This window comes from Tamandua tetradactyla, chromosome 4, assembly GCF_023851605.1.
Source record: "Tamandua tetradactyla isolate mTamTet1 chromosome 4, mTamTet1.pri, whole genome shotgun sequence".
Lineage (NCBI taxonomy): Eukaryota > Metazoa > Chordata > Mammalia > Pilosa > Myrmecophagidae > Tamandua > Tamandua tetradactyla.
The window spans coordinates 88,210,043-88,354,221 of NC_135330.1; the positions used below are offsets into that span (position 1 = coordinate 88,210,043).

The following is a 144,179-nucleotide window of genomic DNA, read 5'->3' on the forward strand; positions in this document are numbered from 1 at the left end:
TTTCTAGACCCACTAAAGAATCATCTTCACTCCTATCTATTCCTTTACTTTGGAGTTTCAACCTCATTAGCTAATGGTTCACCCATCTCTAGCTTCTATGTATCGCTAAGTACCCTATATTTTGTATTGTAAGTCTCTGATTATACCTTTATGCTGCTCATAAAAGTGGAATCATAAAATGTCTGTCCTTTTGTGTCAGGCTAATTTCACTTAGCATTGCATCCTGAAGGCTTATTCATCTTGTCATCTGCTTCAGGATGTCATTTTTTCTTACTGCTGCATAATATTCTATCATAAGTTTATACCACATTTGTTGACACACTCATCTGTTGATGGGTATTTGATTTGTTTCCATCTTTTGGTGATTGTGAATAATGCTGTTATGAGTATTGGTGTTCAAATGTCCGTCTATGTCATTGCTTCCAGCTCTTCTGGGTGTATACAAGTAGTGGTACTGTGGGTCATAGGGAAACTCAATGTTAAATACTTTCCTAAGGAACTGCCAGTCTTCCATAGTGGCTGCACCATTATACATTCCCACCAACAAAGCATGTGTCCCAGTTTCTCCACATCCTCTCCAACATTTATGGTTTGCTGTTTGTTTCATAGCATACATTATTAAAGTTGTGAGGTGGTATCTCATTGTAGTCTTGATCTGCATTTCCCTTATTGCCAGTGAAAATTAGGATCTCTTCACATGTTTTTGAGCCTTCTGCATTTGCTCTTCAGAAAAATACCTATTCATATCTTTAGCCAATTTTATACTTGGATTGTTTGTTCTTTCGTTGAGTTGTATAATTTCTTTGTATATACAGAAAATCAAACCTTGGTCTGACATGTGATTTCCAAATATTTTCTCCCATTGAGTTAGCTGCTTCTTCGCCTTTTTTACAAAGTCTTTTGAGGTACAGAAGGAGTTCAATTTGAGGAGCTCCCATTTATCTATTTTTTTCTTTTGCTGTTTGTGCTTTGGGTGCAAAGTTTAGGAAGCTACCTCCTATTACTAGATCTTGAAGATGTTTCATTGTATTTTCTTCTAGAAGTGTTATGGTGCAAGCTCTTGTATTTAGATGTATGATTCACTTTGAGTTAATTTTTGTGTGGGGTGTAAGATAGGGGTCCTCTTTCATTCCCTTGGCTATTGATACCCTGTTCTTCCATGCCCAATTATTGAAAATACTGTTTTGTCCCAGTGCAGAAGATTTGGGCCTTGTCAAAAATCAATTGACCATAGATTGGGTGTTCAATTTCTGCACTATCAATTCAATTCCATTGGTCAATGCTTCTGTCTTTGTGCCATTGCCATGAAAATTTGACCACCAAGGCTTTATAATAGGTTTTGAAGTCAGGGTGTGTTAATCCTCCCAGTGTGATCTCCTTTTTTTAGGATGCTTTTAGCTATTCTGGGGTCTCCTTCCCTTCCAGATGAATTTGGTAGCTAGCTTTTCCAAATCTTCAAAGTAGATTGTTGGAATTTTGATTGTGCTGTGTTGAATCTGTAGATCAATTTGGGGAGAATTGATACCTTAACCATATTTAGCCTTCTTATCCATGAACAGGGAATGTCTTTCCACCTATTTAGATCTCTTTTGATTTCTTTTAGCAATGTTAGGCAGCTTTCTGTTTGCAAGTCCTTTATTTCCCTAGTTAAGTTCATTCCTAAGTATCTGATTCTTTTAGTTGCTATTTTGAATGGAAATTTTTCCTTAACTGCCTACCCAGCTAGGTCTATACATTGAAGTGTATAGAAATGCTACTGATTTTTGCATGTTAATTTTATATCCTGCCACCTTGCTGAATTGGTTTATTAGCTCAATCTACTTTGCTGTAGATTTCTGAGGATCCTCCATGTATAGTATCATAGCATCTGCCAATAATGAGAGCTTTACTTCTTCCTTTCCAATTTGGATGCTTTATTTCTTTGTCCTGTCTTATTGCTCTAGTGAGAATTTCTAGTATAATGTTGAATAATAGTGGTGAAAGTGGACATCCTTGTCTTGTATGTGATCTTAGGGGAAGGCTTTCAGTCTCTCTCATTGACTACAATGCTGGCTCTCAGTTTTTTCATATATTTCCTTAATCATATTGAGGTAGCTACATTTGATTCTTATCTTTTTTTTATTAATTAAAAAAAATTGACAAAACATTTAGAAATCATTCCATTCTACATGTACAATCAGTAATCTTAATATCATCACATAGTTGCATATTCATCATTTCTTAGTACATTTGCATCGATTTAGAAAAAGAAATAAAAAGACAACAGAATAAGAGTTAAAACGGTAATAGAGAGAAAAAAAACCTATACCTAACATGCAGGTTCATTCAATGTTTTAACATAATTGCATTACAATTAGGTAGTATTGTGCTGTCCATTTCTGAATTTTTATATCCAGTCCTGTTGCACAGTCTGTATCCCTTCAGCTCCAATTACCCCTTCTCTTTTTTTTTAATAAACAGAAAAATAGTAATTAACCCAACATTTAGAAACCATACCATTCTATGTATGCAATCAGTAATTCTTAACATCATCACATAGATGCATGATCATTGTTTCTTAGTACCTTTGCATCAGTTCAGAAGAACTAGCAACACAACCGAAAAATATATAGAATGTTAATATGGAGAAAAAAAAAAGTAATAATAGTAAAAACAAAACAAAACAAAGCAAAAACCTATAGCTCAGATGCAGCTTCATTCAGTGTTTTAACATGATTACTTTACAATTAAGTATTATTGTGCTGTCCATTTTTGAGTTTTTGTATCTAGTCCTGTTGCACAGTCTGTATCCCTTCAGCTCCAATTGCCCATTGTCTTACCCTGTTTCTACCTCCTGCTGGACTTTGTTACCAATGACATATTCCAAGTTTATTCTCGAATGTCCGTCACATCAGTGGGACCATACAGTATTTGTCCTTTAGTTATTGGCTAGACTCACTCAGCATAATGTTCTCTAGGTTCATCCATGTTATTACATGCTTCATAAGTTTATCCTGTCTTAAAGCTGAATAATATTTCATTGTATGTATATACCACAGTTTGTTTAGCCACTCTTCTGTTGATGGAGATTTTGGCTGTTTCCATCTCTTTGCAATTGTAAATAAGCTGCTATAAACATTGGTGTGCAAATGTCCGTTTGTGTCTTTGCCCTTAAGTCCTTTGAGTAGATTCCCAGCAATGGTATTACTGGGTCGTATGGCAATTCTATATTCAGCTTTTTGAGGAACCGCCAAACTGCCTTCCACAGTGGTTGCACCATTTGACGTTCCCACCAACAGTGAAAAAGTGTGCGTCTTTCTCCACATCCTCTCCAGCACTTGTCATTTTCTGTTTTGTTGATAATGGCCATTCTGGTGGGTGTGAGATGATATCTCATTGTGGTTTTGATTTGCATTTCTCTAATGGCCAGGGACATTGAGCATCTCTTCATGTGCCTTTTGGCCATTTGTATTTCCTCTTCTGAGAGCTGTCTGTTCAAGTCTTTTTCCCATTTTGTAATTGGGTTGGCTGTCTTTTTGTTGTTGAGTTGAACAATCTCTTTATAAATTCTGGATACTAGACCTTTATCTGATATATCATTTACAAATATTGTCTCCCATTGTGTGGGCTGTCTTTCTACTTTCTTGATGAAGTTCTTTGATGCACAAAAGTGTTTAATTTTGAGGAACTTCCATTTATTTATTTCCTTCTTCAGTGTTCTTGCTTTAGGTTTAAGGTCCATAAAACTGCCTCCAGTTGTAAGATTCATGAGATATCTCCCAACATTTTCCTCTAACTGTTTTATGGTCTTAGACCTAATGTTTAGATCTTTGATCCATTTTGGGTTAACTTTTGTATAGAGTGTGAGACATGGGTCTTCTTTCATTCTTTTGCATATGGATATCCAGTTCTCTAGGCACCATTTATTGAAGAGACTGTTCTGTCCCAGGTGAGTTGGCTTGACTGCCTTATCAAAGATCAAATGTCCATAGATGAGAGTGTCTATATCTGAGCACTCTATTCAATTCCATTGGTCGATATATCTATCTTTATGGCAATACCATGCTGTTTTGACCACTGTGGCTTCATAATATGCCTTAAAGTCAGGCAGTGCGAGACCTCCAGCTTCGTTTTTTTCCCTCAAGATGTTTTTAGCAATTCGGGGCACCCTGCCCTTCCAGATAAATTTGCTTATTGGTTTTTCTATTTCTGAAAAATAAGTTGTTGGGATTTTGATTGGTATTGCATTGATTCTGTAAATCAATTTAGGTAGGATTGACATCTTAACTATATTTAGTCTTCCAATCCATGAACACGGTATGCCCTTCCATCTATTTAGGTCTTCTGTGATTTCTTTCAACAGTTTTTTGTAGTTTTCTTTATATAGGTTTTTTGTCTCTTTAGTAAAATTTATTCCTAGGTATTTTATTCTTTTAGTTGCAATTGTAAATGGGATTCGTTTCTTGATTTCCCCCTCAGCTTGTTCATTACCAGTGTATAGGAATGCTACAGATTTTTGAATGTTGATCTTGTAACCTGCTACTTTGCTGTACTCATTTATTAGCTCTAGTAGTTTTGTTGTGGATTTTTCTGGGTTTTCAACGTATAGTACCATATCGTCTGCAAACAGTGATAGTTTTACTTCTTCCTTTCCAATTTTGATGCCTTGTATTTCTTTTTCTTGTCTAATTACTCTGGCTAGAACCTCCAACACAATGTTGAATAATAGTGGTGATAGTGGACATCCTTGTCTTATACCTGATCTTAGGGGGAAAGTTTTCAATTTTTCCCCATTGAGGATGATATTAGCTGTGGGTTTTTCATATATTGCCTCTATCATTTTAAGGAAGTTCCCTTGTATTCCTATCTTTTGAAGTGTTTTCAACAGGAAAGGATGTTGAATCTTGTCAAATGCCTTCTCTGCATCAATTGAGATGATCATGTGATTTTTCTGCTTTGATTTGTTGGTATGGTGAATTACATTAATTGATTTTCTTATGTTGAACCATCCTTGCATACCTGGGATGAATCCTACTTGGTCATGATGTATAATTCTTTTAATGTGTTGTTGGATACGATAGCTAGCATTTTATTGAGGATTTTTGCATCTATATTCATTAGAGAGATTGGTTTGTAGTTTTCTTTTTTTATAATATCTTTGCCTGGTTTTGGTATGAGGGTGATGTTGGCTTCATAGAATGAATTAGGTAGTTTTCCCTCCACTTCAATTTTTTTGAAGAGTTTGAGGAGATTTGGCACTAATTCTTTCTGGAATGTTTGGTAGAATTCACATGTGAAGTCATCTGATCCTGGACTTTTCTCTTTAGGAAGCTTTTGAATGACTAATTCAATTTATTTACTTGTGATTGGTTTGTTGAGGTCATCTATTTCTTCTTGAGTCAAAGTTGGTTGTTCATGTCTTTCCAGGAACCCGTTCATTTCATCTAAATTGTTGTATATATTAGCGTAAAGTTGTTCATAGTATCCTGTTATTACCTCCTTTATTTCTGTGAGGTCAGTGGTTATGTCTCCTCTTCCATTTCTGATCTTATTTATTTGCATCCTCTCTCTTCTTCTTTTTGTCAATCTTGATAAGGGCCCATCAATCTTATTGATTTTCTCATAGAACCAACTTCTGGTCTTATTGATTTTCTCTATTGTTGTCATGTTTTCAATTTCATTTATTTCTGCTTTAATCTTTGTTATTTCTTTCTTTTTGCTTGCTTTGGGATTAGTTTGCTGTTCTTTTTCCAATTCTTCCAAGTGGACAGTTAATTCCTGCATTTTTGCCTTTTCTTCATTTCTGATATAGGCATTTAGGGCAATAAATTTCCCTCTTAGCACTGCCTTTGCTGTGTCCCATAAGTTTTGATATGTTGTGTTTTCATTTTCATTTGCCTCGAGGTATTTACTAATTTCTCTTGCAATTTCTTCTTTGACCCACTTGTTGTTTAAGAGTGTGTTGTTCAGCCTCCACGTATTTGTGAATTTTCTGGCACTCTGCCTATTATTGATTTCCAACTTCATTCCTTTATGATCCAAGAAAGTGTTGTGTATGATTTCAATCTTTTTAAATTTGTTAAGATTTGCTTTGTGACCCAGGATATGGTCTATCTTTGAGAATGATCCATGAGCACTTGAGAAAAAGGTGTATCCTGCTGTTGTGGGATGTAATGTCCTATAAATGTCTGTTAAGTCTAGCTCATTTATAGTAATATTCAGATTCTCTATTTCTTTATTGATCCTCTGTCTAGATGTTCTGTCCATTGATGAGAGTGGGGAATTGAAGTCTCCACCTATTATGGTATTTGTGTCTATTTCCCTTTTCAGTGTTTGCAGGGTATTCCTCACATATTTTGGGGCATTCTGGTTCAGTGCATAAATATTTATGAGTGTTATATCTTCTTGTTTAATTGTTACTTTTATTAGTATACAGTGTCCTTCTTTGTCTCTTTTAACTCTTTTACATTTGAAGTCTAACTTGTTGGATATTAGTATAGCCACTCCTGCTCTTTTCTGGTTTTTATTTGCATGAAATATCTTTTCCCAGCTTTTCACTTTCAACTTATGTTTATCTTTGGGTCTAAGATGTGTTTCCTGTTGACAGCATACAGAAGGATCCTGTTCTTTAATCCATTCTGCCAGTCTATGTCTTTTTATTGGGGAATTCAGTCCATTAACATTTAGTGTTATTACTGTTCAGATAATATTTTCCTCTACCATTTTGCCTTTTGTATTATATATATCATATCTGACTTTCCTTCTTTCTATACTCCTCTCCATACCTCTCTCTTCTGTCTTTTTGTATCTGACTCTAGTGCTCCCTTTAATATTTCTTGCAGAGCTGGTGTCTTGGTCACAAATTCTCTCAGTGACTTTTTGTCTGAGAATGTTTTAATTTCTCCCTCATTTTTGAAGGACAATTTTGCTGCGTATAGGAGTCTCGGTTGGCAGTTTTTTCTCTTTTAGTAATTTAAATATATCATCCCACTGTCTTCTAGCCTCCATGCTTTCTGCTGAGAAATCTACACATAGTCTTATTGGGTTTCCCTTGTATGTGATGGATTGTTTTTCTCTTGCTGCTTTCAAGATCCTCTCTTTCTCTTTGACCTCTGACATTCTAACTAGTAAGTGTCTTGGAGAACACCTATTTGGGTCTAATCTTTTTTGGGTGCGCTGCATTTCTTGGATCTGTAATTTTAGGTCTTTCATAAGAGTTGGGAAATTTTCAGTGAAAATTTCTTCCATTAGTTTTTCTCCTCCTTTTCCCTTCTCTTTTCCTTCTGGGACACCCACAACATGTATATTTGTGCGCTTCATATTGTCCTTGAGTTCCCTGATACCCTGTTCAAATTTTTCCATTCTTTTCCCAATAGTTTCTGTTTGTTTTTGGAATTCAGATATTCCATCCTCCAAATCACTAATTCTATCTTCTGTCTCTTTGAATCTATCATTGTAGGTATCCATTGTTTTTTCCATCTTATCTACTTTGTCCTTCACTTCCATATGTTCTGTGATTTGTTTTTTCAGTTTTTCTATTTCTTCTTTATGTTCAGCCCATGTCTTCTTCATGTCCTCTCTCAATTTATCGATTTCATTTTTAAAAGGTTTTCCATTTCTGTTCCTATATGCAGCATTAGTTGTCTCAGCTCCTGTATCTCATTTGAACTATTGGTTTGTTCCTTTGACTGGGCCATATTTTCAATTTTTTGAGCATGATCCGTTATCTTCTGCTGGCATCTGTGCATTTAGACAGATTTCCCTTTGTGTTGGATCCAAAAGTTTGGAAGATTTTTCTGTGAAATCTCTGGGTTCTGTTTTTCTTATCCTGCCCAGTAGGTGGCGCTCGTGGCACACGTTTGTCTGCAGGTCCCACCAGTAAAAGGTGCTGTGGGTCCTTTAACTTTGGAAAACTCTCACCGTCCAGGAGGTTCACTAGCCGAAGCAGCTTGGAAGAGTGCCAGCTGGCCCGGGGTCCGAACGCAGGGTTGGTCGCTGGCCGCCACAGCCCGGGAAAGCACCCGTCCGAATTTCCTAGTCGGCTCGTGGCGCCAAGCTTGGTGGGAGGGCGCCAGCCGCAGCAGCTCGCCCAGAAGAGTGCACCGTTCCCAGGGAGTCACAGGTTTGGAAGGGGCCCCCCGTCACCGTTCTCTGCGGCCTGGGGATTTCCAATCTAATTCTCTCACTTGGTCCAGGGGGCCACGCGTGGTGTGGGTGCCAGCTGCCACGGTTTGAGGGGATCGCCTGTCCAATTCTCCCAGCCGGCCCAGGAAGGGGGAAGGGAGTGACTCCGGCCGCTTGCCGCCCTGCCTGGTGAAGCCCATGCCCCTCGGCGATCTCATCAGAAAGGGTTCTCTCAGCCAGCCAGCCATTCCAGGATGGGGTACGCTGTCTTTTTTATCTCTGTCATGGCTTTGGGGGCTGTTCTGTATTGTTTATACTCCCCTAGTAGCTGTTCTGGAGGGGAAACTAAGATCCACGCGTCTTACTAAGCCGCCATCTTCTCCAGAAGTCTGATTCTTATCTTTTTGCATGCTTTTATCAGTAAAAAAGGTTGAATTTTGTCTAATGCTTTTTCAGCATCAATCGAGATGATCATGTGATTTTTCCCTTTTGATTTGTTAATGTGCTGTATTACATTAATTGATTTTCTCGTGTTGAACCATCCTTGCATTGCTGGTATAAACCCCACCTGGCTATGGTGCATAATTCTTTTAATGTGTTATTGGAGTCAACTTGCTAATATTTTATTGAGAATTTTTGCAACCATGTTCATTAGGGAGATTGGCCAGTAGTTTTCATTTCTTATACCATCTTTACCCACTTTTGGTATTAACATGCTATTAGCTTCATAAAATGAGTTAGGTAAAGTTCCTTTTTCCTCAGTGTTTTTGGAAAAGTTTAAGCAGGATTGGTGTTATTTCCTTCTGGAATATTTGATAAATTTCCCCTATGAAGCCATCTGGTCTTGGGCTTTTCTTTTAGGAAGATTTTTGATGAATGATTGAATCTCTTTACTTGTGATTGGTTTGATGAGATCTTCCATTTCTTCCTGAGTCAGTGTAGCTTGTTCTTGTGTCTCCAGGAATTTGTCCATCTCATCTAGGTTGTCTAGTTTTTGGCATATAGTTGTCCATAGTATCCTCTTATGATTTTTTTCTTCCTTCAGGGTCTGTGGTAATGCACCCCTTCTCATTTCTGATTTTGTTTATTTGCATCCTCTCTTTCTTTGTTGGCTGTGCTATTGTCCTATCAATTTTACTGATTTTCTCAAAGAACCAACTTTTGATTTTATTGATTCTTTCTGTGTTCTTTTGTTTTCTCATTCATTTATCTCTGTTTTAATCTTTGTTGTTTCTTTTCTCCTATTTGCTTTGGGGTTCATTTACTGTTCTATATCAAATTCCTCCAGGTTTGCTGTTAAGTCCTCAATTTTTGCTCTTTCTTTGATATAGGAATTTAAAGCAATAAATTTCCCTCTCAGCACAGCCTTTGCCACATCCCATAAGTTCTGATAAATTGTATTCTCATTTTCATTCATCTCCAGATAGCTACTTATCTCTCTAGCAATTTCTGCTTTAACCCACTGGTTGTTTAACACTGTATTATTTAATATCTATATATTCATGAAAATTCTCATACTTTGGTGGTTATTGAGACTAAACTTCATCCCTTTGTGATCATAGAAAGTGTTTTGAATAATTTCAACATTTTTAAATGGATAAAGACCTGTTTTGTGCACCAGCATATGATCTGTCCTGGAAAATGTTCCATGAACACTAGAGAAGAATGTATAATCTTGTGCTCTGGGTTGCAATAACCTATATATGCCAGTTAGGTCTAATTCATCTACCAAGATATTTAATTTCCCTGTTTCCTTGTTGAGCTTTTGTTTGATTCTTCTCTCTGTAGAGGAGAGTGATGTATTCAAGTCTCCTACTATTATTGTTAAAGCATCTATCACTCCCTTCAGTTTTGCTAATGTCTGTCTCATATACTTTGGAGCTCCTTGATTGGGAGCATAAACATTTATGTTTGTTATATCTTCTTGGCAAATTGAGCCTTTGATTAGCATATAGCATCCTTCCTTGTCTCTTATGATGTCTTTACTTTAAAAGTCTATTTTGTTTTATATTAGTATAGCTACTCCTGCTTTCTTTTGATAACAACTTGTGCAGAAAATCATTTACCATCCTTTTGCTTTCAATATTTTTGTATCTTGGGTCTAAGATGGGTCTCTTCTAAGCATCATATAGCTGGATTATGTTTCTTAATCCACTCTGCCAATCTGTATCAATTGGTAAGTTTAGTCCATTAACCTTCAAAGTTATTACTGAAAAGGCATTTCTTGATTCCATCATTTTATCTTTTTCATTTTATTGGTCAGCTCTATATATTCTTTTCCCTCTTTCTCTTTGTATTATTTAAATTACCCTTACTGGTATTCTTCAATTCTGTGCCCTCCTCCAGACCTCCCTCTCTTGTCTGATTGTTTCAGCCAGCAGAACTCCTGTTAGTATTTCTTGTAGGGCTGGTCTCTTGTTGACAAATTCTTTCAGGACTTCTTTGCCTGTGAAAACTTTAATCTCTTCCTCAATGTTCAACAACAATTTGACTGTGTACAGAATTCTTGGCTGGAAGTCTTTCTCTTTCAGGATCTTGAATATATCATACAATTGCCTTCTTGCCTCCCAGGGTGCTGGTTGAGTAGTCTGAACTCAGTCTTATTTGATTTCCCTTGTACGTAGTAGATTGTTTATTTCTTGCTGCTTTCAGGGTTTTCTGCTTCTTTTCAACATTTGACAGACTGATTAGTACATGCCTTGAGTCAGACCTATTTGGATTTATTCTTTTTGAAGTTCTTTGGGCTACTTTGACTTGTTTATTTATGTCCTTTATGAGGGTTGGGAAATTTTCCCCTATTATATCCTCAACTACTCTTCCTGGCCCTTTTGCTCCTCTCTTCTCCTTCTGGGACACCAATGATTCTTGTATTTGCATGCTTTGTTTTGTCTGTCATTTCCTTGAGTTCCCATTCAATTTTTTCCATCTTTTTTGCCTTTGCTGTTTTGAGTCTTCAAAGTCAATTATCTTGTTCTCTACATCACTTATTCTTTCTTCTGTCTCTACAAATCTGGTGTTGTGTGCCTCTAGTATGTCTTTTATTTCTTCAACAGAGCCTTTAATCTCTGTGATTTCCACTATTTTTCTATTTATTCTTTCAAATTCCTCTTTGTGCTCTTCAACTGTTTTCTTGATCACCTTTATGCCATTTGATATCCCACTTATTTTATTAAGTAGATTTATATGAATATCTTTGATTGGTTGTTCCAATGTCTATATCTCCTCTGGTGTTTTAATTTGCTCATTAGGCAGGGCTATATCTGTCTGCACTGTGATATGCTTAGTTATCTTCTGCTGTCTTCATGGCACATAAATATCTTGATTGATTTACTTTGGAAGTTGATTCCTTTCAGTAGTATAAGGCCTTGTGTTTGTGGGATGGCTGTACAGCTGGGAGCAGGGCATGGTGATTTGTTTCAGGGCATATATGGGTGCAGGTTGGGGATGGTAGGCAGATGCTTGTGAATGTGGGTGCCCAGCAGCCAGGAATGATGTAGCTGTGCAAGTGTACTGGTCTGGGTAGTGTAACCCTGTTATGTGCTGGTATAAGGCATGGGGTGTTTGTGCACATGCATAGAACTGTGGCAGCTGGTTGGGCATTATACCTTCATGGATTGAGGACAGACATGACCCAGCTGTACAGGTTGGTGTTTCCTCAAAGCTGGGAAGTGAGGTTGAGGTCTATGTGCATGCATGGTTCTAGGACTGCTATAAAGTGTGGTGCTCAGAGAAAAATGATGTGATTGGGGGCCCATGCACATGCGTGGGTCTGGGAGTGCTGAAAAGGATGTGCTGAGCTCAGGGAGGTCAGGATAAGGCTCTACAACATTATGGGCATTGGCCAAGTGTAGCCTAGATAAGGGGGCTAGTGTCACCAACCTTTATGCACTGACAACAGCCTGCAAGGAACGGGGAGAGGGAGACAGTGCTCTGGAGGGGTGCAGGAGAGGTGGGTTGGGTTGCTTTTGGGGTGGAGGTGTGGGACAGGTATGTGCACAGGGGTCTGGGGGTGTGGGGGTACCTGGAGTATGGGGAATGGAAGCAAGTGACAGGGTTCAGGTGCATGGTGTGTGGGATGAGCCTGTCACAGGGCTGCACTGGTGAGGGTAGCACACCCAAGGAATGTGGCATGGCTTACTTCCTAGTCCTGTTTTCCTGTTCCTGCACTCCTGCTGGCTCCATCCCTCCATGCCTCCATGCAATCTCCAGCTTTCTGCTTCTCAGTTCCTCAGCTTCTGAATCCAGGGCTGCTGCATGAGTTGCAGAATACTCTTCCAGGTCAGCCAGACTCCAAAATTGCCACCTCAGTCACCTTCCTGTCTTTTCTCTAACTTTTCCTTGCAGCAGGGCTAATATTGAGCTACTCTAGTTAGCCTGGAAGCCTCCTCCTGTCCATTGTTTTTTTATTTACCTTTTTTTTGGCATGGGCAGGCTCTGGGAATCAAACCCTGGTCTCCAGCATGGCAGGAGAGAACTCTGCCACTGAGCCACCATTGCTCACCCTGTCCATTGTGTTAAGTTCAAGAATGCTGTGATGTGCTTTACAGAGAAAATATATATCTTAAATTAGCTTCAGTTGGGCATGAGTTATTGTGCTGTTGGCCATGAATACAGTAGTAATAAATCAGCAACATATATCAAGTAAAAAGTCTTTAAAAAGAAATACAGAGACCCTGAATCCCACACTCACAGGAACCTGCATCACATGCCAAAACTGTGCCTTATACCTGCTCTGAAACCTATCACTTTTGTTCCCTACCACACATCCCACATCCTGTTCCACATCCATTCAACAAATAAAAGCTTTAGAGGACTGAAGGAAATCCAAGGTAACCATGTCAAGATTTGCACATGCCTCAAAGGCACAGAAAATCACTAAGAACATAAAGAGACAGACAAGTGTAGTCCAGCTAAATAAGTGAATTAGAACACTAGAGGAGACACAGGCATTGAAAGAACTAACCAAAGGTATTCATTAACTCTGCTAAATGAAATCAATGGAGTGGCTAAGGGCATAAAAGAGATCAAGAAGACACTAGAAGAGCATAAAGTGGAATTTGAAAAAAAAAAAGAAAAACAGCAGTTAATCACAAAGATTAAAGATGCAGTTAGACCAAATCAAAAATATATTAAAGACACACAAGAGCAGATTTGAAGAGGCAGAAGAAGAAAGAGCGAACTAGAGGACAGGACAGTTGATTTTAAGCACACAAAAGAGTAAATGGCCAAAAAGATGGAAAAATTTGAATTGGATCTCAGGGAAATGGTGGATGAAACAAAGTGCACAAATAAAGGAATCATTAATGTTCCAGAGGGAGAAGAGAAGAGTAAAGGGCTAGAAAAATTAATTGAGGATATAATGGGGGAAAATGTCACAGTTTATAAATAGACATAAAGGACAGAAATATGTGAATCAGGGAAGCTCAATGAACTCCAAATAGAATAAACCCAAATAGGTCTTCCTTAAGACATATACTGATCAGCCTATCAAATTTTGATGAGAAGCAGAAAATGTAGTAAGAGAAAAACAATCTGCTGCATGTAAGAGAAACCACATAAGACTGTGTTCAGGCTACTCCACTGGTACTATTGAGATGAGAAGGCAGTGGTGTGATATACTTAAGATACTGAAAGAGAAAGACTTCCAGCCAAGAATTTTGTACAAGCCAAATTGTCCTCCAAAACTAAGGGAGAGATTAAAATTTTCACAAACAAACAAATCCTGAAAGAATTTGTAAAAAAGAGACCAGTGCTACAAGAAATACTAAAGGGATTCCTGCTGGTTGAAAAAATACACAGGAAAAGGAGATATGGAGGAAGACACTGAATTGAAGAGTACCAGTAAGAGTAAACTAAAGGATATAAAAAAGAAAAATGGGAAAAAATATACAGATCTGACAAATAAATTCCAAATGATAAGATGGTGGATTTAAGAAACACCTTTACAGCAATAACTTTGTTAATGGGCTAAATTTACCAACTAAAAGAGAGTTAGAATGGATTAAGAAATATAATACAACTATATGCTGCTTATAAGAGACTCATCTTGGACAAAAGTATACAAATAGATTGCAAGTGAAAGGATAGGGGAAGAAGTTTCACATAAGCTGTAACCAAAAGAAAGCAAGAGTAGCTATACTAATATCAGACAAAGGAGAATTTAAATGTAAAGACATCATAAGAGACAAAGAAGGACACTACATTTTAGTAAAGGGACAATTAACCAAGAAGAAATAACAATTTTAAATGTCTGTTCCCAATCAAGGAGCTCCAAAATATATGAGACAGACTTTGGCAAAACTGAAGGGAGTGAGAGATATTTCAACAATAACAGTAGAAGAATTCAATACAACACTCTCCTTTATAGAGAGAAAAGCCAAATGGAGGTCAACAAGGAAATAGAGAACCTAAACAAATTGATAAATGTATTAGACCTAATAGACATATATAGGTAATTTTATGTCAAAACACAAAGATATGCATTCTTCTGCAGTGCTCATGGAACATTATCCAATATAGATCATGTGCTGGGGCACAAAACAATCTTCATAAATTTAAAAACATTGAAATTATTCAAATAACTTTCTCTGATCACAATGGAATAAAGCAGGAAATCAATAACCTCCAAAGAACAAGAACTTTTACAAATATATGGAGATTACATAACACACTCTTAAATAACCAGTGGGTAAAAGAAGAAATTGCTAGAGTAATCAGTAGCTATCTGGAGATGAATGAAAATGATAATACAACATATTAGAACTTATGGGATGCAGCAAAGGCTGAGTTGAGGGGAATATTTACTGCTCTAAATGCCTATATTAAAAAAGAAGAAAGAGCAACAATCAAGGACTTAACTGCTCACATGGAGGAACTTGAGAGTGAACAACAAACTAAACTCAAAGCAAATGAAATAAGAAAAATACAAGAATTAAAGCAGAGATAAATGAATGGGAGAACAAAAGATTAATAGAAGAATCAATAAAACCAAAAGTTGGTTCTTAGAGAAATTCAATAAAATCAATGGGCCATTAGCAAGGCTGACAAAGAAAAAAGAGAGAGGATGCAAGTAAAGAAAATCAGAAATGAGAGGGCAGTTGTTACCACAGACTCTGTAGAAATAAAAAAATCATAAGAGGATACCATGAACAACTACACATCAATAAACTAAACAATGTAGATGAAATGGACAAATTCCTGGAAACATATGAACAAGCTATAGTAAATCAAGAACAAACAGAAGATGTCAAAAAAGCAATCACAAGTAAAGAGTTTCTATCAATCTTCAAAAATCTTCCTACAAAGTAAAACCAAGGACCAGATGGCTTCACAGGGAGTTCTAGCAAACATTCCAAAAAGAACTAACACCAATCCTACTCAAACTTCTCCTAAAAATTGAGGAAAAAGGGACACTACTTAACTCATTTTATGACACTAACATCACTTTAATACCAAAACCAGGTAAAGATAATATAAGAAAGGAAAACTAAAGGCCAATCTCCCTAATGAACATAGAAGCAAAAATTCTAAACAAAATACTAGCAAATCAAATCCAACAACACATTAAAAGAATTATACACCACAATCAAGTGGGTTTTATACTAGGAATGTAAGGATGGAAAGAAAATCAATTAATATAATACATCATGCTAACAATTTTAAAGGGAAAAATCACGTGATCATCTTGATTGGTGCAGAGAAAGATTTTGACAAAATTAAACATCCTTTTCTGATAAAAACACTTCAAAATGTTGGAGTCAAATGTACCTTCCTCAGTATGATAAAGAGCATACATGATAAACCCATAACCAGTATCGTACTCTATGGTGAGAGACTGGAAGCTTGTTCTCTAAGATTGGTAATGAGACAAGGATGCCTTCTGTCACCACTATAACCAACACTGTGCTAGCCAGATCAACCAGGCAGGAAAAAGAAATAAAGGGCATCCAAAGTGGAAAGGAAGAAGTAAAACTTTCATTGCTTGCTGATGACATGATACTGTACTTGAAAAATCCTTAGAAATCGACAGCAAAGTTACTTGAGCTAATAACCAAATTCATCAAGGTGACAGGATATAAAATTAATGTGAAAAATCCATAATTCTCTATACACAAGCAATGACCTAACTGAGGAGTCAGTGAAGGAAAAAAATCCATTCAAAATAGAGCTAAAGGAATAAAATATCTAGAAATGATCTTAACTAGAGACAGAAAGCACTTGTAAACAGAAAACTACATAATTTTGTTAAAAGAAATAAAAGAGGATCTAAATATGTGGAAAGATATTCCCTGATCAAGAACAAAATTATTTAATATAGTTAGCTTGTGAGTTCTACCCAGGCTTATCTACAGATTCAGTGCAGTACCAATGAAAATGCCAACAACCTACATTGAAGACTTGGAAAAGCTAGTTATCAAATTCATCTGAAAGGGAAAGAGATCTCACATAACTAAAAGTATCCTAAACAAAATGAGTGAAGTGGGAAAATTAACACTTCCTGATTCTAAAGTTTATTATAAAGCCACAGTGGTCAAAAGAGCATGGTACTGGCACAAAGATGGAAGTATCAACCAATGGAAATGAATTGAGAATGCAGTAATAGACCACCAAATCTATAGTCCACTGATCTTCAACAAGGCCACCAAGTACACTGAACCAGAAAAAAAGAATGTTTTCAATAAAGGGGCATGGGAGAACTGGATATCAATAGCCAGAAAAAAAATAAGAAAAAAGAAAGAGGACCTTTACCTTAAACCCTATACAAAAATTAACTCAAAGTGGATCAAAATGATAGAACCAGTATCATAAATCTCCTGTTCTTGATCAGGGAATATCTTTCCACATATTTAGATCCTCTTTTATTTCTTTTAACAAAATTATGTAGTTTTCTGTTTACAAGTGCTTTCTGTCCCTAGTTAAGTCATTTCTAGATATTTTATTCCTTTAGCTGCTATTTTGAGTGGATTTTTTTCCTTCACTGACCCTTCAGTTAGGTCATTGCTTGTGTATAGAGAAGTTATGGATTTTTGCACATTTATTTTATATCCTGTCACCTTGCTGAATTTGGTTATTAGCTCAAGTAACTTTGCTGTAGATTTCTAAGGATTTTCCAAGTACAGTATCATGTCATCTTCAAGGAGGAAGCATTCTAAACTTTACACCAAAAGCAAAAGAAACAAAAGAAAAAAAATAGATAAATTGGACTCCTCAAAATCAAAGGCATTTGTATCTCATAATAATTTGTCAAAAAGGTAATGACAAACTCAATGGGGGAAAATATTTGGAAATCCCACATCAGATAAATGTTTTATATTCTGTGTACCTAAAGAATACATACAGCTCAACAACAAAAGAAAAAACAACCCAATTATTAAATGGATTAAAGATATGAATAGTCATTTTTCTGAAGAGCAAATACAGATTGAAAAAAGTACATGAAGAGATGATCATTTTCATTAGCTATAATGGAAATGCAGAAAAAGACTACAATGGGATACCACCTCACCTTTATAAGAATGGCTGCTATTAAACAAAGTGCAAATTGCAAATGTTGGTGAGGATGTAGAGAAATTGGAAGCTTATGCACTGCTGGTGGGAATATACAATGGAATAATCTTTATGGAAGACAGTTTGGTCATTTCTTTGCAGACTAAATATCAAGTTCCCATATGAAATGGTAGTACCACTACCTGGTATATACCTGGAAGATCTGAAAGCAGTAACATAAACCATCACTTTCACACTGATGTTCATAAAGGCATTATTCACAATCACTAAAAATGGAAACAATCCAAGTGCCCATCAACGGATGAGTGGATTAACAAAATGTGGCACATACATATGATGGAATATTATCCAGCAATAAGATGAAATGACATCCTGAGCCACATTACAAGATGGATGAGACTTGAGGACATAATGCTGAGTGAAATAAGCCAGATACAAAAGCATAAATACTGCATGAATCTACTTTATGACTATAGAAAAAGCCATGATTTCTAGTGACATAGTTTGACCCATGGATCATCAGAATCTCTATGGACTGGAATCACTTTATCACAGAGTATGCATATATTCAGCTTTAGAAGACATTACGAGTTTATCAAGTTGATTATATCAGTTTGCATTTCCACCAACAGTGTATGAGGGTTCTCTACATCCTCTGCAACCCTAAATATTGTCAATTGGGAACTTTAGGCACTCTGATGGGTGATTGGAGATAGCTTGTTGTTCTAGTTTGCCAGCTGCTGGAAGGTGATATACCACAAACAGAGTGGCTTTTAAAAGGGGGAATTCATTAAGTTGCAAGTTTACAGTTCACCTTAAAATGGGTGGAGTCATATCTGCCTATAATCAAAGGTTAATACTCACAATATGTGTGTCACATGTAATCTAATCAAATTTCCAACCTACAGTATTGAATAGGAATTAAAAGAAAAGGCAGCTTCCACAAGAAGGATTAGTATTGAAACAAGGTTTTTCCTTAGAAAATAATCCTTTCAAACTGGCACACTAATTGTGATACTTGGTTTGTGTTTCATTAATGGCTACCAATGCTAAACAATTTTATATGCTTTTTGACTAGATCATACCTCTTCAAAAGTGCCACCTTGAACCTTTTGTCCATTTGTATCTAGGTTGTCTCTTTTTCTTATTGTTTGTAAGAATTTAAAAAATAAATTCTCATCCTTTTTAAATGTTAATCCTTTGATATTTGTAATATGTATCTCTTCTGTCTAATGTAAGTATTTTCTTCTGTTCCTCCTTCCTCTATTGCTTTCTAATTTAATTTTTATTAATGGTTTTAATAGGAAGGGAAGAGATTTTTAATTTTAATGAAGTCAGTTTAGTAATCATTGATATTATAGGTAGCTCTTTTGTGTCCTGTTTAATAAATTATTGCATATACTGAAGTCTTTGATATATTTTCCAATTTTATTTTTTACCAAATATATTTAAGTCTATGGTTTACTGAGAATTGATTCTTGTATACAGCCTGAGATGGGAGGCAAAGTTCATTTTATTTTTCATATGTATATCCTGTTCATTCCATATCATTTATTGAAGAAGGAAAAACATGCTCGTCATTGTATTGCTATGAAACCTTGTCATAAATCAGGTGGTGAGAAATGTATATGGGCCTGTCTCTGGAATTTTATTCTGTTTGTAATGTCAATTTATCCATTCTTAGCCCAAGAAAATGGTTTTAATTGCTGTGGTTTTAAATTAAGTTTTGATATCTGGAAGTGTACAGCCTCCAACTTGGTTCTTCATAAAGATTTTCTTCACTATTTTTAGCCCATTGTATTATTTGTATTTACATAAAATTTTAGAATCAAGTTGTCAATTTTCAGAACAAAAACAGTTTTGGAATTTTAATAACATTGTGTTGGGACTGTGGATCAGTTTGTTTGGGGAGAATTGAGAAACATCTTAGTGTTGAACTTTCCATTCCACGGACATTTCACAGTTCACCATTATATAAGCATTGAGTTTTGCACAAAAGTATTTTATAGCTTCCTATGGAGTGGTTTTATAAATATTTTATTATATTTTTGCTTAACTATTATTTCTGATAATGGCACAAGTGGCATCTTTTGTAAATTTTGTTTTCTTATTTGGTAGGGTTGATATGCATCACTAAAATTGACTTTTAATATATTGACATTGTTGCATACAGTAGTCCTGCTAAATTAACTATTACTAATTCTAACTAATTACTAATTCCATGAGAATTGTAGATTTTCTTGGAATTTCTCAGTTCACAATCCTGTCATCTATAAAGAATAAGAGTTTTATTTCTTCTTTCATTATAAAAAAGAAAAAAAATAAGATTATGAAGTGAATGGTTGATAGAAATATTGTGACAAGAGGCTAGCAGGAACTTAGTCCTATATTTTCCCTATAAGCAACTTTACAATAGGTGTGAATTCAATGTTCACTATTACTTTATAGAACCTAACTACTAAAAATATGAGAATCAGCTGTATCTCTTAGCATAATTACATCAGATTCCCAGAAGGATGGATCTAATTTTTTGGCCAAGATCACACTGCTTTTGGAAGCTGAGAAGGCTATGGGAGAACTTGATAATATACTCAAGATAAATACCATTTAAGTGAACCTACCACTCATCTAACCCTAATTTAGATACAAAGCATATATCCTACCTTCCCTTAGGTCATGAATCTACAATGGCAACAACATGCCTGGTGGGTCCGACAACATTATCCCAAAGGCAGAAAGGACTTTAGGGAAAGAAAGGTGATGATCTAGCCATCATTGTTCTTTGAATGGCGAGCAGCATTCATTCACTAGAAGATTTATTAACTAGAATATTTATAAGCTATAACAAGATTAGAGGGATTATCTATTTCAAGAGGAAGGCAAAAGATGAGAACAAGTCTGAAGAGATGATAGGGTTTTAGTGAAGTAGATCCAGCAGACTCAATAAATAATACTGAATAATGCTAGGACCTAGTGCTTTGAAAGGGTATGCACCCTGAATTAGCAGAACTTCTTGACTCTTTTGAAATAGATAAGGTCAAAGTATCCATGGGCAGTGGCATTATGTCTTAGATTCTGTGGCTCAAGGGGCACATTTATGTGAATCTCATGGACTTCCAAACCTATACAATTATCTGAGGACACTTCTTATATCGGTACACTAATAGTATCCTCATCTCAAGAATAGAAAGAATACGACACATCCTTTAATATAGTCAGAAGTCACAGGAACTAAAAAATATCCATGTTCTCCCTGTAGGCAGATAACCAATGGACACAACAATCAATGAAAACTCATCCCAGTATAAGTCCAGGAACTGAGGCATGATAACTGACATTCCCCCAAATGACTTGGAACCTAGCAATAACTATCAAAAGAAACTTCAATGATACCTGTCCCAATAGTATATGTTGTATTTAATATCTGTTATAATCGCTGATTCTGTTTGGAAGATATATCAAACACCTCTGTGAATATTAAGTTTTTCTTCTGTAATGAAGTGAATTGTACCATGAACATACTGAAATAGGTGTTACAGTATAATATATATGTATGCATGTATGTATTTATATATATATAAATATATATATATATATACACACACACACATATGATTCAACTATCAACTGAAAAAAGAATCAAAATTATGAATTACCAGGGGATGGGATGGGGATAGGGAATTGGGAGAAAAGGCTTAAAATATAAAAAAAATTCCTATTTAGAATAATGTCAATGTTGTGATAATGGATTGGGGTTTTGATCATATCACTGAGAATGTCATTAAGAGCACTGAAATATGTATTTGAATGTGATTAAAACTAAATGTTAGCTTGTATATATGGTAACAGAATAAAGTTTTAAAAAATAATCCATACAACTACATTGAACAAATAGGGAACCCTAAGTTAAACCATGGACTATAGTTAATAAAGCAATCATAAAAATGTGCTATCATCACTTGTAACAAAGCTTTAACAACAATGTAAATGCTAATATTAGTATAGTATATGGGAATCTTGTGTTTTTTGCAAGATCATTCTCTAAACCCACAAATTCCCTAATCAGGAAAAAAAGATATGCAAAAAAATTGTCATATGGTAACAGTGATAGTGATGATTAAATGGGTTGGAGATAGGGTAAAATCTCCTCAGGATTAATACTGATATAAAATGTCTTGCATTAGGGAAAACTGAATTTACCTAACAATCAGTTACTTTTACATTGAATAATTCTTTACAGTTTATTACAAGGTACACATAGTGGTAGATCAAGGGGAAAATGAGTAATCAAATTAATCAGAATATTAAAATGTACTTATGTTTTTATATGATGGATTAGTCATTTCTTTAAGTATATCCCTACCCAACCCTGGATCTTCCAAATGTTAAACATATCCATATTGACACTATTGCTTTATCTGTTATAATGACATACTAAATGTAGATGCTGAGAAAAAATCTGATCATTTTACTGTAAGAGAATCTAGACCAAGGGCTGTGGAGCTGAACTCTACAGTAATGGGTTAACTCAGAAGAATACGGATAATGAGATCTCTACATTCCAAAGGTGTACAGGACTGACTGTTGGCTGTGAGAGATATCCTCTGAGCCCTTGCCCCAACCAGCACAGTAAGAATGACCTGTATAACTTGTGTCACTCCAGATAGTTTATAGTAAGAAAGTGATATTTGTGAATAACTGTTTTTGAATGCATGGGGCTTTGGACCACACAGTATCAGTTTGACCTCAGGGATGGGGTAACTGGAGTCTGAATAGCTGAGGTCAATCACATCTGTGTTGCATCCCTATGTGACTAATCACCAATAAAATTACTGGATGGCAAAATTTCCTTTGAGGTTCACTGATTAGTCCTCCTTTGACATGTTGATGTTATACATTGTTGTTGGATGAATTACACCCATCCATGCAACTACATTGGGAGAGGCCAACTGACACCTTGCACCTCTTTTCTTCTGAACTTCACCCAACACACCTTTTCCTTTTGCTGATCTTGAGCTTTTCAGTTCACTATAATAAACTAAAAATATGAGTATACAGTTGTGCCACATGCAGCATCAATTTCAATTCTTTAACTGTATTATTGTTGAAATGTAACAACATGTGTGTGTGCATGATTGTTTTCTGTGTTTTATGTACATATGTCTGGTATTTGCTGGCTATTGATTTTCTTTACAAAATTCAGAGTGTTTCTAAGTGAACCTAAAGTCATCATTTAAAAAAAAATTGTCTGAATATAGGAAGGAAAGTCTCCCTGGCAAGGTAGGATATAACTTCCAGGGCTGAACATTGCCCTAGCACTGTGGGATTAACAAAAATAAATAAGGTATCAGTGGCTTAGAGAAGTCAAATAGATCATGAGGGTTTTCTGGAGGCTACCTTTATTCAAGCTTCAGCTAGATATTGCTATTTCTCATCATGTGCCAAATTCCAACCAAAAGTATTCCTGCCAATATTAAAGAACACTTAGGGTTTTATCTGAGCTTCTAGAAAATTTTCATGCACTATGATTACTTTTCAGAAAACTGCAATCTCCAGATCAGTTCCTAGGCCAGATGATTCCTGAAACCAACAGAGGCCAGCCTCTTCAGAACATCAAATAGTTCCATCTCCCATCCCATATTATCAACAGTGCTTTCATCATGAAAAAGTTATAATGGGCATAGCCAAAATGCCCCTAAATGTTGGGAGAAATGTCAAAGAAGAAGGTGGAGCTATAACAGAAAAGATATGATGATTACGACTGCTGAATCATTGTATCAATATTCATTTTAGTCTTCAGTGTCTTGGAAAAGCTAGAAGGAAAAATTTTAAATTGTGGAACTGTAATCCACATCAAATTCTGAATTCCATTCTATAATTAATTGTTGTAGTGTGCTTTCAGATTCATTGCTTTTCTGTGTACATGTTACTTTTCACAATATAAATAAATAAAAAATAAAAATATGACTGAAGTCACATGGATATGGGGAATTGAAAGAATCTATTGCTAATCTGCAAACTGGGAAATTTTGAGAGATTCATTACTGGAACACAAACTTTTAATGAACAAAATCCCATAGAGAATAAATGTTAATAATGGAATGAAATTTGGAAAATGTATATATGTGGCTTGTAAAGTTTAATTTATTTGCTAATTTAAAATGATGTCTGATGCTTTAGAAAGCTACCCATGGTAACACTATATAAGATTAAGGCAAGTACTTTAATAGATAAACATGTAAGCAGAAAAGCACAACCCTTTAGTTAAGTATATAGCTTCTCAGTTATGCAAAAATATCAAATTCATGCAGACTATTTACAGCATTGGAAGTCCACATATATATTTGACCCACCAGTTGCCTCATCACCATTTAATGACTTACATGCTCATGGCCACATAATTTATTGTCCTATCTAAGATATTTCCATTAATGAATATGAGCTCTGGGATAATATGGGACAATTTCTGATGAGAAATGGGGACACTAACATAATTGGAGGAAATTCTGAAGTGCAATGGAATCACCAATATAAAGAATGAGACAATGTGGAATGGGGATAATTGTATGATATTGGAAAATTGTTGAAGAGCATTGAATATATAAAATATTTTGGAAAATTTCATTGAATTACTGTGGTGCAGTTATATTAGGAGAAATCTTTTGTTAAGTGAAAGATAATAAAAGTAACCTTGAGACAATTCTAAAGAGGAAAGATGTTACTAGAAACTTTACAATGATGAAGGGAGACTCAGGTATAACATTGGGCACATTCTCATGAGGAAGTTATATCTGTACAATATTGGGAAATTCCCAATTAAGAATATGCTTGCTAGTATGAAGCTGAGAATATTTCTATAAGAAAGTATACATATACAGCAGTTATTGTTTCTGATGACAATTAAGTTTATCAAAGCAATATTTGTAAATTACTGATGAAGGATTTAGATAAATGAAATAATGTTGGGAAATTTGCAAAGACAAATGAAAGTACAGGTATAATATTGGGAAATTTCTGATGATAAATGTGAACATTGGAATAATATAGCAAATTTTCAAATAAGCAATGGTGGCAGTGAAACCTCATGGAACAACAGGTAATATTATGTAATATGGAAATATTATGGTGAGGATTTGTGGCAGTGATATAATATTGGGTCTTCTGAAAATAAATGTGACACTGGTGTTTAATGGAGGAGCTACTAATGAGGAATGGGGTACTAGTATAATTTGAAGAACTTCTGAAGAAAACTGAAGGCATCAATATAATACTGGAAAATTCATTGTGAGGATTTAGGGTTCTGATATAATATTGGGTATTTTCAAAAAAGTAACTGTAACATTGACTTAATACTTGGCATTTAATAATATATGGAAAAATATGTATAATTTTGGGAAGCATATTGTGAAGACTGGAGGATACTGTTATAATAGAAAAGTTTCCATGAAGATGGTAGGAACATTTTAATATTTGAAAATTTGTACTAAAAATACAATGAGAAACATAGAATGCATATAATATTGAGAAATTTTTGAAGGAGAATTGGATATAGGCATGTAGTGGGGATGAAACAATTTTACAAAATTTCCATGAGGAATCCATTCACTTGTATAATATGGGAAATCTGAAGAACTGGAATACTAGTAACATAAGAAATTTCTGTGATTTCTCATAAAAAAATGAGGACATTGGTATAATACTGGGGAAATATATTCCAGTGAGGAATTGGGATTCTGATATAATACATGGAAACTACTAGAGATATTAAGTCATTGAAATATTTTACAAAACTTCATATCAGGGCGGGCCGCGGTGGCTCAGCGGGCAAAGTGCTTGCCTGCCATGCCGGAGGACCTCGGTTCGATTCCCGGCCCCAGCCCATGTAAAAAACAAACAAACAAACAAAATACAATAAAACAAGAAAATGTTTAAAGATGTTTCCCTTTCTTCCTCCCTTCCTTCCTTCCATCCTTCCTTCCTTCTCTCTGTCTTTCCTTCCCTTCCTCCCTAAAAAAAAAAAAAAAAAAAAAAAAAAAAAAAAAAAAAAAAACTTCATATCAGTAAATTAGACATTGGTATAATATAGCAGAATACCTGAAATGAATGGTTGCACTATTATGGGGAATCTTCTCAAAAGAAATAGGGTCACTGTAATCATATGGAAAAACTTAATAAAAATGAGACATTGGAATAACATTGAAAAGCATCTGATGAAAATGTGGCAATTATGCAATAAAAAAAATTCTGATGATCAATGATCAACCCGGTATAATATTGGGAAAATACTGATGCAGAAAGGTTTTCTTTTATAACAGAAATCTTTTCAGAGTGTGGCCTCTAATGTCATTTGGGAAATCTTTCAAAGAGAATGTAGTCACTTGTATTATATGAGTAGACATGCTGATGAATGGGTGCACTGGTCTAATATTGGAAAACTTTTGAAATGGAATAGGAATGCTGATTTCATGTGAGTCAACTCCTGATCAATAAAGAGGAAATAGTGTAATAAATTGGACACACTTTGAAGAGGAATGTGGAACTGTTAAAACAAACAGAGAAACTTCTGTTGAGAAATGAGGGGAGTTCATATAATATTGGGAAAGTTCTGATAAGAAGTTTCCTAAAGAAATAGGGGCAATGAGTGCTCACTTTGGCAGCACATATACAACATTGGAATGATACAGAGAAGTTTAGTATGGCCCCTGTGCAAGGATGATACACAAATTTGTGAAGCATTTTATATTTAAAAAAAGGAAAGAAAGAAGAAATAGCAGCACTGGTATATGATGAGAAAGTTCTTATGATATAGTGGGGTTAATTTCATAATGGAAAACTTCTGAAGATGAATAATGGAACTGGTGTCATGTGGAAAAAATCTGAAGTATATGGGGATACCAATATAATATTTGGAGTTTAAGAAAAACAATGGCCTGCCTTAATATTGGGAAACATGAATATCTGGGCAATGGTATTATATGATAAAACTTATGGTAAGTAACAGAGTGGTGTGATACATGTAGAACTCTGATTATGATTGTGGGTGCAGACAATAAGAGAATTTTGATACAGACTAAGGGTATGGGTAACATATGGAGGAAATATGATAAGGAATGGGAGGAGCAGCATATGTTTTACTATCTTCTGAAGAAGAATGCAAGCAATAGAATATTATGGGAAAGATTCTGATGAGGAAGAATCCTGGAATTATATTAGCAAATGTCTGAAGGGGAATGTGGGTACTGATAAATGGAGAAATTTGGATTTGTAATGGAGTCAGCAGTGAAATATTGGAAAATATATGATAGAGATTGATGGCATATATTTAATAATAAGTTTACAATCAGAAATTGGAGGAATTACATAATAAATAGAAACTTCTATAATGAGCTATCATGTTATGAAAATTCTAATGATGAAGGAAACACAGAAGTTATATTAGAAAGTATAGATGATGAATGAAGACAATAGCACAAGAAGAGGTAATTGTGGATAAGGAAAGGGGCACTAGTATAATATTGGGAAAATTCTGAAGATGAATAGGAAAACTGGCATTTTATTCATGAAGTTGCAATGGAATTGGAAGAAATACTATAATACTGGGAAATTTCTGATGAGGAATCATGGCACTGGTATACTATTGGGGAGATTCTGATGAGGAATGGGACACTACTTAAATATTTAGAACTTCCAGGGGGATGTGAAGACCCTAGCATTATTTTGGGAAATGAAGAATTGGGACACAATAATATGGGATAATTCAGATAAGGAAGGAGGACACTTCTCATGTGAAATGGAGGCACTGTATATTACTGGTGAATTCTTTATGAGGAGTGCTGACTCCGGTTAATATTATTGGGGATGTCTGATAAAAATATACACTATGGAAAATATTGGGAAACTTTTGATGAGAATTGGATCCCCTCAAATCTGCTACTATTAGGAAACATGACAAAAATTGCAGTCACTGTTATATTTGGAAACATCCTAGTAGAAATAAGGCTAACTTACAGTAGTAGAGTCTTCTTCATGAGTAATAAGGCTGGTGTAAAAAGGGGAATAACTTAGGAATAAATCAGCGTTCTATGTCAAACTGGGCCACATATAGAACAAATTTCAATCTATGAATAGAATAGTGAAACAAAATTATCATTTTGCTGATTTTAATTGAACACAGAGGTAATTTATTTATTTATACACAGTATTGATTTTGCTTTACACATATCATTGTTATGAAAGAGCATTAAAGAATTAGTTTCTGCTAACTTTTGTTTTCATTCTACATTTCTGGGTTGTTTTTCTTTTTTTTTTTGCATGGGCAGGCACCAGGAATCAAAACTGGGTCTCCCGCATGGCAGTAGAGAGCTCTGCTTGCTGAACCATCATGGCCCGCCCTCAGGGTATATCTTATTCTAAATGTTTTCACTACGATTTTGCTTTACACATATCATTGCTATGAAAGAGCACTAAAGAATTAGTTTCCACTAACTTTTGCCTTAATTCTATATTTTTGGGTATTTCTTATTCCAAATGTTTTCACTACTGCTGCCTTCTAATTATAATTATTTCTTTTCTCCATCAAGCACCTTTCTTTCCTACCATATTCACATGTTCAAATGCTACCATCTTTCACATCCTAATGAAGTACCAGTTTATTCAAGATACTTATCAACTGGTCATATTTTTCTTAGGCAATACATCTACTAGTAATGTCTTGTATTACCTTAGGCAGCACTCTTTATTTCTAGATTTACATAAAATCACACAAACCCTCTAGGGTAAGAATATTTCTGTCATCATCAGTGCTTGGTAGTAGAAGAATGAAAAAAATGCAATGAAATGTTTAGTCATATAGAAAATTGATATGATATCAAAAGTTAAAGCAGGGAATACAAATACATACAATAATTATTAGCAAGTTATGTGTGTATCATAAAAAATTTAGTGGTAATTCACCATAGAACTTAAAATTTTACACCTTCGAGTAATTTTTCCTCAAATTTTAATTTATATACTTCTGTTATTTCTCATACCTAATTATTTTTTCCTGATTTCACATTCAGGTAATTCAGTTTTTGAAATAGTTTTGTATATTCATTCTAGTCACTCTCTATAAGTGAGCAATTGTTTCCCTATCTCTGAAGCACAGCTAGCTGAAGTTCTGAGGTAGCATAATTGAAGATTATACATACACATATATTTATACATACATAAATATATAATATACATGTATATCTTCTGTGCCTCTATAAACAGTTTAGAAAAAAATGTTCACATTAGTTGAAACTGCTTGGCCCAGTGCTTTTAAAAATTCTCCTGGGAAAGTAAAGTTTTCTACATGTACTGGCATTTCTATGGAATAGTTGTATTAATAAGTTTACAAAGCAAAATGGGCAGGATGAGTAGAAACAAGTTTGCTTTTATTCCATTAGTAAAAGTTGCCCCTGAGGGGTCCTGTGTTGATTTAAAAGTCTTGTTTTCCTCAGTGAAACCTTCCTCCAGGATTGTGCAGTAATTTACCTGTGTTAGTTTGACTATACCCCAACCTCAGAAAGGCTATGGCTCTGCAGTTACTATGTAAACCCCATCTTCTCAGCTCTGAACCTTGATTCCACAGGAAAGAAAAATGGATCAAAGTCATGACATTCTCTTCCTTTTTCCTCAGATTAGGAAATTACACCAGACAAAAGAGACATCTTGTCAGGCAAGGTTTGGGATTGTTAAGGAAAAAGTCAAATATTCTACAAAATGAGACCAGAGGTCTACAGGGAATATTTACAAAATTGCATCTAGATGTTACTCCTGAAGAAAAGATGGCCTTGACCCATAGCAAATGTCTGAGAATTATTTGAAGGATAGATGCTGGGGAAAGTTGGGCAATCTTGTCCACTCAGGTAGATTCATTTAAATAAGCCTTAAGGAATTTATATTTACAATTTAATAACACACAGAATCTCACCAAATTTGCTTGAAAACACCAACACATGGTTTGGCTTCTGTAGTAGTCAGTATTTTCTCATCACTTTCCTTAACCATCATGCAATGGCCTTATGTCTATAGTTTATATTTTTTGCATATTCCCTGAAAAATCTCTTTCTCCCTCTCTTTCTTTTTCCCTTCATCCCCTATGCAGAACCCTTACATAATACCATGCAGTACTCTAATTATAACATCATTTGAGAGTACAACCATATTTGAGAGCCTAGTCTCTTCTTTCCATTTTACATGTACTTATCCTACCTCCATGGTCAGTCACCTAATGCAGCTTCTTTAGGCAGCGTAGGCGCTACTGGAAACTCATATTCTGTTTGAAATTCTCTTGAAATTTTCTTCCTTATAATTTTCACCTCAATTAAAATGAATGGTTAAAAATGTTCATGAGTTTTTGGATTGTTGTCCCAAGTTGCTGCAGTTTAGTAGTATATAGCCAATGCTGGTAGATTTTAAAATCATAATAGTTACTGTGCAGAATTTCATTTAATTTACTTTGATCTATTGGCAGAAAATTGAGATCATACTGGTACTTGATTGGAATTACAATATATACAAATGGATTTTGCATGAATTATGAAGTAGTTTTGAGATAAGGATTTAAAATCCAGGAATAGAATCTTACATTCTGTTGATTCACTTAACAAGCTCACTTTTCATATTCCATGCATTTCCATAATTTTATTACAAATGCTTCAACTATTTATAATATCCATGTTTTTCTTAATGTTTTTCACTCTCAGGTGTTTGATCATTAAGCATAGAGTATGTCAGATTATTTTTTCATTATTATATATTACTCCCTATATTTTAATACATATATACCAATGCTTTTTCAAACTTTTTGATCCATTATATTTATATATGTTTCATAAAAATTGCATACAGTAAAATTTTGTATTTATTTCATTCTGAATGTTATACTTGGCTAACTGCCACTATGTTTTACAAATATAATTGATATGCTAGTTTTAGTGGTGTGATTCATTACTTGTTTTTACTTTTTTTAAAATTGCTAATTGATTTTCCTGTATTTCTTTTGGCTTGGGGATCTCCTTTGAGGTTTTCCTGCCCTCCTAAATCACATGCTATTTTTAAATTCTTCATTTAATATGACAAATCTATTCACATCACTTTCACATTTAGAGTATTCTCTGTGTACTCTGCCAATTTATTTTAATTATATAAAGTGAGTCCAACTCTGGCACTAATTTATATCATAAGTAGAGAAGTATTGTAACATACATTGTGGCTAAGGCAAGAAATAAATATCTACTGCAACCACAGAGATTTATGGACATATGGTGAAATAATCAACAAAATGCTACTGGATTGTTCTAGAATTCATTCTCTAAATAATAAGACTTTTAAAAGTTTAATCCTTTATATAACTATTCCCTTTAACTATTTATTATTTTATCATTTAAAAGTTCTATTTAATAAGATTACTCTACATTGACTACAATAAACATTAACAAAAATATTAGTAAAAATTTAAATTCTGTAGGGATGACTGCTTTTAGTAACTAAAGGATACAATATAAATTAATTGTGATTTCTACATTCCAGCAAGGGGTATCTTTTACAGTGTACTCTCTACTCTAAATAGACAAAAAAATAGAGGTAAAATTGTATAAACCAATTAGTCTGTGCCTTGAAGATTTAATTAAGGCTTTGTGTTAATTGGACAATATATTAAATATTGATGCATGCCAGTTTACTTAAAAGAAAAAAAATCACCTATGAAATTCAATAATACTTTATAAAAAGAAATATATTTTCTTTTACAATGCATTTTCACCAATAATTATATATATATATATATAAGGAAATTTTACTTACTGTCTTTTTTACATTTTTGGTAAAAATAAGAATGTTGGGGTTAAAATTAACTGTGTAAAGGCAATTGAGGGTGTTTTTGTATATCATTATAATTGAGAACACTGAAGTTCATATATTCTTATCTGGAAAGTTATAAGAAAAATTAAACAGAGCCATATTTTCAGTAATATAGTTTATTCTTGGTAGAAACAGAATGAATAAGATTGTCCAAATCCCTTTATCTTTGAATATCTTGTTTTACAGAACAATATATCTAACTTATTTCTTTTTTTTTTGGTTCTCCTAAGAGAATAGATTCCCCACCTAGCACGGAGAGAGAGAATTGGACTATGGTGCAAGATATCATTCTAATTGGGATACCTATCTCTCAAGCACTAGAGTGCCTCTTGTTTTTAAATTTTTTTATTGACTTATTTGGTGACTTGGGAACACCCTCATCATTACCCTGATCCTTGTGGATTACAGGCTTCACTCACCCATGTATTTCTTCCTCAGCAATCTCTCTTTCAGTGAAATATTAACCACTACCTCTGCTGTTCCCAAGATGCTGGCAGGCTTCCTGTCAGAAAGGAATAGAACCTCATTTAGTGAATGCTTCATCCAATACTATTTCTTCTTCCTGTCTGGATGCACTGAGTTTATCCTTTTTGCTGTCATGTCCTATGACCATTATGTAGCCATTTGCAGCCCCCTTCAATATCCTACAGTTGTGGCCAGCACACTCTGTGTCCGTCTTGCCATCCTCTCCTGGGTAGGCAGCTTCCTCCTCATCCTACCATCTACCATCCTTAAAGCAGGACTGCCATACTGTGGCCCCAATGAGATTGATCATTTTTTTCTGTGACAGTGCCCCATTCCTCCACTTGGCCTGTGCTGATATACATGCCATTGAGTTGTTGAATTTCAACAGCTCCCTTGTCCTACTCATCAGCTCCCTCTCACCCACAGTGGTATCCTATGCTTACATCATTTCCACCATTCTGAAGATGCCCTCAGGCCAAGGTCAACACAAAGCCTTTACCACCTGTGCATCTCACTTTACTGTGATCTCCATGGGCTATGGGATCTCCATCTTTGTCTATGTCCATCCCTCCTAGAAGAGCAGCCTGCATCTCAACAAGATCCTCTTTATCCTCTCCAGTGTCATCACACCTCTCTTGAATCCCTTCATCTTCAGTCTATTTAATGAAACCATAAAAGGTGCACTGAAGGATACTTTTTCCAAGGGCCAAGAGTTCCTTAAGAGGATGAGATCTAAGTAATGGACTACTGAAGAGTCATCCCAACCATGGGAATTCTCAGTATTACTGAGAATCAGTACAGGACTTGATACTGTAAATGGTGGAATGCTGTAGTATATCTTCATATCATTTCCAATCATAAAAAGTATAGTTAGACTGGATTCATTTACATCTGATACTTTAAATATTCAAATATTATAATGTTCTGGTGGTAGTACTGACACTTCTGGTGGTAAAAATAGAATTTAATATATATTTTTGTAACAGTGCTATTGGTTAAAGAGGGACAAAGTAATACTAGAGTAATATAGGTGTATGTATTACTTGGTTGAGTTTGTGTATATAAAATTTGGAAAGAAGAAACAATGCAGCAGTCTGGCTGGTAATAAGGACACATACTCACATACACACCTATGATAAAACATAATCACAGGATATATTCTATAGTACTTGAAGTCCAGTAGTAACTTATTGTTGCATATCATTGAGGTCACTGCCTTTTTAATTAACTACATTAGCTAAATGTATTGGCTACATTTATTTATCACATATTTATGGATTGTCCTTTAGAATTTCAATTCCCTTTTATATCAGTTCTTATTCTTTCTCATGAAGCCCTTAGTTCCTTCCATTTGTCAAAGAAGATTTGATTCTTCAATTGATTTAACATTTACTTGTATTATAAACTTCACATTAGAGGTGTAAGAAATAACCAAATCAATTATCACTAATCCAACCTTGTACCCTTGCCCTTGTGAATTTCTATTATATGTTTAAATAATTGTTTTGCTTCTATTATTCCCTCAAAATACAATTTCTCTATCAAGAAGACATTGACTTTCTTATAACAGACTTCATCCTTATTAATGGATAAAAATACAAGAGGGAAACAACTGCAACCTGGCATTTCTGTCATCTTTTCATTCAGTTTTTCTTTGTCTAGGAAGCTTTTCAGATTCCCAGCACATTCACCTTGCTCACTGATTGATAACACAAAGTTAGTCCATGAGTTTCATATTCACAATTATTAATGGGGAAACATTATGTCAGTCCAAGCATTAAATGTCCCAGGGATGTGATTTAATTATTTTGATTTAGCTATTTGTCTGTCCTGCGATGAATCAAATGTAGCTAGGACTTTCATATAATGGCAGGTATTTGTGTGCATTTGAGAAAAACTAAGATCCAAGATGAACATAGATTAATGTGGGAGAGGTCTGTCAATATTATACATATTCATCCATGCATAGAGAATGAGATTTCACATGCCAGGGGGATTGATGTTGATTACTAAAGGGAAGTTGAGTTGGTGCTGTATAATGAAGGCAATGAGGACTAAGTCTAAGCAAGGAGATTCACTGGATAGCATCAACCACTTGGTAATTTTATTTAAAAAATCACTGAAGAACTGTGATACCAAATATACAAATAAATAAGCAAAAACTAAACAAACAAACAATGCAAACAAAACAAGGATTTGGATACTGGAAGAATGAAAATTGATGCAAATGATACATGGGGTGCGTGCATCAGATAAAAGAATCCACTGCTTTTGTCTAGTAACACTGCCATCCTGAAAACTGGTGCATGTTTGTGTGCTTACATATATGTATACATATCCCAATATGGATCAGGCACGTTTAAAAATTAATTTTATAATGAAAAAATTAACATTTGTAATGATTTTGAATGAGAAGTAATTCTCTTGTTTGCACGAGTAAACTGACAACATAAAGTTACTAACCATGAAGGAGACTCAGTATATATTCCGTCGTGAAATGATAGTTACAAAACTTTCTGCCATTAGAATAAAAATCGTGTAAAGCTTTTAAAAAGTGTGCATCTAATATCAAGCTTCTTCGTTTTCTTTTAGGAAGTGGTGTGTATGGCCCTTGTCTTCTGCTCTGGTTCATACATATTTTCTAGTTTACTGCACTCCCATGTATTGTTCGCACAATTTTGAAGGCCAGCATTTCTAAGATAAAGCGTCTCTCAGAGGGTGTAATTGTTTGCTGAACAACCAGACAATTTCCAGGGGATTATTTAAATTACCCACCAACATTCACGGCATCTCCTCAGGGTAGGCTTCTGTCTTCAAGGTCCCGGGTGGGGAGCATCTGTCGGTCCCAGTCCTCGCTGTGGGTCTCAAACTGCCCAGGCCTCCAGCAGACCCTGCCTCAGCAGGACACGCCCCGCCCAAGCCAATGACTGTGATGTCAACAGAAGAGTGCATGCCCTGTCCCAGGCGCTCTGCGCATGTGCAGTCGCTGCCCACACTCTGGTTGTTCCCAGGCTGTGTCTCCACAGCACGCGGCAGGCCTCGGGGTTCCGCGGTGGCACAGGGGAAGGGGCGGTGCTCAGCGCGGGTCAGGAGGGGAGGCTGAGCCCCTGCAGGTATGCCCGAGGTCGCTCTGTGGGGGTCAGGCCAAGGCTGGGACAGTGGGGTCTCAGAAACTGGGCGGAGTCGGGCCTTGGGAGCCGCCACCGTTTCCAGGGGTCGGGAAAGGGTCAGGTCACGGCCTTGTGAGGGGCTGGGTAGTGGGGGGTCAGGGGAAGGTTGAGGAGGGCATCGGGTGTGGCCTGAGGAGGGCCTTGCACAGTCTTTATCGCTGAGCACCACCAGGTGAGAATTGTGGAGTGTAGTGACCTAATCTTACCTCCTCAGAACCCAGGGGTCAAAAGGTAAATTAATGTCCTTCCTCCTTCATCCTCCAACCTGGTCTTAAAGGACAGTTAAAGAGAACAAAGTAAATTGAAACCACAAATTGAGCACTCAGCATTAAATTTTACTAGAGAACCTATTCAGGCCAAGTTTGGAGATGAAAAATGGGACTTTTATTAAAGATGAAAACTGGGACTCATTCATGCTCTATGTTATGAAAGTGATATAATGCCTCTGACTGGCTGCTGCTCTCTGGGTTTCCTATTAGTCTTTGTGTAAAAACCCCAGGCTGGTTTCTGCTCATATGTGGATTTCAGGTTCATGGCATCTAGTTGTTTTTGCAACATATAAGAAGTTGCCAATTTGGGATTATGGTGCCCAGTTGTTATTTTAGTAGAAGTTAGTTTTTTGCCACTGTCAGCAGAGTAGATGGTCACATGAGAGTTCATTAAGGCCTAATTGAATTTTACACTAGGCCCAAGTCATGGTTTGAGGGCATAGTGAATTCCAGAACACTGTATTAGATTTGTGACAAAGACATAATATCAGGATGGTACATGAAAATGTATTCAAAGTTATCTAATTCCTCCTTATTTTAAAAATCATAAAATTGAAACTAAGTCCCTAGGTTCCTGAGTTGTGGAAGCTGAGGTAGACCTGAAGTCTCCAGGTCCACTGTTGTTTATCATACTGAAGTTAAAACAACCTTTTTGGAAAAGTGATTTTGAGAATCTGAAGTTTAGGGAGAAGAAACATCTCATTGTTGAGAGCTCTCAAAAGACTTTCTAAGCTTGTGAAATTTAGTATATTAACAGGAAAAATTGTTCTGGCATGTAACCGCAAAATCATTCCATGTCAACGAATATTTCTCTTCAATATCATTTGTAATATCAGTGTAGGGTTCCATCATTGGATATATTATACACCTTACATAACTAATTATTTGATGTTTATATTTTAAATTCTTTTGTGTTATTTACTATAAACAGACATAATTTTTAAAGCAAACAGTAGGAAGTAAATGCTTCAATTAACTCAATAAAAATGTCCCAGGTTCATCAAGATTATGTCAGAATCACCCATGGAGAGATGAACATTCATCATGGCCCTTCTTAATTGCATATGAAAAGTCAAAGATATTTTTTTCCAAAGGTTTATTCTTTAGAAAAATGCATGGAAATTTCTCATAGGTGGTTTCTGGAGCTGCAAGATAAAGTCCTATGACTCCTGTCAGCTTCCCCTTCCCTGGCTTCATAGTTTCTACCTTTTCCCTGGAGCATCAGAAATGAATAAATTCCAGGTGAGTTGTTTAACCCTCATTTTGTATCATAGTGTGTGTATATTTTAGTAAGTTTTATGAAAGAATGCCCATAAAAGTGAAAATAGTTAAAAATCACCTTCAGTGAAAGTATTGTTTAAATAGCCAGTAATTCTCAAACTGTGGTCTCTAGTCCCCAGGAATGTTTCCAGAGTTCTGTGAGGTCAAGATCATTTTTGTAATATGAAAATGCTAACTGTTGACATTTGTTTTAATGGTGCAAAAGCAATAATGAATAGATTGCTGCTGTTGGGCATAAAGCAAGGCAGTGACACTACTCTTTCCTTATGTTTTTTTATGTAAAAATTTTTAATTTTCTATATAGCAAGATACACCATAAAAAGGTTAAAAATCATGTGATGATACTTGCTTATGTATCCAGAGTATGTCTTTGGAAAATACACAGAGAAAACTGTTAATATTGGATACCTCCAGAGATGGGAACTGGGTGTTTGAAGGAGGACGTGAGGATAGTTAGAAGGATTGGAGGAAACTCTTTTTATTGCACACCCTTTTGTGAATTCTTATATTTAATTCCTTCCAGAAGTCTCTGCTGAACATGCTGTAGTTCATCCTCAGGGTTAGCTGTATAGATTATGCCACAAGACTTATACATAGTAGACCAAAAATATTTCTGACCTTCATCTATGATGGTCTTTACTTTCTTTATTTCTGTGTCTGGTATTTTTCTGTGTATTGGTCTGTTTCAAGAAGTTAGTAGATACGATGGATCCCACAGAAGACTTGTTCTTCAGCTAGAGACCTTCTTGTATTGACTGAAGGCACACTGAAGATGGGATAGACAATGGGCTCAGAAGAAACTCTCTTCTTGCTTTCACTAGGAGGATCCTTTGAAGGAAAATGCTTACTTTCATCAAGTTTACATTCTCTTGAAGAAACTGATGAATCCTTCATTAATTTTTCTTCATTTTTACTTCTTGAACTCAATAGCTGAATGGTCCGTTCCTTTCCTAGCAACAAGCACTCTGGTACTTGCCTTGTCATAAAAGTTTTTCCTTCACTGACAGTCTCTAAATCAGAATCTTCAGTCACTTTGGATTTATTCTTTTGGGTGAATTCCAGTAATGATTTATTTTCCAGAGACAATTTCTTGAAAGAGGATTTTTTTCTATTAACAAAAAATGTTGCTCCAGCCTGGAGTGTAACTTGTGGTTTTATTTTTTGGCTTAGAACTCAAGGAGCATTCAGATTATTTATAGATGAATAACAATTATTCTCTTTCTCCACAGATGGCTCAGAGGTCACTCTATTGTGTGAGGAATTTTTAGAATTCTTTGTCACAGGCTTGATGCACTTATAATTTGGTTGGCACTTAGCAGTTAAACTCTTCTGTGTTTCTTTGTTCATCTCCTTGGACCAGATAGGTTTTACCTGTATTTTTTTCATCATACTAGGTAAAGGTTTATCTTCATTATTAGTTTTTAGACAAGTGGGTCTACTCTCTTTTACCAGCTTTCTCTGTAATGGATTGAGGTACCACTTATCTTTGAGGTAAAAGAATAGAGTGGACACAGGTTTAAATGGTGGTCCTTGATTTGTAGATGGAAATCTATTTTTTTGTTGTTGTTGGAAATTATGTATAAATCAGACTTGAAATGAAGTGGCCTTGTTGAAAACAATGCACCTCTTCCTCATTTTTGTCACTGCTTTGGATAATGTGCTTTTTATTAGGTCATTGAAATATATTTTCAGAAAATTCCAAAATTAATTTCTTTGATGGAATGTCTGATAATAGATGATCACAGCTTGAAGAATATTATTTCCTTTTCATTGGGAAAGCTGCCATCTTCTAAGTTGAACACCTGTGACTCAGAGCCAGAACACTTCCCTTATGGCTTTTATTTTGCTTTTTTTATTAGAGAAGTTGTGAGTTTACAGAACAATCATGCTTAAGTACAGGATTCCAGTGTACCATCCCACCACCAAAACATTGCATTGGTGTGAAACATTTGTTAGAATTGATGATAGCACTTTTTTGTAATTGTACTTCTTTTTAAACAGTTGTTAGTTTGTTAGAATTGATGATAGATTATTAAAATAGTACTATTAACTATCGTTCATCATTTACATTAGGTGCATTTTTTCCATATCCCACCCTATTGCTAACACCTTGTATTAGTTGTACATTTGTTATAATTCATGAACAAACATACTTAAACTTACACAATGAACTATAGTCCATGGTATACAGTATGGTTCACTGTGTTATGCAGTCTGATCTTTGATCTTTTACTTTTTATTCTCATAATGTATACAACATAATGTTTCCCATTTTAACCACATTCACCCATAAAATTCAGTGCTGTTAACCACACTCACAATAACATGCTATCATCATCACTGTTACTGGACAAAGGCAGTGGATTCTTTTGCCCAATGCAGCAAATGACCAATTTCTGAGATGCCAGGGTTTCAAAGAGAGAAAAAGTATATTGTAGTACTTCTGATTTATACTATCAAAAAATGGACAGGTTTTAGGATAATGAGCACCATGGCACCAGCTGATGCAATAAGAGGTGATCTAATTATTCATCATGCACAGATTGATTACATGCTTAGTCACAGAACATATGTAAGAAAATTGTCTTAATATGCTGGGCATGATTTTTAGTATTATAATGAAATATAGGTGACTTGTAAGTTGAAATCTAAGCTACTGTACAGGTCCGGTGGGCCCATTTTGGTTTGATTCAGTTTTGGCTATCAAGATAACTTTGAACTTTGGGTAGATTACTTCTGGTCTGACTCAAGACCCTTCATTAGTAAACATTAGGGGTTGTCTTTATAAATCACAGGACTCTAAATCAGATAAATGGTTCCAACTGAAGGTTAATCACAAGGTTTTTACAATCACAAGGGTACAAAAAAAGGTTACACAATCTTTATCAGGGAACAAGTTAGTTAGGTAATGATTTCAGCTATTTCCCTCTGACTATTCCAATACACCAGAAAGCAAAAAGGTATTACTATATAGTTATTCAGTAACCATAATCATCCCTTAAATCCTAACTTCTTGATTACAATCACCATCCATTTCCAAATCTGTATAGTCAATCTAAATAGAAGTTCTGTACAAATTTAGCATCAACTCCTTATTCTCTAACCACAATCTATGGTAATCTAGATCTAGATCTAGATTTATAGTCTAGATATTGATTATAGGTTAGCTATAGATATAGATTATGGTATATATATATATACACTCTAGATTTCATTATAATCAAACATAAATTATATGTTATAATCTAGGTATAGATTATATGTTAGATTTAGGTTACCTGGTAACCTGTAATCTAGATTCTAACTGTGAGTTTGTTTGTAATAGATTGTATCAGCAAGATCATACAATATTTTATTTTTTGTGTGTCTGGCTTATTGCACTCAGCATAGTGTCCTCAGTTTCATCCATGTTGTCGCATACATCAGGACTTCATGCCTTTTGATGGCTGACTAATACTCCATCGTGTGTGCATATACCCATTTTGTTTACTAGTTCATCAGTTGATTGACACTTGGGCTGCTTCCATCTTTTGACTTCCATCTTTTGGCAATTGTGAATAATGACACTGTGAAACAATGATATGCAAATATCTGATTGAGTCCCTGCTTTCAGTTCTTCTGGGTATACCTTGTAGTGGGATTGCCAGGTCTATAGTAATTCTCAGTTTAACTTCCTGAAAAACTGCCAAACTTTCTTCTATAGCAGCTGCACCATTTTATATTCCCATCAGCAATGAATGAGTGTTCTTATTTCTCCACACCCTCTCCAACACTTTAAGTTTTCTGTTACTGTTTTTTAATAGTAGCCATTCTAGTTGGTGTGAAATGATATCTCATTGTGATTTTGATTTGCATTTCCCTAATAGCTAGTGATGTTGAACATTTTTTCATGTGCAGTTTTAGCCTTTTGTATGTCTTCTTCGGAGAAATGTCTTTTCAAGTCTTTTGCCTATTTTTGAAATGGGTTGTTTGTCTTTTTATTTTTGAGTTATAAGATTTCTTTATATACTCTGGATATTAAATCTTTATCAGATATATGGTTCCCAGATATTTTCTCTCATTGAGCAGGTGACCTTTTCATTTTTGTGACAGTCTTTTGATGTCCAAAAATTTTAAGTTTCAATTTATTTTTCCTTTTGTTAATTGTACTTTGGATGTAAAGTCTAAGAAACCATTGCCTAACACAAGATCCTGAAGATGCTTCCCTGCATTTTCTTCAAGGAGTTTAATAGTCCTGATTCTTATATTTAGTCTTTGATTCATTTTGAATTAATTTTTTATATGGTGTGATAAAGGGGTGATCTTTCATTCTTTTGCATTTAGATATCCAGTTTTTCCAGCATCAATTGTTGAAGAGACTAGTCTTTCCCATGAGAGTGGACTTGGCAGCTGTGTCAAAAAATATTTGGACATAGATGTAAGGGTCTATTTGTGAACTTTCAATTTGATTCCACTGGTTAATATGCCTATCCTTGTACCAATTCCATGCTGTTTTCACAATTGTAGGTTTGTAGTATGTTTTAAAGACAGGAAGCATGAGTCCTCCAACCTCATTCTTCTTTCTCAAGTTGTTTTTGGCTATTCAGAGCCTGTTACTCTTCCAATTAAATTTGGTAATTGGCTTTTCCATTTCTGCAAATTTGGGATGCTGGAATTTTGATATATTGTTGAAAATTCACCTGTTAATTTTTCAGATCTTTAAGACAAGTCTGCCTGTTTTGGCTAAGTACTTTTTAAAACTTGACTTTATTATTATTATTTTCTTTGATTTTGTATGTTGTATGGTGGAGGTTACATTTCATTCTTTTCCATGTGAGTATCCTGTTATTGCAATGGCATTTGTTGAATTTTTTGTTTTTCTTTGTTTACATGTTTTGTTGGGGGGAAGTGCATGAGCCAAGAATTGAACCCTGGTTTCCAGCTTGGTAGGTGTGAATTCTACTACTGAATTACTCTTGCACCCCCCAGCTAAGTACTTTTTAAAAAGAATGACATTGAACATCTTTTTGTGTGCTTATTTGCTATCCATTTGGCTTCTTTTGTAAGTACCTGTTCAAATCTTTTGTCCATTTATTAAATGTCATTTTTTTTACTGTTGAGTTTTGAGAGTTCCTTTTATGTACTGAATGTACATACATTGTCAAATTTGTGATTTGCAAATATTTCCTCACTATTTGTGGCTTCTCTTTTCATTCAACAGTATCTTTATGAGGATGAAAGTTTTTAATTTTGGTTTATTCTGAATCTTCCAAACCATGAATATAAATATCTCTCCATATATTTAGGTTTTTTTTAATTCCTTTTAAAGTTGTTTGGTAGTTTTCTATATATTGACCATGCATGTATTTAGTTCTATTAATACTTAAGTACTTGATTTCTTTTGCTGCTTTTGTAAATTATACTTGTTTTTGTTAGTGTATAGAAATACTGTTCACTGTTTAAAAACACTAAACTCAAATTCTTTGACTTTGGTGAATTCACTTATTAGTTCCAGGAGTTGTTTGGAAGATTCCTTAGGATTTTCCTCATCATTAAATATAATCTATAAGCATATAGTTTTACCTTTTCCTTTCTAATCTGTATGCTTTGTTTTCTTTTATCTATTTCACTGGGTAGGATTTTACTTCCTCCCTTCCAATCTGTATACTTTTTTCCCTTACTTATTTCACTGGCTAGGATTTTCAGTATGATGTTGAATAGAAGTGCTGCAAGTGTGCATATTTACTTTTCTCCTTACCTTAGGGGTAAAAATTCAGCCACTCAGCATTAAATATGATAGTAGGTATAGAGTTTTTTGGTAAATGCCTTTTATCTGGTTAAAGAAGTTCCTTTCTTTTGCTTATTTTGTTGTGGGTTTTCATCTTGAGGGAATATTAAATTAAAAAATGTTTTATTTTGAAATATGTTCACATTTACAGAACAGTTACAAAATATAAAAGTTCCATACAGAGAACTTTGACTAATCCCATCCCCTAGATACCCAGATCCTCTAATTTTAACATTTTGCCACATTTGTATATCATTCTGTTTATAACTCCATCTATCTCTGCATCTCTGTCACTCTGCCTATTTTTAGTCCATTTTCTCAACATGTGCATTTCCTAAAAGCAAAGGTATTCATTTACATAACCACCTGAAGTACAATTAGCAAGTTCAAGACATTTAATATTGATATAAAGCTTACAGTCTATGTTCCATTTTTTTCATATATCCCTTGAGCCTTTTCTCATCTCCAGTTAGACCCCATCTAGGATCGCATATTGAATTTAATTGTTACTGTCTCTTTAGTTCCTATTTCTTTTATTAAATTGTGGGAACACTATAGAGGATAAACTTTCCATCTTAACCACTCCCCAACATATTCAGTGGGATTAATCACATTCACAATATTCACAATACCCTCACCACCTTCCCTTACTAAATCCTTCCAACTCCCAGATAGAAACTGTACACCCATTATGCATTAACTCTCCATTCCCTTACCCCTAGACATCTGTATTCTAAATTTGACTCTATTATGACTTTGTGTATTCTTGCATGTATTTTTTATAGTTAACATAGATCTTAAATTTAACATCCTAAATTTATAACAATCTTGTTTGCTTTGATTCCAATTCAACTTAAATAGTATACACAAACTTCCTTTTTCTTGCTGTCCTCCAATCTTTCTGTAATTTTTGTAATAGATCTTGTTTATTCAAGTCCCAAGTCATGATTTATCATTAAATTTTATGCATTTGCCTTTTAGATGCTGTAGAAAGTAAAAAAAATAGCTACAAACCAAAAATACATTAATACTGGTTTTTATACTTACCTGTGTTTTTACTCTTACTGGAGATTTTATTTCTGGATATAGCTTCAATCTATTGCCTAGTGTGTTTTCCTTCCTGTAGGATCTCTTATAGGGCCATCTAGTGGTGATGAATTTTTTACTTTTGCTTATGTGGGAATGTTTTAATCCCTCCCTCTTTTCTTAAGGACTTTTTCCAGATGTAGAATTCTTGGTTGGCAATTTTCTGCTTCCAGAGTGTTAAATATGTCATCCCATTGCCTTCTTGCTTCATGGTTTCCAGTGAGAAACTGGCACTTAATCTTACTTAGGCTCCCTTTTATGTGATGTATTGCATCTCTTTTGTGGCTTTCAGAATTCTCTTTTTCTTTTGCATTTGGCAGTTTGATTATAATAGTCACCGCATGGATCTATTTTGGTTTATGCAGTTTGGAATTTGTTGAGCATCTTGGATGTGTATACTCATATATTCATTAAATTTGGGAAGTTTTAATATATTATTTCTTTCAATAGTCTCTCTTCCCCTTTTATTTTCTTCTGGACTACCACAATGTGGATATTGGTTTGCTTTGTGGTGTCCCACAGGTTCCTCAGGCTTTGTTCACTTTTCTTCATTCTTTATTCTTTCTTTTCTCAGACTGAATAATTTCAATTACTTTATCTTCACATTCATTAATTGTTTTTTCTGCCAGCCCCATCTGTTCTGGAACACCTCTAGGGAATTTTTAAATTTGTTATTGTGTTCTTCAGTTCTGTTTGGTGCCTTGTCATAATTTTCATCTTTCTATGGATATTCTCCTTTTGTTAGTCTTTTCCTGATTTCCTTTGCTCATTGTCCATACTTTTTTCAGCTCTTTGAGCAAATTTAGGTTTCTTGAAATCTTGTCTGGTATATCCCAGGCCCAGTCCTCCTCATGGATGGTTTCTAATGTCTTAATCATCTCTTTTACCTAAGCCATTGTTTCCTGTTTCTTTGTATGTTTTCTAATTGATTGTTGAAACTTGGACATTTTAGTATTTTAATGTGTTATGACTAGAATTTAGGTTCTGAGCCATCTAAATTGTATCAGCTCTTGTTATCACAGAGCTTTCCTTGACTTTGCAGAATAACTTGTTCTAGTGCTTTCCTTTGGGTTTATCCATACAGTGAATTTAGAGAATAGCTCAAGGCCAAAGTTGAGTGGCTTCGCTTATCCTGTTTGTTCATTATTCTTGCCTCAGGCATGTGCTTGTGGCCCAAGGAAGTCCCCTATTTACAAAGATATGAATGTCCCCTCTAACCTAGAAAGCAGTGTGCTTATGGTCCCAGGCATTGTATTGTATGTCCTGTAGCTAGCAATCCTTTGCCCCAGCAGCTACAAATTGACTATTCTATAGCTTTCTGTAGAAGAGTTCTGAGAACTGCCTTCTACATACAGGGCAAGTTTTGAAATGGTGAGCCTGCATCAGTTGTCCTTATTCAGTCCCTCAGACTGCTACCAGAAGATTGGTATAGAATACTTGTTCCAAGTTTATGCAGGAGGGTTATGTTGCTACCACAGAACCAAGTCTAGGAATGAGGTAGAGAAAGGTTGGGGGAGGGGCTAGTCAGGGTGCCCTGAGATCCTACCATTTTTAAGTTGCCATCCTCTTCATTCAGCACTCATCCTGTTACTGAAATCTTTTAAATGTTTTTTGGGCTTTGAGAAATATATCTCTGCAAGTTTTTACTGATTGTTCAGATTTTCTATGGAAGGAGGGAACCCTGAAGCTTTTCTCTCTGCCCTCTTGATCAGGGCAGGGTTTGGAAATCGAATTTTGCTAAATAAATTTTCTGCATTTATGGGTCTTTGTTCTGCATCTTTTGAGATGATGTATGTTTTCTTTAGTTTGAGTTTGTTAACACAGCCATTTACTCAGGGTACTAAAAACAGGGCAACTGGCGTCACCCTGGCCACCTGTATTCATCACAGTCATTGCTTTCCACAGTATCCCCCAGGGCAGTGGTAGCTTAGTTCCATTCTCACTGTTAAATAAAATGAAATGGTTACCTGCACTGGGGACCATTTCTGAGAGAAGATGTTCCAGAATACAAAAACAATTCACCTCCAGGGACTCTCTGAGAAAATGGAACAATCCAGTTGTCGTCCAGGAGAGAGAGCTATCAGAATGGAGGAGCCCACCACATCAGTCACTCTATACCTGCTGCACCTCACTCCACTGTGGAAGATCCTCTCCCCTAGGTAAAGTAGAAAAGGAAAGCCAGCCCATCAGAGCATTTCTTCACTTGCTTCCTCATCCTCGCTATTTAAGCATAACTTTTCCACTATCTCAGTTGAGCTTCCTTCTACTTTCTGAATGGGTTGCTGCCCAGTTGACGAATCCTTCAATAAAGCACTTAGATCCTAAGATGGAGAAAAAAATGTTCTTTTAATACTCCCTTCCCTCTCTGCCTTGGCCAGAAGTTTCCAGTGATCTAGTGGTGTGGGTGGAGGGGTCAGGACAGTAGAGACAAAACTGTACAGACAGCAGTCTTCCCCCATTTGGGTAGGGGCAGGCACACCCCACCACATGGGGTGAGGGCAGACTGGGATCTGGGAGCAGTGGGATGGGGTAGCCCCTGAACACAGCCACTTGCCACATGGCCTCAGCACACAGCAGCTGCAGGTAGGCATGTTTGATGGTGCTTTCTCAGTAGCCATGCCCCTCCCTGGGAGGGGACTGACTGAGAGCCTAAAGACCTGCCCAAAGCCCAGGGAGAAGACAATAACCTGCTCACTGCCAGTGACTCGAGGGCCCCACATAATACATCACATGCTAAACAATAAATCTTGGACTTCTTCCTCAGTCTGACTCTGCCCCAGGCTTCCTAATATGCATGTAGTTACTCTACTCCAAACTCTAGATGTTTCCTCATCCTTTATCTCCCTGCATAGAGTGTCATCTACTCTATGTGTCCCAATACCCATGGAGCAATTTCTTCTTTCGATCTCTTTTTCCCTCCCCCAACCCCTCCCAGCCACTAGTTTGTTTTCTGTCTTTTAGATGTAACTATTTTGTGTATTTCATGTTAATTGATTCATATAGTATGTGGCCTTTTATGTTTGACTTCTTTCATTTAGCATAATGTTTTCACGTTTCATCCACATTATAGCATGTATCAGTACTTCATTCCTTTTTATGGCCAAATAATACTTCATTGTATTTATACATCTCATTTTATTTATCCATTCATCAGTTGTTTCTACCTTTTAGCTATTATAATAGTGTTGCTGTGAGCATTTGTGTAAAAGTGTTTGTGTACCTCTACCATTTTTGTTTTGAAGTCAAATTTCTAGGTCATATAATAAATCTAAGTATAATCTGTTCAGACACTGTCAAGTAGTTTTCTGCAGAGAATACTAATTTCCCCAAACTCTTTGTCACCAGTTGCACATTCCCTATCCTGCAGGGAAATTCTGATTCTTGCCACAAAGCCCACTTTGCAGCAACTGAAGAAAGGCAGATCTAATGCATCAGATGGAACCCAGCCATGGTCTACTGACTGTGAATGGACTGAAGGAGGATTTATAATGGGGACTACAGAGGTGCCAGAGCATGAGAAAGGCCAGTACTTCCAACTTATGTTGCAGAACTTCCCCATAATCTTTATTATTATTATTATTATTATTATTATTATTATTATTGCCATTACTATCATATATTCTGTGAAAATTAACTTATAGCTAAACAAACAAATGAAACTTGAAAAGAATGCACAATTAATGGTAAGTCTTCTTCCTATCCTACTACTTGGACCTTCAACTCTATTCCACTCTCAGACATCACTTATCAGTTTCTTGTGTCTCCTTCCATAGATGTATAATTTACACTTAAGCTTAAGCCCATGTCTCATTATACATTCTATGTCTTGCACATTTTAAGATTTAGCTTTTTATTTAAATTATTGTGCAGCTCAATTATGAAATTACATTTTCTTAGAGATAATTCTACACTTGTACATATAGCCCTATAGGCAAAATCTCATGAAAAATCCAAGCCAGAGTTCTTTTGGAAGTGAAAGGAGGTGGTGTTGCTCATGCCAGGATGAGGATATAAGCAGCACCTCCTAGATAAATGGGTGCAACACACTCCTAGATCTACCAATCCTTTTAACAGCTATATCCATCATCCGAAGCATGAAAGTAACTAAATTTGACTGATTTCTAGAATGGTTGCTGATTTTGTTAGTGCAATAAATATCCATGAATGTATGCCTTTGCATGCATACAACAGTATGAGAGCATACTGTTCTCAGTACCTAATGTGTTATGTCACTGATTCTTATAATCCCCTTTGATGAATCTCTGCAGTAGGTACTGATATACTCCCTGGGTCACAGATGAGGCCTCTGAATATTCCAAATATGAGAACTGACCCAGGTCTTATTGTTGGTGAGTCAGTGAACAAAGGATTAGCCAAAGGCCCTGCATGGCTAAAATGACCAAATATCCCACTTTGCCTGGACAGTCCTGGATTATGCCTGTTGTCTCAGATAATTATTGATAATTATTGCACTTTCATTTCTTTTTTTTGGCATGGGCAAGCTCTCAGAATTGAACCCAGCTCCAGCATGGCAGGCTAGAATTCTGCCACTGAGCTATGGGTGCACCACCCTCCATTTCCATTTGAAAAAACTTTTTATTGTAGTAGCATATACACAACTTAAACATCTCCTTTTACCCACTTGCAAGTGTACAATTCAGAGGATTAATGATGTTCACAATATTGTGCTACTATCACCAGTATCCACTATCCCAACATTATCATCATTTCCAACTATGCATCCATTAAGTAATACTTCCCCAACCTATAATCTACTTTCAGTCTCATTCTAGGTATTTCATATATGTGAGTTCACAGAATATATGGTTCCTCTCTTGGATTATTTGTCTTGGTTCTCAAATTAGAATTGGCAAAAACTACACTGATTCTTCATCACATAGAATGGTGTCTGCAGGCTATCAGTGTTTGGCATGTGCTGGTGAATAAGTGAAGTAACCAAAGAATGGCTTTGAATAATTACTATCTTCTAGACTATCTCAGTCCAATTCCACTTGAAACAAGACAATGTTCATGGTATCCACTCACAGTCTGTGTCTCATTCTTTGAAATGAAGAGTGGAAGATTTGGTCCCTTTATCATTTTTCTTCATTTTTAAGACTAATTCTGCTTAGCAGAGATATCATTTCATATTGCATTACTGGATTCTGTTTTCTTGTATTTTAACTAAATTTCCCATCTATATTCACAAATAATTGAAATATGCCTTCTATCTTTATTTCTAGAGGGCACACCCCACTTCATTTTACTTCTTTCTTCTTTTTAAAAAATATTTCTTAATAATACAGAATAAGAGAAGCATAAAAATACACAACCACATACCATTATTTATATTGAACAGTTTCAGTTGGCTGTATCTGCTTTCTCATATTTCTTTTAAAATAATATTTAAACCAGTAAGATTTCAATCCTTAGCACTTCTGTAGGCATACTTAAAACTAAATAAACTTTTTCTTACTGCATTCCTACTCATATTACCACAATCATTGGACACATCTATGGGATTATTTTCTCAAACCAGAATCCAATAAAGGACTGTGCATTGCACTTAGTTATGATGGCAGAGTCCAAGTACAACACACAAGCATGGGAAGGCACTGGAAATGCCAGCACTTACAGAACAACCCTCTCCCATGGTCTTATACCAGATAGGCTTTATTAGCAAGCAGGCATTTGAAGAAGTGGATCAGAAGGGTGATGATCGATGTAGTCCTGGGTTTATTGTGCATGCACAGAATGTGGTCCTCCTGGGTATCCTGCACATGTGCTGCTCTGCCATTTTATGGGCTCCCCTTCTGGGCCTAAAGCCATGGGGGAGGTAATCTGGGACATTCCCAGATTTTGCAGTGACTTCAGGAACCTGGTTCTCACCAATGAGGAAGAAGACATCAGGGCTGGGACAAAGGAGGGAGTGGCCTGCAGAGTTCCTGTTGCAGGCAGCCCCAGAGGGTGGGCTAGAAGTTGCCACAGTGAGACCCCAGGCATGTGTGCATGAGGCCCAAAGGGGAGGAGTGATGGGACAGGGGATGAGTGTGGACTGTGTGGTTGTGGATTATGCATGTTCTGCCCATGTGCTGGGCAGGCAGCCCATCCCTGAAGCCTCAGAAGGAGGGCACATATGCTTGTGTGACATTGTGCTGCATTGTTTGTGGACAGGGCAGGGCTGTGGGGAGAATGCTTGTGCTAAGTGTGTCCTGCATTGCTGTGGGGGCCAGGGCCTGTGCTTTTAAGCCTTAGATTCCTGTTTTGAGAAAGGAGAGTATTCATACTTCTTCATGGGGGTGCTTATAGAACTGAAAAACAAAGGCACATTGTGGTCTGTATAGCTATGTTGTAAAGTGGTATAAAATAAGAATCAGAAATATGAATTAAGTACAAATAACTAATTAAATTAAAATATAAATGAGAGCTGATGCAGACCAGTGAAGTGATATTCTCAGGTAAAACAATTGTTCTAGTCTACCAAAACTGCCAGAATGCAACACTGCAGAGATGGATTGGCTTTTAATTAAAGGGGATTTATTTAGTTAAAAATACAGTTCTTCAGAGGAAAGGCTGCTAATTTTCAATTGAGGTTCTTTCTAACATGGGAAGAGACAGGATGCTCTCTACTGGCCTTTGCTCCAGCACTCTGGGTTCCAACAACTTTCCCTGGGATGATTCCTTTCTGCACCTCCAAAGGCCTGGGCTGAGCTGTGAGTGCTGGGATGAGGTATACTGAGCTGCTTGGGCTGTGCTATGTTGAGCTCTCTAATTTAAGCCACTTAAATCAAGCATCATTCATTGCAGCACGCATGCCTCCTAGCTGACTGCAGATGTAATCAATGACAGATGAGCTTCACATACTATTAGCTCATGTCCACAGCAACAAAACTAGATACCTCCACCTGGCCAAGCTGACACCTGAAACTAACTACCACTACACCCAAACCCTTTAGGGCAGTAGGATTAAAATCTATATCTGTTTTGCTCCAAATCTCTAGCTCTTCTTAACCTACCTACTGAAAACCCAATATCATGTGTTCTCCCCAGCATTCAACACAGGAAGATAACCCAAGATCTGCAAAGAGATAGCTGTGAAGCATGCTTGGTGTTTATTGTACTTTAAGCCAATTTCTAAGATTTCTTGGTCTTTTCTCAGAGTTCTTGAGTCAGATTGGCCCCTGGGCTCCTCTCACCCTGTCTAGTTTGTGCATTCAATGGCCCAGTTTGAGTTTATGGAAGATGCATTCCAAGATTCTATGGGACAGTGAGTTCCAAGAGCTGCAGATTTTGGGCCCTGCATGATGGTAAATTAAAAAAAATATATCCTTATTGACAAAACATAACAACATATAAACATGAATGTTCTTAACATGTGAACATTCTATTCTTGGTATATAATCAGTGACTCACAATATCATCACATAGTTGTATATTCATCACCATGATCATTTCTTAGAACATTTGCATCACCAGAAAAAGAAAATAAAAAGAGAAAAGAAAAACTCATACATGCCATATTTACCTGTCTCTCTCATTAACCACTAGTATTTCCATCTATCCAATATATTTTAACCTTTGTTCCACTATTTTTCTATACTCCTTACCACTCCCTTTCATTGATCACTAGTATTTCAATCTACTCAATTTATTTTAACATTTTCCCCCATTTATTTATTTTTAATCCATATGTTTAGTCACCTGTCCATATCATAGATAAAGGGAGCATCAGACACAAGGTTTCACAAACACATGGTCACTTTGTTAAAGTATGTCATTATATAATCATCTTTAAGAAACATGGCTACTGGAACACAGCTCTGCAGTTTCAGGCACTTCCCTCTAACCTCTCTAATACACCATGAACTAAAAAAGGATATCTATATAATCTGTAAGGATAACCTCTCAACTCTGTTTGAAATATCTCAGCCACTGACACTTCATTTTGTCTCATTTCTCTCTTCCTCCTTTTGATCAAGAAGGTTTTCTCAATCCCTTGATGCTGAGTTCCAGCTCATTCTGGGATTTCTGTCCCATGCCAGGGAGGTTTACACCCCTAGGAGTCATGACCCATGTAGAGAGGAGGAGGGCAGTGAGTTTGCTTGTCATGTTGGCTGAGAGAGTGAGGCCACATCTGAGCAACAAAAGAAGTTCTCTGGGGGTGACTCTTAGGCCTAATTTTAAATAGCCTTAGCCTATCCTTTGCAGGGATAAGTTTCATATGAACAAACCCCAATATTGAGGGCTCAGCATATTGATTGGTTCTCTCCACTGCTTGTGAGAATATCAGGAAGTCTTCAAATGGGGAAGCTTTCTTGCCATTCCCCCAAGGGGACTTTGTAAGTACTTCTTTATTCACTGTTTAAATTTCTCTGAAATTTATCAGGGCATCGCACTGGACAAGCCTACAAAATCTCATGCCCTATTCAAGGTTCCATGTACTTATGGTGTTCAGTTAACCTGTCCATATATGTTATATTAGGAAATGCACTAGTCAAAATATAAATTTTATAGCAAATAAACATTTTTTGCTTTAGTCTCACACAGAAGTTGTTTTAAAATATGAATGACCATCTAACTAAATGCAAACTTGTGCTTTTGTCCCAAGCCCTGATTCCCATGTAACAAATCAAATCCTGTGACATAAGAGGGAAGGAACCACTGAAACAAAATCCTACCAAGGAGAGAAACTGTGGCATCTGCAGAGTTTCAGAGCAGAGACATTCCCAGAAAGGAGTAGATCCTGGAGCTGCAGGGCCAAGCAATTCTTTATCCCCTGGGTAAGTAAGATGTTACTAGATTCATAAGTCATCAAATTGTGGCAGTGGATGTTTTGGGTAAATTTCAGAAACCAGAGGTGAGCTATGTCTGGAGGACAATTTCCTAGTGTTTGCTTTGACTCAAACTATTTCACATCAGCATTCCCCTGTTTAATACATATAATTGGCTTTAAAATGCTGTCTTTTAAAAAATATACAATGCCTTGATTAATTTGACTTACATTGATATAGTTAAACTATCATTTTAAATATGTAACTTTGCATTCTCTTTATATTTCAGTGTAATTAACCAATTGAGTGAATTTTATATTAAGGATAGATTATGTATGTTTGAGAAAATGTGAACTGCATCTTATTTGATTTATCCTTTAAAAAATAAAGTTTCCTGAATATTAAAAAAAAACTCAATGTAGGTTTGTTTGAAAAATTGGAGGAAAAGAAACAACATGGAGAAGAGTTATTCCAAGTGCTTTATATGGCTCCATGACTAACCTTACAGTAGATCTCTGAGCCACAGTGTGCTTTTCTCCTCTTAGTACATAGTTAGTGAGAAAGAGGCAAGGAGGTTAAGACACATCTTCAGATACACAGATGAGGTCTAGTGACAGGCAAATACTAAAACTCAGACTTCCAAGCTCTAAATGAACTAGATTATACTTTATAGGGTGTGGGCATAGGTAATCCAGCTCATTTTAGTTACTCATGGTTTTAGATCATGGAGTGGAAGGAGCTGGTTGAGAGTAGGGTGGGTCACCTGTGGTGGGAAACATTTTCAGAAAGAAAATTATAAATGTTTCTAATTTCATTTACTTCTTGCTGTCATACTCAGATTCCTTGATCTGACACACCATTATGAATGTAGATTATTCAGTCTATATTCACAGCAACATGTAATTCAGTTCTCATTAATTTTCTATTCCTGCTAACTGTGTTCATTTATAATAGGAGCTAATGTGTAATTTATCCCAGTGAAACCCACAAGAATCATACTATTTTTGAAAGGAAAGTTAAACTTATTCTGTAGTACCTGACTTACAGCATTCTTAGCTTTCTTTTCCAAGATTTTTCTTCAGTCTGCTAGTTTCAGACATGATGGGCAACAGGTTTTAATGGCCACTACTCATGGATGAGATCCCCCAGGAAAACTTCTGTCATTAACATAAGGATCTTGGTAATCTGCAAATCACCTATTCTTCTGTGAATAAGCCACACTAAATAAAAATAAATATCTGTTTCCAAAACTAAGAACAAAATTAAAAAATGTAAAAAATCAACAGAGAGCCAGCCCTCCTCTCCCTCTTTCTCCGCCAGCGGTGCTCCCACCACCAGCCAGCCCTCCTTTTCCCCCTTCTGCTCTGGCAGCGCTCCATCTGCCATCTTATCCTTCCCTTTCTCCTTCTGCTCCAGCGGCTCTCCAACCACCACCGTGCCCTCTTCTGCCTTCACCGGCTCCTCCGCCACTGTCCTCGACAGCCTTGCCACTCTCATCTTTCCTCCTCCAGAACAGCTACTGGGGTAGTGGAGATGATACAGAGCAGCTCCCAGAGCCACGACAGAGATCAAAGGGATGGCATACCCCATCCTGGAATGGCTGACTGTCTGGGAGAATGAGCTCTGGTGAGATTGCCGAGGGGCGTAGGCTTTCACAGGTGGGATGGTAAGTGGCCAGAGTCCCTCCCTTCCCCCTTCCCAGGCCGGCTGGCAGAATTGGGCAGGCAGTCCCCTCGGGCCGTGGCAGCTGGCACCCCAACCATGCGAGGCCCCCCCGGACCAACTGAGAGAGTTGGGCCGGAAATCCCCAGACCACGGAGAATGGTGACCGAGGGGGTCCCTTCCAAACATGTGACTCCCCGGTCCGGCTGGGAACAGTGCACTCTCCCAGACTGCGGTGGCTGGCGCCCTCCCACCACGCTTGCTGCCAGGCCTGACTAGGAAATTCAGTCAGGCACTCTCCCGGGATGTGGTGGCCGGCAACCCTCACCATGTTCAGATGCCCGGGCTGGCTGGCACTCTTCCAAGCCGCTTCAGCTGGTGAACCTGCCCCACGGCGAGAGTTCTCCAAAGTTAAAGGACCCACAGCACATTTTACTGGTGGAACATGCAGACAAACGAGCGCCACGAGTGTCACCTACTGGGCAGGAAAAGAAAAACAGAACCCAGAGATTTCACAGAAAAATCCTTCAACCTGTTGGGTCCAACACCCAGGGAAATCTGACTAAATGCACAGATATCAGCAGAAGATAATGGGTCATGCTCAGAAAATTGAAAATATGGCCCAGTCAAAGGAACAAACCAATAGTTCAAATGAGACACAGGAGCTGAAACAACTAATGCTGAATATACGAACAGAAATGGAAAACCTCTTCAAAAATGAAATCAATAAATTGAGGGAAGACAAGAAGAAGACATGGGCTGAACAAAAAGAAGAAATAGAAAAACTGAAAAAACAAACCACAGAGCTTATGGGAGTGAAGGACAAAGTAGAAAAGATGGAAAAAACAATGGATACCTACGATGATAGATTTAAAGAGACAGAAGATAGAATTAGTGATTTGAAGGATGGCACATCTGAATTCCAAAAAGAAACAGAAACTATCGGGAAAAGAATGGAAAAATTTGAACAGGGTATCAGGGAACTCAAGGACAATATGAACCGGACAAATATACGTGTTGTGAGTGTCCCAGAAGGAGAAGAGAAGGGAAAAGGAGGAGAAAAACTAATGGAAGAAATTATCACTGGAAATTTCCCAACTCTTAGGAAAGACCTAAAATTACAGATCCAAGAAGTGCAGCACACCCCAAAGAGATTAGACCCAAATAGGTGTTCTCCAAGACACTTACTAGTTAGAATGTCAGAGGTCAAAGAGAAAGAGAAGATCTTGAAAGCAGCAAGAGAAAAACAATCCATCACATACAAGGGAAACCCAATAAGACTATGTGTAGATTTATCAGAAGAAACCATGAAAGCTAGAAGACAGTAGGATGATATATTTAAATTACTAAAAGAGAAAAACTGCCAACCAAGTCTCCTATATCCAGCAACATCGTCCTTCAAAAATGAGGGAGAAATTAAAACATTCTCAGACAAAAAGTCACTGAGAGAATTTGTGACCAAGAGACCAGCTCTGCAAGGAATACTAAAGGGAGCACTAGAGTCAGATACAAAAAGACAGAAGAGAGAGGTATGGAGAGGAGTATAGAAAGAAGGAAAGTCAGATATGATATATATAATACAAAAGTCAGAATGGTAGAGGAAAATATTATCCAAACAGTAATAACACTAAATGTTAATGGACTGAATTCCCCAATCAAAAGACATAGACTGGCAGAATGGATTAAAAAACAGGATCCTTCTATATGCTGTCTACAAGAAACACATCTTAGACCCAAAAATAAACATAGGTTGAAAGTGAAAGGTTGGGAAAAGATATTTCATGCAAATAGCAACCAGAAAAGAGCAGGAGTGGCTATACTAATATCCAACAAATTAGACTTCAAGTGTAAAGCAGTTAAAAGAGACAAAGAAGGACACTATATACTAATAAAAGGAACAATTAAACAAGAAGACATAACAATCATAAATATTTATGCACCAAACCAGAATACCCCAAAATACGTGAGGAATACACTGCAAACACTGAAAAGGGAAATAGACACATATACCATAATAGTTGGAGACTTCAATTCACCACTCTCATCAATGGACAGAACATCTAGACAGAGGATCAACAAAGAAATAGAGAATCTGAATATTACTATAAATAAGCTAGACTTAACAGACATTTATAGGACATTACATCCCACAACAACAGGATACACCTTTTTCTCAAGTGCTCATGGATCATTCTCAAAGATAGACCATATGCTGGGTCACAAAGCAAGTATTAACAAATTTAAAATGATTGAAATCATACACAACACTTTCTCGGATCATAGAAGAATGAAGTTGGAAATCAATAATAGGCAGAGTGCCAGAAAATTCACAAATACATGGGGGCTCAACAACACACTCTTAAACAACAAGTGAGTCAAAGAAGAAATTGCAGGAGAAATTAGTAAATACCTCGAGGTGAATGAAAATGAAAACACAACATATCAAAATTTATGGGACGCAGCAAAGGCAGTGCTAAGAGGGAAATTTATTGCCCTAAATGCCTATATCAGAAAAGAAGAAAAGGCAAAAATGCAGGAATTAACTGTCCACTTGGAAGAACTGGAGAAAGAACAGCAAACTAATCCCAAAGCAAGCAAAAGGAAAGAAATAACAAAGATGAGAGCAGAAATAAATGAAATTGAGAAACATGAAAACAATAGAGAATATCAATAAGACCAGAAGTTGGTTCTATGAGAAAATCAATAAGATTGATGGGCCCTTAGCAAGATTGACAAAAAGAAGAAGAGAGGGGATGCAAATAACTAAGACCAGAAATGGAAGAGGAGACATAACTACTGACTTCACAGAAACAAAGGAGGTAATAACAGGATACTATGAACAGCTTTACACTAATAAAAACAACAATTTAGATGAAATGGATGGGTTCCTGGAAAGACACGAACAACCAACTTTGACTCAAGAAGAAATAGATGACCTCAACAAACCAATCACAAGTAAAGAAATTGAATTAGTCATTCAAAAGCTTCCTAAAAAGAGAAGTCCAGGACCAGACGGCTTCACATGTGAATTCTATCAAACATTCCAAAAAGAATTAGTACCAACTCTCCTCAAACTCTTCAAAAAATTCAAAGTGGAGGGAAAACTACCTAATTCATTCTATGAATCCAACATCACCCTCATACCAAAACCAGGCAAAGATATTACAGAAAAAGAAAACTACAGACCAATCTCTCTAATGAATATAGATGCAAAAATCCTCAACAAAATTCTAGCAAATCGTATCCAACAACACATTAAAAGAATTATACATCATGACCAAGTAGGATTCATCCCAGGTATGCAAGGATGGTTCAACATAAGAAAATCAATTAATGTAATACACCATATCAACAAATCTAAGCAGAAAAATCACATGATCATCTCAATTGATGCAGAGAAGGCATTTGACAAGATTCAACATCCTTTCCTGTTGAAAACACTTCAAAGGATAGGAATACAAGGGAACACCCTTAAAATGATAGAGGGAATATATGAAAAACCCACAGCTAATATCATCCTCAATGGGGAAACATTGAAAACTTTCCCCCTAAGATCAGGACAAGACAAGGATGTCCACTATCACCACTATTATTCAACATTGTGTTGGAGGTTCTAGCCAGAGCAATTAGACAAGAAAAAGTAATACAAGGCATCAAAATTGGAAAGGAAGAAGTAAAACTATCACTGTTTGCAGACGATATGATACTATACGTTGAAAACCCAGAAAAATCCACAACAAAACTACTAAAGCTAATAAATGAGTACAGCAAAGTAGCAGGTTACAAGATCAACATTCAAAAATCTGTAGCACTTCTATACACTGGTAATGAACAAGCTGAGGGGGAAATCAAGAAACGAATCCCATTTACAATTGCAACTAAAAGAATAAAACACCTAGGAATAAATTTTACTAAAGAGACAAAAAACCTATATAAAGAAAACTATAAAAAACTGCTAAAAGAAATCACAGAAGACCTAAATAGATGGAAGGGCATACCGTGTTCATGGATTGGAAGACTAAATATAATTAAGATGTCAATCCTACCTAAATTGATTTACAGATTCAATGCAATACCAATCAAAATCCCAACAACTTATTTTTCAGAAATAGAAAAACCAATAAGCAAATTTATCTGGAAGGGCAGGGTGCCCCGAATTGCTAAAAACATCTTGAGGAAAAAAAACGAAGCTGGAGGTCTCGTGCTGCCTGACTTTAAGGCATATTATGATGCCACAGTGGTCAAAACAGCATGGTATTGGCATAAAGATAGATATATCGACCAATGGAATCGAATAGAGTGCTCAGATATAGACCCTCTCATCTATGGACATTTGATCTTTGATAAGGCAGTCAAGCCAACTCACCTGGGACAGAGCAGTCTCTTCAATAAATGGTGCCTAGAGAACTGGATATCCATATGCAAAAGAATGAAAGAAGACCCATCTCTCACACCCTATACAAAAGTTAACTCAAAATGGATCAAATATCTAAACATTAGGTCTAAGACCATAAAACAGTTAGAGGAAAATGTTGGGAGATATCTTATGGATCTTACAACTGGAGGCGGTTTTATGGACCTTAAACCTAAAGCAAGAACCCTGAAGAAGGAAATAAATAAATGGGCGCTCCTCAAAATTAAACACTTTTGTGCATCAAAGAACTTCATCAAGAAAGTAGAAAGACAGCCTACACAATGGGAGATAATATTTGGAAATGACATATCAGATAAAGGTCTAGTATCCAGAATTTATAAAGAGATTGTGCAACTCAACAACAAAAAGACAGCCAACCCAATTACAAAATGGGAAAAAGACTTGAACAGACACCTACCAGAAGAGGAAATACAAATGGCCAAAAAGCACATGAAGAGATGCTCAATGTCCCAGGCCATTAGAGAAATGCAAATCAAAACTACAATGAGATATCATCTCACACCCACCAGAATGGCCATTATCAACAAAACAGAAAATGACAAGTGCTGGAGAGAATGCGGTGAAAGAGGCACACTTATCCACTGTTGGTGGGAATGTCAAATGGTGCAACCACTGTGGAAGGCAGTTTGGCGGTTCTTCAAAAAGCTGAATATAGAATTGCCATACAACCCAGGAATACCATTGCTGGGTATCTACTCAAAGGACTTAAGGGCAAAGACACAAATGGACATTTGCACACCAATGTTTATAGCAGTGTTATTTACAATTGCAAGGAGATGGAAACAGCCAAAATGTCCATCAACAGACGAGTGGCTAAATAAACTGTGGTATATACATACGATGGAATATTATGCAGCTTTAAGGCAGGATAAACTTATGAAGCATGTAATAACATGGACGGACCTAGAGAACATTATGCTGAGTGAGTCTAGCCAAAAACTAAAGGATAAGTACTATATGGTCCCACTGATGTGAACCGACATTCGAGAATAAACTTGGAATATGTCATTGGTAACAGAGTCCAGCAGGAGGTAGAAACAGGGTAAGATAATGCATAATTGGGCCTGAAGGGATACAGACTGTGCAACAGGACTAGATACAAAAACTCAAAAATGGACAGCACAATAATACCTAATTGTAAAGTAATCATGTTAAAACACTGAATGAATCTGCATCTGAGGTATAGGTTTTTTTTGTTTGTTTGGGTTTTTTTTTCTTTTTTGCCTGTCTGGTTGTTTGCTTGTCTTTTTTTTTTTACTATTATTATTACTTTTATTTTTTTCTCTATATTAACATTCTATGTCTTTTTCTGTTGTGTTGCTAGTTCTTCTAAATTGATGCAAATGTACTAAGAAACGATGATCATGCATCTATGTGATGATGTTAAGAATTACTGATTGCATATGTAGAATGGTATGATTTCTAAATGTTGGGTTAATTTCTTTTTTTCCATTAATTAATAAAAAATAAAAAAAATAAAAATTAAAAAAATTAAAAAAAAGAAATAGTAGTGGAAGCCTATTACTTTGTGATACGGAGGTAAATGCCAGATCAGCCAAAATATGGAGGTGGGAAGAGGCATGCGGGAGATTGTTGTTTTTAGCTGTGTGTTTTAAAGTTAATTTTCAATACATTAAAGGAAAATAGATTTGTGTTGTCCAGGCCACCAGTATACATGAGCAAACCCATTTAGTTCCTCCTTGACTTTCGTCTGTGATACTGAGGAGGGTGTGGGTAGGGATTAGAATCCGGCCTGTTCCTGTTCAACCTACGTATTAAATTTGGATCAGAATGCTCTAGAAGAGGCTTCAGGCATCATGGTGTGCAAATGAAGACCCACTCTTTTTCAAGTAACATTGCACTTCCATATCGAAGCCCATCTCTGTAGGAGGATTGACAAATGTTCTCAGTTATCAACCACAACTTAATGTACTTTCAGTGGAGGGTGGCATGTTCAGGGATAGGTTGGGGTAGAAGACAATGTTTCCTCATCAGTGGTGACTCTGATCCCCAGGGAGAGACTCCTAGAAGAGTCTTGATCGGTCACCTTCCACCATCTTGGTGAAGGCATTGCAAGATCAATCTAGATGTCAACCAGAAATTAGTTCATTGAATCAATCACAGGAACCAAAGCTGAGATTCAACTGCAGCTCCTGATACATAAAGAAAGAAAAAAGGCACAAAGAAACAACCTTCATAGACCCCATTGGACCAGAAGAGGCAGATTCTCAGTCAGATGACTCATACCATTGAATATAACTGATGTCTATAGAGGACCCAGTAGGAGGAATGCCAAGAAAATTCTTACAATTCTCTGCCTGGAAGAAATGTCTCACTACCCTCTTCTATGAGAGCAGAGAATCCTTCTATGCCAAACTTAGTCAGCATGAGGTGCATTCAAAAGTGGTGTTAGGAAAATCGAAGACATCTGGTAAGTGGCTATCACCCAAGCTTCATCTAACTCAATCTTCTCTGTGGGAGTCACAAATCACTGTGAACCTCAGTTTCACAGACACAAGTCAAGGAGGAACTAAATGGGTTTGCTCATGTGTGCTGGTGGCCTGGACAACACAAATCATTTATTTTCCTTTAATGTACTGAAAATTAATTTTAATACAACTCCTCTGGCTTTCCACAATCTCCACCTCCTTTTCTACTGTGTGCCGTTACCCAACCAGGAGAAGAAGTGAAGTCTAATGAAAAGGCCCGGCCAGACTTCAGACCTGGAAATCAGGAACAAGCAATCCAAGGTACTGGGAACAGGAGTTCTCAGTGGCAATGTACCCTGTCCTCACCCACTGAGGAAGATAAAAACCACACTCAAAAGGTGTAGATTTGGGTCTCTTCCCTTTTGTGAAGGTTAAAACTGTTATGTACCCCAGAAAAGACCATGCTCTTTTAATTCATTCCTGGGGTGCAGACTTATCATGGGTGGAAATTTTTTGGTTAGGTTATTTCAATTTGAGATGTGATCTACTCCATTCAGGGTGGGTCTTAATCCTTTTAATGGAATCTTTAAAAAGAGATGAAATTAGCAGAAGTTGAGAGAAAAGCCTGGAGAAGCTAAGAGAAGACCCACAGAGACTCAGAGAGGAGGTCACTGAAGCCAGAAGCTGAAAGCACCGAAACCCAGGAGAGACAGGCCAGCACATGCTGGCCATGTGCCTCCCATGTGACCGAAGCATCCCAGATGCCAGAAGCTTTTCTTCAGAGAAAGTATCATCTTGTTGATGCCTTAATTTGGATATTTTCATGGCCTCAGAACTGTAAATTTGTGAGCTAATAAATCCCTGTTGTAAAATCCAATATAAACCTGGTATATTGAATGCCAGCAGCTCTAGCAAATCTAAACACCCTCCATGAAGTGGGGTGTGTGGAGTTGCATCTATGGTGTTTGGCTACCCTGGGAGACTGGCTGCAATGTGATGCCTTCCCCTGATCTGCTGGCCTCTGTGCTGTGTAAGTTACAAGGAAGAATTTGCCTTTTCAGGACTTTTGATACTGCAGAAATAATAAAGGAATCATTTGCTGAAACTTTGTTTTGCTCTGACCTTACGTTCTCCTGACCCACTGCTGTAGCATCTTGAGCCTCAAATGGTTTTTTAGGGTCAACTTAATACAAATTTAGGGTAGCAGGTAGAGAGACATTTCTTGGCCTCAATTGCACTTATCGATGAAATAGTTTGTGGGCTTCTGGGAGTTGATATCTACAACTCCTAAAGTTATAGAATTGTGGCAATTATCCAATTCAAATTTTTAGGTGTGGATGTGGATTTTTTTTATTAATTAACGGAAAAAAAGAAATTAACCCAACATTTAGAAATCATACCATTCTACATATGCAATCAGTAATTCTTAACATCATCACATAGATGAATGATCATCGTTTCTTAGTACATTTGCATCGGTTTAGAAGAACTAGCAACATAACCGAAAAAGATATAGAATGGTAATATAGAGAAAAAAATAAAAGTAATAATAGTAAAAACAAAACAAAACAAAACAAAAACCTATAGCTCGGATGCAGCTTCATTCGGTGTTTTAACATGATTACTTTACAATTAGGTATTATTGTGTTGTCCATTTTTGAGTTTTTGTACCTAGTCCTGTTGCACAGTCTGTATACCTTCAGCTCCAATAACCCATTATCTTACCCTGTTTCTAACTCCTGCTGGACTCTGTTAGCAATGACATATTCCAAGTTTATTGTCAAATGTCGATTCACATCATTGGGAGATGTGGATTTTTTTGCCTGAGAAATCCAGTTTGATGACTGCAGTGGGTATTGTCCACATTTTGTGGATCTTAGAATCTTTGCGCTATAATGCTACATTTAAGGAATTTCCAGCCTTACGGGTCCTATATTTTCCCTAAGGGAGATCCCTTAAAAACTCATTTTCCCAGCTTGCTTTGTCACTAGGACACAAGCATACAACCTCATCTCTATGCATCAGACTCACCGACTTGAGACTTTCGTGTGAAAGAGAGCAGTGCAAGGAAGAAGTCTGGGTGGAATCTGTTTTGCTAATGCAGGTGCTGCTGAGGCCTCTGGCTTTCACGGAGGGCAGTGAGTGCATGGTGCAGTAGCATCAGTAAGGTGGTGATGGCAGCAGCTTCAAAGGGGATTGCATCAACAGTAATCTTAGAATCAAGCCTCAGCTCTTGTAATAGCTCAGAGAGCAATGCAATAACCTTTAATTAATTCCTTTTCTATTTAACCAGCTGGACTCAGTCTCTGTTGTGTGTAGCCAGAAACCCTGACCTGTGAAATGAGAATATACCCATCTGATGGAAGTTTGATTACTTCATGTACTTATGAACTTATTTATTGATTCTATGTAGACACCCATATATGATTACGAATGGGTGGTTAAATTGGTCTCTATACATACGAATGAAGTTTCAACTCCAGTTTCAGAGACAGAGCCTGAATGTTTGATACTTTGACTTTATTTTTTTCAAACAGGGAACTGGCTAACTCTGATTCTGAATTATGTTGGCAGAAATGGTTGGCAGTACAATCATGATTATGCCTGTCTTCTCATATTATACAAAAAGTAGATCTTTATTCCTCATTAAACTTCTGGAGAGTGGTTGGGTTTTCTTGTATGTGACTGTGAAGGAACTCAGCTCTGTATATCTTAGGAAGTATTTCCATTGTGCTGTTTTCATGTGCACTTAAAACTTCAAGTTGTTTTTACATTTTTTTTCAAAGAAAATTCAGATTCAATCTAAGAATACCCCAAAAGTTTATTTTCCAAAAGTCAATTCAGTGCACATTTTCTGGAAGACTATTATTATTGTTTTTTTGGGGGGTGCATGGTCTGGGAATCGAAGCTGGGTCTCCTGAGTGGGCATTCTAACCACTGAACCACCTGTGCACAAACAGAAGACTTATTTTAAAGTGACATAAATGACAATAGAAAATAGCTTGTCAGGTTTTCTACTCTGTGAATTCCAGTCCAAAAGAGATATCAAAAAAAATTTTCTGCAGAAGACAATGATTTAAAGGAACTGTCTGGCATAATACCCCCAATCTGGCAACTGAGTCTGTGATGGCACAAGTCCAAAGGCAATTCCCAATGTCCCTTAGTCACATCAAAGAAAACAAGTAGCTAAGGCCGTGTGTCCTCCGGAGGAGGAATCTTTCCCTAAACCCCATCAAGACATGGCCATGGAGAACAAAGGACAAGGAAGATTTTCCCAGACTCACCAAGAAATTCACCCCATGGCCAGATAACAAATTCCTCATTCAATAGAATATTGCTGACACTATTGATTGGTGAACTTGATTGTTGTTTTCTCCTTTTCCCACAAGTACATGTGTGTGTGTCCTTTTATCATTATTGCTCCACCATTGTATTTTGGGAGGGGTTAAGTGTATTATTTGGGCTTAGGTTGCCCCACCATCAGGACCCATTTCCAAACCTGACTGAGAGAACTGTACGGTGCTCAGGGCTATTGGGTATGAAGCTAGGTGCAATGCTTGGGTGTGACTTTGAGAAGTATTTGTGTATTTTTGATGTATAGGATTGTTGTACTGTGTTATGTGGGCATTCAAAAACTTTTATGCCTAGGAAGAAATGCATGTACACAAGCATGCATGTGTGTGCAAATGGTGGGGACTCGAGGGCGTGAGATGTAGTAGCCTCTGACAGTTTTTGACTATTCAGCACACTTTTCCATATTCTTCTGGTAAAAGTATCCCATGTTTTCTTTGGAAAACTGTTTCTGCCTCAAGCTATGCTGTTTTGATGGGGCCGGAAATCATGGTGCCCAATTTTACTTTGGGCACAGAAATGGTGCACATGACTCATATGTGGAAATGTAAGAGTACCCACACCTTGGAACGTAGTGATTACTTAAAGACCCAAGTTAGGCTCATCAGACACCTGGCTCAGATTTTCCAGCTAATGGAGCAGACTGTGTCTTGTCTGCTGGAAAAGCTAAGTTTGGGTCATGTGACTCTGTAGCCCAAGAGCCCGAGATATGGCAATTACAGGCCTCCATAACAAAATAGCTGGTATTTTTTGGCTACTTATGTGTCAGGAATTGTTTGAAATGCTGTGTATGCTTTATCACATTTACCCTAGGCAATAACTCTATGAGATAGGTTCTATTATATCCGTGTATTACAAATGAGAAAACTGAGTCACGAAGGGGTAAAGTAGTATAAACTGCTTACATGCATAATGGAAGAAGGATTCACATTGAGGAAGTCAGACTTCAGGACTCAAGGTTTCAGATGGTGTGATGGTCAGGTTCTGGTGTCAACTGGGCCAGATGATGCCCAGTTGTCTGGTCAGGCAAACACTGGTCTGATTGTGGCTGTATGGTGTTTCCTGGCTGGTTGAAAAATGGGAAGGCTGATGTATTAAATCATCAGTCAGGTGATTGCAGCTGTGGCTGGTTACATTTGTGGTCAACTAATGTGTGTCTCCCACAGTGAGATAGTCCAATCAATTGGAGACTTTTAAAGAAGAAGAGGGACTTTCTCACTGCTTCTTCAGCCAGTGAGATTCACCTATGGATTTCATCCAGACCTGTCATCAGTGCTGCCAGCTTCACAGCCGGTCCTGCAGATTTTGGACTCTTCCATTTCCATGATTGCATGAGACACCTTTACAAATCTCGTATTTACAGATCTCTCCTGTTGGTTCTGTTTCTCTAGAGAGCCCTGACTAACACAGATGTTATGCTACATTGCTAAGCTGAGCAGAGAAAAGCCAAATAGAGAGAAGCAGAAGTGAGACAGGGAGAGGGAGACAGAACCCTGATGGTATCATTTGAGTAAGCTGAGACAAACAGAACCAAGAGATGGGGGGATATAACATAGTACAAAGATATGCTGGCACCAGCTGTACTTTGAAGGTACTGGGACTGAGGATTTTCCTTTAAGGCTTAAATGAGATTGAGTTTATTTTTTGTCACTTGTGACTGTATGTATTTGAACCAGTACAACCATGTACTTGCTTCTTTTTTGTTTGCTTGTTTGTTTTTTTAACATGGTCAGGCACTGGGAATTGAACCTGGGTCCTCTGGCATGGCAGGCAAGCATTCTTGCCTGCTGAGCCACCATGGCCTGCCCTCCTACTTGCTTCTTTTGCATCATTGTCCCATAAGATTTTTGGCAATGAAGGAAATGTTCTACATCTGTGATGTTCACCAGCCACCCAGTGGAACCTTTGAAACATGGCTAGTGCAACTGAGGAATTGATTTTTAATTTGATCTAATTTAATTAATTAAAATCTGTATATGACTAGCCACATGTGACAAGTAGGTGCTGAGACAGCACAGATCTGGAGATCCAGTGAAAACTGTCCTCAGAGCCTTACACTACTAAAGATGAAGGAATGAATATTAATTAATAAATATTTCAATCCAAGAAATTATACAAGTAATGAAAAGTAAACATAAGGACAATAAATGAAAGGATTTATGAAAGTGGAAACAAATTTCTGGCTCAGAAACTAGAATATCAGAATATAAATTCATGAGTGAGATAAAATGAAAAAATACATATATATCAAGATATGGAGAGAAAGCACAATTACACAAAATTAGAAATGAGAATGAGTAAAATAATCATAGATATAGAGGGAATTAAACAAGCTTTAAGAAGGTGGTTTACTTACCTCTGTGTAAATAAATCTGTAAACACCTTATTACTTATTAGGAAAATATAAATTTCCCAAATTGATTGTAGAATAGGTAGAAAACCTAAACCAATCTGAAGGATTGTCATGGAATAAAAGAAGGGACTTGTCAAAAACCACCCCTTCCCACCTGCCTGAAGTCACCAGCCTAGATGGTTTAAACAGCTGCACGTTTTTTCTATTCCGAATATATTTAATCACTTCACTGCTGACATTTATGATTTTACAAGTGTATTTCTATTTCAAAAAGTTTGAATTCTATCAAATTTGAAGGGAAAGAGAATTCCCAAACTCCTTAAACTGTACTGGAGGAGTAAGAAAGAAACCTTACAAATTTTGCTTTAAGCCAGCATAATATGGATTTGAAATTTGATGAAGCATAGAAAAGAACAAAAGTGATGAATTTCACTTTGAAGACCGATACAAAATCCTAACAAAATAGTTGCAAATGGAAAACAACATCACATTAAAAAAAAAACCCAACTGGTTCATTCCAGCAGCTAAAAGAGGGTTCAATATTGAAAATGCTTTTGATAGCCCATTCATTATCAATATCCTTCTTGATAAAAAAATGCTTTATAAAATAGCAATTGAGAAAAACTCTTAACAAAACAGTCATTTCTTTAAGTAAACAAGAATTTATCTCAAACCAAAAGACTGTGTTATTCTTTTCTTAAAATTTTGTTTACATATTTAATAAACATATACAGAGAGCTCATTATATGCCTGGCACACTTCTAAGCCCTTTACAAGCAGAATTTAATCTTCATCACACCCCTCAAAGGAAGAAACTGCTAGTGTCCCATTTTCCAAATGGGATAACTGAGGTACAAAAGGATTAACTTGCCCAAAGTTTCTCACTTAGTAAAATTTCAACCTGAGCAGCCTGACTGCAGAGTCTATCTACTTAAACCGTACTCTACCCTATCTTTCTCATCTTGTCTTCTGGGATTTAGCCAGGACTTCCAGGACACAGGCTAACACTTGCCTCCACAGAGATACTCTGACCCATGATAAATGTTGGACATTTATCAGAGGCAGAATACTGGCTTTTTTTCAGGCTTTGGACAAACAATTCTTATTTCTTACACAGCAGCATTCCACAGAGGTATGAGAGGAGTGAAATTGTCTTCTCTGTTAACTTGCAAATAATCTCTTCTAGTTATGCAGCACTTGAAGAAATGCATTCACCATAATACACTGCAGTCCCATGACACTGCATGGATTCCAAGTTTTCCTCTGTCCATGCATCTCAGGTATCTTTTGACAATTGACCAACATGTATGCAGATGTTTGATTTAAACATGAGAATGAAATCTGTCTACTAAATCAATCAGAGAAACTAAATTTAATTGATAAGCATTTTAGCATATGAGGAGCCACTGGGGGGAAAAAATCACTGCAGGGAAAGAGGGAATTCTTTACCCCTGGCCAGAAAAGACAAGGGTTTTGAAGCTCAGGATTTTCTCCAGGGTGTTTTTTGCTAGAAGCACTGGTAGCCAGACAGCACTGAATACAGCAGGGAGAATTAATTCCTTTCTAATTATTAAATGGAAAGAAAGCACACAGGTCTGGCTTGCTGAAATGTTACTTCACTTTTGCTCAACAGTGCCACAAATCTCCCATACCCTCACCCCCAGAGTTCCAGGTTTTAAGTGCTTAATTTTCAGTTGTTCATTGCTCAGAGTCACATGCACAGGAGTCAGAAACATGCCTCTTTCTTTTTCCCATTGCAGCTGACTCACCCCTAGCTTTTACGGAGGTGGCCACAAGAGGCCAAGGCAGGGCATGGAAGGCAAACATGGGCCATTGAAAGTTCGGACTTTAATGGATCAGCACACTTAGGGATTCAAAGGACAGAGCTGAGGGAAGGGCTTCTTCTGAGACATTCTGTAACCTTTCCACTTCCGTTAGGAGTTGGTGTTGGCCCCAAGTTCTACAGAGAACATCTTGATGGAAAGTTAGTGACACACCGTTTTCCAATCACAACTGGGAAATAAAGCCAGAGCACACTCGAGGAGGAGGGCACAGGACCTGCAAGTTCTTCTAAACCATCTTCTCTCGCTCTCAGTTGGAAGCAAAGTGTGGCTTCTTTAAAATGATCTATGAAGCTTCCTGTCTAATAGGAAGCATCAACACTTAAAAAAGAAAGGTTATTTCTGATATCTCTCAATAGGTTTCTATCCCAGTGTTTCCACTGCAGAGAAATCCTAAGCAGATATGTGGGCTGATCTCTCCTGTTGTTCTGAGAGCCAGCTCTGCCCCAGGTGCTCTAAAATTGACCTGTGCTGCAGGGAGCCAACTTAGAACTTTGGTTGTGTGACTGGGTGGACTGTCCTGACAGGATGGATACCTAACACTCGAGAAACTCTGATGTATCACCAGTCTGGTGGCGGTGACCGCTGCGGTGGGATCTTCGGGGAGTCTGGATCCTTAAGTCTTCCATTCTGTGCCTACTGGCTGGTGAAGGGTCCTGGATAGCAGCTGGTTCCTCTTGTTGATGACTAGTTCAACTAGTGGTGAGTTGTCTGCCCCACCTGGTATTCCCCAATCAGAAGCATCCGGCAGTCTATGCCTCAAAATGTAGTCTTTCCCATCTTCACCATGTACTGCTTTAACAGCACAGGTGCCCAGGCCCCCACCCGTAGCTTATACCTGTCTGATGTGGCCATCTGCTCCAGCACTGCAGAGCCAGTGCTCATCCTCCAGTTCCCTGAGATAGATGCCATTGCATAAGCCTTGCAGTTGCTGGCCTATCTTCTGGACCCAGATGTCATACTTGGCATCAGTGAAAGACACTGCCATGGCATAGTTGTGGGTGAGGGCCGCCATGCTAGCAGTGGCCTGGAAGCCATAGTGGTTTCCACTTTGATCTTGCCAATGCCTGCATGAGTGTGGCCAATCCCCACCACCCCAGGAAACATGGGCCATGGCAGCATCTCTTTGTGGTTGGGGTAGTAAGTCTGTTCAATGAGTGGGAACTTTTCTCCTTGTAGTGTCTTGTAGATGACCATCAGCTGGGCAAATCCCCAAGGCTTGTCACAGAAGTTATAAATGGATCCCAGTGAATCAATGCTGAGAGGCTGCATACTATGTGCCAACGATTTGGTGGCAAAAGTCCCCATTCCCTGTCATGCCAGATGCATGCTGGTGGATGAGCATGAAGTCTGGCTGGAAGGACTGGATAACCTTGATGCCATTCTGGAATATGTGCATACCCACAGCATAGGTCCCATCTGCATGGGCCACCAGGTTGAGCTCAGAAAATTCTGCCTTTTCCACTTTGATATCATAATCTCCAAAGACTTTTTTCCCCGAAAGCACTTGGTCAGTTCTGGAAGGCAGACCTCCAAGATTAAGGTGTCAGCAGGACTGGTTCCTTCTGGGTACTCTGAAAGAATCTGTTTCATGCTTCTCTCCCAGTATCTTGGTATGCCCTGGATTGTAGATGCATCTCTCCATCCACCATCTCTGTCTTCAAGTGGTTGTGTGCTCTCTGTGTCAACCTTATTCTTAATGATGAAAGCCCACTAAAACTATTAGTCAGGAGGAAGATAAGGAGGCCACACTCACCACTGTTGTCTGCTATTTTTTCTAGCATACAAATCAATAAGAGAAAGAAATAAGGGTTTAAAAATTGTCCAGGAAGAGACAAAATCATCATTATTTCCAAATGCTATAAGTGCCTAACTTGAGAACATAAGGAGCCAACTGAAGAAAGCTATTAGAAACCGTAAGAGAATTCAGTGAGGCTGTTGGTTCTCAAATCAATATACAGAAATCGATTCCTTTCCTAAATAGAATAACACTTTACTAGCCAATATAATGGCATAAAAACATGAAAAGATCCTAATCTCATTCATATTTAATGAAATAAAATAAGGACAAGATGTTTTCACTTCTCAGATTGACAAGGTTAAAAATGGATAGTGCATAAAATTTTAAGTATGGGGAAATAAATGTTGATGGGAGTGTAAATTGGTGCAATTATGTTTTCATCAACATAAAAACACACACACTATTTGACAGAGATATTCCATATCTAAGAATTTATCCAACAAATAATTTTCAGATGTGCTGGATAAAAGAATCCAACAGCCCAAATACATATATACTAGGGTTTTTACTGCAGCATAATTTGAAATAGCGAAATACTTGTAAAATTGGAAAAGCCCAGCAATAGGGGAATGATGAAATATCTTTGAAATGGAATACTATGCAAGCTGTTTAAAGAAATGAATTAAGTCTATGTATGCAGATATGAAACAATCTCTGGTGCATATATGAAGAGAACAAACTACATAAGACATTGAGTAATTTTCATATTATACTCCCATTTGTGTTAAGGGAAAAGATACATATTAATAATTTATGGAAAGATAAAGATACATATTAACAATCACTTATGGAAGAATAAAATAAAATAAATAAAAACTTGTCAATAGGAGACTGGAAGCCCAGAGAAGAAGGAAATTTTGCTTTTACACAATGTTCCAATGTTTTACCATGCATAACCAGTTTAAACATGTGACTGAAACCAATATTCATTCATTTGTCCACTTGTGCATTCATTCAGACAGCAGCTCTGAATACCTGCTCCCTCTGTACCAGGTACTGTGCTAGACCAGGAGGAGTCCCAGCAGGGAGCTTGTTAGAAGGGCAGCACCCCAGCCCCATCCCTGCCCTGCCTGCTGAATCAGGTTCTGCATTTTTACACCATCCCTAGGCGATTCAAATGCACAAAACAGTTTGAAAGGGTTGCACTAGGGTTTGTCCTTAAATAACTGCACTCTTAGACTACAAGAAAGAGGATGTGGTTATAGCTAGCTGGAAACATGCTGAGAATATTCCCAGGAGTGAGGAGGGGGAAGAGGTTAAATACCCACAGTCAAAATTGTACTATAACTTTACACTAATTTTCGTCCTGCCTTTTCTTTCAGGAGTTAACAACTAAATAGCTTTGCTGTGCAGTTGCTATAGCAAAAGGGTCCAGTGGCTTTTACTGTTTCTTGTTGCAGTAGCCCCCCCACTAGATACCCAATGTCTCCAACTCAGCTTGTTTTCTGTTAATCAAAGTTGAAATCAAACACGTGGCAGCTGGGACAATCACAGGCCCTGGATGATACAGCTGGTGCAAGAACTGCCTTCCTCCTTCGCATTCATTTAGGACCATTTAGGATCATGCCCAGTGGATTCCTAAATTGAGAACAGTCACCCCTTTTCACCCAGGGGGAAAACACCTTCTTTGACAATTGTGTCTTTTTCCACTTTTAATTTCTATAGTTTTATTTTGCGGTATACATATAATAAAAAAAAATAGAAAATGCTGATGAGCAAAAAAAACAAAAAAACAAATACACAATCTCTCCCAGTTCTTAACGTTTATGCCTTTTTAGTGTTGTCACATGTTGTTTTCTTGTTGGGTAAAATGAGGTAGGCTTGTGAAGCACCTGGTGCTGAGCCTGGCACACAGTAGGTCTGTAAATCATAGGTGTTTTGCCCTTCCCTCCCCCAGATATAAGGCAAGTCTTGGGCATATGTGTTCCATCCAGCATCCAGGCATCCACAGCTCATACCTTCCATTCATTTCTAGCCTGACAGCATTTCAGAAGTGCTTTTATGAGGTAGCATAGATACAAACCTACAACTGTACTCATCAAACGAGAGTGCCTGGACCTGCAAGCACCAGGGACCCCCTGAGGGCAGCACATGCCTTTAGACTGCATACTAACTTGATTCTTCATTGGCCTTCTGTGCAGCCAACTCCCTCTCCTGGTTTGCTTGGAAACAGACATCCAGAGAATTTGGGGGCATGGGATCTGTTCCCTGACCCCTGGCGAGGCTTACTCAGTTTACAGCTGTGGTGGCTGCTGCCCAAAGATGTTCCATGAGCTCATACTGTAAATTGGTGGCAAAGGGGAATTAGATTTCCCGGTGGTTGTCCACCACATTTAACAAATGTTGTTTTATAGTAGTATACATATCTTAACGTGTACAGCTCAACTTATCTTCACATGTGTACACAGCCATGTACCTACCACAAATATCAAGACATGGAACCTGTGCAGCACTCCAGCAGGCTCCTCCCAAACCTCTTCATAATCAACAGCCCCACCCAAGGTAACCGCTGTCACCCTATACCTGCTTTTCCTACAACACATGGCTCTTTAGAATAAGGGGCAGCAATATGCCATGACCATATTACACATGAGCTACGTGTGACTCTTGTTAAGTAACAACAATAACATCTAATATGTATCGACTGCCTTCTCTATGCCAGGCAGTGTGCATGTGCATAACCCATTTAATGTTCACAACTCTAGGAGGCAAACACTACTACCAGCTATTGGTACCTATCTATCTATCCATCCATCCATCCATCCATCCTCCCATCCATCCATCTGTCCATCAATCCTCCCATCCATCCATCTATCCATCCATCCTCCCATCCTCCCATCCATCCATCCATCCATCTTTCCATTCATCCATCCTCCCATCCATCCATCCATCCATCCATGTTCCCATCCAATCCTCCCATCCATCCATCTATCCATCCATCCATCCATCCATCCACCCATCCATCCTTCCATCCATCCATCCATCCATCTATCCATCCATCCATCCATCCATCCATCCATCCATCCATTCTCCCATCCATCCATCCATCCATCCATCCATCCATCCTTCCATCCTCCCATCCATCCATCTGGCCATCAATCCTTCCATCCATCCATCCTTCCATCCATCCACCCTCCCATCCAGTCATCCATTAATCCATCCTCCCATCCATCCATCTGGCCATCAATCCTCCCATCCATTCATTTATCCATCCATCCATCCATCCATCTTCCCATCCATTCATCCATCAATCCATCCTCCCATCCATCCATCTATCCATCCATTCTCCCATCCATCATCCTCCCATCCATCCATCCATCTATCCATCCTTCCATCCATCCATCTATCCATCCTCCCATCCATCCATCCATCCATCCATCCTCGCATCCATCCATCCTCCCTTCCATCCATCCTCCCATCCATCCATCCTCCCATCCTCCCATCCATCTTCCCATCCATCCATCCATCTATCCATCCTTCCATCCATCCATCCATCCGTCCATCCATCCATCCATCCATCCATCCATCCATCCATCCATCCATCCATCCATCCATCCATCCATCTTCCCATCCTCCCATCCTCCCATCCATCCATCCATCCATCCATCCATCCTCCCATTCATCCAGCCAGTCAGCCAGCCTCTAACCCAAACGTCTATCTATCTGTGAAATAAGAGATTGACCTTAACAGCTGTGGGAGCTGGTTAAGCAGTCTTTGCAAGACTATTTCTTTGCATTTGATGCTGGAGCTTGAAGTCCACAGAGTAGGCAATTGGGAAGGGAAGATGGGTTAAAAATTAGGGAGCACAAGAACCAGCTGGAATTCATAAGCACCTACTGGAACCAGGTGACCAATTGTCCTGTTTTTCTCAGAAGTGAGGAGGAAGGGTTCCTGGGATATGGGACACTCAGGTTTTTTGTGTGTGTATGCTATATTGTGGGTGCCCCATTTCATTCTTTTTCCATGTGAGTATACAATTACTGCAGCACCATTTGTTGCATTTTTTGGGGGGGGGGAGGAAGTGCACAGGCTGAGAATCAAAACCCAGTCTCCTGCATGACAGGCAAGAATTCTACCACTGAACTACCTTTGCACCCCCAACATTCAGTTTAAAAACCTGGAATATCCCAGGCAAAGTGGGAGGAGGTGGCCACTCTAGTTGGAAACCACCAAGACAGACTGATCAAACTGTGTCCATTCTTGCTGTCTCTGGCCTTGCTGGTGTGTGTCCTGGAGGAGACACTGGGAACTTCTGTTATGGAGCTAAGCAGAAGCATCTGGCTCAGAAGCTGGAGAAGCTGAAGGAAGACACAGGAGATAGTAGGTAGTTGCAGGCTGTCATGGTCGGGTTCATGTGTCAACTTGGCCAAGTGGGGGTACCTATTTGTCTGATTGGGCAAATGCTGGCCTGTTTGTTACAATGAGGACAATTCATAGAATTAGATCATGATCATGTCAGCTGCGTCCACAGCTGATTCCATTTGTAGTCAGCAAAGGGCGTGTCTTCTGCAATGAGTGATGCTCACTCTAATCACTGGAAGACTTTTAAAGAGGATTCAGAAGAGACAGGCTCTCTTCCTGCTTTGGCTGGTGAGCCTCTCCTGTGGAGTTCATCCAGACCCTCCATCAGAATCATCAGCTTCACAGACTACTCTGTGGATTTTGGACTCTGCATTCCCATGGTCATGTGAGACACTTTTATAAATTTTATATTAGTGAGTGTTCCCTGTTGATTCTGTTTCTTTAGAGAACCCTAACTAATACATCTTGGTACCAGGAGTGGTTCTTATGAAACAGAATCTTAAATCAGATTCTGTGGACTGTTAAATCTTAAACAGAATCTTATGAATGGTGTTCAACTCTGACTGGACTCAAAGGAACTAAGGACTCTGATTCCCATAATCAGAATGACACTCCCAATCCATGGAGTGAGTTGGCAAAAGAGATAGTCAAAATATCACCATTCGATTCTCCTAATGCTTCACTTGTAGGAAACCAGGTTCTGGGGGATAATGTTTTTGACACCTTTACAGAGTTTTGTGGAAATAAGAGGTATAGAGATGTTGGCTGGTTGTTGTTAGATACACTGGCTACATTAAGGAGTGAAAGGGATGGGCTTAAGGTTTCAAATGAGAAGCTTAAGCACCATCTGACAGATGTATAAGTTTCTATGAGTATCTTGAAGGAAAATCTTATTTCCTATAGCCATAAATTTGAGACCTCTGAAAATCATACTCAGAATCTTATTGTTAAAGTAGAAACTTTACAATGTAAATTGAAATCTCAATCTTGCATGGTGGGACCTGAAAAATGGGATGGTGACATATGGATTGATAATGATGTCATGGGTGAGGTTGAAACCTTAGGTCATGCTGAGTCTTCTCTAGATAACCCTGTAATAGCCTGCCCTGAGGACATATATGCCCCACCTCCAGCCTGCCTTGAGGAGTTGGCCACCAAACCTCCTCCTAAAGGGATTAGCCCTAGAGTGATTAATTCTGTTTCACCAGATGAAACTGCAAATGAACACCTTGAAGCAAATGGCTTGGAAGATATTTCTAATTCTTTTCATGACCCCCACACCCCTCATTTCTTCCAGACCTACAATTACACTAAAGTCCCAACAGGCCCCCAAAGGTAAGGTAAAAAGTTTCACACATGAGAAGGTATGTTATACTCCAAAAGAACTGTGTGAGTTTTCCAATTTATATTGACAGAAATCAGGGAAATATGTGTGGCAATGGGTTTTAAGGGTGTGGGATAATGGTGGGAGGAATATAAGGCTGTATCAGGCTGAATTTATTGATATGGGCCAACTAAGCAGAGATTCTGCATCAATGTTATAGCTCGAGGGTTTAGAAAAGGTATTAACAATTTGTTTGGATGGTTGGTTGAAACATGGATCAAAAGGTGGCCAACATTACCTGAGGTTGAAAAGCCAGAACTGCCTTGGTATAATGTAGATGAGGGGATCCAGAGGCTTAGAGAGATTGGAATGTTAGGGTGGATTTATCATGCAAAGACTGCTCTTACACCCCAGGAATGTCCAGAGGATGCACCTTTTACCAGAACAGCGAGAAATAAATTTGTGAGACTAGCACCATCATCCCTGAAGAGCTCTGAGGTTGCACTTCTCTGGAGGTCAGATATTACTGTAGAAACTGCTGTCACTGAGGTAGAATCCTTAAACACAATGGGGAGGACTGGATTCCGAGTTGGCAGAAGTCAGATGGCAGCACTTAACCACCAAAGACAAGATAGACGTGGCTATTATAATAGACTTCAAACTTAAAGCAGGAGTCAAAACTATATGACTCACAGAGATTTGTGACATTGGCTAGTAAATCATGGGGTACCTAGAAATACAGTAGAAGAGCAGTCTACCAAATTCTTGTTCAAGCTGTATAAACAAAAGAGTTCTAGGTCAAGTGAACAGAAGTCTAACCTGAATTACAAAAACAGAGTCATCACCCCATAATCAATTTCCAGACTTGAAACGGTTTACAGACCCAGAATCCTTTGAATTAAGGGGAGGCCAGGACCTTCTGAGGGAGAACCCTGTTACACTGCCACAAATTTATACTGTTAATCTTCCTCCAATACTTCCCCAAGGAGACTGATGGCCTTTTACCAGGGTAACCGTGCATTGGAGAAAAGGAAATGATCAAATATTTCAGGGATTATTAGACACTGGTTCAGAAGTGACATTAATTCCAGGGGACCCAAAACATCACTCTGGTCCATCAGTCAGAGTGGGGAGTTATGGAAGCCAGGTGATCAATGGAGTTTTAGCTCAGGTCCATCTCACAGTGTGTCCAGCAGGCCCCTGGACCCATTCTGTACTTATTTCCCCAGTTCCAGAATGTATAATTGGTGTAGACATACTGAACAACTGGCAGAATCCCCACATTGGCTCTCTAACTTGTGCAGTGAGGACTATTATGGTGGGAAAGGGCAAGTGGAAGCCACTAGAACTGCCCCTACCGAGCAAAATAGTAAATCAGGGATAACTGCCATTCTTAATGACTTGAAGGATGCAGGGGTGGTGATTCCCACCACATCCCCATTCAACTCTCATATTTGGCCTATGCAGAAAACAGATGAGTCTTGGAGGATGACAGTGTATTATCATAAGCTCAACCAGGTGGTAACTCCAATTGCAGCTGCTGTTCCAGATGTGGTATCATTGCTTGAGCAAATCAGTACATCCCCGGTACTTGATATGCAGCTATTGATCTGGCAAATGCTTTTTTCTCAACAACTGTTAGTAAGGACCACCAGAAACAGTTTGCTTTCAGCTGGCAAGGTCAACAATATACTTTCACTGTCCTACCTCAGGGGTATATTAACTCTCCAGCCCTATGTCATACTCCTGTCCACAGGAACCTTGATCATTTCCCCCTCACACAAGACACCACTCTGAGCCATTATATTGATGATATTATGTTGATTGGACCTGGTGAGCAATAAGTAGCAACTACTCTAGACTTACTGGTAAGGCATTTGTATGTCAGAGGATGGGAGATAAATCCAACAAAAGTACAGGGGCCTTCCAACTCAGTGAAATTTCTAGGTGTCCAGTGGTGTGGGGCATGTTGACATATCCCTTCGAAGGTGAAGGATAAGTTGCTGCATCTGGCCCCTCCCACAACCGAAAAAGAGGCACAATGCCTAGTTGGTCTCTTTGGATTTTGGCAACAACATATTCCTCATTTGGGTGTGCTACTCCGGCCCATTTATCAAGTGCCCAGAAAAGCTGCTAATTTTGAGTGGAGACCTGAACAAGAGAAGGCTCTGCAACAGGTCCAGGCTGCTGTACAAGCTGCTCTGCCACTTGGGCCATGTGATCCAGCAGATCCAATGGTGCTGGAAGTGTCGTTGGCAAATAGAGGTGCTGTCTGGAGCCTTTGGCAGGCCCCATAGGAGAATCACAGCAGACCCTTAGGATTTTGGAGCAAAGCCTAACTATCTGCTGCAGATAACTACTCTCCTTTTGAGAAACAGGTTTTAACCTACTACTGGGCATTAATAGAGACTGAGCGCTTAACCATGGGCCATCAGTTTCCATGAGACCTCAGTTGCCTATCATGAGCTGGGTGTTGTCTGACTGTGGTAGTTAGATTCAGTTGTCAACTTGTCCAGGTGAAGGCACCTAGTTCTGTTGCTGTGGACATGAGCCAATGGCACGTGAACCTCATCTGTTGCTGATTACATCTGCAGTTGACTAGGAGGCGTGCCTGCTGCAATGAGTGACGTTTGACTTAATTGGCTGGTGCTTAAATGAGACAACGCAAAGTAGCACAGCCTAAGCAGTTTGGCATTCCTCATCTCAGCACTCACAGCTCAGCCCAGTGCTTTGGAGATGCAGAAAGAAGTCACCCCAGGGAAAGTTGTTGAAACCCAGGGGCCTGGAGAGAAGGCCAGCAGAGACCATCCTGTGCCTTCCACATAACAAAGAGCCTCAGTGGAAAGTTAGCTTCCTTTCCTCTGAAGAACTAACAAAACAAATCCCCTTTTATTAAAAGCCAATCCGTCTCTGGTGTGTTGCATTCCGGAAACTAGCAAAGTAGAACACTGACCCATCAAGCCATAAATTGGGTGTGCACAGCAGCACTCTATAGTAAAATGGAAATGGTATATATGAAGGCACAAGTAAGATACATGAAGAAGTGGTCCAAATGCCCATGGTCTCCACTCCTACCACATTACCTTCTCTTTCCCAGACCAGAGCTATGGCTTCTTGGGGAGTTCTTTACAGTGAATTGACTGAGGAAGAGAAAACTTGGGCCTAGTTTACACATGGTTCAGCACAATATGCAGGTACCACCCAAAAGTGGAGAGCTGCAGCACTCCAACCCCTTTCTGGGGTGTCCTTGAAGGACAGTGGTGAGGGAAAATCCTCCCAGTGGGCAGAACTTTGAGCAGTGCACCTGGTTGTTCATTTTGCTTGGATGGAAAAATGGCCAGAGGTGCATTTGTATACTGACTCCTGGGCTGTTGTTAATGGTTTTACTGGATGGTCAGGGACTTGGAAAGATCATAATTGGAAAACTGGTGACAAAGAGGTCTGGGGAAGAAGTATGTGGATAAACCTTTCTGAGTGGGCTAAAAACATAAACAAATTTGTGTCCCATGTGAATGTGCACCAGAGGGTGACTTCAACAGAAGAAGGTTTTAATAATCAAGTGGATAAGATGACCCATTCTGTGGATACCAGTCAGCCTCTTTCCCCAGCAACTCCTATCATTGCCCAATGGGCTCATGAACAAAGTGGTCATGGTGGTATGGAAGGAGGTTATGCATGGGCTCAGCAACATGGACTTCCACTCACCAAGACTGACTTGGCTACAGCCACAACTGAGTTCCCAATCTGCCAGCAGCAGAAACCCACACTCAGCCCCCAATATTGTACCATTTCCCAAGGTGACCAGCCAGCTACACGGTGGCAGGTTGATTACATTGGACCACTCCCTTCATGGAAGGGGCAATGATTTGTTCTAGATGTAATAGACATATACTCTGGATATGGGTTTTCTTTCTGCCAAAACTACCATCTGTGGGCTTACAGAATGCCTTATCCATCATCATGGTATTCCACACAGAATTGCTTCTGATCAAGGAACACACTTCACAGCAAATAAAGTGCAGAAATGGGCACATGCCTATGGAATTCTCTGGTCTTACCATGTTCCCCATCATCCAGAAGTAGCTGGATTGATAGAACGGTGGAATGGCCTTTTGAAAACTCAGTTACGGTGCCAACTAGGGGGCAATACCTTGAAAGGTGTTCTAGTTTGCTAGCTGCTGGAATGCAATATACCAGAAATGGAATGGCTTTTAAAAGGGAGAATTTAATGAGTTGCAAGTTTACAGTTCTAAGGCCAAGAAAATGTCCCACTTAAAACAAGTCTATAGAAATGTCCAATCAAAGGCATTCAAGGAAAAGATACCTTGGTTCAAGAAGGCCGATGAAGTTCAGGGTTTCTCTCTCAAGTGAGACGGCACATGGTGAACACAGTCAGGGCTTCTCTCTCGGCTGGAAGGGCACATGGTGAATATGGTGTCATCTGCTAGCTTTCTCTCCTGACTTCTGGTTTCATGACGCTCCCCAGGAGGCGTTTTCCTTCTTCATCTCCAAAGGTTGCTGGCTTGTGGACTCTCTGCATCTCATGGCTTCATCGTTCTGCTCTCTCTGAATCTCTCATTCTCCAAAATGTTTCCTCTTTATAGGACTCCAATAAACCAATCAAGACCTACTCAAATGGGTGGAGACATTTCATCCCCTAATCCAGTTTAACAACCATTCTTAACTAAATCTCATCAACCAGGGAGATGATCCCATCACAGTCCCAAATACACAGCATTGAATAGAGACTATTCTACCTTTAAGAAATGGGATTTATATTAAAACATGACTTTTCTTAGGGGGCATACTTCCTTTCAAACCAGCACAAAAGGCTGGGGTAATGTTCTCCAGGAAGCTGTGTATGCTCTGAATCAGCGTCCGCTGTATGGTACTGTTTCTCCAACAGCCAGGATCCATGTGTTCAGGAACCAAGGGGTGGAAATGGAAGTGGTATCACTCACTATTACCCCTAGTGATCCACTAGGAAAATTTTTGCTTCCTGTCCCTGCGACCCTGATCTCTGCTGGTCTACAAGTTTTAGTTCCAGAAGGGGGAGTGCTTCCACCAGGAGAAACAACAATGATTCCATTGAACTGGAATCTAAGACTGCCACCTGGTCACTTTGGATTACTCATGCCCCTGGATAAACAAGCCAGGAAGGGAATTGCATTATTGTCTGGGGTGGTTGACCCTGGATATCAGGGGGAAATAGGACTGCAACTACATAATGGGGGTAAAGAAGAGTTTTCTTGGAATATAAGAGATCTCTTAGGTCATCTTTTAGCACTACCATGCCCTATGATTAAAATCAATGGAAAACTGCAACATCCCAATCCAGGCAAGACTACCAATGGGTCTGAAACTTCAGGAATGAAGGTTTGGGTCACCCCATGAGGCAAAAAACTATGCTCAGCTGAAGTGCTTGCTGAGGGTAAAGGGAACATGGAATGGGTAGTGGAAGTAGGTAGTGATAAATATGAACTTCAAGCACATGATCAGTTACAGAAACGAGGACTGTAATGCCATTTTGTTCCTGTTATACTATTTAAGTTGTAAGATATCAAGTTTAAGAATGAATATTACCCAAAGATTTGCACCCTATTCTGGAGAGAGTTAATGTGCTTCCAGTTATTTGCAGGATAGTTGAGTATTGTTAGGTGAAAGATAAAAATGTGTGTTTTAATGTTTTTTATTTATAAATAAGGTATGGTTTAAGGTGATATGTATAGCTGCCAAGTTGACAAGGGGTGGACTGTCATGATCAGGTTCATGTGTCAACTTGGCCGAGTGGTGGTACCTGTTTGTCTGGTTGGGCAAGTGCTGGCCTGTCTGTTGCTATGAAGACATTTCATAGAATTAAACTGTGATCATGTCAGCTGTATGCACAGCTGATTCCATTCGTAATCAGCCAAGGGGAGTGTCTTCTGCAATGAGTGATGCTCAATCTAACCACTGGAAACCTTTTAAGGTGGATTCAGAAGAGACGGGCTCTCTTCCTGCTTCAACTGGCAAGCTTCTCCTGTGGAGTTCATCTAGACCCTCCATCAGAATCGTTGGCTTCACAGCCTGCCCTGTGGGTTTTTGACTCTGTGTTCCCACAGTCACATGAGATACTTTTATAAATTTTATATTTGTGAGTGTTCCCTGTTGACTCTGTTTCTCTGAAGAACCCTAACTGATACACAGGTCCTATGCTAAAGTGCCCCCAGACAAGCAACGATGGGTGCAAGCTGCAGAATGGCTGCTGTTTCACTTCCACCCTTTGAAGTTCTTGCCAGAATGTCTCTTGTGACCCACTTTAACCAGAAACATACAAGAGGAGAAATGTAGTTCAGTCCAGACAAGTTGACACATTGCAAAACCATTCCTCTTTTACAGGTGGGCAAACTGAGCCTCAGAAGGGGTGAGTCATGTGAGCAGGTCCAAACAGCTAAGTAGGGTCACTGTGACAGTCCAACTCTAGAGCCTTGTCCTAACCCAGCTCCATCTAATAGGCTGTAGGAGGTCAGTGATAATGTCAGCTGGGCAAAGTTTCAGGCTCCAGATGCAGTGGTCAGGGTTTAGGGGAAGTCTCTAAGCACAGAGGAGTATGCAATAGGGAGATTAAAGGCAGGGTTGTGGTGTGGCACTGACCCAGCCATAGAATATTGGGTAACTTAGTTAGCATCTGGAAGCCTCAATTCTCTAATCTGAAAAATGGGATAACGATGGTGCCCACCTTACAGGTCTTTGTCGGGATTGAGGGATGATCCTGGTCTTAGGGAACCCATGAATAATTTGTAATTCAAGAGCTGGGCAGATTCTCAGTACTCAACCTTTGGAAGGGCAGCCTTTATGGCCTAGTGATGGAGAAGAAGTTGGCATTGCCTTATCCTGGAGATCCTTCACTTTGCCCAAGAGGACTTAGATGGTGTTGGGTGGAGGTCCAAGGCTCCCCAGATTGGGCCAGTCTGGACCGGGATCAGCTCAGACCATAGGGTGGGGGCATTAGCATGGCTCGGGAGCCAAGAGTGGTGGTGCAGCATTGGGTGGGGGTGGGGGCTCGCCTGGCCTTGGAAACTGAGAACTCCATGCAGAGCCTCCGTGCTAGGTTTTATATCCTTTGCGCCCCAAATTCCATCACCCCGTCCCTCTGCGGAACAGGAGTTTTTTTTAGAGGAGGACAATTAAAGCACCTTTTGTGCCAGCCCTGCGGCCCTGGTGAGTCAGCGGGACTTCTGGGCATCAGAACATCCTGGCAGAGTGAGAGAAATGGAGCAGCAATGCACAGCCCACCTTGCTGTGGGCAGTGGGGGCAAATGCACCAGTTTCCCTGGGTTTGGTACTAAATTTAGAGCCCAACTTGTTAGTGAGCTCAGTCTTTGTTTAGTCAGAGGCAAACTCCAGGGTTGGTGAAACTCATCTGCTACTACCAGGCTGGCAGGTGCCACTCACCCATGGTGGGGGCACAGGGGCTGATGAGGGTCTGTGCTCCTTGTCCCGAGCCCCTTCCTCTCTGTCTCCAGGCCAAGGCTTTGCAGCCACAGTGGATCCCTGTTCCTGGCAGTGGTACCAGAGAGCCTCTCAAATCACTGTTGCCTTGGACTGAGGGCAGGGCCAATTCCAAGATTTTCATCTGGGAGCCTCTGCTGCTTTCTGTATTCACCCTGAGAGGACTGGAGTTAGCTTGGGGCTGGTGGGCTCCAGGATACTTGTCTATTGGCTCAGCACTGGACTAGAGAATTAAGATCTGGCTGGGTGGAAGCCAGGTTTGGGGAATTATTCAGCACCTACTGTGTGCCAGGCTCTGTGCTAAGCCTGCCATGCAAGTGCTGGCAATCCAGTACAGTGTTTTAAAACTGGGAGCCACCTCCCATTGGTGGATCAGGGCCAGCACTAAAAAAAAAAAAGAAAAGATCAGCATGCACCAAAAGGAGAAAGGGTAAATGTTGTTTTCTGAAACTTTTGTGCACGTAAGTAAGTATGAGATTATAACATAAAATGCATCCCTCACTAAGGGCCTAAGTCTAGAAGACTGAGAGGGGAGAGACCATTCCAGCTCCACCTGATCATGGCTAAGGAGCCAGTAGCAAGGTCTGGATTTGGGTCTTGGACCCATTACCAGCCACGTGATTCTGGTCTGTGCAGCTTCTCTAAATTTCCGTTGCTTTTTTTTTTTTTGATGGGGATGATTGTGTTTTTTTATCTGAACTTTTTTCTTTTATTTCTTCCTTCATTGGAGACGTTTTGGGTTAGCAAAACAATTGTGCATAAAATACAGGATTCCTATACACCTTTTCATCACTAACATTGGTGTGGAGCATTTGTTATAATTGATGACAGCACTTTTTTTTATAATATTACTATTAATTAAGTCCATGTCTTAACTTAGGATTCACTGTTTGTATAGCATCATTCCACACATTTAAAAAAATGTATTCCGTTACCATATATACAATTTAACATTTCGCTTTTTAATCACATTCAGATCTTTAGTTCAATGCCGTGGCGTTTGCAGTGCTGGGAAGCCATCACCTCCATCCATCACGGAAACATTTCCATCATTTCAAGAAGGAACCTTGTGCATTTGGAGCCTCAACTTCCCATTTTTAATGAGGGTTAGAGCTGGGGCATGCAAAGGGCCTGGCACCTTTCTAGGTGTTCAGTAAATGGTGGAAGCTATTTGCAGAGGAAGAAGCTCTGAGGGGAGGGAGCGACCACCTGTGCAGAAGCTGGGCTCCATGGAAGAACCGACAATTGCACAAGAGCATGGAAGGGATGTGGAGGGAAAAGGCCGTAGGGGAAGAGGAGTTTGTGCCTCTCGCGGTGGGGAGCATGGAAGGGCAGGGTCTTTTCAGGGAGCAGCAAGCCGCTGTTGAACGGGCTGGAGCATGGCATGATGGGGAGACAGGGTGCGATGGAGCCGGGCCTGGTGTTGCAGTGATGGGGAGACAGGGTGCGGCAGAGCTGGGCCCAGTGATGGCCCTTTGAGCGTGAAGGTCTCAGAAAGACACACTGGGGGGATTGGGCACCATCCTGGGGGCACCGGGACCCATCGAGGGAGTGACATGATCTGATTTGCTTTGAGCTCTACCTACTCCTTCTATGACACTGTTTCCAAAATCTCTCCACTTGGACGTTCCTCTCGGTGTCCTGGAATGAGAATTCCCTTCATCATCTGGGCAGTTAAATGCAGCCCTTTAGTAAGGAGGCCTGGCCTTACTCGGACTGGGCTGTCCTTGCCCAGTTGTGTGCTTGCCACCCTGGAGGTTTGTGAGCAGAATTGGTCCCATCCCCAGGGAGGGATGAGCTGAAGATGGAAATATTCATAAGCTCAAGGGCATGTTTGGTTCCATTGACCTCAGAGAGCCTCTTGGTTCCAGATCTGATGCTGCTTCTTTTGTGTGGCAGGAAAGGGGAGTTCTAAAGGGTTCATAAATAGTTTCCTTCTCCTCCCTAGAGGAGGACGAGGGAAGGAGGCCTGGGTCTCTGGGGTCAGCTGCTGTAGAGCCCTTTGGGCATGGCAGGGAGAGGCACAGTGAGCTTTGGAGACCAGGGTATCCCCAGTTACACCAGTCTGCTGAGCTGGGGGTGAGTAAGGCTGGGAAGGGCCTCCCCCCAAAAGAGAGCCCCAATCCCAGGGGTCAGAGACCTGTGAGGTGCAGTTGTGCACTGAGAAGCTGACCGCAGGCCTGGGGTTCCTTAGGAGCAGACAGTTGCCCACCACAGAAAGCCAGGCACTCCAGTCTCACAGCCTAGGTTTGGAATCTTGCCTCTTCATTCCTGAGCTGGGCAGCCTTGGGCAGATTCTGAAAAGCTCTGGGTCTGAAGTTAAATGTCTGTTAAATGGGGATCCCAAACACCCATATTGCAGGACCACCATGAGCTGGAATAGCCCTGGCACATGGTGCTGTGATGGCAACATCCCCGGTGATGAGTTAAAGTGTCTGGCACTATTATAAGCCTAGTACATAGCTCTGGAGCTACTTGATGAACTTCCGGCCCAGAATCCTTTTTTAAAAAAACATTTTTATTGACATATCTTCATGCATCATTCAGTCCATCCAAACTATACAATCAAAGGCTCACAGTATCATCACATAGTTGCATATTCATCACCATGATCATCTTTGGAAACAACCCACACATCACATACCCTTGCCCCTCCTTCTCATTGACCACTATTATTGCCATCTACTCAGCTTTTTTTACTTCTTATCCCCTCCTCCACCCATTATTTATTTATTTGTTTAGTCCTCATTTTTTTATTCTTCTGTCCATACCCTGGACAAAGGGATCATCAGCCACAAGGTTTCACAATCATAGTCACACGGTAAAAACTATATAGTGATGCAATTGTCTTCAAAACTCAAGGCTACTGGAACACAGTTCAGTGCTTTCAGGGTCTTCCCTCCAGCCACTCCAATACACCATAAACTAAAATGGGGTTATCTATATATGCATAAGAATAACCTCCAGGATAACCCCTCAACTCTGTTTGGAATCTCTCAGCCACTGACACTTTATTTTGTCTCATTTCTCTCTTCCCCCTTTTGGTTGATAAGGTCTTCTCAATCCCTTGATGCTGAGTCACAGCTCATTCTAGGATTTCTGTCCCATATTTCCAGGGAGATTTACACTCCTGGGAGTCATGTCACATGTAGGGGTGAAGGCAGTGATTTCACTTGAGGAGTTGGCTTAGAGAAAGAGAGACGCCACATCTTAGCAACAAAAGAGGTTTTTTGGGGGTGATTTGTAGGCATAATTATAAGTAAGCTTAGCTTCTCTTTTGCAGAAAAAAGCATCATGGGACAAGTCCCACGATTGAGGACTGAGCCTATTGATTTGGTTGTCCCCACTGCTTGCAAGAATATCAGGAATTCCCCAGATGGGGAAGTTGAATATTTCCTCCTTTCTCCCCAATCCCTCTAGGGGACTTTGAAAATACTTTTTTATGCTCTGGCCAGATTACTCTGGGATGTATCAAGCAAGAAGGCAGGAGGGGAGTGAGGTAAGTCTGAGAATACATTATAATATTTCCAGCTATCACTGTAATGCCAAATATGGCCCTTGGCATATAGGAACTGCTCAATAACTGTTAAGGAGAATACAAAAATATGGAAATGCTGCTTAAACAGTCTCCTCAAAGGTCTTCTTTGTGATAAGCAGAATCTAACATGTCCCCAAATAATCCCCACTTTGTGGAGTCCCCAATTCTTGTGGGTGAGTGGAACCAGTAACTAGCTTCTGACCAATGGAATACGGAAAAGATGACAGGATGTCATGCCTGTGATTGTATTTTGTTATATAAGATAATATTAGCAGACTGGAGAAAGAGACTCTCCTTCCAGGCTTGATGAAGTGAGCAGCTATGTTGGATGTTGGAGAAGCTCACATGTTAGGGAACTGAAGGCAACTTCTAGGACCTGAGACAAGCCTCCAGTCATCAGCTGGTAAAAACCCAGGCCCCTCAATCACATGGTCACAAGGAAATGAATTCTGCCAACAACCTGAGTTTGGAATTGGATTCTTCCCCAGTCAAGCAGTTGGATGAGAATGCAGCCCAGATGAAACCTTGATTGCAGCCTTGAGAGCTCCTTAGCAGAAGACCCAATTAAATTGTGCTGACAGCTATAGACCCCTGGAAATTGAGACAATGTGTTATTTTAAGTCAAGTTAGTGATAATTTGTTATGCAGCATAGACAACTAATACAATATCCATTTCCAATACTCTAAGGCAACACATGCTAACTAAAGTTCTATCCTCTCAGCGCACCTTTTCCTTTCAGTTTTGTTTTTTATCTAATTTATCAGTAGATGATAAACTTATATGGTACTGAATTTTAAAACTACAAAAGGGTATATAATTGAAAGTCTTCTTCTCTTGCTTCCCTTTTTCCAATTACTCAGTTTCCCTCTCCAGGAGCAACCTGTGCTCTCAGTTTCCTGATTATCCTTCCAGGGAAGCTCTACACATTTATATGCAAGTAAATGTATAGATTATGCATTTATTTTCATTTTGCATTTATGGGACTACACATACTGTTCTGCATCTCGCTTTTTCAAATCATACATCCTGGAGATTATTCTGTATCAGTACAACAAAACTCTTTTTTGGAAGGGTGTGCTATAATTTATTAACTAGTCTCTAGCTGCCGGACTTTTAGGTAGTTTTCAATCTTTTGTTCTTATAAACAATATTGCAATATGACTCTGTACATGTCATTTGGTACAAGTGTAAGTATTTCTACAAGAGAAATTCCTAGAAGTGGAATTTAAGGATGAAAGTGTGTGTATCTTTATAATTTTGATAGATGCTGCCTGCCTTACAATTTTTGACAGTTCATTCTTCTACCAATGCTGTACTGTTTCTCTTACCTCACCAAAGCATATCAATATTTGTTCTTCTTGACATCTGTCAGATGAAAAATGGCTTATCAGTGCTTTTAATTTGAGGTTGAGCATATTTTCATAGGTTTAAGAGGAATTCATATTTCCTTTTCTGAACTCTGTTTGTATTCTTTGCCCTCTTATTTAGAACTCTTTATCTATTAAGGAAATTATGTCATTGTCTGTGATATGAAATACCGTTATTTTTCCTAGATTGCATTTTGGTGTTTTTTGTGATGTTTGTTTCTGCAGAGTTTAATTTATCAGTCCTTTCCTCCCCTCCCTTCCCTTCCCCTCCCCTCTCCTCCCTTCCTTCCTCCTTCACTCTTTCCCTCCTTCCCCCCTCTCTTCCTTTCTTCTTTTAACAGCTGCTGGGTTTGTCTTGTACTTTGAAAATCCTTCCCCACTCTGCAATAACAAAAAATGTTCCCCATTATTATGTGTCAAAAAGACCAGCTAAATATGGTGTAAAGAAATCAATTCCTTTGAGAATGAACTACATAGAAAGGAGAAATTTCAACTTTTGAAGCCAGAACCTGGAGGCAAGTGCAGTTCCTATCCAGTGAAGGTTGACGGTGGCTATTGGGAGACCCCAGCCGGGACCAGTCTGACCACCGGCCCTGGGCAGCAGAGGTGCCCAGGGCCACTAAAACTACAATGAGGCCCTGGCTATTTTGTGGGGGGGTAGGGGGAGGGGTGCATGGTCCAGGAATCGAACCTGGGTTTCCCCCATGGAAGGTGAGGCAGGCACAGGGGACTGAAGGAGAAAATGTGCTCAAGGTGAAGGAGGAACGAGCCAGGCTTTGGGGAGGCAGCCAGGGAGAGGTGGGCAGAGACCAAGCCCATAAAACTCATGGCATCTGGGGCCACCCATGAGGAACTTCATTCTAGGTGGGTGGGGGTCCCTGGAGGGCTCGATTCCATTCTAGGTTGGTGGGGGACCGCTGGAGGGCTCAATTCCATTCTAGGTGGGTAGGGGGCCCTTGGAGGGTTTGAGCCAACCTGATATGCTTTGTTTTGGGTGTTGGGAGCATGGAAGGAGGAGAAAGCAGGTGCTGGCTTAGCAGGCTGCTGCAATAGCCCAGATGAAGAGGAGAGGATGACCTGGCCCAGGGCAGAGGGGTGTGGAGGGGGCCTCAATGGTGGGTGGACAGAGGAGAAAAGAGCTCATGAAGGGCCTTGATAGGGCCACAGAGCCTGGAGCCCTTGCCTGGTGACCTGTGAAAGGCTCTCTGTGGCATGTTTTCATCTCCTTGGACACACCACCATGTTGGGGTAGGATGGGTCACAGGCGGGGAGCTGCAGGGCAAGGGAGCAGGAAAGAGCCTTGATTGCTCACGCTTTGCTTGGAGATGAACACGGGAACAGGTCTGGATGCTGGGCCTCAGGTTGAAGGCAAGTTGTGAGTTTCCGGCAGAAGTCGGTGTGGTGGCAAGGGATGGAGTGAGGGGAAGGCCTACAGGAAGTGCCCTGTTTGAGTGGGTTTTTTTTGGCATGGGCAGGCTCCGGGAATTGAACCCAGGTCTCGGACATGACAGGTGAGAACTCTGCCACTGAGTTACCCTTGCACCATGCCCTGCTTGAGCTGTGAACTGCTCAGCACTTGTTATGGCACCTCTGGGTTCTCTGCTGTCTGTGTACCAGCAGAGGGCAGCTGTGGGTTTTGTGCACACCCCAGGTCAGGTCAACAGATCCGTAGCCCGGACTTGCTTCCTAATTGCTGCCTGGAATTTCCTGCAGCTATACAAGGCCTTCTAACATGGGTTGCCTCCTTCCCATTGATGGGTGTGTTCAGATGCCATTGAGGCCTGGGCCCTGTGTTGGTGACAGGTGGGTCACTGCAGCTGGATTCTCTTGCCATAGCAACAAGGTAGGGGGACACTGTCCCAGAGCTCAGGGGCTGAGTGGACCAAAGGGCCCCATCCACTATCTTCACGTCCCCTGGGAGGAGTGCCTGGTGGGCATCTAGGATGACTCTGAGACAGGAAGTCTAGGTGGATGGAAAATTAAGAGGTGGCTATTGTCCTTGTGCCTTCCCCTTGGCCCTGGTCACATATACCTGCCCTGGTCACATATACCTGCCATGGTCACATATACCCGCCCTGGTCACATATACCTGCCCTGGTCACATATACCTGCCCCTGTCACATATACCTGCCATGAACACATATACCTGCCACGGTCACATATACCTGCCCTGGTCATATATACCTGTCACAGTCACATATACCTGCCCCTGTCACCTATACCTGACCCAGTCACATATATCTGTCCTGTCACATATACCTGCCCTGGTCACATATACCTGCCACAGTCACATACATCTGCCCTGGTCACATATAGCTGCCACCACCAGTCACAAATGCATGATTTCTTGTTTTCTTGTCAACTGGCAGCAGCTACCAGAAAGGTGGCCCTGCTGCCCATTGACATCATTATGGAGAGTAAGATACAATTGTCCAGGAACCAGCGGTCTGAAGATTTACTGGCATGCCCCAACGTGGCCCAGCATGGGACTGGGCCTTACCTGATTTGGAAGCAGTCCTTCAGCACTCACCAGGAAACATTGCTCATGCTATTCATTTATTTGCCTATTAAGTAATTCATCAAACAAATAGATATTTTTTGAGTTCCAGGCACTAGGTAGCCTCTGTCCTGGGGATGTAGCAGTGAACAAAACAGATCACAATTCTTGCTGCCATGAAGCTTTCTGGTTAGTGGTAAAAGATGGGGAAATGAACAAGTAATTACATAACACATCAGAGGGTGTAAAGTGCAATCACTAAAGCCTGGAGCTGGGAAGGAGCATAGGGCTGCCCCAGGGCTCCCGCTGTTTGGCATGGAAGGGTCAGGGAAGGTCTGCTTGAACAGGCAACCTTGGAGCAGAGGTTTTGGGGTGGCTCTGAGAATACATCCTGCAGACCCCTTATTTCAGACAGCATAACTGCCTGCGGGCCGCAGCTGCCTGCAGCTTCTGTGTGAAGGCGACGTCTCCAGCAGCCACGTCCTGCTGTGCCCAAGCGAGGTGGGGATACCAAGGCAGACCCGCTCCTGGGAGATGCCGACTCCCTTGTCAGCAGATTTTGCTCCAAGATCTCTCTGAAGGCTTTGCAAAAACTTCCTCTGGTGGTACAGCAGTTAGGGTGCTTCCAGGCTTCCCCCCTTCTCTCCTTCACCGGAGGTCAGACTGGCTTCAGAATCTGACTGCTGATGGCCGCCCCCTGCTCCAGCCCTTTCCCCTAATAATATCCTGACATGATTAGTCTCGTCTTGGCATCTCAGAGAATGAACCAGGACTAAGGGGGACTTGAAGGAAGTTGCAGAGTGGACCATGTGGATGGCTCCGGGAAGAGACACTGCAGTGGCCTTGAGGTAGGTGCCTGCTGGTGTGTGGGGTCTGGGACTTGATTTTACCCTATGTCCAGGCTAATGATGCTTCCTGGATGTTGGTGGAAGACACGGGCCAGGGACAAAGGATGCCAGTTCCACCGCCCAGCAATGGATTCCGTCAACAGACTAGTGCAGAGTCTAAATGGGAGGAGCTGCAAAGTGACGTTATGTTGGGCATGAGCTGAAGGAGGCAGTAACTGTGCCCTGCTTTGCGAGCACCCACCATCCTAAGTACCAGAATCCTGGCCTGCGTTCATAGAGGAAACTCCCTGAGTGGTCAGCCTGGGCCTCTCTGGACACTCAAGCCTTTGGCTTGATGCAATTCTTACATAGCTGACCGCCCATCCTGCCAAGGGGTCCCTGCTGCCTCCCGGGGGTCTCCGAGAGGGCACAGCCACCCCCTTCTCACACCGGCCTGGGAAGCAAGACCCACACAGCCCATGCTGCCTCCACTCTCCCCACTCTGTGTGGTGACTCTGCGTGCCCACTCCTGCCCGCTGTGGATCTCACCCTGCCTCCATCCCGCTTACCACCCAATCCAGAAAGCAGTTTGTTTATGCAGAACATGTTTCCCTTGGAGGTCTCACTCTCATCATTAACTAATTTGCTGTGCTTTGCCGCAGCCCTTGTTATCTATAACCATGGTAACAATGCAAAGAGCTGTGCATGCATTTATTTTGGACTCTAGAAGCCCAGACATGGTCTCTTTCCATCTTTTGGCTCCCAAGAGGCTGGTTGGACCAGGACCTGGGCCCATCACTGGGTGTCTTAAAGCTCGTCCCTCGGGAGTCCTTGGTTTCCCCAACCATGATGCCAGGGGGTCGGTGCCAGGGGCCCCCGAGGGCTCTCTTGCAATGTCTGCCTTCTCAGTGGGAGAGTGTGTACTAGGCTCAAGGAGAGTTTCCCAGCCCACTCAGAGGCTGTGAGTTAGCTGCGAGTGTGAGAATGGAGGTTGGAGTGTGTGGTGGCTGCATCTGACAGTCCCCTCTTACTGCTAATTTGGTGTCCTCACTATATAATTATACTTTGAGATTCCCTGACTGAAGACAAGTTTTCCTTTTTAATTTCCTTGCCTGACTCCCACCACTCATTGCCCAGATTCGTGAATGGGGAAAGTGAGTGTTTGCAGCTTCTGGTGGAGATGCTGGGATGTTATGCAACCTGCCCTTTGCTGAATTTCCCCAGCATCACCCCCCATGTGGGGACCCAGGCAGGGGGAAGTGGGCTTTTCACATTGGGAGGAAGTGGAGTTTGATCTCTTTGGGCCTCAGTTTCCCCCCTTGTAAAGTGGGGGAGAAGAGCATATTAGGAGGTGACGTGAAGAATAGAGACAACGCACTGTGCCTTCAGACCACAGGAAGAGTGATTCAGTGTGAGCTCTCTCCCTAGTCATGTGATCTTGGGGCAGTTACACCACCCTACTGAGCCTCAGTTTCCTTATCTGTCAATGTTGCCCATAATAGCTACCTGACCGGGGCTAGTAAATGAGATAACTGTCAAACAATGCCCGATGCTGAGCTGGGCCTCAGCAGTGGGTGGTGAGGTTGATTCCCAGTAGAGGCATTGCGTGTGTGCACTCTGCAGGACCGTGGGGGATCAGGGTGTGTGTTCTGGCTGGCTGGGAGCTGGGTCACCATGGCCAGTAAGACGTGACCAGAGCTGGCAGCTAACAGACCTGTCAACCCAGTTTGGAAGCACTTTCTGGAGTGCCCCAGAAGCAAGTGCTGATGCCACATCCATAAGCCATGCTCCCCTGATGAGCTCCTGACGTTTATTGCTTACATTCCCCTATTTGCCTGGGTCAGTGGGCAGACTGAGTCCCAGCCGCCCTCTGTGGCTCCTGGCTGCCCACCCACTGGGGCACAGGGAAGGGGTCAGCTTTGCAGGGCCAGTCAGCTGAGAGTGTGCACTTTCTCTAGAATTGTATTTTTAAGCTTTACAATTTTTTCCTTATTTAATATGCCTCTTGTTATTTATGACAAAATTGTTTATAATGCATTTGAACACATCATTTATCAATTGCATCTGCCAATGTGCTTGCTTAAGCAGGGGTGTGGGGGGACATTCCCTTCTTCACAGAATAAACGAAGTGGGGGGACTAGCAAAGGAGCTGACTTGTGCTTTGAGTGAGTGCTCTTTTTTTATCTTTGATATTGACAATTTTTTTTTTAACAAACGGAACGGGTTGTTTCGGAATTAGAAACACATTTCCAAAATTTACAGAGAAATGCTGAAAACACTTCTCAGGATGAGGCGCCCTTCCTCAGACCTCGTGGACTGTTGAGATTGGACTCGTCTTTTGCTGGGCACCCGCACCGAGTGCTGTATCTCTCTGTTTCGCCTTCCCAGATGCTGAGTGTTCATTGTGATTCATTTCATTTCACAGAGAAGTTGGAGAAAAGAATGAACTGGTGTTCAGAGCTCACCTATTGCAGGCTCTGTCCTGGGTTCACACATGCATTGTCTGGTTAGTTTCCGTTTTGGCTCTGTAAGATGAGCCTTTTTCTTCTTATGCTGCCACATGAACAAGGAAAGCAAGTTTCCTCCTGTGTCTCTGTGTAGACCAGCATATCTGCCTGCAAAGGTCATGCGGGGTGCAGGCTTCATGCAGCCTCAATACCTGCTGCACCTGGGCCCTTTGGGGAAGGGTGCCCCACTTGCAGACCATGCCGACTCCAGAGCAAATGCGGGGCGTGGCATGGCAGGAGGCACTGCTGCCTGTCCTGGGGGATGAACTCACCTGAACCCTGAGGCTGGCTGGGCTGACTCACTTCAGGGGTGTACTCCACATTGATTGTCTCCCCCACTTGAGCTTTTCAGTTCCTTCCAGTCGATGTCAGGCCAACTGTCCTTTGGGATGGATGTTAGTGGTTTAAAAGTAGAGCTGGCCCCCTTCTGCTCCAGTGGCGCTCCATCCACCATCTTATCCTTCCCTTTCTCCTCCTACTCCAGCAGCTCTCCAGCCACCACCATGCCCTCTTCCTCCTTCACTGGCTCCTCTGCCACTGTCTTCGACAGCCTTGCTATCCTCACCTTTCCTTCTCCAGAACAGCTACTAGAGGAGTAGAAACAATACAGAACAGCTTCCAGAGGCACAACAGAGATAAAAAAGACAACATACCCCATCCTGGAATGGCTGACTGCCTGGAAGAACCCACTCCGGTGAGATCGCCGAGGGGCATGGGCTTCCCAGGGTGGGGCGGCAAGTGGCTGGAGTCCCTCCCTTCCTCCTTCCCAGGCCAGCTGGCAGAATTGGGCAGGCAGCCCCCTCAAGCCACAGTGGCTAGCACCACCACCACGTGCGGCCCCCCGGACCAACTGAGAGAATTGGATCGGAAATCCCCAGGCCGCAGAGAACGGTGACAGGGGGGGTCTCTTCCAAACACGTGACTCCCCGGTCCGGTTGGGAACGGTGCACTCTCCCAGGCCACGGCAACTGGCACCCTCACGCCACGCTTGGAACCCTGGGCCGACTAGGAAATTTGGACGGGCGCTCTCCTGGGCTGTGGTGGCCGGTGACCCTTCCCGCGTTTGGACACCTGGGCTGACTGGCACTCTTCCAAGCTGCTTCAGCTGGTGAACCTCCCTCATGGCGAGAGTTTTCCAAAGTTAAAGGACCCACAGCACCTTTTACTGGTGGGACCCACAGACAAACGTGTTTCACGAGGGCCACCTACTGGGCAGGATAAGAAAAACAGAGCCCAAAGATTTCACAGAAAAATCTTTCAACCTTTTGGGTCCAACACCCAGGGAAATCTGACTGGATGCCCAGACGCCAGCAGAAGATAATGGACCACGCCCAGAAAATTGAAAATATGGCCCAGTCAAAGCAACAAACCAATAGTTCAAATGAGATACAGGAGCTGAGACAACTAATGCTGAATATATGAACAGAAATGGAAAAACTCTTCAAAAATGAAATCGATAAATTGAGGGAGGACATGAAGAAGACAAGGGCTGAACAAAAAGAAGAAATAGAAAAACTGAAAAAACAAATCGCAGAACTTATGGAAGTGAAGGATAAAGTAGAAAAGATGGAAAAAACAATGGATACCACCAATGATAGATTCAAAGAGAAAGAACATAAAATTAGTGATTTGGAGGATGGCAATCTGAATTCCAAAAAGAAACAGAAACTATCGGGAAAAGAATGGAAAAATTTGAACAGGGTATCAGGGAACTCAAGGACAATAGGAACTGCACAAATATACGTGTTGTGGGTGTCCAAGAAGGAGAAGAGAAGGGAAAAGGAGGAGAAAAACTAATGGAAGAAATTATCACTGAAAATTTCCCAACTCTATGAAAGACCTAAAATTACAGATCCAAGAAGTGCAGTGCACCCCAAAGGGATGATACCCAAATAGGCATTCTCCAAGACACTTACTAGTTAGAATGTCAGAGGTCAAAGAGAAAGTGAGGATCTTGAAAGAAGCAAGAGAAAAACAATCCATCACATACAAGGGAAACCCAATAAGAATATGTGTAGATTTCTCAGCAGAAACCATGGAACTAGAAGAGAGTGGGATGATATATTTAAATTACTAAAAGGGAAAAACTGCCAACCGAGACTCCTATATCCAGCAAAATTGTCCTTCAAAATTGAGGGAGAAATTAAAACATTCTCAGACAAAAAGTCACTGAGAGAATTTGTGACCAAGAGACTAGCTCTGCAAGAAATACTAAAGGGAGCACTAGAGTCAGATACAAAAAGACAGAAGAGAGGTATGGAGAAGAGTGTAGAAAGAAGGAAAGTCATATATGATATATATAATACAAAAGGCAAAATGGTAGAGGAAAATATTATCCAAACAGTAATAACACTAAATGCTAATGGACTGAATTCCCCAATCAAAAGACATAGATTGGCAGAATGGATTAAAAAACAGGATCCTTCTATATGCTGTCTACAGGAAACACATCTTAGACCCAAAGATAAACATAGGTTGAAAGTGAAAGCTTGGGAAAATATATTTTATGCAAATAACAACCAGAAAAGAGCAGGAGTGGCTATACTAATATCCAACAAATTAGACTTCAAATGTAAAACAGTTAAAAGAGACAAAGAAGGACACTATATACTAATAAAAGGAACAATTAAACAAGAAGACATAACAATCATAAATATTTATGCACCGAACCAGAATGCCCCAAAATACATGAGGAATACACTGCAAACACTGAAAAGGGAAATAGACTCATATACCATAATAGTTGGAGACTTCAATTCCCCACTCTCATCAATGGACAGAACATCTAGACAGAGGATCAATAAAGAAATAGAGAATCTGAATATTAATATAAATGAGCTAGACTTAACAGACATTTATAGGACATTACATCACACAACAGCAGGATAAACCTTTTTCTCAAGTGCTCATGGATCATTCTCAAAGATAGACAATATGCTGGGTCACAAAGTAAGTCTTAACAAATTTAAAAAGATTGAAATCATACACAACACTTTCTCGGATCATAAAGGAATGAAGTTGGAAATCAATAATGGGTGGAGTGCCAGAAAATTCACAAATACTTGGAGGCTCAACAACACACTTTTTTATTTTTAATAATTAAAAAAAATTAAATAACACAACATTTAGAAATCATTCCATTCTACATATGCAATCAGTAATTCTTAATATCATCACATAGGTGTATGGTCATCATTTCTCAGTACATATGAATCGATTTAGAGAAAGAAATAGCAAGACAACAGAAAAAGAAATAAAGCGATAACACAGAGAGAAAACAAAAATAAAAATAAAAAGTACAAAAATATATAAGAGAAAAAAAAAACAAAACTAGAGCTCAGATGCAGCTTCATTCAGTGTTCCAACATAATTACATTACAATTAGGCAGTATTGTGCTGACCATTTTTTTTTTTTTAGAAATCATACCATTCTACATATGCAATCAGTAATTCTTAACATCATCACATAGATGCATGATCATCGTTTCTTAGTACATTTGCATCGGTTTAGAAGAACTAGCAATATAACCGAAAAAGATATAGAATGTTAATACAGAGAAAAAAAATAAAAGTAATAATAATATGAACAAAACAAAACAAAAACCTATAGCTCGGATGTAGCTTCATTCAGTATTTTAACATGATTACTTTACAATTAGGTATTATTTTGTTGTCCATTTTTGAGTTTTTGTATCTAGTCCTATTGCACAGTCTGTATTCCCTCAGCCCCAATTACCCACTATCTTACCCTGTTTCTAACTCCTGCTGAACTCTGTTACCAATGACATATTCCAAGTTTATTCTCGATTGTCGATTCACATCATTGGGACCATACAGTATTTGTCTTTTAGTTTTTGGCTAGACTCACTCAGCATAATGTTCTCTAGGTCCATCCATGTTATTACATGCTTCATAAGTTTATCCTGCCTTAAAGCTGCATAATATTCCATCGTATGTATATACCACAGTTTGTTTAGCCACTCGCCTGTTGATGGACATTTTGGCTGTTTCCATCTCTTTGCAATTGTAAATAATTCTGCTATAAACATTGGTATGCAAATGTCCGTTTGAGTTTTTGCCATTAATTCCTTTGAGTAGATTCCCAGCAATGGTATTGCTGGGTCGTATGGCAATTCTATATTCAGTTTTTTGAGGAACCGCCAAACTGCATTCCACAGTGATTGCAACATTTGACATTCCCACCAACAGTGGATAAGTGTGCCTCTTTCACCGCATACTCTCCAGCACTTGTCATTTTCTGTTTTGTTGATAATGGCCATTCTGGTGGGTGTGAGATGATATCTCATTGTGGTTTTGATTTGCATTTCTCTAATGGCCAGGGACATTGAGCATCTCTTCATGTGTCTTTTGGCCATTTGTATTTCCTCCTCTGAGAGGTGTCTATTCAAGCCTTTTTCCCATTTGGTATTTGGGTTGGCTGTCTTTTTGTTTTTGAGCTGAACAATCTCTTTATAAATTCTGGATACTAGACCTTTATCTGATATGTCGTTTCCAACTATTGATTCCCATTGTGTAGGCTGTCTTTCTACATTCCTGATGAAGTTCTTTGATGCACAAAAGTGTTTAATTTTGAGGAGTTCCCATTTATTTATTTCCTTCTTCAGTGCTCTTTCTTTAGGGGTAAAGTCCATAAAACCACCTCCAATTGTAAGATTCATAATACATCTCCCTACATTTTCCTCTAACTGTTCTATGGTATCAGACCTAATGTTTAGATCTTTGATCCATTTTGAGTTAACTTTTGTGTAGGGTGTGAGATATGGGTCTTCTTTCATTCTTTTGCATATGGATATCCAGTTCTCTAGGCACAATTTATTGAAGAGACTGCTCTGTCCCAGGTGAGTTGGCTTGACTACCTTATCAAAGATCAAATGTCCATAGATGAGAGGGTCTATATCTGAGCACTCTATTCGATTTCATAGGTCGATATATCTATCTTTATGCCAGTACCATGCTGTTTTGACCACTGTGGCTTCATAACATGTCTTAAAGTCAGGCAGTGCAAGACCTCCACTTTCGTTTTTTTTCCTCAAGATGTTTTTAGCAATTCGGGGCATGCTGCCCTTCCAGATAAATTTGCTTATTGGTTTTTCTATTTCTGAAAAATAAGTTGTTGGGATTTTGATTGGTATTGCATTGAATCTGTAAATCAATTTAGGTAGGATTGACATCTTAACTATATTTAGTCTTCCAATCCATGAACATGGTATGCCCTTCCATCTGTTTAGGTCTTCTGTGATTTCTTTTAGCAGTTTTTTGTAGTTTTCTTTATATAGGTTTTTGTCTCTTTAGTTAAATTTATTCCTAGGTATTTTATTCTTTTAGTTGCAATTGTAAATGGGATTCGTTTCTTGATTTCCCCCTCCACTTGTTCATTGCTAATGTATAGAAATGCTACAGATTTTTGAATGTTGATCTTGTAACCTGCTACTTTGCTTTACTCATTTATTAGCTCTAGTAGTTTTGTTGTGGATTTTTCTGGGTTTTCGACATATAGTATCATATCGTCTGCAAACAGTGATAGTTTTACTTCTTCCTTTCCAATTTTGATGCCTTATATTTCTTTTTCTTGTCTAATTGCTCTGGCTAGAACCTCCAACACAGTGTTGAATAATAGTGGTGATAGTGGACATCCTTGTCTTGTTCCTGATCTTAGGGGGAAAGTTTTCAATTTTTCCCCATTAAGGATGATATTAGGTGTGGGTTTTTCATATATTCCCTCTATCATTTTAAGGAAGTTTCCTTGTATTCCTATCCTTTGAAGTGTTTTCAACAGGAAAGGATGTTGAATCTTGTCAAATGCCTTCTCTGCATCAATTGAGATGATCGTGTGATTTTTCTGCATTGATTTGTTGATATGGTGTATTACATTAATTGATTTTCTTATGTTGAACCATCCTTGCATACCTGGGATGAATCCTACTTGGTCATGATGAATAATTCTTTTAATGTGTTGTTGGATACTATTTGCTAGAATTTTATTGGGGATTTTTGCATCTATATTCATTAGAGAGATCGGCCTGTAGTTTTCTTTTCTTGTAATATCTTTGCCTGGTTTTGGTATGAAGGTAATGTTGGCTTCTTAGAATGAACTAGGTAGATTTCCCTCTGCTTTGACTTTTTTGAAGAGTTTGAGGAGAGTTAGTACTAATTCTTTCTGGAATGTTTGATAGAATTCACATGTGAAGCCATCTGGTCCTGGATTTTTCTTTTTAGGAAGCTTTTGAATGACTGATTCAATTTCTTTACTTGTGATTGGTTTGTTGAGGTCATCTATGTCTTCTTGAGTCAAAGTTGGTTGTTCGTGTCTTTCCAGGAACCAGTCCATTTCATCTAAATTGTTGTATTTATTAGCGTAAAGTTGTTCATAGTATCCTGTTATTCCCTCCTTTATTTCTGTGAGGTCAGTAGTTATGTCTCCTCTTCCATTTCTGATCTTATTTATTTGCATCCTCTCCTTCTTTTTGTCAATCTTGATAAGGGCCCATCAATCGTATTGATTTTTGCATGGAACCAACTTCTGGCCTTATTGATTTTCTCTATTGTTTTCATGTTTTCAATTTCATTTATTTGTGCTCTAATCTTTGTTATTTCCTTCCTTTTGCTTGCTTTGGGGTTAGCTTGCTGTTCTTTCTCCAGTTCTTCCAAATGGATAGTTAATTCCTGAATTTTTGCCTTTTCTTCTTTTCTGATATAGGCATTTAGAGCAATAAATTTCCCTCTTAGCACTGCCTTTGCTGCGTCCCATAAGTTTTGATATGTTGTGTTTCATTTTCATTCGCCTCGAGGTATTTGCTAATTTCCCTTGCAATTTCTTCTTTGACCCAGTCGTTGTTTAGGAGTGTGTTGTTGAGCCTCCATGTATTTGTGAATTTTCTGGCACTCTGCCTATTATTGATTTCCAACATCATTCCTTTATGGTCCGAGAAAGTGTTGTGTAAGATTTCAATCTTTTTAAATTTGTTAAGACTTGCTTTGTGACCCAGCATATGGTCTATCTTTGAGAATGATCCATGAGCACTTGAGAAAAGGTGTATCCTGCTGTTGTGGGATGTAATGTCCTATAAATGTCTATTAAGTCTAGTTCATTTATAGTAATATTCAGATTCTCTATTTCTTTGTTGATCCTCTGTCTAGATGTTCTGTCCCTTGATGAGAGTGGTGAGTTGAAGTCTCCAACTATTATGGTATATGAGTCTGTTTCCCTTTTCAGTGTTTGCAGTATATTCCTCACGTATTTTGGGGCATTCTGATTCGGTGCGTAAATATTTATGATTGTTATGTCTTCTTGTTTAATTGTTCCTTTTATTAGTATATAGTGTCCTTCTTTGTCTCTTTTAACTGTTTTACATTTGAAGTCTAATTTGTTGGATATTAGTATAGCTACTCCTGCTCTTTTCTGGTTGTTATTTGCATGAAATATCTTTTCCCAACCTTTCACTTTCAACCTATGTTTATCTTTGGGTCTAAGATGTGTTTCCTGTAGACAGCATATAGAAGGATCCTGTTTTTTAATCCATTCTGCCAATCTATGTCTTTTGATTGGGGAATTCAGTCCATTGACATTTAGTGTTATTACTGTTTGGATAATATTTTCCTCTAACATTTTGCCTTTTGTATTATATATATCATATCTGATTTTCCTTCTTTCTACACTCTTTTCCATATCTCTCTCTTCTGTCTTTTTGTATCTGACTCTAGTGCTCCCTTTAGTATTTCTTGCAGAGCTGGTCTCTTGGTCACAAATTCTCTCAGTGACTTTTTGTCTGAGAATGTTTTAATTTCTCCCTCATTTTTGAAGGATAATTTTGCTGGATATAGGAGTCTTGGTTGGCAGTTTTTCTCTTTTAGTATTTTAAATATATCATCCCACTGTCTTCTAGCTTCCATGGTTTCTGCTGAGAAATCTACACAAAGTCTTATTGGGTTTCCCTTGTATGTAATGGATTGTTTTTCTCTTGCTGCTTTCAAGATCTTCTCTTTCTCTTTGACCTCTGACATTCTAACTAGTAAGTGTCTTGGAGAACACCTATTTGGGTCTAATCTCTTTGGGGTGTGCTGCACTTCTTGGATCTGTAATTTTAGGTCTTTCATAAGAGTTGGGAAATTTTCAGTGATAATTTCTTCCATTAGTTTTTCTCCTCCTTTTCCCTTCTCTTCTCCTTCTGGGACACCCACAACACGTATATTTGTGCGGTTCATATTGTCCTTGAGTTCCCTGATACCCTGTTCAAATTTTTCCATTCTTTTCCCTATAGTATTTGCTAATTTCTCTAGCAATTTCTTCTTTGACCCACTCGTTATTTAGGAGTGTGTTGTTGAGCCTCCATGCATTTGTGAATTTTCTGGCACTCTGCTTATTATTGATTTCCAACATCATTCCTTTATGGTCCGAGAAAGTGTTGTGTATGATTTCAATCTTTTTAAATTTGTTAAGACTTGCTTTGTGACCCAGCATATGGTCTATCTTTGAGAATGATCCATGAGCACTTGAGAAAAAGGTTTATCCTGCTGTTGTGGGATGTAATGTCCTATAAATGTCTGTTAAGTCTAGCTCATTTATATTAATATTCAGATTCTCTATTTCTTTATTGATCCTCTGTCTAGATGTTCTGTCCATTGATGAGAGTGGGGAATTGAAGTCTCCAACTATTATGGTATATAAGTCTATTTCCCTTTTCAGTGTTTGCAGTGTATTCCTCATGTATTTTGGGGCATTCTGGTTCGGTGCATAAATATTTATGATTGTTATGTCTTCTTGTTTAATTGTTCCTTTTATTAGTATATAGTGTCCTTCTTTGTCTCTTTTAACTGTTTTACACTTGAAGTCTAATTTGTTGGATATTAGTATAGCCACTCCTGCTCTTTTCTGGTTGTTATTTGCATGAAATATATTTTCCCAACCTTTCACTTTCAACCTATGTTTATCTTTGTGTCTAAGGTGTGTTTCCTGTAGACAGCATATAGAAGGATCCTGTTTTTTAATCCATTCTTCCAATCTATGTCTTTTGATTGGGGAATTCAGTCCATTGACATTTAGTGTTATTACTGTTTGGATAATATTTTCCTCTTACATTTTGCCTTTTGTATTATATATATCATATCTGATTTTCCTTCTTTCTACACTCTTCTCCATACCTCTCTCTTCTGTCTTTTTGTGTCTGACTCTAGTGCTCCCTTTAGTATTTCTTGCAGAGCTGGTCTCTTGGTCACAAATTCTCTCAGTGACTTTTTGTCTGAGAATGTTTTAATTTCTCCCTCATTTTTGAAGGATAATTTTGCTGGATATAGGAGTCTTGGTTGGCAGTTTTTCTCTTTTAGTATTTTAAATATATCATCCCACTTTCTTCTAGCCTCCATGGTTTCTGATGAGAAATCTACACATAGTCTTATTGGGTTTCCCTTGTATGTGACAGATTGTTTTCCTCTTGATGCTTTCAAGATCCTCTCTTTCTCTTTGACCTCTGACATTCTAACTAGTAAATGTCTTGGAGAACGCCTATTTGGGTCTATTCTCTTTGGGGTGCGCTGCACTTCTTGGATCTGTAATTTAGGTCTTTCATAAGAGTTGGGAAATTTTCAGTGATAATTTCTTCCATTAGTTTTTCTCCTCCTTTTCCCTTCTCTTCTCCTTCTTGGACACCCACAACACGTATATTTGTGCGATTCATATTGTCTTTGAGTTCCCTGATACCCTGTTCAAATTTTTCCATTCTTTTCCCGATAGTTTCTGTTTCTTTTTGGAATTCAGATGTGCCATCCTCCAAATCACTAATTCTATCTTCTGTCTCTATAAATATATCATTGTAGGTATCCATTATTTTTCCATCTTTGCTACTTTATCCTTCACTTCCATAAGTTCTGTAATTTGTTTTTTCAGTTTTTCTATTTCTTCTTTATGTTCAGCCCATGTCCTCTTCATGTTCTCCCTCAATTTATCGATTTCATTTTTGAAGAAGTTTTCCATTTCTGTTCGTATATTCAGCAGTAGTTGTCTCAGCTCTTGTATCTCATTTGAACTATTGGTTTGTTCCTTTGACTGGGCCATATTCTCAATCTTTTGAGCGTGGACAGTTATCTTCTGCTGCTGGCATCTGGGCATTTATTCAGATTTCTCTGGGTGTCGGACCCAGCAAGGTTGTAAGATTTTTCTGTGAAATCTCTGGGATCTGTTTTTCTTATCTTGTCCAGTAGGTGGCGTACGTGGCCACGTTTGTCTCAAGTGTTTGGAATGGGTCTCCCCCATTCACTGATCTCCGCAGCTTGGATATTTCGGATCCAATTCTCTCCGTTGGTTCAGGAGCCACGCATAGTGGGGCCATCAGCTGTCGCGGCTTGAGGGGACCCTGTGGCTGGTCGCTGGTCACAGAAGCACTGAGGGATTCCCCACCAGACCAGGAAGCCTCCCGTGGGGGGGTCACCACGGCTTGGGTAGCCCTCCGATCCGAGACTCGTATCGGCGGACTCGAAGCCGAGACACGAAGCCGCCCGCAAAAGAGGGGCACCGGCCACCTCAGCTTGGGAAACTTCCCTCTCCGGGACTTTCAGCCAGCCTGGGAAGGAGGGAGGGAGTAGCTCAGGCCACCGCAGCTGAGACTGATCGGGAAATCACGCGCCGCTTCAACAACACACTCTTAAACAACAAGTGGGTCAAAGAAGAAATTGCAAGAGAAATTAGTAAATACCTCGAGGTGAATGAAAATGAAAACACAGCATATCAAAACTTATGGGACACAGCAAAGGCAGTGCTAAGAGGGAAATTTATTGCCCTAAACACCTATATCAGAAAAGAAGAAAAGGCAAAAATGCAGGAATTAACTGTCCACTTGGAAGAACTGGAGAAAAAACAGCAAATTAATCCCAAAGCAAGCAAAAGGAAAGAAATAACAAAGATTAGAGCACAAATAAATGAAATTGAAAACATGACAACAATAGAGAAAATCAATAAGACCAGAAGTTGGTTCTATGAGAAAATCAATAAGATTGATGGGCCCTTATCAAGATTGACAAAAAGAAGGAGAGGATGCAAATAAATAAGATCAGAAATGGAAGAGGAGACATAACTACTGAACTCACAGAAATAAAAGAGGTAATAACAGGATACTATGAACAATTTTATGCTAATAAATACAACAATTTAGATGAAATGTACGGGTTCCTGGAAAGACACAAACAACCAAGTTTGACTCAAGAAGAAATAGATGACCTCAACAAACCAATCACAAGTAAAGAAATTGAATTAGTCATTCAAAAGCTTCCTAAAAAGAAAAGTCCAGGACCAGACGGCTTCACATGTGAATTCTATCAAACATTCCAGAAAGAATTAGTACCAGCTCTTCTCAAACTCTTCAAAAATTCGAAGTGGAGGGAAAATTACCTAATTTGTTCTATGAAGCCAACATCACCCTCATACCAAAACCAGGCAAAGATATTACAAAAAAAGAAAACTACAGACCAATCTCTCTAATGAATATAGATGCAAAAATCCTCAATAAAATTCTAGCAAATAGTATCCAACAACACATTAAAAGAATTGTACATCATGACCAAGTAGGATTCATCCCAGGTATTCAAGGATGGTTCAACATAAGAAAATCAATTTATGTAATACACCATATCAACAAATCAAAGCAGAAAAATCACATGATCATCTCAATTGATGCAGAGAAGGCATTTGACAAGATTCAACATCCTTTCCTGTTGAAAACACTTCAAAGGATAGGAATACAAGGGAACTTCCTTAAAATGATAGAGGGAATATATGAAAAACCCACACCTAATATCATCCTCAATGGGGAAAAATTGAAAACTTTTCCCCTAAGATCAGGAACAAGACAAGGATGTCCACTATCACCACTATTATTCAACATTGTGTTGGAGGTTCTAGCCAGAGCAATTAGACAAGAAAAAGAAATACAATGCATCAAAATTGGAAAGGAAGAAGTAAAACTATCACTGTTTGCAGATGATATGATACTATACGTTGAAAACCCAGAAAAATCCACAACAAAACTACTAGAGCTAATAAATGAGTAAAGCAAAGTAGCAGATTACAAGATCAACATTCAAAATTCTGTAGCATTTCTATACACTAGTAATGAACAAGCTGAGGGGGAAATCAAGAAACGAATCCCATTTACAATTGTAACTAAAAGAATAAAATACCTAGGAATAAATTTTACTAAAGAGACAAAAAAACTATATAAAGAAAACTACAAAAAGCTGTTAAAAGAAATCACAGAAGACCTAAATCGATAGAAGGGCATACTGTGTTCATGGATTGGAAGACTAAATATAGTTAAGATATCAATCCTACCTAAATTGATTTACAGATTCAATGCAATACCAATCAAAATCCCAACAACTTATTTTTCAGAAATAGAAAAACCAATAAGCAAATTTATCTGGAAGGGCAGCGTGCCCCGAATTGCTAAAAACATCTTGAGGAAAAAAAACGAAAGTGGAGGTCTTGCACTGCCTGACTTTAAGGCATATTATGAAGCCACAGTGGTCAAAACAGCATGGTACTGGCATAAAGATAGATATATCGACCTATGAAATCGAATAGAGTGCTCAGATATAGACCCTCTCATCTATGGACATTTGATCTTTGATAAAGCAGTCAAGCCAACTCACCTGGAACAGAAAAGTCTCTTCAATAAATTGTGCCTAGAGAACTGGATATTCATATGCAAAAGAATGAAAGAAGACCCATCTCTCACACCCTATACAAAAGTTAACTCAAAATGGATCAAAGATCTAAACATTATGTCTAAGACCATAAAACAGTTAGAGGAAAATGTAGGGAGATATCTTATGAAACTTACAATTGGAGGTGGTTTTTTGGACCTTAAACCTAAAGAAAGAGCACTGAAGAAGGAAATAAATAAATGGGAACTCCTCAAAATTAAACACTTTTGTGCATCAAAGAACTTCAAGAAAGTAGAAAGACAACCTACACAATGGGAAATAATATTTGGAAATGACATATCAGATAAAGGTCTAGTATCCAGAATTTATAAAGAGATTGTTCAACTCAACAACAAAAAGACAGCCAACCCAATTACAAAATGGGAAAAAGACTTGAACAGACACCTACCAGAAGAGGAAATACAAATGGCCAAAAAGCACATGAAGAGATGCTCAATGTCCCTGGCCACTAGAGAAATGCAAATCAAAACCACATTGAGATATCATCTCACACCCACCAGAATGGCCATTATCAATAAAACAGAAAATGACAAGTGCTAGAGAGAATGCGGAGAAAGAGGCACATTTATCCACTGTTGGTGGGAATGTCAAATGGTGCAACCACTGTGGAAGGCAGTTTGGCGGTTCCTCAAAAAGCTGAATATAGAATTGCCATACGACCCAGCAATACCATTGCTGGGAATCTACTCAAAGGACTTAAGGGCAAAGACACAAACAGACATTTGCATACCAATGTTTATAGCAGCATTATTTACAATTGCAAAGAGATGGAAACAGCCAAAATGTCCATCAACAGTCGAGTGGCTAAACAAACTGTGGTATATACATACGATGGAATATTATGCAGCTTTAAGACAGGACAAACTTATGAAGCACGTAATAACATGTATGGACCTAGAGAACATGCTGAGTGAGTCTATCCAAAAACTAAAAGACAAATACTGTATGGTCCCACTGATGTGAACCGACATTCGAAAATAAAGTTGGAATATGTCATTGGTAAGAGTCCAGCAGGAGTTAGAAACAGGGTAAGATAATGGGTAATTGGAGCTGATGGGATACAGACTGTGCAACAGGACTAGATACAAAAACTCAAAAATGGACAGCACAATAATACCTAATTGTAAAGTAATCACGTTAAAACACTGAATAAAGCTGCATCTGAGCTATAGGTTTTTTTTTTTACTGTTATTATTACTTTTAATTTTTTTCTCTATATTAACATCTATATCTTTTTCTGTTGTGTTGCTAGTTCTTCTAAACCAATGCAAATGTACTAAGAAACGATGATCATGCATCTATGCAATGATGTTAAGAATTACTGATTGCATATGTAGAATGGTATGATTTCTAAATGTTGGGTTGATTTCTTTTTTCCATTAATTAATAAAAAAAAAAGTACAGCTGGCAAGCCTGCCCTCTAGTTGCCAGTGGTGCCAGGTTAGGGCTGGAGAAGATGCAGGTCAGTTTCCCCCATTGGCAGTGAAGCCACGCGGGCTTACTGCAGGGGCCTCTATAGAGGGCACGTGGTGTGAGCTCAGGAAAGGTACCTTATCTACCTGAGCCCTGGTTTCTGATCTGAAAAAGAGAATTCAGAACACTTCACAGGATTGAAGTAACATGCCCCTGAACAAGACCTAATGGGCACCCCTGGGTGCCCCAGATAATTAATATTAGCAATAATGATCACAAGACCAACTCTTAACAATAAGATATGAACACCATGCTGCCTGTGAGTTTGGGAAGAAGGGCGTTTGCAATTCTCGTTATTAGACGAGAAGGAACAGGGCTGCAGGAGTGCTGTGGCCATCTGGGACCTGATCCCAGCCCTGCCCTTACCTGCTGGGCACCCTGGGCTACTTCCCTTCCCTTCCCCTCTCTGCGTCCCAGAGCCGACTGGACCTTCTCCTTGCTCCTTTGCATCCTTGAAGGAGTTGATGAGTCTGCAAGGCACCCCCACATTTCTTTCCAGGTCCCTCACTGCTGACCCTTCTGCCCTGGTGCAAGGAAGGACATTGGGTCCCTGGGTGAAGTCCAGGGGTCAGCCCTGCCTCTCTCCCTGAGGCTCCTCCCTAAGGTTGCCTGTGCACTCCACAAGCCTGGCCTGGAAGGGGCTCTCTCACTGGTCACCCTGCTGGAATCCCTGGATGCCCCACACTCAGCCTTTCCTGGAATCACACTGACCCCATACTCCCGGGCCCAAGGTCCCACATGGGCCCCACTCACAGGCAGAGGTTCCCGTTTGGGTCCATCCCTCTCCCTAGCTTTTCTGGGACTATGTCCTGCTCTGGATGTCCCAAGGGAGCTGGTCCTCTCTGCCTGCTCTCTGCTGGCCTTTTAGGGTGTGACCACCCTCCGCTTGACATCCCACTTTGGAATCAGGCAGATATGGGATTGTTTTACCTGAAACTGCACTGGGCGAGCCTGTGAGCTCTCTCTTGGGATGTCACAGAGTGGATCAGCGATTTCCATTCTAAGGATCAGCCTCCACTGCTCCCCAGAACCCCTCCTCAGCCTCCTGGCACTGGGTTGCCAGTGGGGCCAGCATACCTTTCCCCAAGCCCTGCCCTGCCCCCAAACCCAGGGTGCTCCGAGGGTGGACATGGAGATAGCGCAGGTCGCCAGCTTCTCCTCCAGCAGCTGTCCTTGGCTTCAGGTTGCACCTTCACCCTGGGCCTCAGGTGTCCCCCTAACTCTTCAGGATTTGGGAGCCACCTTCTGGGCTCAGCTCCAGTCCCAGGAAAACACTGCCTGCCCAGCCAGCTCACCCCAGCTCACCCAGCCACGGCAGGAGGGTGGGAAAAGAGGGCAGCTAAGGAGGCCAGATTTCCTCCTGGAGTCCAAGGGCCTGAGAGGAGCTCCTTGGCCAGGACAGGCACATGCAGCCTGGATCCCAAGCCTTGCCACTTTGTCAGCAGGGCATGGGGTTGGAATGAGGGACGTGCTTCACAGGGGGTGCTGGGGGCAGATGGCTGGCTTCAGGGTGAGCCCCCAGGTGCCAGCAAAAAGCAGGTGTTAATGCCAACCTCCCCCTTCCCCGAAAGTTGAGTATGAGATAAGGAGGTGGCAGGGGGTGGGTGTCAGAGCCAGAGGCCTTGGGAAGGGAGTGTGGAGTGCAGAACGTGGCCCCCTGGCCCCAGGGGTCCCTGAGGGCTTCTAAGGTGCTAATAACTGGCCCAATCTGGCAAATCTTCACCAAATCCCCCCCACTACCATCACCCCCAGGCATGGCTGCTGGAGGTGCAGACCCTTAGAACCTACAAAGCCATCCCAAACCCTGCACTCAGGAGGGCCCTCTGACTCCAGGCTGGGTTAGCAGGTGGCCTCTCTCTAATCCACAACCTGGCTCCATGCCAGCAGCAAACAAGAAGAAATCGAATAAGTCAGGTGGTAGTGGAAATTAATAGTGGTGATGAGTTGCTAAAAGCACACAGAGATCATGGCAATGGGTGGATGACAAAGGCAACAACCCTATTTGCTCTGATAGGTTGTCCTCCACAAGGCTCTGTTTATTACACAGTCTGTCCTGTCTCGTGAGGTTGAAAGAGGTGACATGCAGGTCCCAGGCCCTCTGTTGGGTAAGAAAACACCTGCTTTGGAGTCAGCTTGACCTGGAGCTCCATTCTACCTACTACTTCCTCAGGGTGTCATCAGGGACAACTCATTGCATTCCCCTGAGCCTACCTCTTCACCTAGGAAATGGGAAGAACACTTCCCAATTTATAGTGCTTTGTGAAGAGTCAATTAGGTGGTGAATGTGCGAGGAAGGTGGGTTCTGGAGCCAGTCCACCTGGCTGCAAATTCTGGATCGATTACCTGTTAGCTGTGTGACCTTGGGCAAGTTATTGACCACTCTGAACCTTGGTGTCCTCCTCTGTAAAATGGGCATGATAATAACAGTACCCACCTCAAAGGCTGTTGTGAGGTTAAATGAGATGATAAATGTGAAGTGCTAAGCACATACAGTGTGTAGGACATCATAACATTCACTAAAGTTTACCTACAAGATCACTCTGTTATGAAGTATTTATTTATAGGGTCTAAACTCTATCAGTAATATTAATAATAACATTTATTGAGAATTTAGCATGAACCAGGTGCTGTTCTAATTATTTCATATGCAGTAACTCATTTAATTCCCCCTAATAACTTATGAAAAAGACACTATAATTATTCCCAATTTACGGACAAGGATTCTTTAGTGTTTAGTGTTTGGTGACCTAAAGAAGCAGAACTCTTTTTTTTTTTAATTAGACAAACATTTATTTGATACATAAAATTCGGCTAAGAAAAACATACGCAATGACATAAAAAGAATCAGATGCATCTACTACTTGAACATGCTTAGTGGTCAAAAGTAATATGTGGAATGGATACAGGAACTTAATGCCAAAAACACCCTGTTTGGAAAACTTTCAGTCTTATAACTTTACTGAATCCAGTACTGAACGTGCTTCTTTATATGCCTCAGCTTTCTCCAAGTCTTTTTCCCTTGCTAATAATTGCAGATCAGTGTTTGAAGCTTCCAACCTACACTGGCCATCTGGGATCAACATCGGGGACTCTTGTAGGATTTCTGCCTGAAGCAGAACTCTTGAAAGTTATCTGGAAAGACTAATCTATGCAGGTGGTTAATCTGGTTAGCCCAGTCCTCCTGGGCCTTTGGCTCCTCAGCCTGTTCGGACCTGGTAGAGTTGCTTGTGGCATCCTGCCTTGCCTGCTAGTGCCCTCCCCTGGCCTCCTGGAGGGCCGAGTCCTTGCCAGCTGGAGCTGCTCCCCACCCCAACCTCCCTCTCTCACCATATCCCGTAAACTGCTCATGGTACCACTGCACAGGCAGAGCTCTGACCCCCAAATCTGGGTGTTGCCCTAAACAAGACAGGTGAGAGAACTCTGTGCAGAGGGAACAAGTCCTGAATAAAGGGTGAGGAGGCACAGGCGACATCGACTTCTTAGGGAATGCAAATGATTCTACCTGGATGAATTGCTCGGGGCTGAGCACGGGGTAGAGTGGGGAAAGACAGGTAGGTTCTGGACCAGGGGTTCCCAGCCTTGCATGCACAGTGGACTCACCTGAGGAGATTTTAAAAATCTGGGGCTCTCACCCAAATCTGGCTAGCCAAAGTCTAGCCAGTCTAGTCTGGCTAGACTGTGCATTGGGATTTTTAAAAAGCTTTCCCGTTGGTTCTAACGTGCAGCCAAAGTTGAGACCTGATGCTCTAGAAAATCATGTGAAGGCCATGTGTGGCTATTTGAATTTAAATTTATTGATTTTACATAAAAATAATTTTAAGCCAATTCTTTGCGTGGCCACCACACTAGACAGAGCAAACAAAATAATGCATTTCTGTCAACTAAGAGAGTTCGATTGGACAGGGTTGGTGTCATGCAGACTTTATCCCATTGGCAATGAGAAGCCATGTAAAGGTTTTAAGAAGAAGAGCAATGTAGCCAGGTGCTCACTTTAGAAAGAGGATTCAGGGATGGTATAGAGAACACACTTGATTCTGGCAAGACTAACAACAGAGAGAATAGTCAGGAGGACAGCTCAGGCAGAAAGGGGAGTGCTAAACAAGAGCCCAATGCCAGAGCTAGGGAGGTGGGGGTAGATTTTTTTCTGTTGTGAAATAGAACATATACACAAAACAAGCAATAAATTTCAAAATATATTCTTGTTTGTTTTTGGCATGGGCAGACTCTAGGAATCGAACCTCGGTCTCCAGCATGGCAGGCAAGAATTCTGCCACTGGGTCACCATTGCCCACCCAATTTGAAAGTACATTTTAACAAGCAGTTGTATAATAGATTTCAAAGTGTCATATGGGTTACAGTTCCACAATTTTAATTTTTTCCTTCTAGCTGCTCCAAGACACTGGAGACTAAAAAAAAATCAATATGATGATTCAGCAATCATACTCATTTGTTAAATCCAATCTTCTCTTTTATAGCTCCTTCTTCTCCTGTGATCTTTTTTCCAATTTTAGGGATATTTGGACTATACCTATTCTAACTTTTTCATGTTGAAAAAAGGTGTTGGCAATATGGGATGGGGGAGGGAACTGGTTGATGTTCTTAGAGAGACTGGCCCCTCTGGGTTTCAGGACTTACCTGACTTAGGAACAATCTGAAGGCTTTAGGTTTCTGAAAAGTAAATGTAGGGCGTGCAACTTTTGTAGGATCTCAGATAGAGCCCTGGGTGTTCTTTAGGCTTAACAGGAAGGATGTCAGTTGGAGTTTGGCAAACTGTAGCAATTAGCAATATCTAATACAAGCTTGCATAAGAGTAGCCTCCAGAATAGCTTCTCGACTGTATTTGAACTCTCTTAGCCACTGATACCTTATATTGCTCTACTTATATTGCCCCTTTTGATCAGGAAGACATTGCTGATCCCATAGCGCCAAGGCCATGCTCATCCCTGGGAGTCATGCCCCACATTGCCAGGGAGTCTCACACCCCTGGATGTCACATCCCACATGGTGGGGAGGGCAATGATTTTACTTGCAGAGTTTGTCTTAGAGAGAGAGAGAGGTCACATTTAAGTAACAAAACAGGTTCTCTGGAAGTAACTCTTAGGCATAATTATAGGTAGGCTTAGCTTCTCTGCTACAGAAGTTTCATTAGAGTAAGACTCAAGATTAAGGTTTTGGCCTATTAACTTGGCTTTTTTCTTTTGGGTGCATGGTCCATTGGCCTATTAACTTGGGAGACCCTAGTGTTTGAGAGAGCATCTGGGATTTCCCAAGTGGGAAAGTTTAATAGCTCCGTATTTTTTCTCCAGACTTTCAAGGGACTTTGCCTATACCTTTAAATTATCTGCTCAACATACTTTATCCATTTATGATTTTTTAAAGTTTCTTCAGTGTCCATGGTAACAACCCCCCCATTTCTGATTTTGTTTATTTGTATCCTCTCTCTTTTTTCTTTGTCAGCTTAGCTGGGGGTCCATTGATTTTACTGATTTTATCCAAGAACTGACTTTTAGTTTTATTGATTGTTTCTATTTTTTTTTGTTCTCCAAATCATTTATTTCTGCTTTAATCTTTGCTATTTCTCTTATTTTATTTGCTTTAGGGTTAGTTTGCTGTTTTTCTCTAGTTCCTTAAGGTATGTTGTTAAGCTATCAATTTTTACTCTTTCTTTTTTTTAGTATAGGCATTTAAAGCAATAAATCTCCCACTCGGCACTGCCTTTGCCACATCCCATAAGTTCTGATATGTTGTATTCTCATTTTCATTTGTTTCCAGATATTTACTGATTTCTCTTGCAATATCTTCTTTGACCCACTGATCAATAGTGTGTTATATTGGTGAAAGTTCTGGTTTTTTGGGGTTTATTGAATTCCAGCTTCATCCTGTTGTGGTCAGAGAAAGTGCTTTGTATGATTTCAGTTTTTCAAAATTGGTTAAGACCTGTGTCATGGTTAGGGACAGGTGTCAACTTGGCCAAGTTGTGGTACCTGTTCATCTGATTGGGCAAGCGCTGGCCTGTCTGTTGCGATGAGGACATTTCATAGGATTAGGTCATGATCACATCAGCTACATCCACAGCTGATTCCATTTGTAATCAGCCAAGGGGAAGTGTCTTCTGCAATTAGTGATGCTAAATCCAATCATGGGAAGCCTTTTAAGGAGGACTCAGAGGAGACAGATTCCATTCCTGCTTTGGCTGGTGAGCCTCTCCTGTGGAGTTCATCCAGGCGATCCACCGGAGTCATCGGCTTCGCAGCCTGCCCTGTGGATTTTGGACTCTGCGTTCCTACAGTCACGTGAGACACTTTCATAAATTTTATATTTGCAAGTGTTCCCTGTTGATTCTGTTTCTCTAGAGAACCCTAACTAATACATCTTGGTACCAGGAGTGGTTCTTAAGGAACAGAGTCTTAAAAATGGGTTTTTATGAATGGTTTTCTACTCTGACTGGGCTCAGAGACACTAAGGACTCTGATTCCCATAATCAGAATGACACTCCCAATCCATGGACTGAGTTGGCAAAGGAGATAGTCAAAATATCATCATTCGATTCTCCTAATGCTTCGCTTGTACGAAGCCAGACTCTGGGGGATAATGTTTTTGACACCTTTACAGAGTTTTGTAGAAATAAGAGTTATAGAGATGTTGGTTGATTGTTGTTAGATACACCATCTACATTAAAGGGTGAAAGGGATGGGCTTAAGGCTTCAAACAAGAAGCTTAAGTGCCGTCTGAAAGATGTAGAGGTTTCTATGAGTACCCTGAAGGAAAATTTTCTTTCCTGTAGCTGTACACTTGAGACCTCTGAAAATCAGACTCAGAATCTTATTGTTAGAGTAGCAACTTTACAACATAAACTGAAATCTCAGTCTTGCATGGTGTCTGCCGGTAAAATGAGGGCATTGATTGGAAAGGAGTGGGACCCTGAAAAATGGGATGGTGACATATGGATTGATAATGATGTTGGGGGTGAGGTTGAAACCCTAGACCATGCTGAACCTTCTTTAGATAACCCTGTAATAGTCTGCCCTGAGGACATAGCTGCCACACCTCCAGCCGGCCTTGAGGAATTGGCCACCCAACCTCCTGCTGAAGGGATTAGCCCTAGAGTTATTAATCCTGTTTCACCAGATGAAACTGCAAATGAAAGCCCTGAAGCAAAAGGCTTGGAAGATATTTCTAATTCTTTTCATGACCAACCCCCACCACCCCTCATTTCTTCTAGACCTATAACTAGACTAAAGTCCCAACAGGCCCCTAAAGGTGAGGTACAAAGTATCACACATGAGGAGGTACGTTATACTCCAAAAGAACTGTGTGAGTTTTCCAATTTATATAGACAGAAATCAGGGGAATATGTGTTGCAGTGGATTTTAAGAGTGTGCGATAATGGTGGGAGGAATATAAGACTGGATCAGGCTGAATTTATGATATGGGCCCACTAAGCAGAGATTCTGCATTCAATGTTATAGCTCGAGCAGTTAGAAAAGGTGTTAACAGCTTGTTTGGGTGGTTGGTTGAAACATGGATCAAAAGGTGGCCAACATTACCTGAGGTTGAAATGCCAGAATTACCCTGGTATAATGTAGATAAGGGGATCCAGAGCCTTAGAGAGATTGGGATGTTAGATTGGATTTATCATGCAAAGCCTGCTCTTACACCCCAGGAATGTCCAGGAGATGCACCTTTTACCAGAACAGTGAGAAATAAGTTTGTGAGACTAGCACCATCATCCCTCAAGAGCTCTGTGGTTGCACTTCTCTGTAGGTCAGATATTACTGTAGGAACTTCTGGCACTGAGCTGGATTCCTTAAACACAATGGGGATGACAGGATCCCGAGTTGGCAGAAGCCAGGTGGCAGCACTTAATCACCAAAGACAGGGTAGACGTGGGTATTATAATAGACAACAAACTCAAAGGAGGCATCAAAATTATATGACACGCAGAGATTTGTGGCATTGGCTAGTAAATCATGGGGTGCCTAGAAATACAATAGAAGGGCAGTCTACTAAATTCTTGTTGGAGCTGTATAAACAAAAGAGTTCTAGGTCAAGGGAACAGAAGTCTAACCTGAATTACAAAAACACAGACTCACGGCACCTTAATCAATTTCCAGACTTGAAACAGTTTACAGACCCTGAGCCCCTTGAATGAAGGGGAGGCCAGGTCCCTATGGGAGAGAAACCTGTTACACTGCCACAAATTTATACTGTTAACCTTCCTCTGAGTCTTCCCCAAGGATACCGACGGCCTTTTACCAGGGTAGCTGTGCATTGGGGAAAAGGAAATGATCAGACATTTCGGGGATTATTAGACACAGGTTCAGAAGTGACATTAATTCCAGGGGACCCAAAACGTCACTCTGGACCACCAGTCAGAGTGGGGGCTTATGGAGGCCAGGTGATCAATGGAGTTTTAGTTCAGGTCCGTCTCACAGTGGGTCCACTGGGCCCCCGGACCCATCCTGTAGTTATTTCCCCAGTTCTGGAATGTATAATTGGCATAGACATACTGAGCAACTGGCAGAATCCCCACGTTGGTTCTCTAACTCGTGCAGTGAGGGCTATTATGGTGGGAAAGGCCAAGTGGAAGTCACTAGAACTGCCCCTACCTAGCAAAATAGTAAATCAAAACCAATACCGTATTCCTGGAGGGATTGCAGAGATTACTGCCACTCTTAAGGAGTTGAAAGATGCAGGGGTGGTGATTCCCACCACATCCCCGTTCAACTCTCTTATTTGGCCTGTGCAGAAAACAGATGGGTCTTGGAGAATGACAGTGGATTATCGTAAACTCAACCAGGTGGTAACTCCAATTGCAGCTGCTGTTCCAGATGTAGTATCATTGCTTGAGCAAATCAATACATCCCCTGGTACTTGGTATGCAACTATTGATCTGGCAAATGCTTTTTTCTCAATAGCTATTAGTAAGGACCATCAGAAACAGTTTGCTTTCAGCTGGCAAGGTCAGCAATATACTTTCACTGTCCTACCTCAGGGGTATATCAACTCTCCAGCCCTATGTCATAATCTTGTTTGCAGAGACCTTGATCGTTTCTCCCTCCCACAAGACATTACACTGGTCCATTATATTGATGATATCATGTTGATTGGACCTAGTGAGCAAGAAGTAGCAACTACTCTAGATTTACTGGTAAGGCATTTGCATGTCATAGGATGAGAGATAAATCCAACAAAAATACAGGGGCCTTCCACCTCAGTAAAATTTCTAGGTGTCCAGTGGTGTGGGGCATGTCGAGTTATCCCTACTAAGGTGAAGGATAAATTGCTGCATCTGGCCCCTCCCACAACCAAAAAAGAGGCACAATGTCTAGTTGGTCCTTTTGAATTTGGTGACAACATATTCCTCATTTGGGTGTGCTACTCCGGCCCATTTATTGAGTGACCAGAAAAGCTACTAATTTTGAGTGGGGACCTGAACAAGAGGAGGCTCTGTGACAGGTCCATGCTGCTGTACAAGCTGCTCTGCCACTTGGGCCATATGATCCAGCAGATCCAATGGTGCTGGAAGTGTCAGTGGCAAATAGAGATGCTGTCTGGAGCCTTTCGCATGCCCCTATAGGAGAATCACAACGCAGACCCTTAGGATTTTGGAGCAAAGCCTTACCAAATGCTGCAGATAACTACTCTCTTTTTCAGAAACAGCTTTTGGCCTGCTACTGGGCCTTAGTAGAGACTGAACGCTTAACCATGGGCCACCAAGTTACCATGAGACCTGAGTTGTCTATCATGAGTTGGGTGTTGTCTGACCCACCAAGCCATAAAGTTGGGCGTGCACAGCAGCACTCTATTGTAAAGTGGAAATGGTATATATGAGATAGAGCCAGAGCAGGTCCTGAAGGCACAAGTAAGTTACATGAAGAAGTGGCACAAATGCCCATGATTTCCACTCCTGCTGCCACATTACCTTCTCTTTCCCAGACCAGAGCTATGGCCTCTTGGGGAGTTCCTTACAGTGAATTGACTGTGGAAGAGAAAACTCGGGCCTGGTTTACAGATGGTTCAGCACGATATGCAGTTACCACCCGAAAGTGGACAGCTGCAGCATTACAACCCCTTTCTGGGGTGTCCTTGAAGGACAGTGGTGAGGGGAAATCCTCCCAGTGGGCAGAACTTCGAGCAGTGCACCTGGTTGTTCATTTTGCTTGGAAGGAAAACTGGCCAGAGGTGCGTTTGTATACTGACTCATGGGCTGTTGCTAATGGTTTGGCTGGATGTTCAGGGACTTGGAAAGACCATAATTGGAACATTGGTGACAAAGAGGTCTGGGAAAGAAGTATGTGGATAGACCTTTCTGAGTGGGCCAAAAACATGAAGATATTTGTGTCCCATGTGAATGCACACCAGAGGGTGATTTCAGCAGAGGAAAATTTTAATAATCAAGTGGATAAGATGACCCATTCTATGGATACCAGTCAGTCTCTTTCCCCAGCAACTCCTGTCATTGCCCAATGGGCTCATGAACAAAGTGGTCATGGTGGTAGGGATGGAGGTTATGCATGGGCTCAGCAACATGGACTTCCACTCACCAAGGCTAAACTAGCTGCAGCCACTGCTGAGTGCGCAATCTGCCAGCAGCAGAGACCCATACTCAGCCCCCAATATGGCACCATTCCCCGAGGTGACCAGCCAGATACATGGTGGCAGCTTGATTACATTGGACCACTCCCTTCATGGAAGGGGCAGCGATTTGTTCTAACTGGAATAGACATATACTCGGGATATGGGTTTGCTTTCCCTGCACGCAATGCTTCTGCCAAAACTACTATCTGTGGGCTTACAGAATGCCTTATCCATCATCATGGTATTCCACATAGCATTGCTTCGGATCAAGGAACATACTTCACAGCAAATGAAGTGCAGGAATGGGCACATGCTCATGGAATTCTCTGGTCTTACCATGTTCCCCATCATCCAGAAGCAGCTGGATTGATAGAATGGTGGAATGGCTTTTTGAAAACTCAATTACGGTGCCAACTAGGTGGCAAAAACTTGAAAGGCTTGGGTAATGTTCTCCAAGAAGCTGTGTATGCTCTGAATCAGCGTCCACTGTATGGTGCTGTTTCTCCCATAGCCAGGATCCATGGGTCCAGGAACCAAGGGGTGGAAATGGGTGTGGTGCCATTCACTATTACTCCTAGTGATCCACTAGGAAAATTTTTGCTTCATCTCCCTGCTACCCTGAGTTCTGCTGGTCTACAGGTTTTAGTTCCAAAACGGGGTGTGCTTTCTCCAGGAGAAACAACAGTGATACCACTGAACTGAACGTTAAGATTGCCACCTGGTCACTTTGGGCTATTATGCCTCTGGATCAACACACCAAGAAGGGGATTACATTATGGTCTGGGGTAATTGACCCTGACTATCAGAAGGAAGTAGGACTGCAACTACATAATGGAGGTAAAGAAGAGTTTTCTTGGAATATAGGAGATCCCCTGGGGCATCTATTAGTACTACCATGCCCTGTGATTAAAATCAATGGAAAACTGCAACAACACAATCCAGGCATGACCAGTAATGGCTCTGAGGCTTCAGGAATGAAGGTTTGGGTCACCCCACCAGGCAGAGAACCACGGCCAGCTGAAGTGCTTGCTGAGGGGAAAGGGAACATGGAATGGGTAGTGGAAGAAGGTAGGGATAAATATGAACTTCGACCACGTGATCAGTTACAGAAACGAGGACTATAATGCTGTTTTGTTTGTGTTATGCTATTTAAGTTGTAAGATATCAAGTTTAAGAATGAATGTTGCCCAAGAATTTGCACACTATTCTGGAGAGATTTAATGTGTTTCCAGTTGTATGTGGGACGGTTGAGTATTGTCAGGTAAAAGAAAAAATGTGCACTTATTTGTTTTCGTTTGGAGATTGCTTATGGTCTAATGTGATATATATATATATATATCACATTAGACCATAATGTGATATATATATATATAGGTGTCAAGTTGACAAGTGGTGGACTGTCATGGTTAGGGACAGGTGTCAACTTGGCCAAGTTGTGGTACCTGTTCTTCTGATTGGGCAAGCGCTGGCCTGTCTGTTGCAATGAGGACATTTCATAGGATTAGGTCATGATCACACCAGCTACATCCACAGCTGATTCCATTTGTAATCAGCCAAGGGGGAGTGTCTTCTGCAATCAGTGATGCTAAATGCAATCATGGGAAGCCTTTTAAGGAGGACTCAGAGGAGACAGGTTCCATTCCTGCTTTGGCTGGTGAGCCTCTCCTGTGGATTTCATCCAGGCCATCCATTGGAGTCATCGGCTTCACAGCCTACCCTGTGGATTTTGGACTCTGCGTTCCTACAGTCACGTGAGACACTTTCATAAATTTTATATTTGCAAGTGTTCCCTGTTGATTCTGTTTCTCTAGAGAACCCTAACTAATACAACCTGTTTTGTGCCCCAGCATATGATCTATTCTGGAGAACATTTCATGAACACTAGAGAAGAATGCGTATCCTGGTGTTATGGGTCATAATGATCTATGTATGTCTGTTAAGTCTAAGTTATTTATCACATTATTTAGGTTCTCTATTTCCTTATTGATCCTCTGTCTTTTTGTTCCATCTATAGAGGAAAGTGGTGTATTGAAGTCTCCTACTATTATTGTTGAAACATCTATTGCTCCCTTCAGTTTTGCCAATGTCTGTCTCATGTACTTTGGAGCTCCTTGATTGGGAGCATAAACTTCCAATCTTGGTGAATTGTCCCTTTTATTAATATATGTGTCCTTCCCTGTCTCTTTTGACATCTTTACATTTAAACACTCTTGTTTGATATTAGTATAGCTACTCTTGCTTTCTTTTGTTTACAGCTTGCATGGAGCTTCTTTTTCCATCCTTTCACTTTCAATCTATTTGTATCCTTGGGTCTAAGATGAGTCTCTTGTAAGCAGCATGTAGATGGATCACATTTTCAAATTCATTCTGCTAATCTGTATATTTTAATTGTTGAGTTAGTCTATTAGCATTCAAAGTTATTACTGTAAAGTCAGTTCCTGAATCTACAATCTAATCTCTTGGTTTTTATTTGTCAGATCTATATATTCTTTTCCCTTTCTTTCTTTTTATCCTCTAAGCTACCCTTACTGATATTCTTCAATTCTGTCCCCTCCTCCAGACCTTCCTCCTGTCTTATTTTTTTTTCAGCCAACAGGATTATCTGTAGTATTTCTTGGAGGGAAGGTCTCTTGTTAATAAATTCTCTCAGCATTTGTTTGTGAAAATTTTAATCTCTCCCTCATTTTTTAAAAAACTTTTTAAATTGTATAGTATAACATATATACAAAGCAAATAAGAAAAAAGGAATAGTTTTCAAAGCACTCAACAAGAAATTACAGGACAGAACCCAGAGTTTGTCATGGGCTGCCATACCATCCTCTCAGATTTTTCCTTCTAGCTGCTCCAGAATATAGGAGGCTAAAAGGAATAAATTTTTTTTAATCATAGGAATTGACTTTTTTCTTTTTTGTAATAAATAACATCTATACAAGAAAACAATACATTTCAAAGCACAGCACCACAATTAGTTGTAGAACACATTTCAGTTTGGCATGGGTTGCAATTCCACAATTTTATGTTTTCACTTCTAGCTGCTCTAAAGTACTGGAGGCTAAAAGAAATATCAGGTTAATGATTCAGCATTCATATTCATTTGTTAAATTCTATCTTCTATGTATAACTTCACCATCGCCTTTTATCTTTCCATCCCTCTCTTTAGGAGTGTTTGGCCTATGGCAATTCTAACTTCTTCATGTTGGAAGGGGCTGTCAGTAATATGGGATGGGGAGATGGAACTATCTCATGTTCTGGAGAGGCTGGGCTCTCTAGGTTTCAAGACTTATCTGGACCAGGGACCCATCTGGAGGTTGTAGGTTTCTGGAAAGTTACTCTAGCCATGGAGCCCTGTGGAATCTTATATATTGCCCTAGGTGTTCTTTAGGATTGGTTGGAATGGTCCTGGTTGGGGTTGACAGGTTGTGATAGGTAGCAAGGTCTACCTGAAGCTTGTGTAAGAGCAACATCCAGAGTAGCCTCGGCTCTATTTGAACTTTCTCTGCCACTGGTACTTTATTAATTACACTTCTTTTCCACCTTTTGGTCAGGATGGAATTGTTGATCCCACAGTGCCAGAGACAGACTCATCCCTGGGAGTCCTCTCCCATGCCACCAGGGAGATTTTCACCGTTGGATGTCATGTCCCATGTAGCGGGGAGGGCAATGATTTTGCTTGCAGTGTTGGGCTTAGAGAGAATGAGGCCACATCTAAGCAACAAAAGAGGTCCTTTGGAAGTAACTCTGAGGCATACCAATGTTGCTTCCTATTGAAACGGAGCTCGAAGGATATTAAGGAATGATGAGAAAAAAAGAAAGGAAGAAAGAAAGAAAGACACAGACGGGCTCAGGGGGTCTGAAGCTTGAGTTTACTTCAGACAGACTTCAGACAACTTTATTCTCCACCAGATCCTTGTTACATACCACAGGATGTCAATAGATATGCAGGCATTTCCTGAGGGAGCAAGATTCTTATCTTACAGTTTTCTTCATACTTAACATAACTGTTTGGGGTAAACATTCTCTTCCTCCCAGACTGCTCTACATAACAATCACCACAGTTTACTGCTGCCATCCCGAGGCCAGCAGCTTGCAACAAATTCTGTAGGTCTTGCTTTAACCTCTTGGCTTCTACATTTCCCCCTTTTTATTTTATAAACCGAGGAAAACAAGAATCACCTTTTTTAGGGTGACTATAAGCAGAGGTGACCGCACCTGTCTTAGGTTGCCCTTAGGCTCTGAAGGGTCTTACCCGTCATTGGCTGCCAGTCAAGCTCTCTGACTTTGATTCAGGAGGGAGCTAACGAGTTTTTTCAAGAATCACCTTTTTCTTTGTTGTTAAACACAGCTGAGGAGGAAGCGAAGTATAAACAGCCCCAAACCTAAGATTTTTTAGCTCTCGGGTAAGTGATTGTGTAACATTACTTCCATAGGCTATATGTAGATTATTCTAATTTACATTCTAATACCCCTTTTTGTAATTCTAAGATATCAGGACTTAAACTATCTGTAAGCCTTAAAAGATGCTTATTCCCTTTTCCCATTCTATTTCAAACAAGCCATATGTTAAAAGGGGGTAATACAAAAACTGCTCTTATTCCTTTTACACTTTAAACTTTGTAAAAAATTTAAATTATACATTTGATCTCCAATATGAACCAATGTCATTTCTATATATTCTATATGCTTTAGTCCATTATTAGTTTGCTCATCAATGAGATTGTCTATGCCACAGTTCATTGGTGTTTTTCTAACAATGCTGCATCTGTATAGTTTGTTGCAATGTGGTTCCAGCAACTGCAGCCACTGTGATGCTTCCAATGATTTCAATGACAGATGCAATAATGAATCAAGTAGTCTATTAGTCCTTTTTAGATATTCTTTTGCCAAATGGATCAGTATATGTGTTTCTGGAGAGGATTGCAAAGATCTTGACATCTGCACCGGCAGCCAAATACCTCTTCTCCTTGCAGCTATAATCATCTCATTTTCCTGTAATATAAATGCTTGGGGACAAGTAAATAGAGAATAATTTTCACAATTAGAAGTTTGATTTCTTATATGCATATGAACTTTAACAAGTATATATGGAGCTCTAATACATATTTGTATATAGTGCTTATGGCTGCTATTTAAAAAGAAGTTATGGTTACTAAAATTCACTATGAAAATTGTTCCCAGTCCTAGGAAAATTCCCCATAAATTTCTCTGAATAATGTATTTATCATCCCAAATCATGGCACAAATCATCCTCTATGTAATAACTTTGGTTTAGCTTGCCTATCCATATAGTCTCAGTTATCTTCAATCCCACAGGGGAATCTTACAATTCCATAGGAATCATTAATTATGATAACTGCTCGATCCTTATGACATGACTGCCTCCATTCCAACTTTCTTTCCCACCTAATAGGCAAGTATCCTTTGTATCCATAGAGTTAAGCATATAGGTCTTTCTAAAATTGGAATTAAATTTGACACCAGTTTTCTTCTTACTGGAACTGGGAATCCTAAACTTGTATTTAGGATATTTTGGTAAAGCTGGATTGGCCCATGTTAGGGCTCACAGATAATCCCAGGAAGTATAAATATGACCCTGTCCTTCAGCAATCAAAATTGTATGTCCTATAGTATACATTACCCATTTAGTTATTTTTTGTCCAGGTCAATATGTCTGGGTTTTATTCTCTTCGAGGGAATCCAAACTGAAGTTCTGTCATCTGCAATGACAAGAGCAAATCCCCTACCCCACACATTTACCATTCCTGGTTTCCATAAATCATCTTTAACATCTTTCCAATAGATTGGCTGCAGCTGCAGTTCTGTTTGGGATATATCATTTTTCTTTTCCAAATTGCTAAAATGTTGTTCTGCTGGAGTCTGTGATGAATTATCATAAATGTTTAAAAAATTTAGAGTAAACAATGCCTTTGCTAATTGATCTTTAGGAGTACTTATTTTCATAACATCATCCTCCTGATCATCGTCTCCCCCTTTTTGTTTTAAAAGCATAGACTTTAGTGTCTGGTTTGCTCGTTCAATAATTCCTTGCCCTGAGGGATTGTGTGGAATTCCTGTAATATGAGTAATATTAAAAGTAGTACAAAATTTATGAAATTTTTTTCCTGTATAAACAGTACCATTGTCCGTTTTAATAGATTGGGGGCACTCCATAACAGCAAAAGCATTAAGTAAATGTGATTGAACATGGCAAAAATGATCTCCAGATTGTGCAGTAGCCCAGATGAAATGAGAACAAGTGTCTATGATAACATGTACATATTGCATTTTACTAAAATGTGAAATATGAGTAACATCCATTTGCTATAATTCATTTGCTTTTTGACCTCTAGGATTAATCCCTGATGCAAATGAGAGTGCATTTAAAGGCCCACAGGTTTGACAAGTTTTAACAATGTCCTGAGCTTGCTGTTTAAAAAAGATGGAAATTTCTTTCACAGCCCTTTGCTATTGATATGAGTCAATTTGTGAAATGTTGTGGGATTTTGCATTACCCCCATAAGAGTATCTGCTTGCTGATTTTGTAATGATAAAGGACCTGGAAGATTGGTTTGAGCTCTTTATATGCATGATAAAAAGGGGAGTAATTCAGCTTTTGACTAATATTTGTGAATGTAAAAACATTCAGAACAATTCATTTCTTTTAAACAAAGAAGCCATCTCAATGTGAGTAACTGTTTGGTAAACATATTCAAAATCAGAAACAATATCAAGAGATTGTGGAAAACTTTGCAATACTTGAATTACAGCTGCTAATTCAGTAAGATGGGCTGAGGTATAAGGCATTTTCTTACTTGTTTTCCACTGGGGTGACATATGCAGGCTTCCCATTAATATTATCATCAGTAAAGACAGTAATAGCTAGTGGGGAAGCCAGAACTATTTTAGGCAAAATCCATTGCATTCATTTTTAAAAATTGTAAAAGTTTTGACATAGCAAATGATTATTCATTTGTCCTTTAAAGTCACTTAATGCTATTTGCCAAGAGGTATTGAAAATATATAGACTTTGAACCTCTTCCTTTGTGAGATCACACACTATGCAATTAGGGATCATGACCTCTTAATTGATAATATCTTTGGTGACCTTTGACTATTAAAGAAATAATCTTTTGCAAGTATGTATTTAAACATTTTTGTCAATTGTTCGGTAAAAAAATCCATTTTAAAACACCGTCTTGCTAAAATAGGCCTGTGGGAGATTGCAAGGTAAAGAAAATAATAAAATCGACAGGCTTTTTAAGATCTATTTGAACTAGCTGTCCTTTTTGAATGCATTGTTCAATTAATTGTAACTCTCGTTCAGCTGCAGCTGTTAACTGCCTTTTGCTTAATAAATTAAAATCTCCTTGTAAAATATCAAACAAGTTTTGTAACATATAATTGGGAATCTCTAAGGTGGCAGGTAGCAAAAATTAAAGCAGAGTGTCAATAGTGACGTGTACCCATAGTGAATGACCAGATTTTTTTAAATTGAATTCATTGGATTGATTGAAAAGGAATGCAAGAATGTGGATTCTTTATAATTGGTTGTGAATTTTTGCTAATTTTAAATTTATTTCATGCAGTTTTTATGATATTTTCTCACAATAGTGGCCAAATTCAGATTTGCTTACATGACCGGGCCCAGTTGGGTCCTCTGGGAGCTGGCTAGGGACCAAGAGGAGCTTCCTGGGACCTAGATATCTTTATTAAAGTACACCTCCTTCTGGGGGGATAGCCAGTCCTCCCAGCTAGAGTGTACATTTTAACTATTTCTTACCAAGGTCATGTGATAGCAATATCAGTTGCATGTAATGGCAACATCAGGTGAACAAAAAAGACTCCACAAGTATATTTTTTCCTTGCATTCAACCCTCAAATCTGATCTGCTTCCAATATAAGCCATGGTTATCTTGGGATAAATTTAGTTTATACATATATAGTTTATATAAACACTGGACAAAGCATTAAAGTATTTTGGCTTAAAGGAATTTAGGTATTTAAATGATTTGAATATTATTTACTCAGTAATAGATTAATTTATAGTAATAGTACTTAGATTAATAGATTAAGCCACCTGGTTTAGGGCAAGAAAAGAAGCACTTTTTGCCAGTATAATGATACCCAGGAGAAAATCAGTATTTTTTATACAGATAACAACATGATAAAAGTTAACATAAGTTATTTTGATAAAACACAGACTCTTTGCTTTCTAACTAATTATTTAGAATTTTTTTTATATCCTTTCATTAGAACAGGCTAAAAGTCCAAGAAAACATTGTCATTTTAGACTCATTAAATCTTTCTTGATTTTAACCATAATTTCTATTTTTATAAACCCTCAGCACTTATTATATTAGTTTAGGCTTTGTCCTATATTTTTCTCGCTTAGTAGCAGTTATTCATTTTAGGATAAAACTATTCTGTTTTCCTATTAATAAAAATACATCTTTCATATTTTTCATACTTAAATCATTACTTTGAACAAATATTTTACCACATATGTAATTACCATCAAAATTAAATTTGTTAGAATAATGTTAAATATTTAAAATACTTTAATGTTTCAAATATGCATTAACTATCAATATATAGTTTTTAACAAGAATTTTTAGTTTTAAAGTTCTTAAAATATATTTCTCTTTTCAAACATGAATAGGAGCTAAACTCATGCCCAGTTTCCAAATTGCTGTTTATTGAGGATTTAAGTTAATAAAAGGAGATGGGGTTGCCGTTCCCATTCTGAGTCATAGGACTTTACCTGTATTATTGGTATAAATCTCATAGAATAATCATTCAGACTAAACAAAGGCAACCTAACAGAATACCTTGAGTCAGAACTACAATCCCAAACTGCTCACTCCGTTGGGGACCAACCTGCCACAGGAACCATCAATGAGCACTGACCCCCGTTTGGTATGGCACCTTTCTCACTGAATACTTTCTAACTCAGGTGTACATGCATCCCTATATAAAGGCAGCCCATCAAGAACAAGCCCAGAAACCAATATTTCTTTATCCTGCTCTGCAAAAGGCAGAGCAAAGAAGCAATTTTTAAAATCTATCATAATAAATCAGTTCTTAGAAATTACAACTGGTGTGGGCAAGCCAGGCTGCAATGAGTCCATAGGCTGAACCACAGTATCAACTTTTATCAAATCAGTCAACATTCTCCATTTTCCTGACCTCCCTCCTGCAATAAATATTGGAGAATTCCAAGAACCATGAGACTCCTCTAAACGTCCTGCTCCAAACTGTTCCCAAATCAACCGAGTCAGAGACTCAAACCTCTCTACAGATAAGGGCCACTGCTCAACTCAAAAAGGCCAGCCTGTAGTATTTGTAGTGAATGTCCCTGGAGCATCTCCTCACTTTATGCTTTAAGAGTTCCCTTATTAGATCCCTGTTTGGGCACCAATTGCTGAGTCCGGCTCAAGCAACTGTCGAAACAGGGTAAGAAGTGGTAATGAGAGATTGAGAAGAAACACAACTTAGAGTTTAAGACAAAGCATGAGCCAGGTAGTTCATTGCCTGACTGAACACAATAACCAAATAGAAACAGGAATATTTTCCCCATTTTGTTATGTTCACTGCAAAGCCTTCATAACCAATTTCCATTACTTAAGATTTAAAACATTATGGCCTTAAGGCTGAAACCAACAAATAATGAGATCAAATAAGCTTACTAATTCAGATGTTTTAACAGGCACCCCAATAGCTTTAACACACACACATACTCCTCCAGCCACCTATTATGATTACCCATTACCCTGATGATCCAAAGAAAATGCTTACTTTACCAATATGACTTGAGTCCTCTTCTATCGGCTGGACATGCGTGCCTCTAATGAGACTTTTCCTTGGTTCCTTAATATCGATTTGAAGTCTTCTTCTTCGAGCCCCACATTGGGCGCCAAATGTTGCTTCCTATTGAAATGGAGCTTGAAGGATATTAAGGAATGATGAGAAAAAAAGAAAGGAAGAAAGAAAGAAAGACACAGACGGGCTCAGGGGGTCTGAAGCTTGAGTTTACTTCAGACAGACTTCAGACAACTTTATTCTGAACCAGATCCTTGCTATATACCACAGTATGTCAATAGATATGCAGGCATTTCCTGAGGGAGCAAGATTCTTATCTTACAGTGTTCTTCATATTTAACATAACTGTTTGGGGTAAACATTCTCTTCCTCCCAGACTGCTCTACATAACAATCACCACAGTTTACTGCTGCCATCCCGAGGCCAGCAGCTTGCAACAAATTCTGTAGGTCTTGCTTTAAACTCTTGGCTTCTACATACCAATAAGCAGTCTAAGCTTCTCTGCTACCTACATAAGTTCCACAAGAGTAAGCCTCAAGATCAAGGGCATGGTTTATTCATTTAGGTGTCCCTGATGTTTGACACAATATCAGAGGATTCTCCAATGGTAAAGCTTAATAGTTCCATATTTTTTCTCCCATTCCTCAAGGGACTTTCCCAATACTTTTTGATTATCTGCTTAATATACTCTAGGATGTTTCCAGGCATACAATAATCTATACAGGATTAAAGGACCTCTTTCTTACTCTGTGCTTCCTGTGTTTCAATCATTCAAATGACCTATACAGATAGGTTGAATTAGATTATGCACTACAGAAAATTTCAGTTCCAGATCAAATAAACCTTTCTTCCATTGGTCTCAAAGAGTATGTGTGGTTCTAAAATGTAGACACTCTCTTCCTTACACCTATGCTCTGAATTACTTTAATCCCAACATGATTAGCTTCATTGTTATTTCTGAATATCAGGATAGATATTTAAATGGATAGATATAGATATAGATGATATAGATATAGATATAGATATAGATATAGATATAGATATAGATACAGATATAGATATATAAACATCTTCTTGAAATCCAGAAATAATAATCACCACTCTGGACTAAATGTGTCTGCTCTAAAAGCTTACAGTGTAGGCCCCTATTTTCTTATAAGCATTTTCAAAAGGAGACCCTACCATAATTTCTCTTTTGTTTCTGGCTTATTTTGTCTCACCCAATGTCCCACATGTTCATTCACATCGTTCCATGCCTCACGACTTTCTTCCTTTTTGTAGCAGCACAACTTTGTTCATAAGTATACACCATCGTTCACCAATCTACTTCTCTGTCAGTGCATCCTTCAGTCACCTGCATTCATCGGGCATCATGTAGAGGGCCCAAAGTCCACAGTCCATCAGGATTCTCAATTTTAAATAATTTCATTGATCCCAAGAGACAGAAAACCAATAAACACACCCTCACCAAATAGGAAATCTAAACCTCCTCTTAACTCTTGTCCCTTCCCCCATTATTTACCTCTGCTGTTGCTGTGGTAGTGCTGATGGTTTCCTTTTGAATATAGCCCATAGCATGCAATAGCAGTTTTCCCCCTGTACCCTGCACTTGAATTTTGTACACGTATCTTACCCTTGAAGTAGTTCTTGCAAGAATGAATTTATATTTCTAGTGTTAATCAGTGGGACACGTAGGTCTATACAACTACTTTCAATCTTGTTCACCTTCAATATGGTAATATTACTTAGAGACCCACTAGAGAACTGCCTTCACTTGTATCAATTTCCTTACATTGGAGTTCATCCTCGTTAGCTAACCATCCACTCATCTCTAGTTTCTATGTATCTCTAAGTCCCCTACATTCTGTATTATAAGCCTCTAATTTTACCTTTACCATGGTCATAAAAGTGAAATCATACAGTCCCTATCCTTTTGTGTCTGGTTTATATCACTCCGCATTATGTCCTCAAGGTTCATCCATCTTGTCATGTGCTTCAGGATGTCATTTTGTCTTACTACTGCATAATATTCCATCATATGTATATACCACATTTTGTTAATCCACTCGTCTGTTGATGGACATTTGGTTTGTTTCCATCCTTTGGCTATTGTGAATAATGCTGCTACAAACATCGGTGTCAAATCTCTGTTTGTGTCATTACTTTCAGCTCTTCTGGGTACATACCAAGTAGTGCTATTGTCAGGTCATAGGGCAACTCGATATTTAGTTTTCCTAAGTAACCACCAAACTGATTTCAATAGTGGCTGGACCATTATACATTCTCACCAGCAGTGCATAAGTGTCCCAATTACTCCAATATTTATAGTTTCCTGTTTCTTTAACAGCAGCCATTCTTATAGTTTCGAGGTGGTATCTCATTGTAGTCTTGATCTGCATTTCTCTCATAGCCGATGAAAATGAGCATCTCTTCATGTGCTTTTGAGCCATCTGTATTTGTTTATCAGAAGAATGCCTATTCATATGTTTAGTCCATTTTATAATTGGGTTGTTCATTCCTTTGTGTTGAGTTGTATGATTTCTTTGTGTATACAATATATCAAACCTTTGTTCAATATGTGATTTCCAAATATTTTCTTCTGCTGATTTGGCTGCCTCTTCACATTCTCCCTCACTTTTGAAGGACAACTTTGCTGGATAAAGAATTATTGGTTGCAAGTCTTTCTCTTTCAGAATCTTAAATATATCGTACCACTGTCTTCTTGCCTCCATAGGGCCTGTTGAGTCATCTGAATTTAGTCTTATGTGGCTTCCCTTGTATCTGGTGAATTGCTTTTCTCTTGATGCTTTGAGGGCTTTCTACTTCTCTTCAGCACTGGAGAGTCTGATTAGTATGTGCTTTGGAGTGAGTCTATTTGGATTTATTGTATTTGGGTTCGTTGGAATTCTTTGATTTGCTATATTTATGTTCTTTATAAGGGTGGGGAAGTTTTCCTCCATTACCTCTTCAACTAATCTTCCTAATCCTTCACTCTTCTTTTTCATTCTGGGACACTAATTATTCTTATATATGTGTGCTTCTTGTTATCTATCATTTCCCTGGCATCCAATTCCAATTTTAAAAATCTTTTTTGCTATTTGTTCTTTTATATGTTTGACTTCTGTTGTCTTGTCCTCTGGTTCTCTTCAAATCTTTCTTTCTTTCTTCTGTCTCTTCAAATCTGCTGTTGTGTGTCTCTAGTTTATTTTTTATTTGGTCTCCAATATCTTTCATCATTGTGAGATCTACTATTTTTCTATTTATTCTTTCAAATTCTTCTTTATGCTCTTCTAGTGTCTCCTTAATATCCTTTATGTCATTAGCCAATCCATTGAATTTATTTATGAAATTTGTATGAATGTGTTTGATTAGTTGTTTCAAGTTTTGTTTTTTTAATTTGGTCATTTGGCTGAGACATATCTGCCTGTATCTTCATATGCTTTGTGATTTTCTGTTGGCTTTGGGGCATTTGATTATCTTGATAAGGTTATTTTGAAGATGATTTCTCTTGCTCATCTAATGTTTTGCATTTGCTTGGATTTGTATTGAAGGTTTTCTTTTGTTCTTGGTTTTTCAGTAATTCTCACCAAAATGAAGACTAGACATCATGCAGGAGATGCAACACTACTTGAAGATCTGTTGAAAACCAAGCAGTTTGCTAGACTGCATTTTCCACATCTTCCCAGCAGATGCCACTCTTGGGGCACCTCTTTCCTTCAGGCTCACCTCTCCCTGACTATGGCAATTGTCTGATTGGGTAGAAACCTGGTGCAATTCCAGCCAAGGCTGCTGATCTCTGTGCATGCTGATAGCTGCTAACCCTGGGGTTGGGAGTTGGGCAGTGTGCCCCTTGGCAGAGAATCCACTTGTGGGCCCAATGAGTCTGGTAGTCACCAGGCTCCCACTTGGGATGATGTTGGACTGTATGGGACTGAGTATTTCAACTGCTCCTGCTTCAGCCAACCCAGAAAAGCCTGGTGGTGTGGTGCAGCTCACCTCCCTTCTTCAGCCATTTCTCCCCACCTGTGCATGCCTGAGGGCTCTGGGCCTCTATGGGGAAAGGGGAAGTGGTAGCAAGACCTGACAAGTCACTTTTACCAGCGAATTTTCAGACCAATGCCATTCTGTATCTCCCCCTCCTCAGAAACGGAGGCCCCCCACAGTCTCTGTCAAAAAATCGGGCACCCACAGCAGCCTGTCTTTGGGGTCAGAATAGGCCCTGTGCACTGGCCTGAAAGTTTCTGTGCACAGACAAACCAGGTCTGCTGGCTCCAGGTTCCCCACAGGAGATCCTGGCTGTGGAGCTGAGAGGGAGGATCTCCCAGGCTAGCTGCGGAGGCAAGCAGGGTGAAGGAGGGCCCTCTCCTTCAGAACCTGCTCCTGTCTGTATTTCTCACTGCTTGCTCCAGGTGAAGTCATGACTGAGCACACTCATCTTGTTATCTCTGTCCTGATTTCTCTGCTTTTTCATCCAGGACCTCCCTATGTAGTGCAGAAGACCCTCTCTCATCACTTGCACTCTGGAACTTATAGCCCAGTCATTTTTCTGTCACTTCCCTGGTTGTTCCATGGAGCAGGAGTGAACTCAGCCTATCCTACTCTACCATCCTCCCAGAAGTGTCAGGTTGGGGTAGATTTGAAAAGGGTGGAAAAGACATGTGATACAGAAAAGGTAGGATCATTGGATGGAGGGTGAGAACAGAGGGTAATTGAGGTTGGTGTTCATATTTTGGGTTGCTGCTTAGAGGTGCCTCTGGAGAGTCGTTCTCAAATATGGGTGATTTTGCCCTCGCCCCCTCCAGGGTACAGATGACAATGTCTAGAGACATTTTTGATTGTCCCAACTTGAGTGGGAGGGAGTTGCCACTAACATCTCATGGCTAGAGGCCAGGGATGCTGTTAAATAACCTACATTGCAGAGGACACCCCACCCCACTCCCAAAAAGAAATGATCTGTCCCAAAATGTCGACAGTAACAAGGCTGAGAGTCTTCTCTATGGGATAGAGGAGGAAGACCTGCTTGGATGGGGTGGTAATGAGAATGAAGAGGGTGTCGAATGAAACACACTTTGCAAGATGAAATCATCGTGGATTTAGGGAGAGTCTGGTGTCCTTATGTGAAGTGGAATGAGAAGAAGCCCTTGTGAAGATGGAGGCAGTGACTGGAGTGATGCCACAAGCCAGGGAACTCACAGGCCCATCAGTAATGGATGAGGCAAGGAGGAGTCTTCTCTAGAGCTTTCAGAGGCAGCAAGACCTCTTGACACCTTGATTGTTGATTTCTAGTCCCCAATTGTCTGAGAGACTATATCTCTGTTGTTTTAAGCCACTCAGTTTCTGGTTCCTTATCACTGCAGCTCTAGGAAACTAAAGCGGTCCCCTATGTTTAAATGTTAAGTGAATATACTCCGACGCCAAAATTTAGTCCCAGACTTGCATGTCAAGCTTCTTGAAGTTCATTGTTTGGGTGACAAAGGAAAATTGGGAATAAGAGGCCTCTGATGTTTCTCTTAAATGGCTCATTCTCATTACTTGCCAATTTGTGAATATAATTTTAGCAGGGAGGGGGATTTTGGGGTGCAGTGACCCATGGTGTCCATGGCAGTTGGAGAACAAGGTTTATGACACATTGAGTTTTGATATAGTATCTGATTCTGACTAAAATGAATTATAATATTGCTTATGATAACTGACATTTATTGGCACTTGTTATGCAATAGCACCTCATAGATATCCTGTTCACTTCTCACACAGTCCCATGAAGTGGGTGCAACCATTACCTTCATTTTATTGCTGAAGACACTGACGCACAGAGAGGTTCTCTAAGGCTTGTAAGAGGCAGACTCTGGACAAACCCTGGAGAGCCCAGCAGCAGGAAGCTGGTTTCTAACCACTGGATGCACTGCCTCCCGCATGGCAAAGGAGCTGGGTGACCATCTCCCCTGGGATGGTCATGGCCAACTTCAACTTCATGTAACCTGGTTTTGACACCTGGGGGATGCTAAGAGAAGAACAGGAAGGGACAAAAGGTTGTATGCCTTTAGGGCATGCTGTAAGCCTCTAACTATTTGGGGGTGGCACCCCCTTTGAATCAGGGATCTGGAGGATTTCTAAAGAGAAGTGGCCCCATTTGCTGCTGCCACTGAGGCTGTGACTGCCCATGCCATCTGTCCTTACTGCCTGCCACTGTCTCCCCCACATCTTCAGCCTTGGGAGGAAGCCAGAAGGAGGGCGAAGTGGTTCAGAGCTCCACTCCTCAGAGCTGTGCGGACCAGAACCCTCGGTATCAACCTGGGGCTCTGAGAAACACAGATGCCTGGGGATTTGTATGGATGTTGCAGTTTGAGAAGCAGGGCTCTAAATGAACCAAAGAAATCAATGTGGGGTTAATGCCACACGCTCTTGATTCAGAAGGGGCAGAGATCTGGGGCTCCACAGAAGAGACAGGATGTCCTTGATCTTGGACCCCGGACAGATCCTCGCTCAAGGCCCGTCATTCACTCCACCAGCCATGTGGTCTAAGGTGACCAGCGACCCACCCCTGATTTCTAAGAGGGAGAGTCCCTCCCGGCTGCACATCAAACCACGACCCTGCAGCGGGTATCAGGCTGTCCACTGACACCTCTATTCCTGTCCTTCCCCTGGGATGAGAGGTCCTTGGAAGGCTGAGCTTCTGTGAAGCTGAGCACATCACATTTCACACCTTACAAGTTCAAGAGGAAATGGTCCTCTGCCCTGCTGTCTGCAGAGGCCAGCACCCTGGAAAGTAGTGGATCTCAAGCTCCGACACGTCAAAGGTGACTGCCACCAGAGATGAATCACTCTGCTCTCTTCTAGGAGAATGAAGAGGAGAAAAAGGGCAAGGAAGAGAGCATAATTATCTCTGCTCAGATAATAATGAATATATAGGCTCTGCAGTCTCTGTAAATGATTTGAGGAAATTTTGTCACCATCCCTTCCCTTAGACATGGGTTACTAATGGTGTGACCACAGCAGTTTCCAGAAGGCAAGATGCTCTCAGGTTTAGTGGAGATGTGGGGGGTCAGGACGTTTTCTGTAGCTCAACAATGCAGGAAGGGCTGAGACAGCCCTGAGGGCAGGAGGGAAGTGCCCCCCACCCCACTCCAGCCATGCTTGGACCCATGGCTTGGCCATATTTGCACGCAGCTGGTCCTGGGACAACCAAGACGTCTGTCCAGACGGTGCCTGGGCCAGCTTCTCCCAGCCCGAGGATGACTCATGGCAGCCAGGCTTCGTTACCTGTTTACTATAAAGTAAGTGACATCGTGTCGCCTCCGCTGCCTCGCAGGGATGGGAGGGCCAAGGCAAAGTGAGCCAGAGGGGCCGAAGTGCATGGTGAGCCTTAAAGCACCCGCTCCAGGTTCACGGCATGTCTTGCTGCAGCACCAGCTGCCTCTGCTTGGGAGCAACTCTCCTGAGAAAACAGAGAACTGTCCAAGTGTGGGTTACTTCCAGTGCCCCCCCACCCCAAAACAGAGAGTTGAAATCAGTTGCAATGCTGTTGGCCTCCACATCCTTGAAGGATTCTGTTGTCAAATAGCAGCCACCCTCATGTTCTCCTCCCACGCTCCCCTTTTGGCACATTCGGAAGTGGGAGAGGAGGGAAGCATATAACATGGGAAGACATCGTGTGGCCAACTGTGTTCTAACCTCCTCAGGTGAGAACACAAGGCCTTTTGTCATCTGACCTGTGTCTGCTCCACCTGCCTCCACTATCCCTTGTTGCACTCGACTTACTGTGACAGGTTAGGTATTTTTGGATGAACAGCTTCTGGGCCTTTGCTCACTCTGTCACCTGTGCTGGGAACCCCCTTTTGTCTTGGTCTGATATAATGCATCTCACCCTCAAGGTGGATTTGCAGGAAGCTACAGAAGTTTAAGCTTCAGAACCCCTCAGGTGCACAGCCCTTTCCAGCATTTATTTAATCTTGAACTTTTAAAAAATTTGCAAAAGTAAGGTCTTTCCCCTGCCATTGGCTGAGCCCATGGGCTCTTTCCCTACAGCTGCAGGGCATGCCACATGTGATGCAATCCCTGACCCTGTGCTTCGGGGTGCTGAGACTGGACGAGTTGGAAGCGTTGGTGGTGGGAGACATCCTAGAAACCCCTGCAATCCTGAGACAGCAGGCAATGGTGTGACTTTACATGGAACTGGCTGTGAACCTCATTAGACACAAACTAAATGGGACTCCAACTCAATTTCTCTTTGGCCAGAATCCCAAAATGCATGGTTCAAGCCTTGCTGGTGTCTTAAGGAGGAGTCTAAGTATTTCTTGAGACTTGGCAGAGAAACTTGGACATTGACACAAGTTGTAAAAGTCTATTTAGATGTTAAAGCTCAAATACATAATTTTTTTTTCATTTTAGTAGCTCTTTATTTTTTTTTAACTTATTTAACATTTTATTAGTTTTTTTTTTATTAATTAAAGAAAGAATTAACAAAACAATTAGAAATCATTCCAATCTACATGTACAATCAGTAATTCTTAATAACATCACATAGTTGCATATTCATCATTTCTTAGTACATTTGCATCGATTTAGAAAAACAAATAAAAAGACAACAGAATAAGAATTAAAACAATAATAGAAAGAAAAAAAACAAAAAAAACAAAAACAAAAAACCTATACCTCACATGCAGCTTCATTCAGTGTTTTAACATAATTTCATTACAATTAGGTAGTATTGTGCTGTCCATTTCTGAGTTTTTATATCCAGTCCCGTTGTACAGTCTGTATCCCTTCAGCTCCAATTATCCCTTCTCTTTTTTTTTTTAATTAACGGAAAAAAAGAAATTAACCCAACATTTAGAGATCATACCATTCTACACATGCAATCATTAATTCTTAACATCATCACATAGATGCATGATCATCATTTCTTACTACATTTGCATTGGTTTAGAAGAACTAGCAACATAACCGAAAAAGATATAGAATGTTAATATAGAGAAAAAAATAAAAGTAATAATAGTAAAATCAAAACAAAACAACACAAAACAAAACAAAAAACTATAGCTCAGATGCAGCTTCATTCAGTGTTTTAACATGATTACTTTACAATTAGGTATTATTGTGCTGTCCATTTTTGAGTTTTTGTATCTAGTCCTGTTGCACAGTCTATATCCCTTCAGCTTCAATTACCCATTGTCTTACCCTGTTTCTAACTCCTGCTGAACTCTGTTACCAATGACATATTTCAAGTTTATTCTCGAATGTCCGTTCACATCAGTGGGACCATACAGTATTTATCCTTTAGTTTTTGGCTGGATTCACTCAGCATAATATTCTCTAGGTCCATCCATGTTATTATATGGTTCATAAGTTTATCTTGTCTTAAAGCTGCATAATATTCCATCGTATGTATATACCACAGTTTGTTTAGCCACTCTTCTGTTGATGGAGATTTTGGCTGTTTCCATCTCTTTGCAATTGTATATAATGCTGCTATAAACATTGGTGTGCAAATGTCCGTTTGTGTCTTTGCCCTTAAGTCCTTTGAGTAGATACCTAGCAATGGTATTGCTGGGTCGTATGGCAGTTCTATATTCAGCTTTTTGAGGAACCGCCAAACTGCCTTCCACAGTGGTTGCACCCTTTGACATTCCCACCAACAGTGGATAAGTGTGCCCCTTTCTCCGCATCCTCTCCAGCACTTGTCATTTTCTGTTTTGTTGATAATGGCCATTCTGGTGGGTGTGAGATGATATCTCATTGTGGTTTTGATTTGCATTTCTCTAATGGCCAGGGACATTGAGCATCTCTTCATGTGCCTCTTGGCCATCCGTATTTCCTCTTCTGAGAGGTGTCTGTTCAAGTCTTTTTCCCATTTTGTAATTGGGTTGGCTGTCTTTTTGTTCCTGAGATGAACAATCTCTTTATAAATTCTGGATACTAGACCTTTATCTGATATAGCATTTCCAAATATTGTCTCCCATTGTGAAGGCTGTCTTTCTACTTTCTTGATGAAGTTCTTTGATGCACAAAAGTGTTTAATTTTGAGGAGTTCCCATTTATTTATTTCCTTCTTCAGTGCTCTTGCTTTAGGTTTAAGGTCCATAAAACCGCCTCCAGTTGTAAGATCCATAAGATATCTCCCAACATTTTCCTCTAACTGTTTTATGGTCTTAGACCTAATGTTTAGATCTTTGATCCATTTTGAGTTAACTTTTGTATAGGGTGTGAGAGATGGGTCTTCTTTCATTCTTTTGCATATGGATATCCAGTTCTCTAGGCACCATTTATTGAAGAGACTGCTCTGTCCCAGGTGAGTTGGCTTGACTGCCTTATCAAAGATCAAATGTCCATAGATGAGAGGGTCTATATCTGAGCACTCTATTCGATTCCATTGGTCGATATATCTATCTTTATGCCAATACCATGCTGTTTTGACCACTGTGGCTTCATAATATGCCTTAAAGTCAGGCAGCGTGAGACCTCCAGCTTCGTTTTTTTTCCTCAAGATGTTTTTAGCAATTCGGGGCACCCTGCCCTTCCAGATAAATTTGCTTATTGGTTTTTCTATTTCTGAAAAATAAGTTGTTGGGATTTTGATTGGTATTGCATTGAATCTGTAAATCAATTTAGGTAGGATTGACATCTTAACTATATTTAGTCTTCCAATCCATGAACACGGTATGCCCTTCCATCTATTTAGGTCTTCTGTGATTTCTTTTAGCAGTTTTTTGTAGTTTTCTTTATATAGGTTTTTTGTCTCTTTAGTTAAATTTATTCCTAGGTATTTTATTCTTTTAGTTGCAATTGTAAATGGGATTCGTTTCTTGATTTCCCCCTCAGCTTGTTCATTACTAGTGTATAGAAATGCTACAGAATTTTGAATGTTGATCTTGTAACCTGCTACTTTGCTGTACTCATTTATTAGCTCTAGTAGTTTTGTTGTGGATTTTTCCGGGTTTTCGACGTATAGTATCATATCGTCTGCAAACAGTGATAGTTTTACTTCTTCCTTTCCAATTTTGATGCCTTGTATTTCTTTTTCTTGTCTAATTGCTCTGGCTAGAACCTCCAACACAATGTTGAATAATAGTGGTGATAGTGGACATCCTTGTCTTGTTCCTGATCTTAGGGGGAAAGTTTTCAATTTTTCCCCATTGAGGATGATATTAGCTGTGGGTTTTTCATATATTCCCTCTATCATTTTAAGGAAGTTCCCTTGTATTCCTATCTTTTGAAGTGTTTTCAACAGGAAAGGATGTTGAATCTTGTCGAATGCGTTCTCTGCATCAATTGAGATGATCATGTGATTTTTCTGCTTAGATTTGTTGATATGGTGTATTACATTAATTGATTTTCTTATGTTGAACCATCCTTGCATACCTGGGATGAATCCTACTTGGTCATGATGTATAATTCTTTTAATGTGTTGTTGGATACGATTTGCTAGAATTTTATTGAGGATTTTTGCATCTGTATTCATTAGAGAGATTGGTCTGTAGTTTTTTTTTTTGTAATATCTTTGCCTGGTTTTGGTATGAGGGTGATGTTGGCTTCATAGAATGAATTAGGTAGTTTTCCCTCCACTTCGATTTTTTTGAAGAGTTTGAAGAGAATTGGTACTAATTCTTTCTGGAACGTTTGGTAGAATTCACATGTGAAGCCATCTGGTCCTGGACTTTTCTTTTTAGGAAGCTTTTGAATGACTAATTCAATTTCTTTACTTGTGATTGGTTTGTTGAGGTCATCTATGTCTTCTTGAGTCAAAGTTGGTTGTTCATGTCTTTCCAGGAACCCGTCCATTTCCTCTAAATTGTTGTATTTATTAGCGTAAAGATGTTCATAGTATCCTGTTATTACCTCCTTTATTTCTGTGAGGTCAGTAGTTATGTCTCCTCTTCCATTTCTGATCTTATTTATTTGCATCCTCTCTCTTCTTCTTTTTGTCAATCTTGCTAAGGGCCCATCAATCTTATTGATTTTCTCATAGAACCAATTTCTGGCCTTATTGATATTCTCTATTGTTTTCATGTTTTCAATTTCATTTATTTGTGCTCTAATCTTTGTTATTTCTTTCCTTTTGCTTGCTTTGGGGTTAGCTTGCTGTTCTTTCTCCAGTTCTTCCAAGTGGATAGTTAATTCCTGAATTTTTGCCTTTTCTTCTTTTCTGATATAGGCATTTAGAGCAATAAATTTCCCTCTTAGCACTGCCTTTGCTGCATCCCATAAGTTTTGATATGTTGTGTTTTCATTTTCATTCGCCTCGAGGTATTTGCTAATTTCCCTTGCAATTTCTTCTTTGACCCAGTCGTTGTCTAGGAGTGTGTTGTTGAGCCTCCACGTATTTGTGAATTTTCTGGCACTCTGCCTATTATTGATTTCCAACATCATTCCTTTATGGTCCGAGAAAGTGTTGTGTAAGATTTCAATCTTTTTAAATTTGTTAAGACTTGCTTTGTGACCCAGCATATGGTCTATCTTTGAGAATGATCCATGAGCACTTGAGAAAAAGGTGTTTCCGGCTGTTGTGGGATGTAATGTCCTATAAATGTCTATTAAGTCTAGTTCATTTATAGTAATATTCCGATTCTCTATTTCTTTGTTTATCCTCTGTCTAGATGTTCTGTCCCTTGATGAGAGTGGTGAGTTGAAGTCTCCAACTATTATGGTATATGAGTCTATTTCCCTTTTCAATGTTTGCAGTATATTCCTCACGTATTTTGGGGCATTCTGATTCGGTGCGTAAATATTTATGATTGTTATGTCTTCTTGTTTAATTGTTCCTTTTATTAGTATATAGTGTCCTTCTTTGTCTCATTTAACTGTTTTACATTTGAAGTCTAATTTGTTGGATATTAGTATAGCCACTCCTGCTCTTTTCTGGTTGTTATTTGCATGAAATATCTTTTCCCAACCTTTCACTTTCAACCTATGTTTATCTTTGGGTCTAAGATGTGTTTCCTGTAGACAGCATATAGAAGGATCCTGTTTTTTAATCCATTCTGCCAATCTATGTCTTTTGATTGGGGAATTCATTCCATTGACATTTAGTGTTATTACTGTTTGGATAATATTTTCCTCTAACATTTTGCCTTTTGTATTATATATATCATATCTGATTTTCCTTCTTTCTACACTCTTTTCCATATCTCTCTCTTCTGTCTTTTTGTATCTGACTCTAGTGCTCCCTTTAGTATTTCTTGCAGAGCTGGTCTCTTGGTCACAAATTCTCTCAGTGACTTTTTGTCTGAGAATGTTTTAATTTCTCCCTCATTTTTGAAGGATAATTTTGCTGGATATAGGAGTCTTGGTTGGCAGTTTTTCTCTTTTAGTATTTTAAATATATCATCCCACTGTCTTCTAGCTTCCATGGTTTCTGCTGAGAAATCTACACAAAGTCTTATTGGGTTTCCCTTGTATGTAATGCATTGTTTTTCTCTTGCTGCTTTCAAGATCTTCTCTTTCTCTTTGACCTCTGACATTCTAACTAGTAAGTGTCTTGGAGAACACCTATTTGGGTCTAATCTCTTTGGGGTGCGCTGCACTTCTTGGATCTGTAATTTTAGGTCTTTCATAAGAGTTGGGAAATTTTCAGTGATAATTTCTTCCATTAGTTTTTCTCCTCCTTTTCCCTTCTCTTCTCCTTCTGGGACACCCACAACACGTATATTTGTGCGGTTCATATTGTCCTTGAGTTCCCTGATACCCTGTTCAAATTTTTCCATTCTTTTCCCTATAGTTTCTGTTTCTTTTTGGAATTCAGATGTTCCATCCTCCAAATCACTAATTCTATCTTCTGTCTCTTTAAATCTATCATTGTAGCTATCCATTATTTTTTCTATGTTTGCTGCTTTATCCTTCACTTCCATAAGTTCTGCGATTTGTTTTTTCAGTTTTTCTATTTCTTCTTTATGTTCAGCCCATGTCCTCTTCATGTCCTCCCTCAATTTATCGATTTCATTTTTGAAGAGGTTTTCCATTTCTGTTCATATATTCAGCATTAGTTGTCTCAGCTCTTGTGTCTCATTTGAGCTATTGGTTTGTTCCTTTGACTGAGCCATATTCTCAATCTTTTGAGCGTGGACAGTTATCTTCTGCTGCTGGCGTCTGGGCATTTATTCAGAATTCTCTTGGTGTTGGACCCAGCAAGGTTGTAATATTTTTCTGTGAAATCTCTGGGTTCTGTTTTTCTTATCCTGCCCAGTAGGTGGCGCTCGTGGCACACGTTTGTCTGCGGGTCCCACCAGTAAAAGGTGCTGTGGGACCTTAAACTTTGGAAAACTTTCGCCGTCCTGGGGGTTCGCTAGCCGAAACGGTTTGAGGCGGCCCGGGGTCCGAATGCAGGGGGGGTTGCTGGTCGCCGCAGCCAGGGAAAGAGCCCATCGAATTTCCTAGTCGGCCCTGGGCAACAAGCGTGGCGGGAGGGCCCCAGCGGCAGCGGCCCGCCCGAGAGAGTGCACGTTCCCCGGGAGTCACGGGTTTGGAAGGGGCCTCCCCCACCCGTCACCGTTCTCCGCGGCCTGGGGGTTTCCGATCCAATTCTCTCAGTTGGTCCGGGGGCTGCGCGTGGTGTGGGCGCCAGCCGTCTTTGTTTCAGGGGACCGCCTCTCCAATTCTCCCAGCCGGCCGGGGAAGAGGGAAGGGAGTAACTCCGGCCGCTTGCCACCCCGCCCGGTAAGGCCCGCGTGCCTCGGCGATCTCACCCGAGCTGCTTCTCTCAGCCAGCCAGCCGTTCCAGGATGGGGTACGCTGTCTTTTTTATCTCTGCTGTGGCTTTGGGCACTTTCTGTATCGTTTCTACTCCCCTAGTAGGTGTCCTGGAGAAGAAACTAAGATCCGCGCGTCTTACTAAGCCGCCATCTTCCAGGAAGTCTTTTTGTCAATCTTGATAGGGGCCCATCAATCTTATTGATTTTCTCATAGAACCAACTTCTGGTCTTATTGATTTTCTCTACTGTTTTCATATTTTCAATTTCATTTATTTCTGCTCTGATCTTTGTTATTTCTTTCCTTTTGCTTGCTTTGGGATTAGTTTGCTGTTCTTTCTGCAGTTCTTCCAATTGAACAGTTAATTCCTGCATTTTTGCCTTTTCTTCTTTTCTGATATAGGCATTTAGGGCAATAAATTTCCCTCTTAGCACTGCCTTTGCTGCATCCCATAAGTTTTGATATGTTGTGTTTTCATTTTCATTTGCTTCGAGGTATTTACTAATTTCTCTTGCAATTTCTTCTTTGACCCACTCGTTGTTTAAGAGTGTGTTGTTGAGCCTCCAGGTATTTGTGAATTTTCTGGCATTCTGCCTGTTATTGATTTCCAACTTCATTCCTTTATGATCCGAGAAAGTGTTGTGTATGATTTCAATCTTTTTAAATTTGTTAAGACTTGCTTTGTGACCCAGCATACGGTCTATCTTTGAGAATGATCCATGAGCACTTGAGAAAAAGGTGTATCCTGCTGTTGTGGGATGTAATGTTCTATAAATGTCTGTTAAGTCTAGCTCATTTATGGTAATATTCAGATTCTCTATTTCTTTATTGATCCTCTGTCTAGATGTTCTGTCCATTGATG

The 144,179-nt window shown here is 39.6% G+C and overlaps 2 long non-coding RNA genes, 1 other non-coding gene and 2 pseudogenes across 3 annotated transcripts; 2 read left to right on the plus strand and 3 right to left on the minus strand.

Moving 5' to 3' along the window:
* Positions 1–26,251: 26,251 nt before the first annotated feature.
* Positions 26,252–26,357, plus strand: LOC143681860 (U6 spliceosomal RNA). The gene has a single exon (XR_013174913.1). It is a non-coding gene; the product is annotated as a U6 spliceosomal RNA (small nuclear RNA).
* A 1,290-nt stretch (positions 26,358–27,647) lies between these two features.
* On the minus strand, positions 27,648–34,847 carry LOC143679134 (uncharacterized). Its single transcript, XR_013173568.1, has 3 exons — positions 34,738–34,847; positions 31,917–31,999; positions 27,648–27,728 (listed from the first exon to the last, which is right to left on the minus strand). It is a non-coding gene; the product is annotated as an uncharacterized LOC143679134 (long non-coding RNA).
* Positions 34,848–34,967: 120 nt separating this feature from the next.
* Positions 34,968–52,306, plus strand: LOC143679135 (uncharacterized). Its single transcript, XR_013173569.1, has 3 exons — positions 34,968–35,075; positions 36,534–36,643; positions 52,144–52,306. It is a non-coding gene; the product is annotated as an uncharacterized LOC143679135 (long non-coding RNA).
* On the minus strand, positions 37,161–38,468 carry LOC143679345 (N-acetyltransferase ESCO2 pseudogene; annotated as a pseudogene).
* Positions 52,307–68,938: 16,632 nt separating the features above from the next.
* Positions 68,939–83,420, minus strand: LOC143680347 (synapsin-2-like; annotated as a pseudogene).
* Positions 83,421–144,179: the final 60,759 nt, after the last annotated feature.